This window comes from Neoarius graeffei, chromosome 21 (assembly GCF_027579695.1).
Source record: "Neoarius graeffei isolate fNeoGra1 chromosome 21, fNeoGra1.pri, whole genome shotgun sequence".
NCBI lineage: Eukaryota > Metazoa > Chordata > Actinopteri > Siluriformes > Ariidae > Neoarius > Neoarius graeffei.
The window spans coordinates 23,559,013-23,703,191 of NC_083589.1; the positions used below are offsets into that span (position 1 = coordinate 23,559,013).

General features: G+C 44.5%; 1 protein-coding gene and 1 pseudogene across 9 annotated transcripts; one reads left to right on the forward strand and one right to left on the reverse strand.

Moving 5' to 3' along the window:
* The first annotated feature begins 22,155 nt into the window (after positions 1 to 22,155).
* On the forward strand, positions 22,156 to 38,912 carry LOC132869587 (RAD51-associated protein 1-like; annotated as a pseudogene).
* A 6,080-nt stretch (positions 38,913 to 44,992) lies between these two features.
* Positions 44,993 to 82,872, reverse strand: LOC132869586 (adenosine deaminase 2-A-like). Of its 9 annotated transcripts, XM_060902841.1 has the most exons (14): positions 80,593 to 80,699; positions 80,451 to 80,511; positions 80,314 to 80,378; positions 79,096 to 79,171; positions 64,494 to 64,570; positions 60,319 to 60,634; positions 52,784 to 53,003; positions 51,782 to 51,992; positions 51,521 to 51,648; positions 51,205 to 51,295; positions 50,978 to 51,086; positions 47,412 to 47,569; positions 45,768 to 45,970; positions 44,993 to 45,678 (listed from the first exon to the last, which is right to left on the reverse strand). In XM_060902841.1, coding segments are annotated over exons 4-14 (1,605 nt in total). In that variant the 5' UTR covers positions 79,097 to 79,171; positions 80,314 to 80,378; positions 80,451 to 80,511; positions 80,593 to 80,699; the 3' UTR covers positions 44,993 to 45,587. The 9 variants fall into 9 exon arrangements, with proteins under 9 accessions (XP_060758824.1, XP_060758825.1, XP_060758827.1 ...); XM_060902842.1 differs by lacking the exon at positions 79,096 to 79,171; XM_060902844.1 differs by lacking the exons at positions 79,096 to 79,171; positions 80,314 to 80,378.
* Between the last annotated feature and the right edge of the window lie 61,307 nt (positions 82,873 to 144,179).

Here is a 144,179-nt window from a genome sequence, read left to right on the forward strand (position 1 = left end):
CTGAGTTTAAAATGTCCATACCATTTTTGAATGGAGAAGCCGCGATGCGGGAAACGCTGAATAAAAACACCAAAAACGGTGTCGCTTCCAGCTGATTTTCAGTTGTGAACAGACCTCTCAAAGACGGCTGACTATTGGTGGGGACAGGTAAAAAAGCTTTATGAAGCTTTGATTGGCCCACTGTTGCCTTGACGTTGCTATGGTTTTTGATTGGCCCACCTCCCGTTGCCTTGACGTTGCTATGGTTTTTGATTGGCCCACCTCCCGTTGCCTTAACGTTGGCCCCGGTCACACCGCCCGAACTTTGCTGGAGCATTCCTTGAACGTTGGTGGGGGGGGCGAATTTCGACAACGCTCGTCACCGCGCACAAAATGGGAAAAAAATCGAAAACACGGGCGTTGGCTTAGCGGTGCACCGCTGAAGCCGGCGTTGCTTTAGCGTTGGTTTAGCGGTAGCGAGCGGTAGCGAGCGTTGGTTTAGCGGTGACGCGAGCGTTGGTATAGCGGCATTCTGCGCATGCGGGCTTTGGCTCGGCGGGGGTATAAAGTTGGTTTAGCACCAATCATAGCAAGTCTCTCAGCATCCATGGTGATACAGTTTTACTGTAACTTTGAGCAAATTCGATATAGATGAGGTCTGAACTCAACGGCAGCTCGATTCCAAATGAGCTCCTGGTCCATTTCTCCCCGTATTTATAGCCAAATTCTGGTCCTGCTCCGACACCTCTATACCAACGCCAAACCAAAGTTCATCGCCGCCATGGATAGCTGCTTCAACGCCCGACACCGTTCCAGCAACCCCGTGTCCACTCGTAAAATGCTTACAACCGCTCCACCGAAGTTTGTGCAACGTTTAATCGCCGCCCAGGCAACGCTGGCAAAGCAGCGGTGGTCCAGCGTTCAAGATTTCTGCGTTGGCCTAGCGGACCCAAGCGTCCACGAACTTGCGTCTAGCAGTGCCAAACTTTGACTGGGCGTTGGTGGAGCGAGGGTGAACTTTGCCGGGGCGGAAAATTGCCCCCTCCTCACCGCTCGCAATATTTTGTGCAGCTCAAAACTTTCGGAGCGGTAGGAGGGCCCCTCGAGAAACATCAGTGGTGGCCGAGCGTATACGGCATTGCTTTAACGGGGGCCAACTTTTGTTAAACGGTGGTGAACGGTTACGAGCGGTGATGAATTTTTTTCACCGCTCCAGGAACGCTCCAGCAAAGTTCGGGCGGTGTGACCAGGGCCGTTGCTATGGTTTTTGATTGGCCCACCTCCCGTTGCCTTGACGTTGCTATGGTTTTTTGTTGTCATTGGCTGTAAGCAGTAGCAAGCGGTAAAATCAGCATCCAGCTCGCTGCTACAGCAAAACAGCACACAGGCAGTGATGTCGGGGAATAAAAGAAAACGTAAGGAGGACATAAGACATTATTTTACCCAGGTAAGCTATTCAAAACAAAATAGCCTTGTTAGAGAATCTCTTCAGACAGTGACGTTTTCTTCTGCCAAGCGCTCGACTCCAATTGTTTAGCTTCTGCCTCAGAAGGCAAAAACACCTTAAAACACCTTAACATCTAGCAGTTGTATACACCGTCTCTCTCTCTCTCTCACACACACACACACACACACACACACACACACACACACACACACTAATAAATGCTTGTAGGTAATGCTAAATGTTTACTTATATTTACTTTTTTCTTGCTCATTGTTTGCATGTATATGCATGCGTATGTATGTAACCTCTGCAATAAAATGTGAAACAATTGTCACTTAACCCTTTCAACTTAATGAATAAACATTTTTGCAAAATGCACTACAACTACCAAAACTCTTCACACTTCTACCACCCATACCTACAGTACATTACTTCCAGATTCTGAAATTGCAGTAACTCAAAAGGAAGCACATGATGTTTCAAATGTGTGAAAATAGTAAAAGTTGTGTGAAAATGAAGCAGCAGCACATAATTTTGATTGATCGTGTTGTTGTAATTTGGGTAGGTCATCCACTACAGCGAAATTCACAGCAACTTCAATGTCCACTTTCTCTGTGTGATAATGTATTGCCCATATACATGCAGATGTTAGCCTAAGTCTAAGACTAAGTGTACCTGGTGCTAAAAATCAAAATAACACAAAGGAATGGACAACCAATCATTTGTACAGTGTAGGCCACATTTCGTGCGACAACCATGGCGCACTGGGGCGCTTGGCCAAATTATGTCCCCACCAATATCAACACCGTTTTTACGCCCTTGGTCACAGGCATGATGAGTCTGTCACAGAGAGTCACAGGCATGATGGAGGAAGGGAACAGACAGAGACCTGCTCTGAAGATGAACTCGTAAAGAGCATTGTATTACGAGTCCTTAAAACAACTTTACATTATTTTTAACCTCATCATAGGCTGCATGTCATCAGTAGGCTAGTAATAAGAGCATACTATCCTTTAATTAAATGTAAATAAATTAAATAAAATTATCTTTTGGTCAGTCATTATTGTGCATTGATGTTATGTGGAAGTAATGCAGGAAGAGCAGCGAGACAGAGAGAGTGACAGTAACATGCATGATAGAGGGACAGGACAGACAGACACCTGCTCTGAAGATGATCAGGTAAGATGTGAGACTAAACAACATGATTACATTATTGTTTTTAAACCTAGTCATACATGCCAGCAGTAAACTAGTAATAAAAGCTTCATATTCAAATTAAAATGATAATTTTGGTCAGTCATTATTTGTAACAAATTCCATCAATATACTTGAAGAATAATGACTGACCAAAATTATCATTTTAATTTGAATATGAAGCTTTTATTACTAGTTTACTGCTGGCATGTATGACTAGGTTTAAAAACAATATGAACAAATTATGAACAAATTATTTGTTCATAATGCAGGCAGCACAGAGAGCAAGAGAGGAAGATGGTGTCAGGCATGATTTAGGGAGAGGACAGACAGAGACCTGCTCTGAAGATACACGTAAGATATTGGAATAGGAACTACAATTTTGTGGAACATAAATACTGTACTAAGTGTAAGCATCCACGAAGCTTAGTTTAGCACTATAGGTCAACATTTCATATTACTTATATCTTCAGGAAAGACAGAACTAGGCAGGGAGAGCAGTGTTCAGCATGCAGAGGAGCTTGGTAGCTGCCCACACCAGCCAAATTCCTGTTTCATTTCAGCTCAGTCCTTGACAAAAAAGACACTGAAATTTCAGGACAGTTAGTTCAGAAAGTACACATGGCTTCACTACAGCCCGTCATTGAAGGGAGTATTGTGTTTTTACTGTGCTAAATATTTTGGAGATCAGAAATCTACTTTAGCCAGTAAGACTGATGGAGCTTTTATTAACACAGGATTTAGCAACTGGAAAAAAGCACTCCAAAAGTTCTCTCAGCATGAAGCCAGTGATTGTCATTCAGCAGCGATGACAACACATTTGCACAGCAAACAGCCGATCAGTACACAACTCTCCTCTCAGTTACAAAAACAGCAGCATGTGGCCAGAAATAGTCTCTTGAAGATTGTGGGTGGGATTATGTGCTTGGCAAGACAAGGCAATGCTTTAAAGGGGCATGATAACAAGGAGGGCAACTTCCACCAGCTGATTAAGTACAAAGCAGAAGGTGACAACGAACTTACCAGCTGGCTTCAGCGACCCAATAATTTCACCAGCCCCAAAATTCAAAATGAGATCCTGAAAATTGTTAGCAACACAATAGTACATGACATTACAGAAGAGATCCTGCTATTGCCAGTAGTCCAGTATTCTCTTATCATTGATGGGACACAAGATGCAGCAGGAGTTGAGCAAGAGTCCTTCTGTCTGCGCTTCGTGGACAAAGACTTGCAACCCAGAGAGGAATTCATTGGTCTATACCAGGTTACATCCACTACTGGAGAGAACATAGCAAGTGTAGCTAAAGATGTTTTGATTCGACTGAATCTACCACTATCACAACTACGAGGTCAAACGTATGACGGGGCGGCCAATATGTCAGGTCGGATGCAAGGTGTGCAAGCTCATCTCAAGAAAGAGCAACCTCTGGCTGTGTATGTTCATTGTGGGCCGCATTGCATTAATCTGATTAGCCAAGCTGCCTGTGCATCCTCCCCCATCATAAGAGATGCAGTGCATTTAGTGCATGAGTTGGGTGTGCTATTCCATCAGTCTGGGAAGTTCAGGACCATCTTCACAGCTATAGCGAAGTCAGATCACACATCTCCTCACACATCTCTGAAGCCTCTCTGTCCCACCAGGTGGACAGTACGAACGCCAGCCATTCACTCTGTTCTCAATCAATACCAATCTGTGCTTGCTGCAACAGAGGAAATGGCTCAATCCACCATGATGGAGGTTTCTGCAAAAGCAAGTGGCCTTCATGACAAGTTTTTGAGGGGCAATACTGTTCTTGGCATTGTTCTTGCCGAAGACACAATGTCCAGGTTGGAGGAGCTGAACATTTCTCTGCAGCAGAGAAGCCAGACTACATCAGGGATGCTGGCTGCTGTAGAGCATGTGAAGACAGGGATCCAGCAGAAAAGATCCGAAGAGCATTTTGACCAGCTGTACGGGTACATGAGAGCATCTCAGATAGTAACATCTGTAAGCCTGCAGCCAATCAAGATGCCTCAAGTACGAATGCCTCCAAAACGCTTCACTGGTTCAGCCATGCAGCATCACCATCCTACAGCTCAGGAGTACTACCGAGTGCAGTACTTTGGCACTATAGACACTGTTGTTATGCAGTGCTCTGAGCGTTTTAGCCAAGAGGGGCTTCAGAGGCTGCAGAAGTTGAAAAAGGTTCTCATCTCTGGGAAGATGGATGCACTCGTTGATGAATACCCAGAGTTGGATGCCGTGTCTTTGGACATACAGTTGAAAATGTTCAAGGCCAACTACCCATATACAACTCCCTCAGAGGTAGCAGAGATTTTGCGGGGCATGATGCCAGAGGTGCGACATCTTTTCAAGGAAGTGGAGGCCCTCTTGAGACTCGTCATGGTTGTTCCTGCCTCCTCAGCAGAGGCTGAGCGAAGTTTTAGTGCCCTGAGGCGTCTAAAAACATGGCTGAGAACATCAATGACGCAGACCCGGTTAAACAATCTTGCCATTTGCCATGTCCATCAAGAGAAATTGGATGCACTGGATAGGAGACTGATCTGTCAGAGACTTGTTGAGTTACACGATGAATGCCTCCATATTTTTGGGCCATTTATTTAGATAAAGTCAATATATTTAATTTTCTACAAAGTTCTATGTTGTTTTGACCTATTAACCAGGGTAATGCTCCTTTCTATTGCTTTGGTAGCCATTTTTTTTGTAGCAATTTGGCATTTCTGCATTTGTTTGAAGTGTGTGTGTGTGTGTGTGTGTGTGTGTGTGTGTGTGTGTGTGTGTGTGTGTGTGTGTGTGTGTGTGACTAGCTCTGGTGTGACAGATTTTCATGCAATGTTTTACATGTTTTTTGTATGTTGTATTGTGTTACATGTTTTGCAGTTGCACATTCTGTTGTTTTGTGTTTTGCCTGATACACAATAAAAAAAAAACAAGATATAAATGTTAACATGTTCATTGGTAATTGTATTCATCAAAACAATGTTCTAGATAAGCACATCTTTATCAATAGGCCCATATGAAAATTGCGCGAAATGCACATAAAAATATTTTGGGAAGGGCTCAAATTTGGACCCCCCCCCCCCCCCCCCCCCCCCCAATATTTATACCATGGTTACGCCCTTGCCTACCACTTCTTATTAATTTTTTTTTAATAAAACACAGATAACACATGCTATGAGACCAAACCAAGTACCTCCTTGATCTCTTTGGCTAAGAAGGCAACAGTCCAGTATAATACTGAGTTTATGGAGAATAGAGTTCCTGAATAAATAGATTGTGATACTGAAACTCTGTGATTGAAAAAAGGACAGTAACTGCAATAAGTAAACTTAATTATCCTTTTACAGTGATCCATCCACATTGTTTTATTTGTCTCCTAATGTTGTTATAAATTTGATTCTTGATATTATTTTATCATAGTTCTAAAATTTCAAAAAGATTGTTTTGGAATTTTTTTTATTTACAATTTATTTTTTTTCAAGATTTTATTACTTACTCCTTAATATGATTGTACTTCACCCAACTGACAGATAACAAAATTTTAATAAATAGATGTTGTTTTGATACAGAAATCTTGTTTGTTTGGACATTTTAAATCATTTGTACTGGTATGTGTATCATTTAGCATCTTCCTGTAGCTTTGTGTAAGTCATTCAAGGTTTAAAAAATTCTCCCTATTTTCTGGGGTGAGTATAGGGAGATCTCCTTCTTTTTTCATTGAGCTTGGTTGGGGCCTCTAAGAGCAGCAACATCGGTGTGGGAGTGAAGATTTTCAAAGCCAGATATTCACAGGATGTAATATCATGAAAAACAAACAAACAAAAACACTAAGTTTCAAACCACATCGGAAAACTGCAGCTAGACCTCCACCTTTCCCTGTGAGACGTGGCTTTGATATATGTGTGTATCCAGCTGGTGAAGACATATTTAAATGTAGATTGTCCTCAGCCTGTTGCCATGTTTCCACCAGCAGAAGTATGTCCAGGGTCTTTTGGATAATTAGGTCATTAATGAGTGATGCTTTGTTGGTGATGGAGTGGGAGTTTAAAAGCCCAATCTTCGCAGGAAATACAGGTGAAAATCCAGAGACAGCAGAACATTGCAGTTTCCCAAGTGAATGAAGAACACCGTCATTAGCGTTCTTGTTGACCTTGGCAATCCGATTGCGAGTCCATATGATAGGTATGGAAGACTCTGAAGCATAATGAGCAGTCGGAGAGCACAGAGACCGGTGAATATACCGAGGGCGGCGCGTGATTCCAAAAGAGCGGCACAGATTAAAGGGCATATCACAGGTAAATTCAGGAGCAAGATCAATGTAATTCTCCTATTTTATATTAAACTTTGGTCAAATATCTAACATTTTGCATTCTCTGCAATTTTTTTTACCGTGCGCAATACCAGAAAAATTGAGTTGAAATCAAGCCATTTGAGGCGAATTGGTCCGCCTCTGAAAAAACTTGGCATTTGGATTTCTCGGCAAACACTGATTTTCGTGACGTCACGTGCGGGACGCTTCCCTCTGAATCCTACGTCAGCGCTGGTTTGTTTATGAGAAAATGACCTAGTGGTTTTCTGCAAATTCCTTCAACGTTATCACGTAATTATTAAAATGGTTAACAGATGTATCATAGGAGGGTGTAGCAACACCAATCTCGATGGGATTAGTACTCATCGTTTCCCAAAAGACCGGACAATGAGAGAGAAATGGGAGCGCTTGGTCTACACAGGCTGTGCACTGAAACCATGCAAAGCTCACGCAGTCTGCTGGCGCTTCCGCAGGTGACGTCATGAATCTGGCTCCAGACTCCCTTGGGATTTTTCCAGACATGTTTTGTTATTTTATTTTTTTCTGCTGTCGACAGATGGCCTTGTGCGAAATTACCCTTCTGGATGAGTGTGTAAAGGGACATACTTTCATATAAAAAAAAAACGAAATTGGTCCAGGATATGCACTTTAAATACCACGGAATCCAAGTGGTGCCGCGCACTAAGTCTTTTTAATTCCTCTGCCGAGTAGGTGTAAAACATGGGTAAAAGCCCAGGCCACAAAACCAATACCTAGACCCACAGTCACGATCCAAAAACAGATGGATAGACGCAGTCCAATGTAAGGTGCAAAGCCACCTTAGCCTAACACCGCTCATAAACACCAGCGGTACCACACCCAGAGTATGGTGCAGGGAAGCAATTTGACTAACCAGCACATAAAACAAGGCAACAGCGTAGTACATGGTGGAAGCTCACTCACTCACCACTGCTGAAGTCAAGCAGGTGAAAGAAAGAGGGGGCTGGCAGGTGGGTTAACTACAGGTGATTGCAAAAAGCCGGTGTCAAAACCAAGCAAGAAGAGTCTGAAATTAACCAAAAAGAAACAATATGGATTTGCAACATGTTGGCAACAATCAGAAGCACAGTTAAAGAAAACAAAAAAAAAGAAAGAAAATGCCAGGGAGAAGAGACAGCAAACTCAACCGGAAACGGAAATGTGTGTGTATGAACACTAAGTGTAATGCAGTAAGATTTAAAACAATGTTTCCAGTGCTGTGTCTCATTTTTCTTCGTGTGCAAGTGACGTCACATTTGACGTCCCAACCCGGAAGTCCGCCATGTTGGATGATAAACAACAAACAAGAACCAGCGCTTCACGTCTGAGCTGCTGCAACGCATCGTTCTTTGCCGTTGCCTTTGAAGAAAGACAATGCCTACTTTGTGTGCAGTGATAATGCTACTCGTGACAAAGAGAAACGGTTTTTTAAAGTTCCCAAAAATAATTAAAAACTGCGACAAAACAGATGAACTGTCCAGAGAATGCCATGGTTCAAAAATATACATCGTAAGGACTTAAATGAGGAAAAAGCTCATTACACCCACGTGTGTGTTGACCTCTTTATATCTGGTAAGAGTTCGTTGCTAAGTAAAGCAATGTTTTCTGCTGATTAAATTGAATTTTTGAGCTTTAACGCGAACACTCTGCTTCTCACCTTGCAAGAGCACCGGCAAACCTACACGATAAAACAAATCCAGATTGGGCTCCAACACTCAAATTAGGACACGAGAAGATCAAGACGAAAACTTCTCGCAGTATCAAGAAGCAACAGGATAAATGAAATATCTTATTATTAAAGATCATATTATTAAAGATGGCTCTGGACAAATACATTACCCTAAATACTTTAATGACAAAGGTATCGAAAATTATAACATGGATGTAGTTGCTAATAGTTTTAATAATTTATTTGTTGATGTTGGACCAAGATTAGCTCAAAATATCTCTGATCCTGTAACAAATGATGATTGTATTGATAATATTATAAAGAGTGTCAGCCCTGTGATGACCTGACGACTTGTCCAGGGTGTACCCCGCCTTTTGCCCGTAGTCAGCTGGGATCGGCTCCAACTTGCCTGCAACCCTGTAGAACAGGATAAAGCGGTTAGAGATAATGAGATGAGATGAGATGAGATATTCATTCATCTCATCTCCTCTAGCCACTTTATCCTTCTACAGGGTCGCAGGCAAGCTGGAGCCTATCCCAGCTGACTACGGGCGAAAGGCGGGGTACACCCTGGACAAGTCGCCAGGTCATCACAGGGCTGACACATAGACACAGACAACCATTCACACTCACATTCACACCTACGGTCAATTTAGAGCCACCAGTTAACCTAACCTGCATGTCTTTGGACTGTGGGGGAAACCGGAGCACCCGGCGGAAACCCACGCGGACACGGGGAGAACATGCAAACTCCACACAGAAAGGCCCTCGCCGGCCCCGGGGCTCGAACCCAGGACCTTCTTGCTGTGAGGCGACAGCGCTAACCACTACACCACCGTGCCGCCGAGATGAGATATTATAAAGAGGAATTCTTGTTCTATGTTTCTTACACCAGTAAATGAGAGGGAAATTATTGATATAGTTAATAAATGTAGTCATAAAATATCCACAGATTGTAATGATATTGATATGAAACTCGTGAAAAGTATTATTGGGGGGATTTCTAATCATCATCATCATCATCAGGGCGGCCTCAGCCGAGCTGCACATCTAGCTGTCCAATTCTCACGATCCAGCATACAGTTGGCTAGCTCGGCAATGTCGGCCGCCCCTGCGTCCCCCTTCAAAGTGTCCAAGAATGTTGTTACTGGGCATCCAGGCCGGCGAGAGCCATGGGTTGGCTCCCACAAAACTAGATGGCTTGCTGGCAGATCACTGTGGCGGAAACAGTGGCCTGCAATGCCAAGCCTGCGCCAGGCAACCTTGTCTGTGATCTTGGGCAGGTCGCCATATAGGACTTTGTTGGAGATATGGTCCTGCCAGTTGACGTTCAATACAACTCGCAACATGCGGGTGTATGAGCCGTCCAGCGACTTCTGAAGGGATGTATTCAGTGCCCAGCGCTCGCTTCCATATAGAAGTATGGGTTCCACGGTGGCGCGGAAGAGTTTGATCTTGAGATCTTGTGACATGCTTGATTTCCAGACAGCCTTCATATCGTTTAGGGCTCTCCAAGCGAGTGCCTTGCGCACCTTCATATCACGACTCGTGGAGCTGACCCAGGAGCCTAGGTATTTGAAGTCGGCTACTTCCTCCAACGGGCTGCCGTTTGTTGTCACTAGAGGAGTTGTGGGGACATTGAAAGACATCACTTTGGTCTTCTGCTCATTGACAGTGAGTCCGATCTGGCGACACTCCTCCTCCATGAGCGTCAGCAGTCTCTGAGCCTGTAAGACATCGTTAGATAGTAAAACAATGTCATCGGCATAGTTGAGATCTGCAAGCACCTTTGCCGGGTGCTTGCGCGACCTGCGCGGAGTTAATGTGAGACCAAGTTCTGCCTCTCTCCCGGTGATGGCTTTGCGAAGGGCGTAGTCCAGAATGATGACAAATAGGAATGGTGCCAATGTGTCACCCTGGAGTACACCTTGGATGATCTCAAATTCATCGGACTCGCCATCTGCCGTGACGACCCTGGCGCGTGTGTTAGTATACATCGCCTTGATGGCATTAAGCAGCCTTGGTGGAATACCGTAAGCCTTCAAGATCTTAAACATAGTGTCACGATGTTTTCTAAACCATTAATATACATCTGTAACTTGTCATTTCAAACCGGTACATTTCCAAGCAATATGAAAATAGCAAAAGTAATTCCATTGTATAAATCTGGGGACAAACACAACTTCACAAATTACAGACCTGTTTCTTTCCTTCCTCAATTCTCCAAAATTCTTGAAAAACTATTTAATAACAAATTAGATAAATTCATTGAAAAATACAAACTACTCAGTGATAGTCAATATGGATTTAGAGCAAATAGATCAACAGAGATGGCACTAATGGAATCAATTGAAGAAATCAGTAACTCTATAGATGACAAAAAATATGTCGCTGGGATATTTGTTGATCTTCAAAAAGCTTTTGATACTATTAATCATGATATATTAATTAATAAGCTGGACCAATATGGGATAAGGGGAGTTGTATTAAATTGGACAAGAAGTTATTTGAGCAACAGGACACAATTTGTGAAGTTGGGTGACTGTGTCAACTCGTTTGAATATTGATTGTGGTGTCTCCCAGAGGTCAGTATTGGTTCCTAAACTGTTCATTCTTTATATAAATGACATGTGCAATGTCTCATCTCATCTCATCTCATCTCATCTCATCTCATCTCATCTTATCTCATCTCATTATCTCTAGCCGCTTTATCCTGTTCTACAGGGTTGCAGGCAAGCTGGAGCCTATCCCAGCTGACTACGGGTGAAAGGCGGGGTACACCCTGGACAAGTCGCCAGGTCATCACAGGGCTAACAAAAATCATGTTATTTAATAATTATAAAATAAATAAGGCAATAAATGTACAGATAGGTGGTGTTGATACTGAAAGAGTTTCTAATAATAAATTTCCTGGGGTAATAAAAGATGATATAATTACTTGGAAATCACATATAAAATACATAATAATTAAACTATCAAGAAGCATATCTGTTTTGAGTAAAGCTAAGCACATCCTGGACTATAATTCACTCCGCATTCTTTACTGTTCCATGATTTTACCGTACTTAAATTACTGCTCAGTGGTGTGGGGAAATGCATATAAATGTTCACTTCATGCAATAACTATACTTCAAAAAAGAGCTATAAGAATAATTCATAGTGCTGGTTACCGAGATCATACTAATTCACTATTCTTAAATTCAAAATGTTTAAAATTCAGGGATATTATAGAATATAAATCTGCCTTAATAATGTACAAAGTAAGGAATTATGAAGTACCAAGGAATATTCAAATGCTCTCGGATAGAGAGGGGGGCTATAATTTTAGGGGGAAATTGAAATTTAAAATTCGCAGTGCTAGGACAACGTTAAAAATGTTCAGTATCTCTATTCGTGGAGTAAAGCTATGGAACAGTTTGAATGTGGAGCTCAGGAAATGTACAACTATAAACCAGTTCAAAAAAAAGTATAAGGAACAGATCTTTATGAGGTATAGGGAAGAGGAATTACAATAACATTCTATTGATAATACAAGTGTATACATGTGTGTATGGATACATATATATATATATATATATATATATATATATATATATATATATATATATATATATATATATGTGTGTGTGTGTGTGCATACATATATATATATATATATATATATATATATATATATATATATATATATATATATTAGTGCTGTCAAGCGATTAAAATATTTAATCGCGATTAATGTCGCGACAGTCATAGTTAACTCGCGATTAATCGCAATTTAATCGCACATTTTTGTCACATAAAAGACCATTGTAATTCTCTTATCAGCATAAAAAAGTGAATGGGCTTGCTTTGTACCAATGTTTTTTTTTTTTTATTGCAAAGCATAACATGTCTTGACACAGCCACTGCAAAGTAAAACCTAAGCTGAGCACTGGCGCGGGGCTAGCAAGAGAACCATGAGTGAAATGATCTACTGTTTGAGTTAGTCTACAACTTTAATCAGAGAGATAGGTTACACAGTGACGGTAGGCTTGACATGCTTGATTATAATATAAAGTACACTATTATATTAAGTTTAAGTTGTTCGTTGATAAATATTGCATTGAATCTGATCTTTACTGTTTCAGCTCACTTAACACATTTTGTACTTTTACACTTTCTGCCTGTTGATGCGTCACGCTGTCCAATCAGAGGCGGCCAAATTTGCATATTACAGGAAGGATTTCTGGGGTAGCATTGAGTTTACAGTTCAGAGGGATCTGGCTTCTTTAGACGCTGTCTTCTTAAAACTGAATAAATATTTAAAAAGAGCCAAATGAGCCAGTCTTTTGAACAGCTCTTTTCAAAGAACGGATCACAAAGATGCGGATCCCATCAAAGAGCCATAAATCCCATCTCTACTAGCGCGCCCTGCCCGCACTGGTTCTTGGGGGGGGGCAGAGGACTCTGGCTGTGCGGGGCGTAGCATTACAGTCTAGCTGCTATCGGTTTTCTAAGCAAAGTCTCTGTTCCAAGTTCCTGGCAGTTTCAAAAGCTTATGAAAAACCTACATCATGTCACAGAGCGTTAATCTCGCGATAAAAAAATTATCGCCATTAAAATTGAGTCAAGTTAACGCGTTAATAACGCGACATTTTTGACAGCACTAATATATATATATATATATATATATATATATATATATATATATATATATATATGTGTGTGTGTGTGTGTGTGTGTGTATATATATATGTGTGTGTGTGTGTGTGTATATATATATATATATATATGTGTGTGTATATATATATATATATATGTGTGTATGTATAATTGTATATAATATATATGCATAATTATGATATTATGGGTGTCTGTGTACATATGGATATGTGTATAGTTATAGGTATGTGCACTGCAAAAACTGTTGCCGAGATCTAACTCAATAAAAATAAGGCAACATTTTCCAACCACTTTTTGTAAGTTTAGTCAACTAATGGTATTTTTGAGTAAGGAGAACTTAATAATATGCATTTTGATGTATGCAAAAAGATTAAGTTGCGTTTACAGAAAAAGCCAAGAAATTGAGTAAAATCAATGTAAAAAACTTCAGCATATTAAACACACAAGACTTAATTAAAATAAGTAACATTTAAATGAAGCCCTGTGATGAGCTGGCGACTTGTCCAGGGTGTACCCCGCCTTTCGCCCGTAGTCAGCTGGGATAGGCTCCAGCTTGCCTGCGACCCTGTAGAAGGATAAAGCGGCTAGAGATAATGAGATGAGATGAACATTTAAATGAAAAAATAATTTTTGTACTCTATTTTATTAATTTTGACCAATTCACCCTTTCTTTGTTTTGAAAATGGAAACTCATCTCATTATCTCCAGCTGCTTTATCCTGCTCAACAGGGTCGCAGGCAAGCTGGAGCCTATCCCAGCTGACTACAGGCGAAAGGTGGGGTACACCCTGGACAAGTCGCCAGGTCATCACAGGGCTGACACATAGACACAGACAACCATTCACACTCACATTCACACCTACGGTCAATTTAGAGTCACCAGTTAACCTAACCCACATGTCTTTGGACTGTGGGGGAAACCGGAGCACCCGGAGGAAACCCACGCGGACACGGGGAGAAAATGCAAACTCCGCACAGAAAGGCCCTCGCCGGCCACAGGGCTCGAACCCGGACCTTCTTGCTGTGAGGTGACAGCGCTAACCACTACACCACCGTGCCGCCCGAAAATGGAAACTGCTTAAAATAATTAGTTAGCAGAATAATAAAAAAATCAAGACATATCAAATTCCAACCTTTATTAAATTATTACCATATCAAAACAGTGGCAATGAGCTGGACAGTATGAACAGTCAACATCCATATTTAGTGCATGCATGACCTCAACTTTTTAAAGTGCTGCGTAGAACACCTTCACAGTACAGTTTTCTTTTTTTAACCGTATACATATTATTAAAACATTTTCACAAGCCATATCCAAACCGTGTCAATAAGCTGGACAGTATTATCAGTCAAGAACATCAGTATTTAGTGCATAAAAGAATGCATGACCTCAGCATCTCAAGTTTTACTTAGAACATTCACAGTACAGTTTCTTACTAAAACAATTTAACATTAAGATGATCTGTACTTCTGTAACAATTCACAAGCAGAACACCTTCACAGTAGTGTCTTTCAGTGTGTATATGTTGAAACATTTTAACTTAAACAACTCACAAATCCCTCCTTCTGACCAGCTGGAGCTTCACAGTGGGGCAATTTAGTGTGTATAAAACATAAAAAACTTAACAATTTACACACCAGAATTTTGTGGTGTGGAGATGATAACTCCCATCCACTGGCTCCCCAGGTTGCGGATAGGGGAAAGCCCTCCGTAATAGAGGCTGGCTGCGAATAGGTTGAATAAGCAGCACCGGACAAAATCACGGTATGCCCTTTGGCAAGGCATAGTACCCGTTTTGCCACCTGAGCAGGATTATGTTGAAGACATTGGGGAGCAGGATGTTGGATCGGTAGAAAGAGCAGTGAACGACAGACTGTAAATTTGGTTCTATCTACTCGTGGCGAGGCGGTTCATCTCAGCTTTGTTGGATGTCTCGGCAAGGCACAAACACTCTCAGGGAGGGTACTGTACACGCTTGTATGGAGCAGCGACCGCAAGCAGTTATAAATTGCTACTGAAAGCTAATTCATGACACACAACCCAAATCGACGTTCATCCCGCATCGCTTGTCACGTGGTCAAACAAGGAGTGCATCCTGCAGTGGCCGCCCAGGCTGTAGTCGAAAAATCAGCTACTGGGAAGGATGATGATGACGACGACTATGATGATGAAATTAATGATAAGACAGCTACACCAAGGCTAATGAAAGGGAAAAATATATCTTTGTTGGCAACCTCAACGTACAGACACTCCAGAAGGTTGAGAAAAATCCCTGAAATGATTGCATCTGCTGAAGCCACAAATCACGACATTGTCTGCGTACAAGAGCACAGGTTCATGCATGACGACCTAACCACCATGGTACACTCTCATGGAGATCGGAGACTGATCACCTGCTCAGCATGGAAAAATAGAGTCAACACTATGACTGGAGGAGTGGGAATGCTTTTCAGCCCTGCAGCTTACAAAGAACTCACCAGCGTCGAAATGATAATCCCAAGGATAATGATAGCCACCTTCAATAGAAACCCTCAAACAACTGTCATCCCCTGCTACAGCCCAACTAATGTGAGTGATGAGCCCGAAGTCAAGCGTTTCTATGAAGAACTGACAGCAGTGACCAGACAAGTCCCGAAACATAACGTCCTTATCATTGGCGGGGACTTCAATGCCCATCTTGATCAGGACGACGGCTTCAAATTCGCATTCCACCAAAAAACAAATCGAAATGGCCAAATGCTGAAAGACTACTTCAAAGAAAATAACCTCGTTTGCCTGAATACAATCTTTCAGAAAAGATGGGGACAGCAATGGACTCACGCAGCCCCAAATGGATACAAGGCCCAACTAGATGACATAATCATTAATCGAAAGTGGAGAAACAGCGCTAAGAACTGTAGAGCCTTTAACTCCTTCGTCAGCATTGCATCAGACCACCATATTGCTTTGTCTTGAATCCGCCTGAGTCTTCGCGCAAATAAGAAGAAATCAAGCACCGCGGTCCCCTATGACTGGTCAATGCTAAAGACGAATCCTAAGATCCATGAGGCCTTTGTTATCCAGCTGAATAATAGATTCGCTTCCCTCCAAGACTCTACATCAATCCCTTCTGTAAATTCCACCTACGAAAATTTTGAAATAGCTTGCAGGGAAACAGCCAAACACACCATCCCGCTGAAACCCAAGGCAAAGAAACGAAAACTGTGGGAATCAGCAGAGATATGCCAAAAACGACATGATCTGCACACAGCTGCACAGCGTAAAACCTCTCTTCCTTCTCTTGAAAATGTTAAGCAATTTGAAGATGCTCGGGCGGCGCTCAAAGGCTCATATGAAATTGAGCAAATGGAATACCTGCAGAGAAAGATCGACCACATCAGAACCACTTCTAGCAATAAAAAGGCAACTGAAGCATGGAAGACTGTCAATGAAATCAGTGGGAGGAAAAACATCACCCAAGGCAAATTGAAAGCCTCAAGCCAGAAAGAGCGACTTCAGCTTTGGCAACAACATTTCCAAAACCTGCTTGGTAAGCCACCTGTAATCTCCAACGAGCAAGTGACACCAGTAGTTGCAAACGAGCTTAATATAAAGAAAGGCCCCTTTACAATGGAAGAACTCAAGTTGGCAATCCGCTGCATTCAAAATGGTAAAGCCTGCGGACTCGACAAGATACCAGCTGAAGTATGGAAGCTAGAAGAATTCCATCACACCCTATTAGATATGGCCAACAGCGTCTATAATCAGGAACCCATTGCGAGATGGTCTGAAGGCTGCATACTCCCTTTCCCCAAAAAGGGTAACCTGGGGATCACGAAGAACTATAGAGGCATCACACGCACCGCAATTGCGGCGAAAATCTACAACCTGATGCTACTGAACAGAGTACGCCCAGAAGTCGACCCTATACTGAGGAAGAACCAAAATGGTTCCAGAGCAAACACATCTACCTCCGGACAGATACTGACCATCCGTAGGATATTAGAAGGAGAAAACGTGAAAAATCTTCCTGCAACCCTACTGTTTGTTGACTTCTCTAAAGCCTTTGATTCCATCTACTGTGGAAAAATGGAGGAGATCCTGACCGCATATGGAATACCAAGGGAAACAGTAGACGCCATCATGATGCTATACAAAAACACCCAGTATATGGTACGCTCTCCCGATGGAGACACTGACTTCTTCGAAATCACCACTGAAGTCCTGCAAGGAGATACCCTGGCCCCTTTTCTTTTCATCATCTGCCTGGACTATGTCCTAAGAAAAGCCCTCGATGACAACATGGAACTCGGCTTTACTCTCACTGAACGGAGAAGCAGATGGCATCCAGCTCAGAAGATCACAGACGCTGACTATGCTGATGACATTGCAATCCTAGCAGATGAACTAAGAGATGCAACCTCACTCCTTCATAGCATTGAGAAGCTAGCCAAAGAAATCGAGCAATAACAGTGCAAACAGTGTGAAGAGAAGAAGGGAATATATATATATATATATATATATATATATATATATATATATATATATATATATATATATATATACATACACTAGTACATCTCAAAAAATTAGAGTATTGTGAAAAAGTTCAATATTTTCCATCAGTTATTTAAGAAAGTGAAAATGTTATATATTATAGACTCATTACACATAAACTAAAATGTTTCAAGCATTTTTCTATTTTAATTTTAATCAGTATGGCATACAGTACAAAAACATAAAAAAACCCATCTCAAAATATTAGAATATTTCATTTCGAGTTTTAGTAAAACAGTATGAACACAGTGTATCTCTCGGTCTAGTTCAGTACACACAACCACAATCATGGGGAAGACTGCTGACTTGACTGTTGTCCAGAAGATGATCACTGATGCCCTCCACAAGGAGGGTAAGCCACAAAAGGTCATTGCTGAAAAGGGTGGCTGGAAAAGGTGCACAAGCAACAGGGATGGCCTCAGTCTTGAGAGGATTGTCAAGAAAAGTTGATTCAAGAACTTCGGAGAGCTTCACAAGGAGTGGACTGAGGCTGGTGTCGGTGTATCAAGACCCATCATGAACAGACATCTTCAAGAAAGGGGATACAACTTTAGCATTCCTAATATCAAGCTACTCCTGAGCCAGAGACAATGTCAGAAGTGTCTTATCTGGGGTAAGGAGAGAAAGAAATGAACTGTTGCTCAATGGTCCAAAGTCCTCTTTTCAGATGAAAGTACATTTTGCATTTAATTTGGAAATCACGGTTCTAGAGTCTGGAGGAAGAGTGGAGAGGCACAGAATCCAAGGTGTTTGAAGCCCAGTGTGAAGTTTCCACAGTCTGTGATGATTTGGGGTGCCATGTCATCTGCTGGTGTTGGTCCACTGTATTTTATCAAGTCCAAAGTCAACACAGCCATCTACCAGGAGATTTTAGAGCACTTCATGCTTCCATCTGCTGATGAGCTTTTTGGAGATGCTGATTTCCTTTTCCAGCAGGACTTAGCACCTACCCACAGTGCCAAAACTACTACCAAATGGTTTGCTGACCATAATATTACTGTGTTTGATTGGCCAGCCAACTTCCCTGACCTGAACCCCATAGAGAATCTATGGGGTATTGTCAAGAGGAAGATGAGAAACAACCGACCCAAAAATAGAGATACGCTGAAGGCCACTATCAAAGCAACCTGGGCTTCAATAACATCTCAGCAGTGCCACAGGCTGATCACCTCCATGCCACACCGCATTGATACAGTAATTCATGGTAAAGGAGCCCCAACCAAGTATTGAGTGTATAAATGAATATACTTTTCAGAAGTTGGACATTTCTGTATTGTAAATCCTTTTTTTGACTGATCTTAGGGAATATTCTAATAATTTGAGATACTGGATTTCTGATTTTCATGAGCTATAAGCCGTAATCATCAAAATTAAAACAAAAAAGGCTTCAAATATTTCACTTTACATGTAATGAATATAGAATATATGAAAGTTTACCTTTTTGAATTAAATTATAAAAAAAAGGAACTTTTTCATGGTATTCAATTTTTTGAGATGCACTAGTGTGTGTGTATGTATATATATATATATATATATATATATATACAGGGTGGGCGGCATGGTGGTGTAGTGGTTAGCGCTGTAGCCTCACAGCAAGAAGGTCCTGGGTTCGAGCCCCGGGGCCGGCGAGGGCCTTTCTGTGTGGAGTTTGCATGTTCTCCCCGTGTCCGCGTGGGTTTCCTCCGGGTGCTCCGGTTTCCCCCACAGTCCAAAGACATGCAGGTTAGGTTGACTGGTGACTCTAAATTGACCGTAGGTGTGAATGTGAGGGTGAATGGTTGTCTGTGTCTATGTGTCAGCCCTGTGATGACCTGGCGACTTGTCCAGGGTGTACCCCGCCTTTCGCCCGTAGTCAGCTGGGATAGGCTCCAGCTTGCCTGCGACCCTGTAGAAGGATAAAGCGGCTAGAGATAATGAGATGAGATGAGATATATACAGGGTGCGATTTGTCAAAAAACCAGAAGGGGGGATGGTTTTTTTTAATCATGAAACGTCACAAAAATTAAGGTAACAATAGGCTAACAGCTCAATAACATCTGATGATATCAAATGAATAACACTAAATGAAAACGAACACATCTTCCTATCTCTCTGACTAAATACACGAACACTAACACACAACAAAGTTCGCATTGCTTGTCACGTTGCTGTGATGTTTCTCTCCCTCTGGATTAAATGGACAGTGACTCGAAAATCACTAAAATACATGAATACTAAATGAGCAGTTTGCTCTGATGGCATAGTTCATGTGGCCTTTTCTGCTTTCCCGTCGGTGCGCTATCCTCTGCGTTTCACCCTTCTTTAATCCACATTTCTGCGAATTTCTCAGCAGGGAAGGAACGCACGTCTGGCCCATTGACAGTGAGGAAAAGAAGGCTGTCAGTGTGGATACATTCATTCTGTTGCGTTCATCAATAAGGATGTGATTCATGGCGCTAAATCCATGGTCACACTCTGGATATTGTTATTATCTACAATGTATCTATTTGCTGGGGACGTTCGTGAACATCAAAGCTGCCACTTCAGGTCATTTTGAAAGTGAGTGCAATGTAGACCATAGAAAACTGTGTCACAACATGCCTGTCATGTCAACTTTTTTTTTTGGTTTGTTTGTTTTATTGACGGGGTTGTCCCCGAGGATTTTTTTCAGCAGAGATAAAAACCAGAGGGGGGGATGATCCCCACCATCCCCCCCAGCAAATCGCACCCAGTATATATATATATATATATATATATATATATATATATATATATATATATATATATATATATTCCATTCAGCTAGCATTCAGCTACCATTCGTTCAATTTGAACGAGTCGAAGACAAGTGCTGAATGGAATATATCTGATATACCACGAAAAAAGCCATTATTATCCATCCATCCATCCATCATCTATAGCCGCTTATCCTGTCCTACAGGGTCGCAGGCAAGCTGGAGCCTATCCCAGCTGACTATGGGCGAGAGGCAGGGTACAACCTGGACAAGTCGCCAGGTCATCGCAGGGCGCTATTATTATTATTATTATTATTATTACTACTACTATACATACACATTCCTTTCAGGTGTTCAGCACGTCTTTCTCTTTCAAAATTCTCTCAAAATCTTCCATATTTAACGAAGCAAACCTGGTGGCCACGTTTGTTTACAAATTGTCACAGTCACTCACTAGCGCGGAAGTTTTACGTCTCTGACATGTAATGTCATGTCTTGACAACCATGCAATATCGTAAACCATATTCGATGCTCATTCTCCATTGGGTAGAGTGACGTAATACATGTAGGATAAGCGATATGCTAACAATATTGCATGCTATCAAACCAAATGAATGAAACCTGCTAGAAGGGAATAGAACACGTTTTTATTCCATCGAAAAAGTGTCCTGTATGTATAATAATTCCTGATATTTCACTCCGATGACGTCACTCCCAGTGTTTTCCTGCTGACTTGACTCGCTTTGTCAAAATGTTGAACTGGTTCAGAATTAAAATTCTTTTGATTAACTTGTGTATTTTTTGTAGATGTGTCCATATAATATAACGAACATTACATGGTGGCGCAAAGGCATGAAGTTTATCTTCTTGTGTTGAAAAATATTTACAATCGTTCACTCTTGATATATACATTCATCACTCGAAGATAGACTTCATATCTTTATGCAAGCGTGTAATATCCTCTATGTGTTGTATTGGGTGACAGATTTAAAAAAAAAAGACACTTTGCTGGAAGACAGATAGATTTGTGGCCAGTTTGTGGGAAAATGTCACTGCAGATTGTCCTGTGATGAAGCATTTTTCTTTCCTAATGGGACAGGTGTCTTCCAAGTTGGCAGTGTCCTCATCCACAGGACACGAGACTCAATGAATGGTTTGATGAGTGTTAAAATGATGTAAATCACATCCTATGGCCTTGGTGATGGTATTAGATGGGAAGGCTACAACTGAATATCAATAGCTTGATAATTAAACAGACATGTCACAGCAATGGGTGAGAGTATATTCACCCAAATGGTGATCAAAACAAGGGGGCAAGTCATGCTGAAAGTGCCACTTCAGATCATTCTGAGTGTTTTTCTACACTTCAAAAAAAAAAAAACCAAGATCCTATTTAAAACATTTGTTAATTGCAAATGAGACATGCGAAAAAACTAATCCTTATACTGATTTTTTTTCCCCCCCTAATCTTGGTTTAGCCATTTCAGCATGTTGATGTAAGCTGCCCTCCTCTGGGAGATTTTAAAGGAATATCTTTGAAAAGAATGGTGTTCATCCTTCCAGTACAGTTCCAGAGACGTGTAGAATTGGTGCTAAGGCACAGTGAAGCTGTTTTGGTGGCTCCTGGTGGCCGAAAGCACTACTAATACACTTTATGTTGATTTTTCCTGTAAATGGTCACTCATTTGTATGGCTCAAGTGTGCACTGTTTTCATTTGCTATTGCTAACTATAAGCTTGTGTGCACAACAGATGAGGATTTTGCCACAGCGAAAGCCCCTCCGAATAAAAAAGCTCGAGCTTCTGTTAAGGAATGTCAGCAAGACAAAACCCAGAAAAATGAAATCATCGATTTAACAGCTAAAGCACACAAAAAGAGGTACGTGATTTCTTTCATTAAGTTAACAGGATGAAATCGTCCAGTAAATCAAGTTTCCTGTGAATGTAAAATAGCTACATTGTATGTGATATACAATTGTTTTTCAGACTGTCTCTGGATGAAAAACTGTATAAGCGAGATTTAGAAACTGCTCTCATTCTGTCTCAGCTCCAGTCGACAGAAACATTCCAGGAACCAACTAGCAACGGTCTAGGTGTGTACGTTATCGTGTTGATCAATCTTTTGATAGATAAAGATGATTTCGATCGATAAATACTATCTAAGTGTGTTTTTTCTGCCCTGAAGATGAAAAGTCAGAGCCCTGTGAAGATGTACCTCCTACGCTGACACACTTCAGTGTAGATTGCAGCTGCTTCGGTAATACATCAGTTCATCTTTCTGTTTGTATTTGGAAATGGTTTTGCCACAACTGACCGTTTTAAAAATGATTTGTTTCAAGAAGATAAACCCCCTTCGCCCCCTGTGCTGTCAGACTGTAGCATGGATGTCACCTGCTTGGGTAAGACACGGTTCTGAGTTCACATCCTGAGAAATACAGTATGATAATTGATTGTGTAATGTATATCAGAATTCTGTTCACTGAAAGAGAGTTGAACTTGACCATTGAATTGAAATGAACCTTGCTGATCTAGGATTAGATCAGATCACCAGTGAGCCCTCATCTGCCATGTGCATGAAGAGAAAGTCCCAAAAAGCAACAAAGCAACAGAGGTGTGTGTTAGAGGACGTGAAAGAAAATGAAGAGGATGAAGACTATAGACTTCAGAACACACCTGGTACATCAACCCACTCAATTCGTCGTCTCACCATGATGTTTGTGATTTAAAAACACACACACACACACACACACACACACACACACACACACACACACACACACAGCGTTTTGGTTATATTGTACAGTTGTTTGATTTAATGCTGCTCTGTTTTGTATTTATCCAGAGAGTGGCTCTGAGTTCAGTGACATGGACGAGAGTGAGGATGAAGAATACACAGTGAAGAGAAAATGAGAGAAACTGAAAACAGCTAAGAGTGTGAAAAAGACAGCACCAAAAGCTGTTAAGAAAGAGAAGAAGCCAATGAAACCAGATAAAACCAAACCACAGTCCAAAGGTTTGTACTTATTTATTTATTTTTAAAAATAATCAGATCTCAGTGTAATTCAAGGGTAGACACATCAGTAGGCCGGGGGCAGGGATGAGCTGATGCTATGTCCGGGCTGTGTGTGCATATTTACATCAACACATGATGTAACTACAACATGTGCTTCTGAATCCTACCACCTGCTGCATTACACACAAAGGCAGAGGTGTGATCTAGCTCAGGGGTTCTCAACCTTTTCTACTTTAAGGCCCGCCTATTCATACGTGTAATGAGTCGGGGCCCATTAAAAAAGATCCGCAATTATTTTGGCTCATCTATTCTATTACAGTGTAATAATCTACTGTTAATGGAATTCAACATCACTCCCTGTTACAGATGGGAGCCCAGGAATTAAATAAATGCAATGAAAACAAACTGTTTTAAATTGTAGGTATTGTATTTAAAACTGTATGGATGTGCCAGAAGCCAACATAAAACCATACATGCAGGGCATTCTCAGTCAGAAGAGATTAATGATCCAAAAGTGGAGTCTGGTCCATTAACACAAGAACTTATTGCCATGTTTGTGTTCAGAAAAAAGTAAGAAATACACTCAAAAGAAGTGGATATAGAAACCAAGAAATACACTCAAAAGAAGTGGATATAGAAACCACTCAATGGGATTAGATCCTTACACATTAACAAAGAAGGATTTTTCCTACGAGTTGGAAAATTATTCATCCGTTGAGTTCCCTGACATCTCAAACTACCTGCTGCTGCAGACATCGTTCTACACGGACACACAGAGGAAAACCTGGAAGAGCATGGAGGAGTACAACTTTTTATATGTGGCTGGGTTAAAGATCTGGGGCTCAGGACACAAGATAGACAGATCTAAGTGCAGGAAGAGTGTTTAATAGCAGGCGTGATATTTACAAAAGCAAAACAGAAGGCAGAGTATTTAAAATGGCTAGAAACAAACGTGACAGTGATAATGCTTCACAAAGCCTTTGTGAAAACAGCACCCATATCTGTGTGTGCTGATTGCGTTCAAATCAGTATCAGGTGTTTCCCATAACAACTGGGTCCCAAGTGTGTACACAACGTGCTCAGTGAATGCGCATGGCCGGTCGAGCTGTGCTAGACTTGAGCATGCCAAGGTATGACGGTCAAGTGTTTACCTACTGTGTGACCACAACTTTTAGCTCGCATGTATATCTCCACCAACGTGTCTAATTTTCATCAATAACCCATCGCGAGCTGTTGTATGACTGTAGCTTAAAGAGGCGGATGTGACGTCGGATACAACCCAGCAATTGTACCCTACTATGAGTAAAAAAAAATTAACTTCAACTTGGAAAAAAAAAATTGCAGCCCAGTAGATGGACCAGTGGTTGAGAAACTCTGATCTAGCTGACAGTAGATAACTTCATGAAAAACAATATGTTGACAATGGAACAATTAGATAAATTTGATAATCAGAAACATCTACGTCAGTTAGTCTTAATCATGTCAAGTCAAGTTTGTTTGTATAGTGCTTTTAACAATAGACATTGTCCCAAAGCAGCTTTACAGAATCCGAATGACCCAAGACATGAGCCAATTTTATCCCTAATCTATCCCCAATGAACAAGCCTGTGGCGACGGTGGCAAGGAAAAACTCCCTCAGACGACATGAGGAAGAAACCTCGAGAGGAACCAGACTCAAAAGGGAACCCAACCTCATTTGGGCAACAACATGACTATAACATTAACAGTTTTAACATGAAGTCAGTTTCGTTGATGTTATAACTCTTCATTGATGGAAACTTGAGTGCAAAACTGTTCATGACAACTGCAGTCCTAAAGTTAGCAAATCAACTGTAGTCCTCAGCCATAAAAGCATTGCTGTAAGTGTCCAGAGCGTCCTCCAAGTGTGACTTTCAACTGTCCATATGAGGCCGTCCTCCACAGGAGCGATGTGATGAGACTCCAACCAGACACAGGGCACCAGGATGCACTTGAGCTAAATATCAGTCATGGCACTTAAAGAACAAGAGCCCCATAATCACTCTGGACTCGACTGATCGCATTAGTGCTAAAATAATCACTGATTCATTTAGTAAGTTTTGCTGGCTAAATTTTCCGTTTTTAAGTAGCATTCAAACATTACAACTGCCATCTTGACAGTGTACATGACAGCACATGTGAATCAAGTCAAGTCAGTTTATTTGTATCACGCGTTCAACAACAGACATTGTCACAAAGCAGCTTTACAGAAAAATAAAGACTTTAAACATATGAGCTAATTTTATCTCTAATAAATGTATTTATGCCTCTCTGATGAGCAAGCCTGTGGTGATGGCAGTGAGGAAAAACTCCCTCAGGTGACACAAGGAAGAAACCTTGAGAGGAACCAGAGTCAAAAGGGAACCCATTCTCATCTGGTTGATAACAGATAGCGTAATTATAAATAACTTGCTTCTATAACTGTGTCCTATGTAGTCACAAAGTACAACTGTCCAACCAGGAAATTCATGATAGATTTAACATGAAGTCTATTTTCTTAAAATCACCATCCGTCCATCGATGGAGACTTGAGCACAAAACCGTTCATGACAACCACAGACTCAAAGTCACCATGACAATTGCAGTCCCAAACCATTGTAGCGAAACTGTAGGTGTGTTAGGACTGGGACTGTTTTGGCCTCTAGAGGCCGCTGTTATTTCCTTTTCGTGTCATGTTTGTTTTGGCCTCTAGAGGCCACCACTGTTCCTGTGTTTTGTGTCTGTGTTAATTGCCTGTTTACTCCTGATTATTTTCACCTGTGTTCAATTTAGTTTGTGTATTTATACCCCCTGAGTTCAGTCCTCTTGTCACGGAGTCTTTGTGCTGTTATGTTTATCTCCAGTTTCCTCTGTACTGTGTTCTTTGTTTTGCACTTTGCTTTTCTTTTGGATTTAGTAGTGACTGTGTTTTTGGATCTTCTGAGCTTTTGCATTTTTGCCTTTTCCTTTTTGGACTTTGAACTTTGATATTTTATTTTTCCCTTTGTCTTCCCAGTGTTGGATTATACTCTTTGTTTTTTTTTTTTGGTTTTTGTTTTGCCCTGTATATAGTGTATATAGGGGCGGCACGGTGGTGTAGTGGTTAGCGCTGTCGCCTCACAGCAAGAAGGTCCTGGGTTCGAGCCCCAGGGCCGGCGAGGGCCTTTCTGTGTGGAGTTTGCATGTTCTCCCCATGTCCGCGTGGGTTTCCTCCGGGTGCTCCGGTTTCCCCCCACAGTCCAAAGACATGCAGGTTAGGTTGACTGGTGACTCTAAATTGACTGTAGGTGTGAATGTGAGGGTGAATGGTTGTCTGTGTCTATGTGTCAGCCCTGTGATGACCTGGCGACTTGTCCAGGGTGTACCCCGCCTTTCGCCCGTAGTCAGCTGGGATAGGCTCCAGCTTGCCTGCGACCCTGTAGAAGGATAAGGCGGCTAGAGATAATGAGATGAGATAGTGTATATAGTATAAATAAACCTTTTGATACTTTTTCTACTTCCACCTCACGCCTCTGCATTTGAGTCATCCCCCTGGTGGCCTAGTGGGGGTTTGCTGGATTATCACACCAACGAACCAGGTTCGAATCCCAGCAAAACCCTAACAGAAAGACTCTGTCATGACCGACTCAGCAGAGGCTGCTTCAACTGTCTACCCGGCCAACCTTCAGGGAATTACGGCAGCTTTGACACACTTCGGAGCGACCATGGACGCTCATGGACGTACGCTCACCAGCCAACGTGAGGCCCTTGCTCGCCACGAGGAACTGCTTCAGCAAATTGGGAAAACCCTGGCACAGCTGACATCTCTGCCTGCATCTCCTGATCCAGCTCCTGCTCCTGTGCCTCCTGCCATGCTGCCTTCTTCACCTCGCGAACCCAGCCTTCCTGCACCACAGAGGTACGACGGCAAGCACAGTGAGTGCCGAGAGTTCCTTACCCAGTGTCAACTCACCTTTGAGCTTCAGCCTACCACCTACACTACGGATCGCAGCAAGATTGCCTTTGTGATCACCTTATTAGCTGGTAAGGTGCGAGCCTGGGCTACTGCTATCTGGCAAAGACAGGGACCTGAGTGCCTTGATTTCAAGCTGTTTTCTGAAGAGATGCTTCGGGTCTTCGATCAGGCGGACATCAGTACCGACGCAGCCCGAAAGCTCATGTCCATCTGGCAAGGAGGAAGCGTCGCAGATTACGCCATCTCGTTTCGAACACTCACAGCAGTAAGTGGATGGAACGAGACTGCCCTGGTGTCAGCCTTCCACCATGGTCTGTCTGACCCCATCAAGGACGGTCTGGCCTCTGTTGGATGCCCAAGTGACCTCGAAACCCTCATCTCACATGCTATTCGTCTGGACAACAGGATGAGAGAACGCCACCAAGCCTTGAGCCCCCCCAGCCTCCCTACCTCTACCTGGAAACCGGCTACCTCCTTCAGTGACTGTCCAGAACCCATGCAAGTGGGTCGTACTCGCCTCTCCGCATCTGAGAGGGAGCGCAGAAGGAGGGACAAGTGCTGCATCTACTGTGGCAAGCCTGGTCACTTCCGAGCATCATGTCCCGAACTCTTGGGAAAAGGACTGCCCCGTCCAGCCGAGGGAGGGTTGTGGGTTGTGACGGGGCCTACCCTCTCTCCCGGACTCCCTGGCCAAGGAATCTACATCCCGGTCTCCATCTCCTGGGGTGAGTCTGTCCACTCTTGTCAAGCTTTGTTAGACTCAGGGGCGGCTGGGAACTTTATGGATATTCACTTCGCCCAAAGCATCAATATTCCTACTGCACCTCTTGAAGTCCCACTGTCTGTGTCTGCCCTCGATGGCCAAGCGTTAGGTGATGGAAGAGTCACCCAAGTTACTTCTCCAGTCTTCCTCCAGTCTCAAGGTCACAAGGAAGAAATATCCCTGCACCTGATTCCTTCACCTGAGTTCCCAGTTATTCTAGGCCTTCCTTGGCTTACTCGACACAACCCTCGCATAGACTGGGTAACAAGCCAGGTTGTGGAATGGGGCCCTGCATGCCATGCCTCTTGTCTGCTCTCTAGCTCTCCTGTGTCTCCTGCCGAGCCCCCTGATCTCACCGAGTTATCTCAAGTTCCCACAGAGTACTGGGATCTCAAGGAGGTATTCAGCAAGAGCAGGTCCGCCGTTCTTCCTCCGCACCGGGCCTATGACTGTGCCATCAATTTGCTCCCTGGGACTACCCCTCCTCATGGCAGACTGTTTTCCCTCTCTCAGCCAGAACGCAAGGCCATGGAGGAATACCTCAAAGACGCCCTGGTCTCTGGGTTCATTCGACCTTCCACCTCACCTGCTGGTGCCGGCTTCTTCTTTGTCGGCAAGAAGGATGGGGGGCTCCGACCATGTATTGACTACAAGGGCCTGAACAAGATCACTGTGCGCAACCGATATCCCCTTCCGCTGATGTCCACTGCTTTCGACCTGCTCCAAGGCGCCACCGTCTTCACCAAGTTGGACCTACGGAACGCATACCACCTCATCCGTATCCGACAGGGAGACGAGTGGAAGACTGCCTTTAACACCCCGTCTGGGCACTACGAATACCAGGTGATGCCATTCGGACTCACCAACGCACCAGCTGTTTTTCAGGCCCTAATCAACGACGTCTTAAGGGACATGATTAACCTGTACGTTTTTGTCTACCTCGACAACATCCTTATCTTTTCCAAGACCGTGCAGGAGCACCGCCACCATGTCCGCCAGGTTCTCCAGAGGCTGCTACAGAACAATCTGTTCGCCAAGGCCCAGAAATGCGAATTTCATGTTCCCGAGGTCTCCTTTCTGGGATTTATTGTATGGACAGGCCAACTCCAAATGGACCCTGCCAAGACCCTGGCCGTCCAGGACTGGCCTACTCCCAAGTCCGTTAAGGAGGTTCAGCGGTTCTTAGGATTCGCTAACTTCTACCGCAAGTTCATCAGGAACTTCAGTTCTGTGGCAGCACCCATGTCAGACCTCACCAAAGGGACAGGTGGATCTTATGTCTGGTCTCCTCAGGCGGAAAAGGCGTTCAAAGACCTCAAGGACCGCTTCTGCACGGCACCCATTCTGGTCCTCCCGGACACCTCCCAACCATTCATCGTGGAGGTGGACGCCTCGGACAGTGGTGTCGGTGCGGTGCTCTCTCAACGTTCAGAAGGAAAGCTGCACCCCTGCGCTTACTTCTCCTACCGCCTGAGTCCTGCAGAGTCCCGGTACGATGTGGGGGATCGAGAACTGCGACCGGTCAAACTGGCCCTTGAGGAGTGGAGGCACTGGCTGGAGGGAGCGCAACATCCATTCCTGGTTTGGACTGACCACAAGAACCTGGAATACCTCCAGCAAGCCAAGAGACTGAACCCTCGACAGGCTAGGTGGGCCCTGTTTTTCAGTCGGTTTGACTTCATCCTCTCGTACCGCCCCGGCTCCAAGAACACCAAACCTGACGCACTGTCCAGGCTGTTCTCTGCCACTAACAGGGAGAATGAAGTCGGGCCTATTATCCCGGTGTCCCGGATTGTGGCCCCTGTCCGCTGGGGTATTGAGGAGGCTGTTCGACGAGCCCAACGCCAGGACCCCGGTCCTGGGACGGGGCCACCGGGCCTCTTGTACGTCCCACATCAAGCCTGGGCCAAGGTTCTCCAGTGGGGTCACTCTTCCCCTCTCACCGCCCACCCGGGAGCTCGGAGGACCCTGGAATTCCTGAAAAGACGCTTCTGGTGGCCTAACATGGAGAAGGAATAAGGTCATTTGTCCTGTCCTGTGAGGTTTGCACCAGAACCAAGAACCCACGACAGTGTCCCCAGGGTCTCCTGCATCCTCTGACCATTCTCCGGCGTCCCTGGTCCCACGTGGCAGTCGACTTCATCACGGGTCTCCCTGAGTCACAAGGTAACACGGTCATTTTGGTCATAGTTGACAGATTCTCCAAGGCCTGCCGCTTCATACCACTGTGCAAACTCCCCTCTGCTCTTGAAACAGCTAAACTTATGTTCAATCATGTCTTCCGAGTCTTTGGTCTTCCACAGGACATCGTCTCAGACCGAGGGCCCCAGTTCTCCTCCCGAGTGTGGCACGGGTTCTGCAAAGTCATCGGAGCCACTGCCAGCCTCTCCTCTGCGTTTCACCCACAGTCCAGTGGTCAGACGGAGAGGCTCAACCAGGACCTGGAAACCACCCTGCGAGGCCTGGCTATGGATAACCCGACATCGTGGAGCACCTGGCTGCCATGGGCAGAGTACGCCCACAACACCCTGCAGTCATCGGCCACCAAGCTGTCGCCATTCCAGTGCCAATTCGGGTTCCAGCCACCTCTGTTCCCGGACCAGGAGGAGGATGCGGGGTTGCCCTCGGTCAAGCAATATGTGAGACGGTGTCGCAAGACCTGGAGCAAGGTCAGAAAGACCCTCATACAGACCTCCAGAACCAACCAGACTCTGGCCAACCGCCATAGAAGACCTGCACACGCTTTCCGCCCTGGGCAGCGGGTTTGGCTGTCCACTAAGGACCTTCCGCTGCGGGTGGAGAACCGCAAGCTTGCTCCTCGCTACATTGGCCCCTTCAAGGTGGTGCGCAGGGTGAACCCTGTCTCCTACCGGCTCCAGTTGCCCCAGACTCTGAGGATCAACCCCACTTTCCATGTTTCCCTGTTGCGGCCCGTACTGACGTCTACGTATGCCCCTGCCCCTAGGAACCCCCCACCCCCCCGCATCTTCCAGGGGCAGACTGTGTTCACTGTGCATCGCCTGCTTGACTCCCGCTAGGTCCGCGGCGGGTTGCAATATCTGGTGGACTGGGAGGGCTATGGTCCTGAGGAGCGCTGCTGGGTTCCTGCTTGGGATGTCCTAGATAAAGAACTATGTCGGGACTTCCATTCGGCCCATCCGGATTGCCCTGGGAACGTCAGGAGACACTCCTGGGGGGGGGTCCTGTTAGGACTGGGACTGTTTTGGCCTCTAGAGGCCGCTGTTATTTCCTTTTCGTGTCATGTTTGTTTTGGCCTCTAGAGGCCACCACTGTTCCTGTGCTTTGTGTCTGTGTTAATTGCCTGTTTACTCCTGATTATTTTCACCTGTGTTCAATTTAGTTTGTGTATTTATACCCCCTGAGTTCAGTCCTCTTGTCACGGAGTCTTTGTGCTGTTATGTTTATCTCCAGTTTCCTCTGTACTGTGTTCTTTGTTTTGCACTTTGCTTTTCTTTTGGATTTAGTAGTGACTGTGTTTTTGGATCTTCTGAGCTTTTGCATGTTTGCCTTTTCCTTTTTGGACTTTGAACTTTTTATATTTTATTTTTCCCTTTGTCTTCCCATTGTTGGATTATACTCTTTGGTTTTTTTTTGTTTGTTTTTTGTTTTGCCCTGTATATAGTATAAATAAAACTTTTGATACTTTTTCTACTTCCGCCTCACGCCTCTGCATTTGAGTCATCCCCCTGGTGGCCTAGTGGGGGTTTGCTGGATTATCGCACCAATGAACCGGTTCGAATCCCAGCAAAACCCTAACAAGGTGTCCAGAGCCATCTCCTAAACATATCTTTTGACTGTTCATATGGGGTCGTCTTTCACAGAAGCGATGTGATGAGACTTCAGCCAGAAATAAGGCATCAGCATGGATCAGGCAGGTCTGGGAAACAAGAAAGATCAGAGTCACTGGTATTAATACTTTTTATAAACTGAACCTACCAAAACGGGACAGATTGGGGAAAAAGACCTGGTGATGTTTTTCCAAATCTTTAACTGCCCAGTTTGAATGAATGAACCCTTTATTATCAATGTACCAGTGAAATTGACCATCAACCTGTCCGTACATACATACATACATACATACATACATACATACATACATACATACATACACATAATTAACAGAGGGGGAGTAGACAGGACAGGAAGACAGGGAAAAAAGAAATTGTAGAGAACATGAGGAAAGGATAGGAGAAAAAAGCAACCCCCACTCTATGCTCCTGCGAGGAGTACAGTGTAGGAGCATATAAAAAAAAACTCAGCACATAAGCACAAAAAACACAAGTACACTTTACAACATGAAAACACGGGACTTGAGGGGGGGAGGGGAGGAGGTAGAGATAACCCAGTGCAAGTAAGCAGCCGTCAGCTCCTGCAGCCATGAGGGCACTGGACACACACCCGCTTTTCCCACTGGGGGTGAAAGCAGCGGCCGTGAGAAGTGGGGGAAGGAATCTGAGGAATGCAAGAGCGTCTCACAGCAGTGACCTTCAGGGGGAGATGTTGTCCCAGCAATGGCCTTGGCCGAGGCCGGTACTGTCTCAGGGAGCCGAAAGTAGATAAGATTGGGATTGTTTGGTCTTGCGAGCAGATGCATTCTTTGCACATCCACTCTGTTTGACCATATCTGTCCATTTTGTTCAATTTGGTCTCCAAAATACTTATTCTTTGCAAAGCCGAAAGCTTCTCAAAGATGACAACCATGTTGTGGTTCAAGTTCTGAATAGCCACAGTCTGAGTGCCGACAGCTCTGCCCACCACTTCAATCATATCGGGGAGCTTTGTGGGGCTTTGAACAGCTGTCACCGTTGTCTAATTTCCTCGATATACCAGGGCAATACCTAATCCAATCAACAAAAGTCCTGTAATCATGGTTCCGAATAGGTAGATATCTTCAATGTCCTCCACAGAAAGAATTGCCAGGCACACAACCCCGCCACCACTCCCACACATCCATCGTGTAACCATCCGTGTGACCGGAGTGGAACTCCATGGGTCCTTCTGCTCTTGTAGCTCATCCGCATACAAAAGATATGATGTGTTGCATGTTCTGAGATGCTTTTCTGTTCACCATGGTTATAAAGAGAGGTTATTTGAGTAACTGTAGACTTCCTGTTGGCTCAAATCAGTCTGGTTGTTCACCTCTGACCTCTTATCAGCAAGGCATTTCTGCCTGCAGAACTGATGCTTACTGGATGTGTTTTGTTTTTTTTCTGCAGTTTCTGAAATACTCAAACCACCAGCAACCATGCCATGGTCAAAGTCACTCACCACATGTGTCACTCATTCTGGTGTTTGATGTGAACATTAACTGAAAACTGCCTTTTTGCTTGGAAATAATTCGAGCTTGCCTTGTATGCTTTGGTAATAAAGTGACCTTGGGATGATCTTGTGGTTGAACCTGGGATTTCTGCCAAAATCCATTGTTATTACTGCACTGGATGGTACTTTGTGACTTTGCAAGAAGATCTCTGCTTGTATGTGTACATGCACAAAGCTGTTTTTTGGTGATTCTCACCTGCCCTTTAGCCAGGGTTCATAGATCAGTACTTTCCCCAGAAAAAAATATCAGAGTGGTGCTACTGATGCAGAACCCTGGCCCAGAGGGCCAGCTGCTAGTGGGTTCCGGGGGGCATGCTCCTGTGGGAAAATATTGAAATTAGAGACTTCAAATGGTGCATTCTGGTGACATCTAGGATTGACTTAGGCACTATTCAACATTATTAAATTTGTTGTTTTTTACCCTGTCAAATATGTAAGGGGCAAAATTTAAAGGGAAAAATTAGATTTGAAATGAAAACACTGGAAACAGTCAATTCAGAGAAATATTTAACTTTATTGCACACCAAACAAATGCATAATATTGAACAATCTGGCAGCTGAAATTAGAATATTAGCAATACGACTGTCAACTACAGACCTGCAACCCAACAGGCAAAAGTCACACACAAAAGCCTGCATTATAGTGCCAGGAACAGAATCGAGGTCAAATCGCACAACAGCACCATCTAGTGGCCAGTACCAAGAACCTGGTTTTATGTATGGTTGCGAATGGCAGTCAGTGCATGCAGCGAAACCCTTTATTTTCACTTCTGGGTTCAGTACCAGGATAGTTTAGACCTATATATTACAATATATTCCTATTTCTATAGTTATTACTCATTTTCAGAGAGGAATAAGAGATATTTAGGTGCGGAAAGTACTCTGCATTTTTCAATTTATGGTATTGTTTTTTGTTTTGTTTTTTGGTGTGCAAGTGACAGCGCGGCGCTGACATCGCACAGCGAGGCGTGTATCTGCGCTTTGGAGAAAACCATGATGGTTATGTACATAACTACAGCTTGTCTGTTGTAGTGCTGTGTTTAGTTGTTATAAATGGCAAGTTAATGTTTCACTAAACAGTTAGTGCTGAATACACACTATATGATCAAATGTTAGTTTTTTTTTTCTTTTTTATCAGACATCTAATTTTTTAGGTTTGTTTACCTGACATGTTTCGACGTACGACTGTCGTCTTCCTCAGAGTGTCACCGGATGTTATTGGTGACGCATCTTTTATCAGCTGATGTTTCCGAAGGCGTGGCCTTCCTGTCTGGATTGACAGGTCGGTCACGCCTTCTACTGTCAGTTCGTCCCCTGCAAGATGGCACTCCAGGTATGGGAGAGCATGTATGCTCCCTCATCTCAGTTGATGGTCCTCGGGCTTCGCTTACGGATCTCTATGGCCTCCCTGATCCAGCGCTGATGTTTATTATCTTCTGTACGGATGACTCTGGCATTCCCCCAGTCCATAGCATGATTTTCCCTTTTGCAATGATCTGTTATGGCTGACTTATAATTTTCCTGTTGTGCCTTTTCTTTTATTTCTTTTATTGGAACTGACAGTAGAAGGCGTGACCGACCTGTCAATCCAGACAGGAAGGCCACGCCTTCGGAAACATCAGCTGATAAAAGATGCGTCACCAATAACATCCGGTGACACTCTGAGGAAGACGACAGTCGTACGTCGAAACATATCAGGTAAACAAACCTAAAAAATTAGATGTCTGATAAAAAAGAAAAAAAAACCTAACAATATTCAATATAAGACATAATGAACGTAATCGAAAGATTAAGAATAAGTTATGGAGATGAAAGCATCAAGGAGTTTTGCCGCCTTGAAAGTTTGACACGGAAACGGGCATGCTACAGGAATCACCTGAGGTTCAATCTGCGCTGCCGGGATGAGGAAGTCGTACCGGCCAGCCTGAACATCAAGAACCCGATTCCAACCAGAAACGCGGAAAAGGTGATCAGGAAAGTGCGGATGACTCTGGTAAAAGAACGGATACGGTGCACAACTGTCAAACTCAAGAATATCAACAGCAAACTACACAGGGAGATGGAAACTTTCAAACGCCGGTTTCCCCAAAACAAGGAAATGGAAATAGCAATACACGGACACTTGGTAGACATACACGAGCAGGAATTCACAGAGACAAAAACCCGACAAATCCGAAAACTGGACAGACTCATTGCACAGAAAAAGAAGGCAGAACCGGAGCACGCACACATCAACGACAAATGGATTCACAACATATCAAGGTACAAACTCGCACAAGCAGAACGCAGTATATTAGCAAAAGGACTCAACTACGCTGTCACACCGAACAACATACCACACGACGAATTCATTCTGGCAACTGAATTAGCATGTGAGAAAATACAGGATCAGGGACAAAAAGCAGCACTAAGAAACGCAATAGCTGGTATATTGAAAACGGCCAAACCACCACCCAGTAACATCACCAAACAGGAAGCCAAAGCCATGAAAATGTTAGCAAAAAATAAAGACATCACAATCCTCCCAGCAGATAAAGGCAGAACAGTAGTTATCATGGACACCGAAGAATATGAATACAAAATGAGGGAATTACTCAGTGACAATGCCTTCGAGATATTAAGAAAAGACCCAACAGAAGACAAGAAAAAGAAACTAAAAGCATTACTCAAACCACTACTCGATGAAAATAAAATAGATAAACAGGCATATAATCATTTAGTACCCACAGCCAATGTCATCCCCAGGATTTATGGCACACCAAAAATACACAAACCAGGAACACCATTACGCCCCATAGTAGATAGCATTGGTTCAGTTACATACAACTTATCAAAAGCACTCACCGAAATAATTAAACCATTACTAGGACTCACAGACCAACACTGCAAAAACTCAAAACAACTGGCAGAAGAACTAAAAAACATAAAAATGCAACAAGACGAAGTTTTCATTTCACATGATGTCATATCTCTTTTCACCAGAACACCCACGGAAGCCACCATACAGATAGTACAAGACAAATTAAAAACAGATAGGACGCTCAAGAAACGCACAAACCTCACCGTACAAGACATCACTCAGATCCTTCAATTCATCGCCACATCCACATACTTTCAGTTCAGGAACACAATTTACAGACAAAAGGAAGGGTATGCCATGGGAGACCCACTATCAGCCATCATATGCGGCTTTTTTATGGAAGACCTGGAGCAGAAAGCACTCACTACAATACCAGTGGAATACAGGCCAACACTCTGGAAACGGTATGTGGATGACATATTGGAAAAAGTGAAGAGGGGACACACTCAAAAACTCACCGACCATCTCAATACTATAGACAATACCGGCAATATAAAATTTACACATGAAGAGGAAACAGAGCAGTCAATAGCATTTTTGGACTTAAAAATACATCACACAGAAGAGGGGGATATCAAAATAAAAGTACACAGGAAACCCCCACACACCGACCAATATTTAAACTGGACTTCCGAACACCCCATAATGCACAAAATATCAGTAGTTAGAACATTGCATGAACGCGCAGCAATAATTACAGATGCACAGGACAAAGAACAGGAAGAACAACATATACAACACACACTGAAGGCATGTCAATATCCACAATGGGCAATATCCAAAGGGGAGGAACAGGTCAAAAACAATAAAACACAGAAGAAAGAGAAAAAACAAACCAACAAACAAGAACACAGGGGAGTAGTGACATTACCATACATCAGAGGAATAACGGAACGCATTCAAAGAGCAATGAGGAAATACAACATTAACACACCTGTCAAACCACATACAACTTTCCGTCAGATCCTGGTTCATCCCAAAGACAGAATACATCCGGACAACAGATGCAACACCATATATGAGATTCCATGCCAATTATGCAATAAAACTTACATCGGGGAGACAGGAAGGAGTTTTAACACAAGAAAAAATGAACATAAGAAAGAGTGCGAAAAGGAGACAGCTACAAGACAAACCCGAACAATAAAAGAAAAGGCACAACAGGAAAATTATAAGTCAGCCATAACAGATCATTGCAAAAGGGAAAATCATGTTATGGACTGGGGGAATGCCAGAGTCATCCGCACAGAAGATAATAAACATCAGCGCTGGATCAGGGAGGCCATAGAGATCCGTAAGCGAAGCCTGAGGACCATCAACCGAGATGAGGGAGCATACATGCTCTCCCATACCTGGAGTGCCATCTTGCAGGGGACGAACTGACAGTAGAAGGCGTGACCGACCTGTCAATCCAGACAGGAAGGCCACGCCTTCGGAAACATCAGCTGATAAAAGATGCATCACCAATAACATCCGGTGACACTCTGAGGAAGACGACAGTCGTACGTCGAAACATGTCAGGTAAACAAACCTAAAAAATTAGATGTCTGATAAAAAAGAAAAAAAAAACTAACAATATTCAATATAAGACATAAAGAACGATAATCGAAAGATGATCAAATGTTTGTGGACACCTGGCTATCACATCTATTTGGGCTTGCTGAAAAACCCATCCCAGATTTAGTGGCTCATTCAGCCACAAGAGCATTAGGGATGTAGGGCGAAGGGGTCTGGGGTGCAGTTGGTGTTCCAGTTCATCCCAAAGGTGTTCAGTGGGGTCGAGGACAGGGCTCTATGCAGAACACTCAAGTTCTTCCGCTCCAACCTTGACAAACTATGTCTTCATTGAGTGTGTTTTGTGCACAGGGGTATTGTCATGCTGGAACAAATAACTGACTTTTTGCTCTTCTTCTCAGTCAAAAACACAGTATTCAATAGTCCAGAGGTCCGGAGTCCAGGTGCTGCTCAGCCTCTATGTGCACTGAACAGAACTCCCACATCTCCTCCTGTGACTAAATCTACTCTCCATACCAGTCCTGCTGGGGGCAGAATGCCAAAGTGGACTCCTCCTGGTAAGGCGTGTGTAGAATGCATGCATATGTAGACAATGATGATTTCTTTAAAGTGAATCTTGTGCAGTTGATAATCATGTACAAACAGCAGTCTCTCTCTGCAAGGGATGTATCCTATTGTCTGAATTTTTATCTACAAAGCAAACTGATGCTTTACTCTAGAAATATTTATCATATTGAAGTATACTAATTATTAATTCCTCTATCTAAGACCTAAGCAAATGATCTGTTCATTTTTTTTTTCATTGGATGTTATCAGGTCTGGTAGGAAGAAGCCCTAGCTCATGTCAGAGTGCTCCTGTGAAGTCCCCTGGATTTGGTCTACGATTAGAACTGTCCCACCTGGCTCGAGTAAAACCCCTGCACCCCAACACTGTAGCACATTAGAAGCTTTTTGTTTGAAAAAAAATCATTATACTGAGCATAATTGTATCTGTCTAGCCAATATCTTTTTTTCTTAACTGTCTTCACTTTTTTTAATTGAAAAACGTCCAACCTACATATTTTGTGTTTTATTTGTCTTTGGCGTGTCATGAGAATTAAAGGTGTAAATTAAATCCTTGTCATGTTTCAATTGAAATCACTCCTGACTGCCAATATGTACGCTGCAAAATTGTTAAAGAGGGTGATGGGAAGTCCAGTACGTTTGAACCATTCAAGTAAAATGAGTCAATTGCTCCAAACTAAATCAAAGATTCGAAACATGGGTTTTGCACGGAATTAGGATGGTTCAAACATGCGGCACATTTTGTTACATGTTGTGCCTCTTTCTTTTATAAGTTAGATTTCTGGTTGGTTATAAATATATTAATGACTTACATTAATCTGCCTGTAGGGCAGCACGGTGGTGTAGTGGTTAGCGGTGTCGCCTCACAGCAAGAAGGTCTGGGTTCGAGCCCTGTGGCCGGCGAGGGCCTTTCTGTGTGGAGTTTGCATGTTCTCCCCGTGTCTGCGTGGGTTTCCTCCGGGTGCTCCGGTTTCCCCCCACAGTCCAAAGACATGCAGGTTAGGTTAACTGGTGACTCTAAATTGACTGTAGGTGTGAATGTGAATGGTTGTCTGTGTCTATGTGTCAGCCCTGTGATGACCTGGCGACTTGTCCAGGGTGTACCCCGCCTTTCGCCCGTAGTCAGCTGGGATAGGCTCCAGCTTGCATGCGACCCTGTAGAACAGGATAAAGCGGCTAGAGATAATGAGATGAGATAATCTGCCTGTTCATACACAATAGAAACAGTTTGAGGAAGAATCAGATATGGGTTTAGCCAGGTATCCACATACTTTTGACCATATAGTGTTGAGATTAAAAGTTCCTGCACATTATTTTTCCTTCTTGCTTTAAAAAAAATTAACCTGTTTGTGGCAGCGGGGGCGTGGTCAAGCGCCGGTCTGTGACAGGAGGGCGGAGTTGGGGAAGGTAAGTGGCAGAATCGCTTCACCTGAGTGTGATTAATCTATGTTTTGTGTGTGTTCTCCCCAGTAAACCGGGCTATTTAAGGAGGGAGAGCGAGAGCAGAGGAGCTCTACAACCCGAGCACCAGAATGTGTGTGTGTGTGTGTGTCTGAGAGAGAAAACCGCTTCCGCTGAAAAGTGAGAATAAAACTGTTTTGCGAACTCAGCCTTTGTCCTGCCGTCCTCTGTGCTCCACCCACATCCAGCGAACGTTTACAGTGGTGCCGAAACCCGGGATCGTGGAGCACCTGTCCTGCAGCCCCATGGAGTCCTCCCCGTTCGCGGACTTGATCCACGCCCTCGCCACGGCTCAGCAGAGCCAGCACCAGGCACTCGTCACGCTCCGGAAGGAGCAGGAGCAGCGCTTCGAAGCCCTGGTGCTGGCTCAACAGGAAGACCGAGAGGCGTTCCGGCGCCTCCTCGCGTCGGCGGGGTCCACCAGCGCACCGGCCGCGGGCCCGTCTCCCATCACCTTGACTAAGATGGGCCCGCAGGACGACCCCGAGGCATTCATCGCGCTGTTCGAACAGGTCGCCGAAGCCTCGGGGTGGCCGGTGGAGCAGCGCGCGGCGCGCCTCCTCCCCCTCCTGACGGGAGAGGCGCAGTTAGCCGCACTACAGCTCCCCGCCGACCACCGGCTGGCCTACGCCGACCTTCGCCGGGCTGTCCTCCAGCGCGTGGGGCGCACGCCGGAGCAGCAGCGCCAGCGCTTCCGCGCGCTGCGAATGGAGGAAGTCGGCAGCCCATTCGCGTTCGGCCAGCAGCTCCGGGACGCCTGCTGGCGGTGGCTGAGGGCCGAAGATCGCGACGCCGAGGGGATCATCGACCAGGTGGCGCTGGAACAATTCATCGCCCGCCTACCCGCCGGAACCGCGGAGTGGGTCCAGTGCCACCGCCCGGCGTCGCTGGATCAGGCCGTAGGACTGGCGGAGGATCATCTGGCGGCTGTCCCGGCGGCAGGACAACGGCTGTCATCTTCTCTCTCCTCTTCTCTCTCTCTCTCTCTTCCCCCTCCTCCCGTGTCCCGTCCTCGCCCCATTCCCCCACCACGGAGGCGGGGGCCGGCTCCACCCCAGCCGGCCCACCGCACCCGTGGTGCCCTCCCGTTTCTCCCTTCTGTGTCTGTCTCTCCCCCCCCTCAGGTGAGTGACCCTCAAACCACAGCTGCAGAGGGGAGGCCCGGGCCGGTTTGCTGGCGCTGCGGGGAACCGGGCCACCTGCAGCAACAGTGTGTCGCGATGGAGGTGGGGGCGGTGGTGCGGATCCCCGACGCGCCAGAGGCTGCCCTCGATCAGGCCGGAGCGTATCGCATACCGGTAAGTGTACAAGGGGCGACATATCAGGCGTTGGTGGATTCGGGTTGCAACCAGACCTCGATCCGCCAAAGCCTGGTGCAAGACGAGGCATTGGGGGGAGCACAAGGGGTGAAGGTGTTGTGTGTGCACGGGGATGTTCACTGCTACCCGTTGGTGTCGGTCCACATATATTTCAGAGGGGACAAATCCATAGTAAAGGCGGCGGTTAATCCTCGCCTTACCCACTCTTTGATCTTGGGGACTGATTGGCCGGGATTCCGGGGGTTGATGGCACACCTAGTAAAGAGTGGGTCCTGCCGGTTAGCGGGTGGGGGTCCCGGTGTCGTTTTGGCTGGAGCTGCGGTCGCAGAGCCGTCTACGTCATCTCCGCGACAGAGTGAGGAGCCCCCGGCCCCTCCTCTTTCTATTGGGGAATCCCTCGCGGATTTCCCACTGGAACAATCGCGAGACGAAACTCTGCGACACGCGTTTGACCAAGTGAGAGTAATCGATGGTCAAACGCTCCAGCCGAACGCCACCCCGACCTTCCCCTATTTTTCCATTTTAAAGGATAGGTTGTACCGAGTGACGCAGGACACTCAGACGAAGGAGCGTGTCACCCAGTTGTTAATTCCAAGGAGCCGCCGGGAATTGGTATTCCAGGCGGCTCACTTTAATCCCATGGCGGGACACCTCGGGCAGGATAAAACACTCGCCCGGATAATGGCCCGGTTCTATTGGCCGGGGATTCGCGGCGACGTCCGTAAGTGGTGTACGGCGTGCCGCGAATGCCAGTTAGTTAATCCCGCGGCCATTCCAAAAGCGCCTTTGCGCCCCCTACCATTAATCGAGACCCCGTTTGAAAGAATTGGGATGGATCTCGTCGGGCCATTAGATCGGTCAACACGAGGGTACCGCTTTATATTGGTTCTGGTGGACTATGCAACGCGATACCCGGAAGCGGTGCCTCTTCGCAATATCTCCGCACGTAGTATTGCAGAGGCCCTCTTCCACGTCATCTCCCGGGTCGGAATCCCGAAAGAGATTCTGACTGATCAAGGCACCTCGTTTATGTCACGAACACTGGCCGAACTGTATGGGCTACTGGGTATTAAGCCGATCCGCACCAGCGTGTATCACCCACAGACGGACGGTTTAGTCGAACGGTTCAACCGCACCCTCAAGAATATTATCAAAAAATTCGTAAGTGAGGACGCACGTAACTGGGATAAGTGGCTCGAACCCTTGTTGTTTGCAGTGCGAGAGGTCCCCCAAGCCTCCACGGGGTTCTCCCCGTTTGAATTATTATATGGGCGTAAGCCGCGCGGCATCTTAGATGTACTGCGGGAAAATTGGGAGGAGGGACCTTCGCAGAGCAAAAATGAAATTCAATACGTTATGGATCTGCGCGCAAAACTCCACACACTCACCCACTTAACTCAGGAGAATTTGCGGCGGGCCCAGGAACGGCAAACCCGCCTGTACAACAAGGGCACGCGCCTTAGAGAGTTCACTCCGGGAGAGAAGGTACTCGTCCTGCTGCCCACGTCGAGCTCCAAATTAATCGCCAAGTGGCAAGGGCCCTTCGAGGTCACACGGCGAGTCGGGGACGTCGACTATGAGGTTAGGCGAACGGACAGGGAGGGGGCGCTACAGATCTACCACCTCAATCTGCTGAAGCTCTGGAACGAGGAGGTCCCCGTGGCGTTGGTGTCGGTAGTTCCGGAGAAGGCGGAGCTGGGGCCGGAGGTCCAAAAAAGGTCATTGGCATCTCGCACCTCTCCGGTCCCCTGTGGAGACCATCTCTCCCCGACCCAACTCACGGAGGTCGCCCAGTTGCAGGCCGAGTTTTCGGATGTGTTCTCGCCCCTGCCCGGTCGCACCAATCTCATAGAACACCACATAGAGACGCCCCCGGGGGTGGTAGTGCGTAGCCGTCCTTATAGATTACCCGAACACAAAAAAAAGGTGGTTCGGGAAGAACTTCAGGCCATGCTCGAAATGGGCATTGTCGAGGAGTCCCACAGTGACTGGAGCAGCCCGGTGGTCTTGGTTCCCAAGGCCGACGGCTCGGTCCGGTTCTGTGTGGACTATAGAAAAGTCAACGCGGTGTCTAAATTTGACGCGTACCCAATGCCTCGTATTGATGAGCTGCTCGATCGACTAGGCACGGCTCGCTTTTACTCGACACTGGATTTGACGAAGGGATATTGGCAGATCCCCTTGACTCCATTATCCCGGGAAAAAACGGCCTTTTCCACACCGTTCGGCTTACACCAGTTCGTCACACTTCCATTTGGGCTGTTTGGGGCGCCCGCTACGTTTCAGCGGCTGATGGACCGGGTCCTCCGGCCCCACGCCACCTATGCGGCCGCTTACTTGGATGACATCATCATTTATAGTAATGACTGGCAGCGGCACCTGCAACACCTGAGGGCCGTCCTTAGGTCGCTGAGGCGGGCGGGGCTCACTGCCAACCCGAAGAAGTGTGCGATTGGGCGGGTGGAAGTACGGTATCTGGGCTTCCACTTGGGTAACGGGCAGGTGCGTCCCCAAATTAATAAGACCGCAGCAATTGCGGCCTGCCCGAGGCCCAAGACCAAAAAGGGGGTGAGACAGTTCCTGGGGCTGGCTGGCTATTATCGTAGGTTTATACCTAATTATTCGGACGTCACCAGCCCGCTGACTGACCTCACTAAAAAGGGGGCGCCAGATCCGGTCCAGTGGACGGAGCAGTGCCAGCGGGCTTTCTCTGAGGTAAAGGCTGCACTGTGTGGGGGGCCACTGTTACACTCCCCTGACTTCTCTCTCCCTTTTTTGTTACAGACGGATGCGTCGGACAGAGGGCTGGGGGCCGTTTTGTCCCAGCAGGTGGGGGGAGAGGATCGCCCAGTATTATACATCAGCCGGAAGCTGTCGGTGCGTGAGGGGCGCTACAGCACTATCGAAAAAGAGTGTCTGGCGATCAAGTGGGCGGTCCTCGCCCTCCGTTACTACCTGCTGGGGCGCTCTTTCACCCTCTGTTCGGACCACGCGCCCCTCCAGTGGCTCCACCGCATGAAGGATGCCAACGCGCGGATCACCCGTTGGTATCTAGCGCTCCAACCTTTCAACTTCAAGGTGGTCCACAGGCCGGGGGCGCAGATGGTCGTTGCGGACTTCCTCTCCCGTCAAGGGGGGGGGGAGTCGGCTGCGGGCCGGACGGGCGCCCGGCCTGAGTCGGGCGGTGGGGGTATGTGGCAGCGGGGGCGTGGTCAAGCGCCGGTCTGTGACAGGAGGGCGGAGTTGGGGAAGGTAAGTGGCAGAATCGCTTCACCTGAGTGTGATTAATCTATGTTTTGTGTGTGTTCTCCCCAGTAAACCGGGCTATTTAAGGAGGGAGAGCGAGAGCAGAGGAGCTCTACAACCCGAGCACCAGAATGTGTGTGTGTGTGTGTGTGTGTCTGAGAGAGAAAACCGCTTCCGCTGAAAAGTGAGAATAAAACTGTTTTGCGAACTCAGCCTTTGTCCTGCCGTCCTCTGTGCTCCACCCACATCCAGCGAACGTTTACACTGTTATTATTTAAAAAAAAAAAAACTTTTGTTCATGAAATAAGTTTGATGATGAATAGAAACAAATTCCTGGCCAAATTTTTCCACACAACTTAAACAATATAGACAATGATCTGGCTTTATTTTGCCACGTAACATTCGATCAACTGTCTGAAAATAAGACACACGTATTGATCAGGCAGAATGCATGTTTATTTTATACACGTTTTCACAGATCAGAAATTAAAAAAGCATTGCTCTGCATTATTATAAGTAATGTATTATTGTGTGGATAGAGGCAGTGGAGTGATATTTATTGGAAGGCTCGGTTTTGAGGTGTTCAGAAAAGACTACACTGAAAACTGTTCATAGTCGTAGCAACTTTACTGGGAGTTAACAAAAGTTAATGAACTGGAGGCCAGATTTGTAGTCATTCAATGTTAATGTCGCTTAAAACTGATTCATATTCATAAGCAGCTTTTTCAGTATAGTTTTGTCTCACTAAAATTCTGTTCTTGAATTGTGTTTTTATTATAAAATAAAACCACAAGTTCCACTTTATTTCAGAAAAGCATATTGTAACATAAATTATCACAATATCCCCCAGCCTTATGTGATGGAGACTTTTAGAAAACATGAATGTCAGGATTTAGTCAAATAGCCAAAGGATCTCTGCAAAAGTACTCCAATAAACTATGGCTTCACCAGAGAGTTGTTGGTTGTTGGTTTTTTTTTTCCTTTTCAGTGTGAAAATGTCATTCAAATGTTTTCTTCAACTTTCAGTAACTATGGTGAATACTTCGATATAAATTTGCTCCACTTTTGCTGCCATAAGGCCATGGCCTTATCCTTAAGCACTGCTGGCAAGGAACTGTACCTGTACACAAACAAAACAAGTCAGTCGGAAATTTCTTTCAAACATAAAAAAAAAAAGCTTTAATCTAATTACAAAGCAAAGTCATTCACCTAATTGAATTCATTGCCAACTCCTTCAGCGTGCCTACATTGGCACTCAGACCTCCAATTCCTACAAAGACTTCATAGAAATCATAGGTGAGTCCAGATGTGCCAAACAAGGCCGGATCATCGGAGCTCACTACCATGGGATGGCCCTCTGACATTAACACTGCAGCGGGGTGATTTCGCAGATCTGAGACCAGCTTCAGCACCTACAATACATATAAATCCACCACGACATTCGTGAAGAGGAGGACAGGTATCCATATGCACTATATATACACACAAAAGCATGTGGACACCTGACCACCATACTCATATGTGCTTGTTGAACATTTCATTACAGATTTCGTCACCCTGTGTATTTGCTGTTATAATAAGCTCCACTCTTTCAGCTCAGATCATTCAGATACAAGAGCATTGCTGAGATCAGGTACTGATGTTGGATGAGGAGGTCTGGGATTCAGTTGGTGTTCCAATTCATGTCAAAGGTGTTCAGTCAGTGCAGGACACTTGACTTCTTCCACTCCAACTTTAACACACCATGTCTTCATGGTGCTCGCTTTGTGTACAGGATCATTGTGATGCTGGAACAGGTTTCGGTCTCAGTTCCAGTGAAGGGGAAATTGTAATGCTACAGGATACATTCTATGCAACTGTGTACTTCCAACTTTGTTGGGAGAAAAAACATATATGGGTGTGATAGCAGGTGTCCACATACTTTTGGCCATATAGTGGACCACCACCAATGCCACTTTTTGACCAACAGAGAAAAGGTTCTGGAACCAGTTCTGTTCAGGATTCTTTGAACCTTGGTGCCAGCTAGAGAACTAGCTTTGCTCAGAACCATAGTAAATCAATGATGCATCATCAACGGAGGGCATTGCACAATTCACAACAGGAGTAAACAGTAGCAGCAATATATCAGAGCATATTGATTACCTGCAAATTTTTGTTCTGTTATTAGAGATATTTGTTTTCAGTCCATTTTTTCTGAAGATATATCCTTTTCCGTTGCGTTCTCCATTGCTGCACTCTGCTTCCTCTCCAAACTAATGACACGACCATTGATGTCACGGTTCGTGCTGGAAAAAACAGCTATATTTTGCTTCCAGCTGGGAACTAACTTTTCAGGTTTTGAACCAATTTATTTTTGGTCGAAATGCTCTGAACAGTACAAAATTTGGTGCACGAACAAGAACGGAACCCGTTCCCTGTTGGTTGAAAAGGGGTACAAGAAAACTATTCCTATAAAATGTGCCTTTAAAGGCTTTTGTTTGGCACAGTCAATTGAACTTGCAGATTTTCATGCTAATTTCAAAAACCCATGCTAATTAAACTGATAATTATATCATCACTATTTCATGAATAGTATTCATACAGAATGTAGCTGGGCATTTTTTCTTCAACTGTTTTCTGATGTGTGTGATTTAACTAATCATGGCACATTTGTATGTCAGTATTTTGTGAATAACGTGATTGATATGTTAGTGGTATTTAAATGGAAGGGACTAAGGGAGCCTATAATTGAATCAAAGCACCCCAAAGACAATAAAACATTCATATTTAGCAAAATAGCTATAGGGATATGGTATTTGTGTGCAGTCTATTTGCTTCTATTTGCTTTATCAACACTTGATACTGATGCCGTACCTGGTTGGATATAGGACATACTTCCACTGGCACTCCCAGTTTTCTGGAGAGCTCTTTAGCCAGGGGATGGCGTGCCAAGGCAAAACCATGCCCAATACGCGTAGTGTTGAAATACAGAGCATCCAGAATGTTCCCGTCAACATCTGTGCCGTATAAGCCTATAAACACACATACACTACAGTATAAACAAGATGATAATCTATATTGTAATATGGATGTATTTAATATGTTTATATCAAAGTAACATTAGGGATTAGTTTATAGTTAAGTAAGTCTCAAAAGGATATAACACATTCAGATGCATTTGTATGCATACAGAAGCTATAGATCATCTCAGACTGAACAGAAAAGGAAACCAAATATCTTCAAACTTTAAGATGTTCATTATACTAAAGCTCAAGTGCAGGTCATTTATCACTAATCCATCCATCCATTTTCTATGCCATTTATCCTACGGAGTGTCATGGATGAGCTGAAGCTAATCACAGTTGACATTGGATGAAAGGCAGGGTTCACCCTCGACAGGTCGCCAATCTATATTGTAGGGCTAATATGGAGAGACACACTCACCATCACACCTACAGGCAATTTAGAGTAGCCAGGCATGGCAAGAACATGCAAACTCCATGCAGACAGGCCCCTGCTGACCAGCAGATTCAAATCCAAAAGCTTCTTGCCATGAAGCAACACCACTATCCACTGCATGACCATGGCACCAATTTATCACCAATAAAACAATTTTCTAAGCAATAAGGGTGTATTTGAGAAGGTGTTTGGGTGGTACAATCCTTAATCATACTCAATAATTAAGTTATTCCATGAAATCGGAGTCGTACATGAGCTGATAGCTGACGAGGCACGTAGCACCGAGTTGGCTATAAACTATGTACGATGAGATGGAGTGGAATAATTGTTTTATTCTATCCACATTCACTGGATTTTGAGAAACAGAGCATTTTTATTTTTGGCAAATTCCATAAATAAAAACTTTGTACAAAACGCCTGACAAAATCATTTCTACTTAGAATGTAAACAAACTGGTGAAATAACAGTAGCAATTTGTGAAAAATGCTATAATAATAATAAATATTTCTTGAAAAAAGATATGTTCTTACCATCAAATACTTTTATTCCATATTTTGTTGCTTTTTTTTGTATTTTTGGGGTTTTTTTTTCAAGTAGAGTTTTTATTTTGTCCTCAGTTGGTTCAGCAACATGCTCCGCCATTTTGTTTTTCTCTACTCACGGTATATGAGCTGATAGCCTAGTAGTAGAGTAGCCAATCAGAGTGTGCGATTGCTCATATCCAGTGAATGTGGATAGAATTTTAAAAAAAGATACTTTTTACACCCTTTTTCAGAAGGAGATTTTAATAGGACAAAACCAAAAATCCATATCCCTGCATTTTTATTGATTGATATTTGGGCAGACCACTGATTTCAGAGACTGTAATGGGGGAGCAGTTTGTGTACAAATGTGATTTACATTTTTTTTGACTGAATATTTCTGATGAGCTTTACCTGGTGTTATCATATCATACTGCTATTATTCGCAATGACATTCATCTAATGAACTCTTCAAACTGCAGTCTCTTCAAACCAGTCACAAGTACCTTCATAGTTATTTAAGCACTGCTTTTATTGGATGTTCTATTATCTGTCATTTTGTTAATACAGCTCTTGCCATCTAGAGCTCTGATATGGCATGTATCAGCCAGTACCAGGTCTCAGACAGGGCATGAGTCCTTTATGTGGACATTAAAGAAGGTGCAGGAAACTTTGGCACACATCCAGAGCTGTAGGATCTTGGCTGTGAGTGTGTGGACAGGAAAACACACAATGAGGCATTACATAACACTGGAGGAACTGGGGTGTACATTGCTGATGCCCCATAGGGAAAGTGTGAAAGTGCCCTTGAGGGTGACCCTGTGGTCCAAGCCCAAATCAGAAAATGTTGGGACAGTATGTTCAAATTGAAGTTAAAACTGAAAACAATGATTTGTAAATAATATTTGACCTGTATTGCACTCAAAGCAATACAATAGCACATGATGTGATGTTTTATCTCATGAATTTTATAGCTTTTCAGAATAAACACTTATTTTAATTCTGATTCTTGCAGCACATTTCAAAAAATTTGGGACGGTAAAGCATTTACCACTTTATAGTGTTTCCACTCCTTCTTACAACACTTAAAAGATGTTTAGGGATTGGAAACACCAAGTGTTGAAGTGTTTCAGGTGTGATTTTGTCCCATTCTTCCTGCAAACAGGTCTGAAGGTGTGCAACAATACAGGATCATCATGGTCATATTTTTCATTTCGGAATTCTCCACACATTCTCTATTGGGGACAGAGGAGACAGACACCCTCTTCTTCCAGAGCCATGCCTTTGTAATGTGATCAGAATGTGGTTTTGCCTTGTGTTTTGAAATCTCCCTGGAAAAGATGTCTTCTTGAAGGCAGCATATGTTGCTCCAAAATCTCAATGTACTTTTCTGCATCAATGTTGCCATCACAGAAGTGCAAGGTACCTTTGCCAAGGGCACTGATATAACTCCATACCATGACAGACCCTGGCTTTTGGACTTGTTGCTGGTAACAGTTTGGATGGTCATTTTCGTCTTTGGTGCAAAACACACCATGTCCATTTCATCCAAAACAGATCTGGAATACTGATTTATCTCACCACAGTACACGTTTCCAATGTGTGATGGTCCATCCCAGATGCCTCCAAGCCCAGAGAAGACAATGGTGCTTCTGAACACAGTTAAGATAATGCTTCCTTTTTACACAGTAAAGTTTTAACTGGCATTTGTGGATGTAAATCCATATTATAGTGCTTGATAAAGGTTTGCTCGAGTAATCCCGAGCCCATGTGATTATATCAGCTATAGATGAATGACGGTTCTTGATGCAGTGCTGTCTGAGGGATCGGAGATGACAAGTGTTCAGCTTAGGCTTGTGCCCTTGCTCTTTATGCACTGAAATTCCTCCAGATACCTTGAATCATCTCATGATGATATGTACCGTAGAGGGTTAAATATCCAAATCCCTTCCTATATTTCTCTGAGGAATATTCTTTTTAAACCCCTCACTAATTTTGGGTGGCCCTATACGGTATAAGAAGAAACATGATGGAGTGCCCAAATGGTTGCCTAATATGAGGTGTCCTTTTTATTTATTTATTTTTTGCTAAACCTATAAGTTACCCCTTAATGCCAATTCTCTTCAAAGAATAAAGGTAGTTTGAGAGTCTGATCCATTGTATAAGCAGGACTGTCCAAATATGCCTGCATTGAGGGATGTAAAGTGGATTGAGATGCATTTAAACACACTATTATTCATGCAAAAGACACCAGAAATCACAGTGTAAATCACAAGATGTTCCTTTAAGCAACTCATTTATTTTCCTTTTAATTATGAACTTTTTCATAGATTTAATTTTTTTTTTTGCCAGGGTGTTGTGAAGTATTTATGAAGAAATCAGAACAAAATATCTTCTTTTGTAAACATTTGAATGTGAGTTATATTGTCTGTATATGTAATATATTAATATGACACTTACCAGTCTCGCCTGCATGGAAAAAGTAGGAAAGTTTGGCTTTCACTTCAGCAGGAATTGATAGAGCATCTCGAAAATACCAGATGGAATTTCCTTTATCCTCTTGCCCAACCTACAGCAAGAGATAATCCCAAATTTAGATCATTAAATTACTGTAGATCGTAACAGAATTTCATTACCAGATGTATTTCTACTATGGATTTGGCATAAAGTCATGTAAAGGATTTCACCAGGTCAAAGCCAGCGATAATCTCTGGATATCGTTTTTGCATCTCAATAGTATCTCTTACTGCTATTTTTACCATGGACAGGTTCTGTGATCTGTACAAGGAAGCAGAAGAGACGCATCTCAAAATAGCAAAGCATTCACAAGATATACAGATGAGTGACAGTCAACATCAACAAAAATCAACATAAAAAGAGTCTTCAAGTATTCAGCCAGGAAAATCAGACAAAACAGCTTCAGTGCAACTTGGGTCAAGTCTACAAGTTTCTGGAATTGTTGTACCAGAACAACTTGTCAAATGTAATTCCATGTCAGCTTACCTATCAACAGAATAAATTAATCGAATCCCAATGAAATCTGGATACTCCAGCGTGAACTGCTCCGTTACATTTTTGTAGGTTTGAATAGTCCATTCTCTGTCATGAATGGTGCCATCAAGTTCATATGTCTGAAGCAGAAAATCATGCTTAATATTGCTAAAAAAGCAGTATCATTTAGTCAGTTACAAACCTTGCCTGGAAATGAATACATCGTTGCATTCACTATGACTTCCTGAATAACCATACTCAATATTCACCAACCTGGTAAAGGTCAGTCCTCATCTCCAAATACAAGATATTGTCATTGTAGAGTTGCAGGAGGCCTTGGTAAATGTACTCTTTAAAAACAGGTGCATATGAGACCAGCCCTGAGATTGACTGAAATACTTGCTCAAACTGATTCCACACTTCATCCTGAGTCGGGTATTTTACATCAGGGTCCTTAGTGAACAGCGTGAGGTTCCGTATCAAACTGAGAGGAAAATGTGGAAAAGATTAGATTGACCTTACTTAACAATCCCTTGTATTGTTCATGTGTCTGTACTTGGGGTAGGGCGGCTAGACTGAAGCAGTTCCTCAAGAACAAAAAGCATTCAAGCCTGCTTAAACCAAGTTCTTCTCCAAGTTCTTCCATGGTAGAACTTTTTGAGCATAATTCTAAAATATATGTTTGGTGCACAAAAACAAACAAAGAAACAAGACAGCTTATCATCCAAAGAATGAACCCATGCTGAAGCATGGTGGTGGCAGCATCATGCAATGTGGCTGCTTCTCTTCAACTGGGACTGGGGCTCTAGTCAAGATAGAGGGAATTATGGATAGCTCCGAATACCAAACTAGTGTATTTGGGCACAAAACCTGTAGGTCTCTGTTAAACAGGTGAATCTGAAGAAATATAAAACACAGCTTCCTCCAAACCAAGTATGAAATATATCACATTCATAAGTTTCTTCAGATTCTTAAAGCAGTACTTAAGATCAGGAATAGAGAGTGAGGATTTTATATTATCTGGCTTTATTTAATACATTTTAGAGGAACATAAGATTGGGTTTGTATTTCATACTACTCTTATAATGGACAAGATTGCTCTGATTCAACACTTATATGCATTAACAACCAAATCAGTTCAAACAGTTACAAGTATCAGCACTGCTATCTTAATAAAACATGAAACACTCCAGTGGGTGGTTTATAAAGACTATTCTCTGCTTCTCATTTTTTTAAATAAACAAACAAACAAATTTATGTGCTCGAGTAGATCACCTCTTGTCAAAAGTTGTTACATCACTGACAGTGGCCCTCAGGTTCTCCAATAGGTTCCATCCAGAGCAATTCAAAAGTGGTAATGGCTGTTGTGCCGAGAATATGAACTGCACGCGTCCCGTCCATGTGAAACAAACGTAGCAGTGAGGCCGATACGTTACATTCATCACGAGCCATTTCACATGTACCAGAGTAGCGCCGTGTATATGTAGGATAGCACCTTAAAGGAACAGATAGTAGAATTTTGTGGTCATGACCTACTCAGTTCTCGGTTCTCTATTCAGTTCTCTGGAACACTCAGGGTAAATTCTTAATGTCTCAAGTTTCTAAAAGCTCAGTAACCTGGATCAGGAATCATTATACTGTAGATAGTACAACCCCGATTCCAAAAAAGTTGGGACAAAGTACAAATTGTAAATAAAAACGGAATGCAATGATGTGGAAGTTTCAAATTTCCATATTTTATTCAGAATAGAACGTAGATGACGTATCAAATGTTTAAACTGAGAAAATGTGTTAGGGTTTTGCTGGGATTCGAACCTGGTGCATTGGTGTGATAATCCAGCAAACCCCCACCAGGCCACCAGGGGGATGACTCAAAGGCAGAGGCGTAAGGCAGAAGTAGAAAAAGTATCAAAAAGGTTTATTTACAATATGTACAAAAAATATCCAAAAAGTAAAGATACAAAAACGCTCAGAAGATATAAGGGAAAAAATAAAAAATCCAAAAGTACAAAACAAAAGCCAAAAAAACAGAAAAGAAAAGGCAAAAATACCAAAGCTCAGAAGATCCAAAAAACACAGTAACTACAAGGTCCAAAAGAAAAGCAAAATGCAAAATAAAGAACACGGTACAGAGGAAACTGGAGATAAACATAACAGCACAAAGACTCCGTGACAAGAGGACTGAACTCAGGGGGTATAAATACACAAACTAAATTGAACACAGGTGAAGATAATCAGGACTAAACAGGCAATTAACACAAACACAAAACACAGGAACAGTGGCGGCCTCTAGAGGCCAAAAGAAACATGACACGAAAAGGAAATAACAGCGGCCTCTAGAGGCCAAAACAGTCCTAGTCCTAACAGGACCCCCTCCCAGGAGCGTCTCCTGATGTTCCCAGGGCGATCCGGATGGGCCGAATGGAAGTCCCGACACAGTTCTTTACCTAGGACATCCCGAGCAGGAACCCAGCAGCGCTCCTCAGGACCATAGCCCTCCCAGTCCACCAGATATTGCAACCGCCCGCGGACCCGGTGGGAGTCAAGCAGGCGATGCACAGTGAACACAGTCTGCCCCTGGAAGATGCGGGGGGTGGGGGGTTCCTAGGGGCAGGGGCATACGTAGACGTCAGTACGGGCCGCAACAGGGAAACATGGAAAGTGGGGTTGATCCTCAGAGTCTGGGGCAACTGGAGCCGGTAGGAGACAGGGTTCACCCTGCGCACCACCTTGAAGGGGCCAATGTAGCGAGGAGCAAGCTTGCGGTTCTCCACCCGCAGCGGAAGGTCCTTAGTGGACAGCCAAACCCGCTGCCCAGGGCGGAAAGCGTGTGCAGGTCTTCTATGGCGGTTGGCCAGAGTCTGGTTGGTTCTGGAGGTCTGTATGAGGGTCTTTCTGACCTTGCTCCAGGTCTTGCGACACCGTCTCACATATTGCTTGACCGAGGGCAACCCCGCATCCTCCTCCTGGTCCGGGAACAGAGGTGGCTGGAACCCGAATTGGCACTGGAATGGCGACAGCTTGGTGGCCGATGACTGCAGGGTGTTGTGGGCGTACTCTGCCCATGGCAGCCAGGTGCTCCACGATGTCGGGTTATCCATAGCCAGGCCTCGCAGGGTGGTTTCCAGGTCCTGGTTGAGCCTCTCCGTCTGACCACTGGACTGTGGGTGAAACGCAGAGGAGAGGCTGGCAGTGGCTCCGATGACTTTGCAGAACCCGTGCCACACTCGGGAGGAGAACTGGGGCCCTCGGTCTGAGACGATGTCCTGTGGAAGACCAAAGACTCGGAAGACATGATTGAACATAAGTTTAGCTGTTTCAAGAGCAGAGGGGAGTTTGCACAGTGGTATGAAGCGGCAGGCCTTGGAGAATCTGTCAACTATGACCAAAATGACCGTGTTACCTTGTGACTCAGGGAGACCCGTGATGAAGTTGACTGCCACGTGGGACCAGGGACGCCGGGGAATGGTCAGAGGATGCAGGAGACCCTGGGGACGCTGTCGTGGGTTCTTGGTTCTGGTGCAAACCTCACAGGACAGGACAAATGACCCTACTTCCTTCTCCATGTTAGGCCACCAGAAGCATCTTTTCGGGAAGTCCAGGGTCCTCCGAGCTCCCGGGTGGGCAGTGAGAGGGGAAGAGTGACCCCACTGGAGAACCTTGGCCCGGGCTTGATGTGGGACGTACAAGAGGCCCGGTGGCCCTGTCCCAGGACCGGGGTCCTGGCGTTGAGCTCGTCGGACAGCCTCCTCAATACCCCAGCGGACAGGGGCCATAATCCGGGACACAGGGATAATAGGCCCGACTTCATTCTCCCTATTAGTGGCAGAGAACAGCCTGGACAGTGCGTCAGGTTTGGTGTTCTTGGAGCCGGGGCGGTACGAGAGGGTGAAGTCAAACCGACTGAAAAACAGGGCCCACCTAGCCTGTCGAGGGTTCAGTCTCTTGGCTTGCTGGAGGTACTCCAGGTTCTTGTGGTCAGTCCAAACCAGGAATGGATGTTGCGCTCCCTCCAGCCAGTGCCTCCACTCCTCAAGGGCCAGTTTGACCGCTAGCAGTTCTCGATCCCCCACATCGTACCGGGACTCCGCAGGACTCAGGCGGTGGGAGAAGTAAGCGCAGGGGTGCAGCTTTCCTTCCGAACGTTGAGAGAGCACCGTGCCGACACCACTGTCCGAGGCGTCTACCTCCACGATGAATGGTTGGGAGGTGTCCGGGAGGACCAGAATGGGTGCCGTGCAGAAGCGGTCCTTGAGGTCTTTGAACGCCTTTTCCGCCTGAGGAGACCAGACATAAGATCCACCTGTCCCTTTGGTGAGGTCTGACATGGGTGCTGCCACAGAACTGAAGTTCTTGATGAACTTGCGGTAGAAGTTAGCGAATCCTAAGAACCGCTGAACCTCCTTAACGGACTTGGGAGTAGGCCAGTCCCGGACGGCCAGGGTCTTGGCAGGGTCCATTTGGAGTTGGCCTGTCCGTACAATAAATCCCAGAAAGGAGACCTCGGGAACATGAAATTCGCATTTCTGGGCCTTGGCAAACAGATTGTTCTGTAGCAGCCTCTGGAGAACCTGGTGGACATGGTGGTGGTGCTCCTGCACGGTCTTGGAAAAGATAAGGATGTCGTCGAGGTAGACAAAAACGTACAGGTTAATCATGTCCCTTAAGACGTCGTTGATTAGGGCCTGAAAAACAGCTGGTGCGTTGGTGAGTCCGAAGGGCATCACCTGGTATTCGTAGTGCCCAGACGGGGTGTTAAAGGCAGTCTTCCACTCGTCTCCCTGTCGGATACGGATGAGGTGGTATGCGTTCCGTAGGTCCAACTTGGTGAAGACGGTGGCGCCTTGGAGCAGGTCGAAAGCAGTGGACATCAGTGGAAGGGGATATCGGTTGCGCACAGTGATCTTGTTCAGGCCCCTGTAGTCAATACATGGTCGGAGCCCCCCATCCTTCTTGCCGACAAAGAAGAAGCCGGCACCAGCAGGTGAGGTGGAGGGTCGAATGAACACAGAGACCAGGGCGTCTTTGAGGTATTCCTCCATGGCCTTGCGTTCTGGCTGAGAGAGGGAAAACAGTCTGCCACGAGGAGGGGTAGTCCCAGGGAGCAAGTCGATGGCACAGTCGTAGGCCCGGTGCGGAGGAAGAACGGTGGCCCTGCTCTTGCTGAATACCTCCTTGAGATCCCAGTACTCTGTGGGAACTTGAGATAACTCGGTGAGATCAGGGGGCTCAGCAGGAGACACAGGAGAGCTAGAGAGCAGAGAAGAGGCATGGCATGCAGGGCCCCATTCCACAACCTGGCTTGTTACCCAGTCTATGCGAGGGTTGTGTCGAGTAAGCCAAGGAAGGCCTAGAATAACTGGGAACTCAGGTGAAGGAATCAGGTGCAGGGATATTTCTTCCTTGTGACCTTGAGACTGGAGGAAGACTGGAGAAGTAACTTGGGTGACTCTTCCATCACCTAACGCTTGGCCATCGAGGGCAGACACAGACAGTGGGACTTCAAGAGGTGCAGTAGGAATATTGATGCTTTGGGCGAAGTGAATATCCATAAAGTTCCCAGCCGCCCCTGAGTCTAACAAAGCTTGACAAGAGTGGACAGACTCACCCCAGGAGATGGAGACTGGGATGTAGATTCCTTGGCCAGGGAGTCCGGGAGAGAGGGTAGGCCCCGTCACAACCCTCCCTCGGCTGGACGGGGCAGTCCTTTTCCCAAGAGTTCGGGACATGATGCTCGGAAGTGACCAAGCTTGCCACAGTAGATGCAGCACTTGTCCCTCCTTCTGCGCTCCCTCTCAGATGCGGAGAGGCAAGTACGACCCACTTGCATGGGTTCTGGACAGTCAGTGAAGGAGGTAGACGGTCTCCAGGTAGAGGTAGGGAGGCTGGGGGGGCTCAAGGCTTGGTGGCGTTCTCTCATCCTGTTGTCCAGACGAATAGCATGTGAGATGAGGGTTTCGAGGTCACTTGGGCATCCAATAGAGGCCAGACCGTCCTTGATGGGGTCAGACAGACCATGGTGGAAGGCTGACACCAGGGCAGTCTCGTTCTATCCACTTACTGCTGCGAGCGTCCGGAACGGGATGGTGTAATCTGCGACGCTTCCTCCTTGCCGGATGGACATGAGCTTTCGGGCTGCGTCAGTACTGATGTCCGCCTGATCGAAGACCCAAAGCATCTCTTCAGAGAACAGCTGGAAATCAAGGCACTCAGGTCCCTGTCTTTGCCAGATAGCAGTAGCCCAGGCTCACGCCTTACCAGCTAATAAGGTGATCACAAAGGCAATCTTGTGGCGATCCGTAGTGTAGGTGGTAGGCTGAAGCTCAAAGGTGAGTTGACACTGGGTAAGGAACTCTCGGCACTCACTGTGCTTGCCGTCGTACCTCTGTGGTGCAGGAAGGCTGGGTTCGCGAGGTGAAGAAGGCAGCATGGCAGGAGGCACAGGAGCAGGAGCTGGATCAGGAGATTCAGGCAGAGATGTCAGCTGTGCCAGGGTTTTCCCAATTTGCTGAAGCAGTTCCTCGTGGCGAGCATTGGCTGGTGACCGTACGTCCATGAGCATCCATGGTCGCTCCGAAGCGTGTCAAAGCTGCCGTAATTCCCTGAAGGTTGGCCGGGTAGACAGTTGAAGCAGCCTCTGCTGAGTTGGTCATGACGGAGTCTTTCTGTTAGGGTTTTGCTGGGATTCGAACCTGGTTCGTTGGTGTGATAATCCAGCAAACCCCCACCAGGCCACCAGGGGGATGACTCAAATGCAGAGGTGTGAGGAGGAAGTAGAAAAAGTATCAAAAAGGTTTATTTACAATATGTACAAAAAATATCCAAAAAGTAAAGATACAAAAACGCTCAGAAGATATAAGGGAAAAAATAAAAAATCCAAAAGTACAAAACAAAAGCCAAAAAAACTGAAAAGAAAAGGCAAAAATACCAAAGCACAGAAGATCCAAAAAACACAGGAACTACTAGGTCCAAAAGAAAAGCAAAATGCAAAATAAAGAACACGGTACAGAGGAAACTGGAGATAAACATAACAGCACAAAGACTCCGTGACAAGAGGACTGAACTCAGGGGGTATAAATACACAAACTAAATTGAACACAGGTGAAGATAATCAGGACTAAACAGGCAATTAACACAAACACAAAACACAGGAACAGTGGTGGCCTCTAGAGGCCAAAACAAACATGACACAAAAAGGAAATAACAGCGGCCTCTAGAGGCCAAAACAGTCCTAGTCCTAACAAAATGTATCATTTAAAGAGAAAAATTAGGTGATTTTAAATTTCATGACAACAACACATCTCAAAAAAGTTGGGACAAGGCCATGTTTACCACTGTGAGACATCCCCTTTTCTCTTTACAGCAGTCTGTAAACGTCTGGGGACTGAGGAGACAAGTTGCTCAAGTTTAGGGATAGGAATGTTAACCCATTCTTGTCTAATGTAGGATTCTAGTTGCTCAACTGTCTTAGGTCTTTTTTGTCGTATCTTCCGTTTTATGATGCGCCAAATGTTTTCTATGGGTGAAAGATCTGGACTGCAGGCTGGCCAGTTCAGTACCCAGACCCTTCTTCTACACAGCCATGATGCTGTAATTGATGCAGTACGTGGTTTGGCATTGTCATGTTGGAAAATGCAAGGTCTTCCCTGAAAGAGACGTCGTCTGGATGGGAGCATATGTTGCTCTAGAACCTGGATATACCTTTCAGCATTGATGGTGTCTGTCCAGATGTGTAAGCTGCCCATGCCACACGCACTAATACAACCCCATACCATCAGAAATGCAGGCTTCTGAACTGAGCGCTGATAACAACTTGGTTTGTCCTTCTCCTCTTTAGTCCGAATGACACGGCGTCCCTGATTTCCATAAAGAACTTCAAATTTTGATTCATTTGACCACAGAACAGTTTTCCACTTTGCCACAGTCCATTTTAAATGAGCCTTGGCCCAGAGAAGATGTCTGCGCTTCTGGATCATGTTTAGATACGGCTTCTTCTTTGAACTATAGAGTTTTAGCTGGCAACAGCGGATGGCATGGTGAATTGTGTTCACAGATAATGTTCTCTGGAAATATTCCTGAGCCCATTTTGTGATTTCCAATACAGAAGCATGCCTGTATGTGATGCAGTGCCGTCTAAGGGCCCAAAGATCATGGGCACCCAGTATGGTTTTCCGGCCTTGACCCTTACGCACAGAGATTCTTCCAGATTCTCTGAATCTTTTGATGATATTATGCACTGTAGATGATGATATGTTCAAACTCTTTGCAATTTTACACTGTCGAACTCCTTTCTGATATTGCTCCACTATTTGTCGGCGCAGAATTAGGGGGATTGGTGATCCTCTTCCCATACTTACTTATGAGAGCCACTGCCACTCCAAGATGCTCTTTTTATACCCAGTCATGTTAATGACCTATTGCCAATTGACCTAATGAGTTGCAATTTGGTCCACCAGCTGTTCCTTTTTTGTACCTTTAACTTTTCCAGCCTCTTATTGCCCCTGTCCCAACTTTTTTGAGATGTGTTGCTGTCATGAAATTTCAAATGAGCCAATATTTGGCATGAAATTTCAAAATGTCTTACTTTCGACATTTGATATGTTGTCTATGTTCTATTGTGAATACAATATCAGTTTTTGAGATTTGTAAATTATGGCATTCCGTTTTTATTTACAATTTGTACTTTGTCCCAACTTTTTTGGAATCGGGGTTGTACAAATAGAACCAAATAAAACCAATGTAGGCTTGTTGGGAGTCCTTGAGGAAATTTGGTACATTTTAGATAAGGAGTTAGAGATTCACAAAAATACCTTTTGGCATTTTTTTTAGTATTTTAAACACAGGACTCCTTTGGATGTAGGGCTTTGCTTTAAAGAAGTGCATAGCTGGAGGGAAATATGGAGCCATTATCTCCCGCTCTTTCAGTTTACGCAAGAGTGAGTCAAGTCGATGTTCTGCTGCACTGAGCTCCACTCTGCCACCGATCTGCCTGGAGGCTTCCTCTTGGAGTAAAAGCTTTCTCTGATGAGGGTCTGTTATACATTTGCTATCTTTCACAGAGGCTAAGATCAGCATCGTCAGCAGAGCTGTAGTACTGCATGATATGTAGTAAAATCTCCTCATGGCCTGAAAAGAAGAATGGGCAAAAGAGTCATACAGTAAATGAAGTGTAATTCATTACTGCTGATTCTCAGATTTAATGCAATAAGGCCTTATTTTGCACAGCAATTTCCAGCTCACACTTAATATGTCATTTGTTTGAATTATTTGAATTAAGCGAACATGAAATAATAATAAGTTCAATTTATATAGTGCCGTTCACAAACCCAAGGATGCTTTGCACAGGAGTTACCCCCCCCCCCCCCCAAAAAAAAAAGCCACACTGGGAAGAGTAGTGTGAGCAAAAGAGAAAAGTTAGCTTTGAAGGAAGAGAGAGTGGAACAGCCATGAAGCTATTGTTGTAATGAGTTCCAAAGCCTAGGAGCAGCAACACCAAAAGATCTGCCACCCATAGATGCCTGTTTAAAACGTGGGACAGTCAGAAGTCCACAGACAGAAGATCTGAGGGAGCGGGAGGGACAGTACAAATGAATTAGCTCACAGAGATAGGAAGAGGCGAAACCATGAAGAGCTTTATAGGTTAAAAGCAAGATTTTGTATTTAATCCAAGAAATAACTGGCAACCAATGCAGTTGCTGTAAAACAGGAGTAATGTGAGCAGTGCGCTTGGCGAGTGTGAGGACTCTAGCTGCTGAGTTTTGGATGTACTGCAGGCGATTGAGCAATGTGGCAGGGAGACCATAAAAGAGAGAATTGCAATCGTCAAGATGAGAAAAAATAAACACATTGACCAACATTTTGGCATCAGTTTCCAAGAGAAGAGGGCGGAGATGTGCAATATTGCAGAGGTGAAAGAAAGCATTCTTAGTAATTAGTTTTAAATGGGGTTCAAACGTAAGGGTAGAGTCAAGGAGAACTCCAAGGTTTTTTATAACTTGGGAAGGACTAATAGACACACCATCAACATCAATAGTGAAACTGGAGAAGTTCAGAATCTGTCTTTTGGTACCTACTAATAGAACCTCCGTTTTGCTAGCATTAAGTTTAAGGCAGTTCTTATGCAACCATTGCTTAAGGGTCAATGATGCAAGTCCTTAGCAGCTGAACAGAGTCTATGGAAGGGGTAATAGTGATGCAGATTTGAATGTCATCAGCATAACAATGAAAGTTAAGGCCATGGTTACGAATAGTCTGGCCTATAGGAGAAATATATAATATAAAAAGAAGGGGACCAAGGACAGAACCCTGAGGCACACCTTGAGCAACAGTAACAGTGGATGATTTATGAACACCAATAGAGATTAACTGTTGCCTGTTTGCTAGATATGACTGAAACCAGGCTAAAGCTAAGCCAGTAATACCAAAAGAAGATAGTCTGGAAATGAGTATCTCATGATGTACAGTGTCAAAGGCAGCTGTGAGGTCCAAGAGAACAAGGGCATTGAGATGGCCAGCATCAGCTGAGAGCAGGAGGTCATTAACAACTCTTAAGAGAGCAAATTCAGTGCTATGCAGATTGTGAAAGCTTGACTGAAAGGGTTCATCGAGATCATTATGAGCAAGGAAAGTATGAAGCTGAGAGGCTACAACTCGCTCCATTACTTTAGCTAGGAAAGGGAGATTTGAAATGGGTCTGTAATTGGACAGTGAAAAAGAATCTAGACCAGGTTTCTTTAGTATTGGTGTAACAGAAGCAATTTTGAGGGAGATGGGAACAGTGCCTAAAGCAAAACACTGATTAATCATATGAGCAATATAAGGGGAGATAGCAGATACACAGGATTTAAGAAGTGCAGTGGGTGCAGGGTCCAGCAGACATGAGGAGGAGGAGGACTTAGTCATAATTTCCGATACTTTAAAAGAATCAACAGGAGAGAAAGCAGAGAGACAGCAGTCAGCTTTATGAGAAAGAGCTACTTGCAAGACAGAAGAATGAATTTCAGAATAAAAGTGTTGGTAAATACTGTCAATTTTATACTTGAAAAAATCCAAAAAAGCCTGACACTGAGCAGGGGAACTGGGAGTGGTTGAGGAAGGAGGCTGAAGAAGTTTATTTATTGTATTAAACAGAGTTTTGGGTCTATGGTTGCCACTCTTAATAATGTTAGCGTAGTGGGAGGATCGGACAGCATTAAGAGCATCCTTATACTTTGCGATGTGTTCAGAGAAGAGTGAAAGATGAATAGTAAGGCCAGTTTTCTTATAAAGGCACTCTAGCCGCCTTCCCTTGGCCTTCATTGCCCTAAGCTCAGAGGTGAACCAAGGAGAGGCGCGATTTGCGGAGCCCTGTCTAGTTTTAAGTGGAGTGAAAGTGTTAAGTGTGTTAGATATAGTATTATTGTCAATAGAAACTGTATCATCAGGGGAGGAAACCTCAGCAAATTTACAAAAAGAAGAGAGGCAGAGAAAGAATGCATATCAATAGAAGAAAGATTATGGAAAAAGACAGAAGAACGCAGAGGAAATTTAGAAGAAGGCACACTGAGACAACACTCAATCAACTTGTGGTCAGTAAAACCTACATCAGAACCCGATACAGATACAATTTTTATACCAGTAGAGCAAAGCAAGTCAAGTATATGACCATGATTATGTGTGGGAAAATCAACATGCTGAGTTAAACCAAAACATTCAAAGACAGACAGTCAAGAGCTCATCAGTAAGGGTAGTATCTCACTGGGCTGCAACAGCCTGCAACTAGTTGGAGACACAACAATTGCGATTTAAATATGTGAATTAGCCACAATTTTCACTTGGAATCACACTGAATTGATATTCGCATATTTTATCGCAATTGTTGTGTCTTCAACTAGTCACAGGCTGTCGCAGCCCAGCGAGATACACTCGCACTTCCTGTCTCACAGAAATTAACTTGAGAAGGGTTCGTGATGGCTTTGCGACACCTGCAACGCATTTGCAGCTATTTTGAGAGAAATTTTGTCACACAAATTTTTTGAACATGTTCAAAATTTCAGCGATGAAGGAGCGACACTTTGTGACTCATGCGAGGAAATTGAGAAGCCCCGCGAATGTTTCAAGACACTTTTGAAACTATCTCGCGAATGACGTTCGCCATTTGTTGCAAGCTGTCACAGCCCAGTGAGATACTTGCTTAAGGGAGCAACTAATGTCAACATGAATATTCAAGTCACCCAGAAGAATGACAGCAGTACAGACAGATGAGGCGACAGTTAGCAGTTCATTCAGTTCAGACAGAAAAAGAGATGGCGATGATTTGGGAGATCGATAGATTAACTGAGGCTTCAAGTCTCCCGATAAATCGGCACTTTTCTAAAAAAATCTCCCGATCTCCCGACACGTGAAAAAAATCCTCCCGAGATTTCGTTGACTGAAGTCGAAAATTATTTTTATACAGATTTTTTCCGTGGAAGGCGATCGCAGCGCCACTCAATCGTCGGTTACTATTTTCGCCGTAAAATGTCACCTCACCTAGTCTAGTTCCCACCTTCTGCCAGAAGTACATCTGTGTACTTTCAGTTTTCTGCAGTCGGCAGCATTTTTTTGCTCTGACCAACGAAAAAGAGTAAATTAAGGATGCCAAAACGACAAAATACAGAACTTGATGGCTCTCAACTGCCTAATAAGTCAACGAAGTGCTTGTCGAAGTATCAGTTGAGTTGGAAAACAGAGTATCCATGGGTCAGAGAGAGCAAGAAAGGACTGATGTTCGCCGAGTGTGTTTACTGTTTTGAGACTTTCTCGGTAGCCTATGGAGGTAAAAACGATCTTCGAAAACATTCTGATCGACAAAAACACAAAGACAATGAACGTTCTGCCAAACAGAGCGGTACTCAAGCAAGATTGACTGATCTACGTCAGTCAATATTAGTAACTGAAACTGTGGACGATAAAGTGACAAAAGCTGAGGTACTGTTTTGCCAGTTTATAGCTGAGCATAACTTACCATTTTCTGTTGCCGAGCATATAACTCAGCTTGTGAAGGCAGCTTTTCCAGACAGCAGGATAGCAGAAAAAATTTCACTGTGGACACACAAAAACCACAGCTATAATCAATAAGGCTCTTGCTCCTCACTATATGAAAAACATTGTAGAAACTGCTCAAGAGGGCCCGATCACCATCATGATGGAGGAGTCCAACAAAAGGTCAGATGGCAAAGCTTGTGCCATCAGGGTCAGACTGCTTGACAAAAGGACCTTCAGAGTTGAAAACAGATTTCTAGGCATTCCAGTGTGCAATATACCGAATGCTCAAAACTTGTTCACAACTCTACAAGACACACTACAGTAAGTGTTTTTCCCATAATATAATAATTATTAACAGATAAGAGAATATCTTTTTATTCCAGTCCTTAAAATCTGTGTCAATCTAATGATAGGCCTACCACTTCTTATTAATTTTTTTTTTAAGAAAACACAGATAACAAATGCTATGAGACCAAACCAAGTACCTCCTTGATCTCTTTGGCTAAGAAGGCAACAGTCCAGTATAATACTGAGTTTATGGAGAAGAGAGTTCCCGAATAAATAGATTGTGATACTAAAACTCTGTGATTGAAAAAAGGACAGTAACTGCAATGAGTAAACTTAATTATCCTATTACAGTGATCCATCCACATTGTTTTATTTGTCTCCTAATGTTGTTATAAATTTGATTCTTGATATTTTATCATAGTTCTAAAATTTCAAAAAGATTGTTTTGGAATTTTTTTTATTTACAATTAAATTTTTTAAAGATTTTATTACTTACTCCTTAATATGATTGTACTTCACCCAACTGACAGATAACAAAATTTTAATAAATAGATGTTGTTTTGATACAGAAATCTTGTTTGTTTGGACATTTTAAATCATTTGTACTGGTATGTGTATCATTTAGCATCTTCCTGTAGCTTTGTGTAAGTCATTCAAGGTTTAAAAAAATTCTCCCTATTTTCTGGGGTGAGTGTAGGGAGATCTCCGTCTTTTTCATTAAGCTTGGGTGGGGCCTCTAAGAGCAGCAACATTTGTATGGGAGTGGAGATTTTCAAAGCCAGATATTCACAGGATGTAACATCATGAAAAACAAACAAACAAAAACACTAAGTTTCAAACCACATTGGAAAACTGCAGCTAGACCTCCACCTTTCTCTGTGAGACGTGGCTTTGTGTATCCAGCTGGTGAAGACATATTTAAATGTCGATAGTCCTCAGCCTGTTGCCATGTTTCCACCAGCAGAAGTATGTCCAGGGTCTTTTGGATAATTAGGTCATTAATGAGTGATGCTTTGTTGGTGATGGAGTGGGAGTTTAAAAGCCCAATCTTTGCACGAAACACAGGTGACATTCCAGAGAGAGCAGAACATTGCAGTTTCCCAAGTGAGTGAAGAACACCGTCATTAGTGTTCTTGTTGACCTTGGCAATCCGATTGCGAGTCCATATGATGGGTACGGAAGACTCCAAAGCATAATGAGCAGTCAGAGAGCACAGAGACCGGTGAATATACCGAGGGTGGCGCGCGATTCGAAAAGAGCGGCACAGATTAAAGGGCATATCATGGGTAAATTCAGGAGCAAGATCAATGTAATTCTCCTATTTTATATTGAACTTTGGTCAAATGTCTAACATTTTGCATTCCCTGCAATTTTTTTTACCTTGCGCAATACCAGAAAAATTCAGTTGAAATCAAGCCATTTGAGGCGAATTGGTCCGCCTCTGAAAAAACTTGGCATTTGGATTTCCCAGGAAACATTGATTTTCATGACGTCACATGCAGGACACCGCCCTCTGAATCCTACATCAGTGCTGGTTTGTTTATGAGAAAACGACCTAGTGGTTTTCTGCAAATTTCATCAATGTTATCACATAATTATTAAAATGGTTAACAGATGTATCATAGGAGGGTGTAGCAACACCGATCTTGATGGGATTAGTACTCACTGTTTCCCAAAAGACCGGACAATGAGAGCTTGGTCTACACAGGCTGTGCACTGAAACCGTGCAAAGCTCGCGCAGCCTGCTGGCGCTTCCACAGGTGACGTCATGAATCTGGCTCCAGACTCCCTTGGGATTTTTCCAGATGTGTTTTGTTATTTTATTTTTTTCTGCTGTAGACAGATGGCCTTGTGCAAAATTACCCTTCTGGATGAGTGTGTAAAGGGACATACTTTCATATAAAAAAAACGAATTGGTCCAGGATATGCACTTTAAATACCGTGGAATCCAAGCGGTGCCACGCACTGTCTTATTAATTCCTCTGGCGAGTAGGTGTAAAACATGGGTAAAAGCCCGTGCCACAAAACCAATACCCAGAACCACAGTCACGATCCAAAAACAGATGGATAGACGCAGTCCAATATAAGGTGCAAAGCCACCTTAGCCTAACACCGCTCATAAACACCAGCGGTACCACACCCAGAGTATGGTGCAGGGAAGCAATTTGACTAACCAGCACATAAAACAAGGCAACAGCGTAGTAAATGGTGGAAACTCACTCACCACTGCTGAAGTCAAGCAGATGGAAAGAAAGAGGGGGCTGGCAGGCAGGTTAGCTACAGGTGATTGCAAAAAGCCAGTGTCAAAACCAAGCAAGAAGAGTCCGAAATTAACCAAAAAGAAACAATATGGATTAGCAACATGTTGGCAAAAATCAGAAGCACAGTTAAAGAAAACAAACAAAAAAAGAAAACGCCAGGGAGAAGAGACAGCAAACTCAACCGGAAATGGAAATGTGTATGAACACTAAGTGTAATGCAATAAGATTTAAAACAATGTTTCCAGTGCTGTGTCTCGTTTTTCTTCGTGTGCAAGTGATGTCACGTTTGACGTCCCAACCCGGAAGTCCGCCATGTTGGATGATAAACAACAAACAGGAACCAGCGCTTCACGTCTGAGCTGCTGCAACGCGTCGTTCATCGCCGTTGCCTTTGAAGAAAGACAATGCCTACTTTGTGTGCAGTGATAATGCTACTCGTGATAAAGAGAAACGTTTTTTTTAAAGTTCTCAAAAATAATTAAAAACGGTGACAAAACAGATGAACTGTCCAGAGAATGCCGTGGTTCAAAAATATACATCGTAAGGACTTAAATGAGGAAAAAGCTCATTACACCTGCGTATGTAGTGACCTCTTTATATCTGGTAAGAGTTCATTGCTAAGTAAAGCAATGTTTTCTGTTGATTAAATTGAATTTTTGAGCTTTAACGTGAACACTCGGCTTCTCACCTTGCAAGAGCACCGGCAAACCTACACGATAAAACAAATCCAGATTGGGCTCCAACACTCAAATTAGGACACGAGAAGATCAAGACGAAAACTTCTCGCAGTATCAAGAAGCAACAGGATAAATGAAAGATCTTATTATTAAAGATCGTATTATTAAAGATGGCTCTGGACAAATACATTACCCTAAATACTTTAATGACAAAGTGTAAGGATTTATTCTTGATCTCAGTTTAACCAAGAAGGTATTAACTTATTTGTAACCTTTTGTTCTTATACAGTGGCACTTGAAAGTTTGTGAACCCTTTAGAATTTTCTATATTTCTGCATAAATATGACCTAAAAGTTCATCAGATTTTCACACAAGTCCTAAAAGTAGATAAAGAGAACCCAGTTAAACAAATGAGACAAAAATATTATACTTGGTCATTTATTTATTGAGGAAAATGATCCAATATTACATATCTGTGAGTGGCAAAAGTATGTGAACCTCTAGGATTAGCAGTTAATTTGAAGGTGAAATTAGAGTCCGGTGTTTTCAATCAATGGGATGACAATCAGGTGTGAGTGAGTACCCTGTTTTATTTAAAGAACAGGGATCTATCAAAGTCTGATCTTCACAACACGTGTTTGTGGAAGTGTATCATGGCACGAACAAAGGAGATTTCTGAGGAGCTCAGAAAAAGCGTTGTTGATGCTCATCAGGCTGGAAAAGGTTACAAAACCATCTCTAAAGAGTTTGGACTCCACCAATCCACAGTCAGACAGATTGTGTACAAATGGAGGAAATTCAAGACCATTGTTGCCCTCCCCAGGAGTGGTCGACCAACAAAGATCACTCCAAGAGCAAGACGTGTCATAGTCGGCGAGGTCACAAAGGACCCCAGGGTAACTTCTAAGCAACTGAAGGCCTCTCCCACATTGGTTAATGTTAATGTTCATGAGTCCACCATCAGGAGAACACTGAACAACAATGGTGTGCATGGCAGGGTTGCAAGGAGAAAACCACTGCTCTCCAAAAAGAACATTGCTGCTCATCTGCAGCTTGCTAAAGATCACATGGACAAGCCAGAAGGCTATTGGAAAAATGTTTTGTGGATGGATGAGACCAAAGTAGAACTTTTTGGTTTAAATGAGAAGCGTTATGTTTGGAGAAAGGAAAACACTGCATTCCAGCATAAGACCCTCATCCCATCTGTGAAACATGGTGGTGGTAGTATCATGGTTTGGGCCTGTTTTGCTGCATCTGGGCCAGGACGGCTTTCCATCATTGATGGAACAATGAATTCTGAATTATACCAGCGAATTCTAAAGAAAAATGTCAGGACATCTGTCCATGAACTGAATCTCAAGAGAAGGTGGGTCATGCAGCAAAACAACGACCCTAAGCACACAAGCCGTTCTACCAAAGAATGGTTAAAGAAGAATAAAGTTAATGTTTTGGAATGGCCAAGTCAAAGTCCTGACCTTAATCCAATGGAAATGATGTGGAAGGACCTGAAGTGAGCAGTTCATGTGAGGAAACCCACCAACATCCCAGAGTTGAAGCTGTTCTGTATGGAGGAATGGGCTAAAATTCCTCCAAGCCGGTGTGCAGGACTGATCAACAGTTACCGTAAATGTTTAGTTGCAGTTATTGCTGCACAAGGGGGTCAGACCAGATACTGAAAGCAAAGCTTCACATACTTTTGCCACTCACAGATATGTAATATTGGATCATTTTCCTCAATAAATAAATGACCAAGTATAATATTTTTGTCTCATTTGTGTAACTGGGTTCTCTTTATCTACTTTTAGGACTTGTGTGAAAATCTGATGATGTTTTAGGTCATATTTATGCAGAAATATAGAAAATTCTAAAGGGTTCACAAACTTTCAAGCACCACTGTATGCTCTGACAGCTGGAAACAGTATTTTGCTTAAAATTCCATTGCTATCTTAAGAACAGGCTGTACATCAGAAATGTGTCTGAACATTTTGCTTATTATTGCATACCCTTGCGATAATGTATCCTGTTCTGCTGCAGATAACTTGACCCACTTAGAGCAAGGTCCTCTTACTCGCACGTAGTCTTCACCCCCCCCCCACACACACACATATAAAGTCTCCTGTTGTCTCTTGTCTTTGGTGAATTGTGAATAAAGACTGTGAAACTATTTTTGGGTTCCTGTCTTGTTTCACGATTCGCCCCAGAGCTCTGGGTGACACGAAGGGACCGATCTGCGAGAGGGTGATCGCTCTGGTTGGAGCAAGAGGAAGAGACGGTGAATCTCTGACCTAACAGTTTTGGGGGCTCGTCCGGGATACTCCTAATCAGGTAAGAGGTCTCTTTTATTTTAAGGGACTTCCACCTGGTTGGTAGTATCCAAAAATCCATTTATCCCCTTGAGAGTTGCCATGGGTCCGTGTGAGTTACCACGGAATAATTAGTGTGCGCGCATCCGTGTGAGTTACCACGGAATAATTAGTGCTCGAGACGGTCCTTACGCGTCACCATGGGGGGAAGTTGTGTTAAGGCACCCAAACCGGACCCCGAGGAAACCCCACAGGATTGGATGAATCGCTGTGGTTTAGCATTCTACACCAGTCCATGGTTAGACGATTTGGCCGGCTGGACTGAATCCCAGCCTCAGTTTTTGACTTATCCTCGTGCAGGAACTTTTAAACCAGAGTATTTCGCCTCGGCACATAGACAAATATACGAGGGATTGGGCAACCCAGAATGGGATTATGATTATATTACTAAAGGCTATTTAGAATGGGTCAAAATGAAACCAGTATGGCATGATTTTCACGAAATTAAAGTAACTAAGGAATAAAGAAAATCAGTACCACGCCCTAAGCCTGAAGACAAGGCAAAACCCGTTTCGTCTACACCTCCTGTTACTACACCACCTACAGCCTCCGCTCTACCGCCGCCGTATGAGGGATCGAATAATGTTCCCGCTCCTGCATCCACACCGGTCCCTCAGGGTCCATTACCGGTCTCAAAACTATATCCAGATTTAAGTAATCATTCATGCCCTGCTGATAGCGCTCCCAGCGCGCCTGCATCTCTTGAGACAGGTGCTAAACCTGAGAAACCCAAGGCAGGTAAAAAACCCTCTGTAAGCTCAAATATGCTGGTACTAAAAAACGAGACTGACGACTCTGATGAGGATGACGATGATGTGGGACCAGACAGAGGTTCTCTTCCACCGCCACCTTCCCCTGTGAATACTGCTTGCGTATGGGTTCAGAAGGATAGGGGGCTGAAAATCACTCCGCCTTCTGCATCAGACCTGAAAGATATTATTAAAATGTTGCCTCCGTTAGACAAACCACTCAACTTCGTAGACATGCTCGTAAAAATGTCACGACACTGCCAGCTGGTAGGAGCAGATTACCGTTTTATCCTTCATGCCGTCCTAGGCGACAGCTATGATGAAGCTGCATTGATAGTTGCAGTGCCATGCAGTAAATAGTTTATGCTACTTACTCTTACTTATACTTACAGTAGAAGAGTAAGTATAGTTTAGGCAATGTTTTAATTCAGCAAGAAACAGAGTTAACAAATGTTTACTTGAAGAATGTTGAAAAAAAAATTTCTTTCCAGTGGTGTTTATAAATCGGAGACTTGGGTTTATCTTTATGTAACCATTAAGGAAAACGTCATAAATTATCATGAAATCACAATTTATTATGATACATTGGCTTGTCTAAGTATTCATTGTCCTTGAACCTTTCCGCATTTTGTTTCACTGCAACCTGGAACTGAAATGGAATTGACATGAAACTACAAAAAATATGATTCAATTTTCATGTACATCCTGTTTATGTTAAACAGTACCCTCTCTCTGAAACTAAGGCTCAGGGAATTGATGGCATCCTACAGTCTATCCTTGAGTAAGGCGTGGTGAGACCGTGTACCAGCTCGTACAATACACCTGTCAATCCAGTATCTAAACCTGATGGTACCTGGCGTTTTATGCAGGATTTAAGTAAGATTAATGAACTGATTTTCCCTGTTGCACCCATTGTACCTGACGTTTCCTCTGTAATGTCACAGGTTCCTGCTCATCATTGCTGTTTTTCCATTATTGATCTCTGTTCTGCCTTTTTCAGTGTTCCTGTTGAACAGCAGACACAGCCTTTGTTTGCCTTCACGCACAGGGGGAGTCAGAATACTTGGACACGTTTGCCTCAAGGTTTCATTGACTCTCCTGCTGTTTTCTCAGCCGTAGTTCAGGACGCACTCCGTGACCTCTCCCTTCCCCAGGGCGCTGTGGTCCTTCAGTACGCAGACGATCTTCTGGTATCTGCTGAATCACCAGAAATCTGCCAAGACGCCTCCTTACGCCTGCTCCAACATCTGGCGCGCAAGGTATTTAAGGTTTCCAGGACCGAGCTGCAATATTGCATGGACACTGTTAAGTACTTGGGGTTTGAACTTTCACAAGGATGTCGTAAGCTGTCATCTGACTAGGTGCGGGTGATTCTAGACACAAAGCGCCCTGCAACTAAACATGCACTGATGGCTTTCCTGGGTCTTATCAATTACTGTAGACAATGGATCCCTGACTGCTATTTATATGACAAGATTCTCCGTTCTGCAATCTCTCATCATGATCCACTGCAGCACCCTTTGACCTGGACTGCCGCTATGATAGACGCTTAGCACTCCCTCAAAAGTGCCCTTTGTTCAGCCCCAGCCCTGGGTCTACCTGACTACTCCAAGCCCTTCCACCTCTATGCCTGTGAACACCAAGGCACAGCCTCTGCGGTGTTGGCCCAGGAGCATGGGGGGGGGGATGTGTCCTTGTGCGTTTTTATCCAAAACATTAGACCAGGGGTGTCCAAATTGATCCATAAAGGGCCATGTGGCTGCAGGTTTTCATTCCAGCCATGCAGCAGCACACCTGATTTGGCTTATTCAATCAACTGACACACCCACCCTTTAATCAAGGGTGGGTGTGGCTGCAAGTATTTGACTGTGTGAAGACAGTTCAGTTGATTGAATGAGCCAAATCAGGTGTGCTGCTGCATGGCTGGAATGAAAACCTGCAGCCACATGGCCCTTTATGGATCAATTTGGGCACCCCTGCATTAGACACTGTTGCCCAAGGCTTACCTGCGTGTCTAAGGTCTGTCGCCGCATGTGCTCTGATGGTTTTAGATGCAGAGAAATTGGTTTTGTCTCACCCGCTGATCTTGCACTCATCACAACAATTTAAACAGGTGTTGCAAAATTTACAGACCCAACATATGACTGTGCAGCGCCGCTCCGGATACGAAACCATTCTCTGTTCTACTAACAATCTCGAAATTCATGCCACATCCTCTTTCGATACTGTAGGTCATACTCTCGCACGCCTCCTTAATTCTCAGGATGACACTCTGGATGACATTGATCATGATTGCCTGTCTGAAATCGTACATATTACTAGTATCCGGTCTGACCTCTCCTCCAGCCCTCTAGGAAGGGGGGGGGGGGGGGGGGGTGAAGGGAGACATGAACAAACTTTTTTGTATAGCCAATTTAAACAGCTACGTGGACTCAATTCTCAAGAGATGCCTCATCTGTGCACAAAATAATACCTCTAAAGCAGGCGCAGAACACGAGTGTTTACCCATACCTAACCCTCCCCCAATGGTCCTGGATTTTATGTCTACCTCACACATTTAAGTCACGCAGATATACCAGCTGACCCTCCCCCAATGGTGCATCATGGACCCGACAATCATGAGTCTCCTTTCTCTGATTTGCTGCAGCCTGCAAATGGTCACGGGCTCCCTGAAAGGCCACCTGCAATCTGGTCTGATGTTCCATGACCCAGTCATGGAGGCTGCCTGCTCTTGGCTCTTAAACCCTCCCTAACAAAAAAATTCAATAGGTAACCGCGGTTCTTGACCAAACATTAGGAAGTATGGGGACTCCCCAGTGACTGGATGGGGGGTGGAGTTATAGCTAAAGAGTAGTTGCAGAAGGCAAACTACCCAGTCCCTCTTACGGGATTCAGGTAGCGTACAGAGAAGGTTGTATAATGTGCGATTAAAGCGTTCGCACTGGCCATTTCCAGCCAGATGGTAGGGGGTAGTCTGAGACTTCTGAATCCCATAGAGATGGCAAAGCTGTTGAATTAAAGATGCCTCAAAGCACCTGCCTTGATCAGAGTGAATGCAAGCTGGGACACCAAACTTATAAAACCACTCACAAACAAGCACCTGGGCTACGGTGGCAGCGCATTGATCTCTAGTGGGAATGGCCAGAGTGTATTTGGTAAAAACATCAGTCATAACCAAGACATTCTCCAGGCCAGACCAAGATGGCTCTAACAGGGTAAAATCAATGGCAAGCACTTCATGTGGCCGTGAAGCCAGCAGATGTCCCATAAAACTATGGGCCACTGGTTGAGAGTCCTTGGCCAGTTGGCACCGGTCACACTCAAGACACCAACGGGTCACATCAGTAGACATGCCCGGCCAATAGCATCGTTTCCTAACCAACTCCATATTACAGTGATTCTCAAACTGTGGTACGCGTACCACTAGTGGTACGCGGGCTCCATTCTAGTGGTACGCCAAAGAATCACTTAATTAAATATAAATAAAATTTAAAAAATAAAATTAAATAAAACATGAAATATTATCCATAATATCCGAATGGATGAAAATATCTTATCAACCGATGACAAGAAAATGGAAGGAGATGCAAATTAAGTTAATAATTTTAAAAAGTTTGCAAGTGCTTCTGGGTAGCCATACATAGCCTATGTACGCACTCCCGACGGTTCTGCTGACAGACGGTTATCCACCATTGGTAGACTAGGCTGTGATGGGAAAAGGTGGAGGTGGCTTTGCTAATTATTACGAGTACGACAAAATTACTGTCGTGGCTTAAATCCGCGAATGGGAGCGTGGATCAGGAGAGAGGGAGAACTGAAGAGGACGTGTGTGAGCCGAGCGCGGATGCTAACGACAGTGGCAAAACCAGCCCCAGAACTGCTAGCAAACGGCAGAAACCAGTGAGGAGGAAGTATGACGAAAAATACATAAAACTGGGATTCATTTGGAGCGGGACAGAGGAGCTGCCCAGGCCGCAGTGTGTTGTATGCAGGGACAGTACTTTTTTTTTACATAACTTTTAAGTACATTTTCATTTAATCTTTAAGAACTCTTTTAATATTTATTTTAGTACAATGTTTATTTCACTTTTATGTGCAATTAATTTTATTTGATTCATTATTTAAGTACAGTGTTTTATTTTCCTATATTTAAACACAGTGTTACTGTTCAAAGTACTGTGTGTAATGTTACAGTGGCCAACAATATTAAATATACTTGTTAAATAAAACCTCTGCCTTGTTTTTAATGAATACTTAGGCCTACTACGCTACTGTATTTTAATGTTGGTCATTATGGTGGTACTTGGAGAGCCAAGTATTTTCTGAGGTGGTACTTGGTGAAAAAAGTTTGAGAACCACTGCCATAGTACATTCGATGCCTTGGTGGCCGTGATCCTGATGGAGCTGAGTCAATACCTCTGTTTGAAGTCTAGCTGGTAACAACAACTGAAAACACTCCCCTGCACCATCTGGCCGCAGAACCCTTCGGTACATGATTCCCTCCCTCTCCACCAGCCGATCCCACTGGCGTAACAGGATTATCGCAGATTTCGACATACGCTTACGCACCTCAGAGCTAGGCTTCACTTTCTGTCGCCAGTGGAGCAGAACCTCCTGTAAGGTAGGATCTGCTTCCTGCATGGAGTGCAACTCCGAGCTACTATGTCCTGGTAGAGCAGTAATAACGGTCTGGGTGACTGTTACTGTTGGCTGTGCTTCTATTGCCTGCTGTAATGAGGTAGGGAGTATGGTGCCTAAGGCCAACTCCACCGAACCAGACAAATCTGTGGGGTGTTGTCTAGACAGGGCATCCGCATTATGGTTATGCCGACCGGAATGATACTTTATTTCAAAATCAAAAGAGGCCAACTGGGCACCCCACCGTTGTTCCAGGGCCCCCAACTTAGCCAAGGACAAATGACTGAGGGGATTATTGTCTATATAGACCAAACAATGATGTCCCAGCAGGTATTCCCTAAACTTCTTGGTCATGGCCCACTTGAGCGCAAGGAACTCCAATTTCATGGAGCTGTAATTGGACATATTGCACTCAGTGGGCCTCAGACCTCGGTTAGCATATGCTATCAGGTGCACTTTTCCCTCCTGCTCTTGGGAGAGTACCGCTCCCAAGCCACTATGGCTGGCATCAACCTCCAAAATAAACGGCAGCCTAAAGTCAGCATAAGTGAGAGCAGGAGTGGTAGTAAACCTTCTTTTCAATTCCTCAAAACTATGCTGACACTGCTCCATCCAGGAAGAGCCAAGACTATGGCTGGAGCCTCTCCTAGATTTTGTACCACCTAGCTCAGCCACCAGTCCATGCAGTGGTGCCACCAACTTGGCAAACCCCTCCACGAACTGGCAATAATAGCTGGCAAAGCACAAGAAAGAGCGCAATTCTGACACTGTGCTGGGTACGCGCCATCTAGCAACAGCCTCAATCTTTCTAGGATCTGTGGCTACCCCATGTTGCGAAATGACATGGCCCAGATAGCCTACCTCCTGCTTGAAAAAAGCACACTTCCCCAGCTTGGCCTTTAGGCCCTCCCACTATAAGCGCCCCAAGACCACCTCTAACCGCTCCAAATGTTGAGAAACCGAGGAGGAAAAAAAATCACAATATTGTCAAGATACAGGAGTAAAGTCTGACATTGTTGATCCCCAAAAAGCCGCTCCATTAGCCTCTGAAAGGTCGCAGGGGCATTACAAAGCCCAAATGGCATGCGATTCCATTCAAAGAGGCCAACTGGAGTGCAAAATGCGGTCTTAGAACAATCACCCTCATTGACAGGAACCTGGTTATATCCACTGGCTAGGTCCATTGTGGAAAACCACTGGGCCCCTGCCAGCGCATCCAGAGACTCCTCTTTTCGGGGTAAAGGGAAGGCATCCTTACAAGTCTTGGCGTTAAGTTGGCGGAATTCCACGCACATGCAGGCTACCATCTTTTTTCCGCACCAAGACGATAGGAGAAGCATAAGGACTACTGCTCTCCCTGATGACCTGCGCCTCCAACAGCTGATTGATATGAGCTTGACCAACTCATACTCCGAGGGAGGGATATGCCTGTGTCGCCGTCGAACAGGGGCGTCGTTGATTAGGGGTATATGATGGGAAATAAGGTTAGTACAACCCAAATCTCCATCATGGGTAGAAAAAACTCCACTAAACTTACGCAGCAATGACTTTACTTGTTCCTGGTCTGCATCAGACAGAGCAGACAAGTCTATAGCCTCGATCTGATCCAGCATGGAAGGAACCACTGTATGGGACGCCATGGTTACTGTCATGGCATCAACCTCCAGCACATCTGCAGGCAAGCTAACCACTTGTACACTGTACAACTTACCCAAGCATGTACAAGGGTATAATAAAACATCGTCACTGCCTACATTAACCACAGGTATAAAGCCGGTACCTCGAGTCACTTGAATCAGGGCAGGAGAAGCCAATAGGCCAGCTGGTAAGCCCGTTTCAGGGGGCTCAAATAACAGGGTTATGGGAGTACTGGGCTGAGCATGTTGCAGCAACCATCATCATGGTGCCACCCGGAATTCGATATGCCTACTTACCCCGGACCTTTACCCTCCCAGGCCTAGCGACATTGCTGTCTGCACGATGGCAAAATTGCAAAGCCTGAACAACTAAGCTATGAGCCCGTGAGACCAAGGGCAGATCAAAAAGGGCAGGGCCATGCTGACCAAAGAGCTCATGGTAGCATTTGCTCAGTATATTCATCCCTACCCCACCAGCCAGGTCCTTAACAACTAACACCCCACAATGAGGTAATAACTCCCCACAGAGTTCTATATCCAGTTCCAAATGGCCAATGTAAGGAATAGCCAGGCCATTAGCTGCATGGAGCTGCAACCACTGACAAGATTGCAGACGGTCGGAGCCCCATGGCTGAAAGTGAGTAATAAAGAAGGATTCAGTAATCGTTGACACCATAGAACCGGTGTCTATTAGGCAGGGCACACATACCCCCCCATAAGCACATCCAAATGCGGGCATGATGACATTAAGCTTGTCCTGCCACCACTAACACTTGAGCCAATCAGGCCCCCACCTAAACTGTGGCTCTGTAATTCAGTGGGAGCTAGTTTCCCGCCGGGATGTGAAAAGACTGTCTATTCCCACTAGAGGGAGCTGTCGAGGGAGGCGAGGTACGAGGAACAACCCATTCCCCGTCACATTCCTGAGCAAAATGGCCGGACTTTTGGCACCTTTTACATATAATGGTATTACTACGGGGTGGGAAACGGGACCGTTGTAACAAGGAAACACTCTGTGACAGCTGGTTCAAGTGACCTTGCTGATGTTTCAACAGTTCTTTTAACTCTGCCATTTCAGACCCAAAGGGGGCACTAGGACTCATTTGGGGCCCCCCTTGTACACCATATTGAATACCACATGCTGATGGAACTGAATAGCTCCGCCCTCTGGCTCTGCCTGGTAAATCCTCCCATTCCCACCTGATCGCCTCAGCTCTTAATTTTAACATGGTGATGGTGGGCTGGCGCCGTGTTAGTTGCTTAAGCTCCCTACGTAATGCACCATCAATCACATGTTTGGCAAACTGGTCATGCAAAAGAACCTCAAAATTTACTAAACCATTAGGTGCACACTGCTTAATTCTATCCATCAGCTTCATCAAAGCCAATGAAAACTCCAATAAAGTCTCACCCTCTTGCTGCTTTCTAGAGAAGAAAGCCTCCGGGAGGGCTACATAGGACTGGGAGCACCCATACAGTTCCCATAAGATGGCAATGATTCGTTCGGGGTCACTCTTGTCAGCACTGGAATGGTACTTAATTTCCTCCCTTGCTTCCCCTTCTAGATGATCATACAAGAAAAAAGCTTGGTCGGATGTTGAGAGACGACGAGCCCGCATACAGGCTTGCACCTCTTCGACCCACTCAATTACATTTATTCCCAACTTGCCATTAAACATTGGACACTTTCGGTCACGTGGCACAAAAAACAATCTTTCAATTATCTAAGGGGCCGTAATAACACTAGTTATGGAAGCAGCTGAAGTACCAGGACCTCCAGAGGCTGCTGCCTCAATAGCTGGTGGTGCAGAATCCACAGGGGCCAGAAAGACCCCAGCACCATCGCCCTGTGACACAGCAACTACCCTTTCCTGTCTTAATTTTTCATTATCCACTTTTAATTGTACAACCAGTTCCCTTAGCTTTTGTAATTCATCCTCCATGGCAAATATTTCAACTAAAGACTTACTATGATTGAAGTGACACCCAGTAGATTCTACCAACCAGATCTCACAACACTTCGGCAGGCACCCACTGCTGTTTTGCTTGACCAACACACCAGAAAAAGAAATAAACAATATTAAAAAAAATAATCTCAATTAACACAAGACAAAATAAACCAATCAACAATGAATACCATAGGACTGGAACACACGTTTCTGCTAATATTGGGCAAATCCTGCCGGCTACGCCAGACTGTAGCCAATAAGGAGTGTGGGGGGGATTGTAATATTCTGACTACGCCACTAGGGAATTTACCTAGACCAGTATCACCTTAACAGGTGTCTCAGTTATTACCCATAAACTGTTCTATAGCACACAGGTTCATTGTACCTGCAAGACAAGAAACGTGTTTCCGTCCATGAAATTCAGTTTATTGAAAAGGTATAAAAATATATATTTATGAAACACAAACTCAGCACTCACAACCACACAATTGTATGTACCACCTCAAATGAAGAGGGAAGAAAAAAAGAAAAAAGAAATGTCTAGGCTGGGGGCTTACCCACGAAAAGGGCAAGTCTTTGGCCTAGGAAAAGTCCCAGGAATAAAACACCCACTCACACGTGAACACACCCACAGCAAAAAAAATATATATATCCAACCTAATCACACATAACCACAGCACACTACTCTAAAAAGGAAATTAATATAACTGGAGGTGGACACAATTAACAAACACATCCAAAAACACATACACATCTACTCAACAAAATTGGTATAAATCAAACAAAATTAAACTAAATTGACACAAAATTAATTCAAACAAAACAACCCAAAACAAAAAAAAAACTACTAATGAAAAATGTATACTGGTGATCCATGATAATTGTCAGAAATCCTCCCACCAGTACACAAAGGAAAAGAAAACACAAAACAATTAGCCCACACAAAGTAGGCCGACAGAAAACAAAATATAACAAAAATAAATTACAAATACAGACATTCTCTCACAAACAATCACACACAATGCAAACAATGCCACACAAGTGCAGCTGACATACAGCAAAAACTCTGTTCACCATCAGACCAATCACACAAAATCAGGGCCAAGCAAAACAGCAGAAGGCACCCCAATGAATGTCACATATGCCCATGATTCCTAAAATGCATCATAAAATATCATGTTAATAAAAAAAATAAGCGAAACAACAAATTCATTCCAATGCTCTATCAAGCTACATACCGGGGGAGCAGTATCAAGTTGCTTGCGACGCCGAATTCCACAGGTTCAGTCACAATTCTTTAATACTGCAGAAAGTTTCTCGGTTACAATAAACACAGAACAAGCTGCCAGCATAAATAAACTGAACAGGAACCTACCGGTACAGGATATACAGACTCAAATGTGCAGCAAGGTATTAGCGTAGCTCACCAACGGAAGCTGCAGAAAGTAAAACATTACCCACAACGCGAGGAATAAGCCACGACAAACAATGCACATTAAACAAACAGGAAATCTTACCAGCGATCAGGCAGAAATGGGTATACGGGGAGCCAAGGTAGGACCAGGAAACGAAGGCGTTTTTTTCCTGGGCCAGATCTCCATATCCTTATATACAAGCTCCCAGCATACCCATTGGCCCATGAGCGCCATTACCAGGAGCTCCGCCCATTCATCCCACTACACAAACACACTTACCCTTGAAATGAGAATCTGTTCCACTGAATCTTGATTCACTACTGAGCCATACAGTTCTCGTAAGAGACTAAACTTACACAACTGCCCCATTTCAAAACCCTTCACTTCCCCATGTCAAAACTCCTCACTTCCCCATTGTGTAGTAGCACATTTGATCAGCTGAATAAGTCACTCCATTATTTCTCCCATGGACATTGACAATAGGGGAACACAGTGAGTCATAAGATCCTAAATATGTTCACAAGAACTTCCACAGTTGCACATTCTTCAGTTTACCATCCTCCATTTTGAGTTGCTAAACAGAAGCGGACCCTGAATGATGTATTTAGATTCAAAGACAGAGAGGAGGACAGAATATTCTTTATTTCTTTACATTAAATTCCACCTAATTAAGTGGTTCAACAAGAAAAATTTATTCAGTTATGCAGCACATAATCTGGACAAAATGGGACAGGGAACCACAGTAAACATCTTACAAACAAAAAATGCTGTAATGTGGACCAGAAAGTAAACCAAGCTATGGAGGAATGTCCACTTACCATTAAGACTTGGATTCGAGTCATCATGAGTGAAACCATTCAGACTTGACTGTAAACGTAAGTAATCCAACAGTAACAACGAGTCACAAAATACCCCAAACATATACATATAATTAATATGATAAATACTACAATACTGGACACATTAATTCAATATTTTACATCCAAATTAAAAAGATAAACACTGGTGGGTTTTTTTTTTCCTGTTATGGTCCTGAATGCTCCTGGGATCCCATGATGATTAATCCATGAATTTGTGGTTCTGATTCGCACCAAACAGGGCAACTCTGATTTCAGGCATCATCTAAGCCAAAGAAAGTCAGTCAAAGACAGATCCGGGTTATGACCTGTTACAGTGAGAATTCACATAAAAACACGACTACAATCAGAAAAATGCAGTTAAAGTATACAGAAAGGTTTTATTAAGTTTTTAAAGCTCTACATGGTTCAGCACCAAGCTACATCTCTGATCCTCTTTGTCCCCTTTCCACCTCCAGAAATTTCTGATCTAATCAGCAGCTTCTCACCATTCCACGCTCTCAGATGAACGCTCTCCTCTGAAGAATCTTTTCTGTTGCTGCTCCAAGGTTGTGGAATAGTTTACTTTGTTTATCCCCTAAAACAGACATTTTTTAAAAATCCAATCTGAAACCGTATTTATTCTCCAAGGAATCTGATTCATGGGAAGATCTCCATTATCCAGCGACCTCTTTATTTTTGTCCTGCTACTGATGTCTTTGGGTGCCTCTCTGTTGCTTTATTTAATCTAATTTCTTAATTGTGGTGTTTTATGTTTAGTTCACGTTGCATTAATTTTCTACTGACTGGTCGACACTGTCTTTTAAACTGTGCTATATAAAGCCGACTTGACTTAAACCAGATACAAATATCGTGTATTGCTCTTGGAATTAAAATAGTAGTTCATTTCCAGTAACAGATTTCTCATTTAAAAGTTCATATTCGGTTGGGAACATTAGCACCTGATTTGTATATCTCTCTGATTAAACTAAATGTACTAGACCATCACACAGGGCTGAGTCATGTCACTGATGTTCGAGTTTTACCTTTACATCGTGAACTGATATGCTTGAGAAACTGAAAGAGAAGGACAGAACTTCTCTACATGTACTGACATTCAGCACTGATATTTCAATGCATCCAGGTCTCCTGACTACTGATTTGACATTCTTGACCCAGATCATAGCAAATCTGAGATGGATTTTGTGTCAAGGATTTAGTTTCTACGGAGTTTTGGAAGATTGTCAACATCAAGAGTTTCCTTTAAAATAAATAAATAAATAATATATTATTATTATTATTATTATTATTTAATGATGACCTCAGGGTTAAAAGAGCTTGTGGTTTAAACAGCACAGACTCCCAGCTGTACCAAAATCTCTTCCTGAAATCCTTAACCACACCAACCATTCATTCCGTGCAGTATATAAGCTTTCATCATTAAGCTGCTGGGATTTAAAAATCCTCTCATGGTCACTGACTGATGCCATCATAGCATTTCCCTGATACAGTTTAACCCATCATACGCTACCTGCTGTGCCAAAAGGTCCAGCCTGCTCTCCAGAGTGTTAGATACCTTAATCTTCCCATCTGCATTGTAGAGCTCAATCCCACCTGAGCTACAAGGAGACAAAAGACAACACACTCAGTTTACACAGGCTGCTTCGGATTCCGAGTACAGAAAGGATTTCCTCTGAACGGTGGATACGCACATATCTGGAGGGAGGAAATTGTCTTGGTCAATCCTCACTTCAAAGTTGTTCTTCACAGCTGCTTTGTAGATGGGGATGTTCTTCTGCACGGCAGCCTAACGTTAAAGAGACAGACGTGATGTTTTACTGCAGCACCTTAGAAGTTAAACTTAATTACCCTGTGGAGAAGGCTCATGAAGTTATGGTGCATTTCATTCATACTGGGAAGTTGGGATTTCTGAGTCAGAAAGTTAGAGGAATGTTACCAACCCTGACTTAAAAATCCAAGATGGCCAGCCGACAAAGGGTGTCTTCCACTGGTTGTAAATCGTGACATAAAAATCGTAAACACATACAGGACCTGCTGATTGGCTGTTCACGTACTGAAGTCAAGCAAAGATGTCTGGCGTCTGTTACTGTTGTCCAAAGAAAACTACAGCTAAAAAAGCTCTACTACCGGATTACTTGGACAATCTTATTCAGAAAGAAGCAAAGGATAGATATACACGGAAATTAGAGTTTATTAGCAGTTCTGATCCATGCAAAATTCCTCTAAATGACTGGAGTGATGGTGCAGATTTGTGGCCTAGCATTAGCTACATGTTGGAATATACATTCTTTTTCCCGAAAAGTCCCGACACAGAAGAACAGTTTTAAAAAAACACAGAAGCACGAAAACCTTCTTTGTGTAAATACTTTTTCCCCCAACATCAGCTTTTGGGAACAGAATGTTGTGAAAGCCAAAGGATTTACTCTTAAAGAGCTTTGACTTGAACTGTGGGCTAGATGGTATTCCCACCCGTCCATGTCTCAGCAACCCCAAGGCCATGTAGTTACACAGCTATCTGCACACTATCATTTATACAGTGATGCTTATTATTGTAAAAACAATATCTGAATTGTTATTATTTGTAAAATAACAAAATATCTTGCTCTAGGCTTTCAAACAATATTGTAAGATTTTATTTTAATTTTATCTAATAGTGGATGGTACAGGCGGCACGGTGGTGTAGTGGTTAGCGCTGTCGCCTCACAGCAAGAAGGTCCTGGGTTCGAGCCCCGGGGCCGGCGAGGGCCTTTCTGTGTGGAGTTTGCATGTTCTCCCCGTGTCCGCGTGGGTTTCCTCCGGGTGCTCCGGTTTCCCCCACAGTCCAAAGACATGCAGGTTAGGTTAACTGGTGACTCTAAATTGACCGTAGGTGTGAGTGTGAATGGTTGTCTGTGTCTATGTGTCAGCCCTGTGATGACCTGGCGACTTGTCCAGGGTGTACCCCGCCTTTCGCCTGTAGTCAGCTGGGATAGGCTCCAGCTTGCCTGCGACCCTGTAGAAGGATAAAGCGGCTAGAGATAATGAGATGAGATGAATGGTACAATAATTACAAACACTAACAGAATCAGCACATTCCAGTTTTAGCTGTAGTTATATAGTAACTATAATCATTCTTGTAATAATAATTTCAGTAAACGGTTAATGTTCAGTTCCCTTTTCATTTATTCCCGATTCAAAGACACAGCTGAGTCACACAGGTTGATCAGTGTGTAACAGACAATAGCAATTTTATCCAAGATAGTTTTTCCTGCCTTAGTTAATTTATTTCCATTTTACATGCGTGCAGCTGTTGTAAAGTTCAGTGTGTGTGTGTAGAACTCTCTCAAACTGCATGTTCATTTCTACACTCTGGTTCCACGGTGACATTTTGCACAGGACTGTGTTCCTTTGATAACAGATACAAAGCTCCAACATTATTATTATACTCTTTCAAAACTCTCCACAGCTTAATATACCCTAAATTATTAATTCCTCTGCTACTAGAACTTTTCTTTCTGAATGTATCTGGATATACTGGTGTTATGGTTTTGAGGATTTATGATAATTATGCTGCTTCACCTATATAAAAAAAAAAATCAACTGCATTCTGTCCTCTCCAAAATAAAATAAAGCTCTGGGCAAGTGGAATTTTTTTTTTTCCGGGCAAGTATGTTTTGGGTGCTACTTGTCTATTGCGCGAGTAAGGCTGGAAGATTTTTTTCGAGGACGGCATACAGAATTGCCCAGTGCAAGAAACCACACACGATAGCTGAGCAGCCCTTTCTCCCCGCTGCTCTAGACATAGTTTCAGTTATGCTTGATGTGACAAGTGCTGCAAAATTGAAAGTTATCCCCCTGTCAAATGACACCGTTGCAAGACGTATATGCGATATTGCATGTTTAGGATTCCTGACAGTTACTTCACAGAGCGCAGGCTGAAATGGGAAAACTGTGTGGGTTTTTGCTTAGATCGCACACAGACCATGGCAGGGAAAAGAAAAGGACTGCAGGCACTGATCAAGGGGGTCATGCCAAATGCACAATGGACACACTGTGTCCTTCACAGAGAAGTGCTAGCATCAAGACAACTCAGCCCCGAACTAAATGAGATTTTGACAGAGGCTGTGAGCATGGTCAATTTCATCAAAACCCTGAAAGCGCAATTGTTCTCAGCACTTTGTGAGGAGATGGGAGCTGATCATTCGGCAGTTCTGTTTCACAGCGAGGCAAGGTGGCTGTCCCGAGGCAAAGTGTTGTTGTGAGTATTAGAGTTCAGACAGGAGATTTAGATCTTTTTGGAGGAGCACATGTATGAGACTGCAAGCAAGTTCAGTGATGAACAATTTCTGATGAAACCAGCCTGTCTCAGCAACGTATTTGGAAAGCTGAATGAATTAAAGCTTCAGCTACAAGCACCTACCTCACCTGGCAGCTAACATCACTGCATTCACCCCAAAGCTTGAGATATGTGGTAGGCACCTCAATCAAGGAAATACTGAAGTCTTTGAGAATCTGAGTGAACTTGCTGAAATCAGTGATTCTGGAGCCACCACAGTGATCCCATGTATTAAGCAGCACATCTCTTCCCGGAGAGGATTATTTCAAAAATACTTCCCAAACAACAGCACTCAGTATGACTGGGTTATGGATCCATTCAATGCGGCAAGTTGGTGTTTTGGTATATATTTTATTTTATTGACTGACTATTGATTATACTCATATAGAGTGCATTTTATTTATGTTGTATGCTGCTTACTAACTGGAATGGATTGTCAAACTGAGTTCTTTGTGTTTGATATGCAATGGCATAAAATATTTATTTTATCTGCAATACATACCAATTTCAGCTTTGCTGAAGAGGACCAAGTCATCAAGATGACATCCGACTGCACCCTGAGGCTGAGTGTGGCAGCGGGGGCATGGTCAAGCATCGGTCTGTGACTGGAGGGCGGAGTCAGGGAAGGTAAGTGGCAGAATCTCTGCACCTGAGGTTAATTAATGTGTTTGTGTGTCTTCCCCAGTGACCGCGCCCTATTTAAGGAGAGAGAGTGAGAGCAGAGGGAGCTCTCTCCCCAACCAGACGACTGGAGTGTGTGCGTGTGTGGCTGAGAAAGTGAAAGTTATACTGAAAAGTAAAAATAAAAGAGTTTGTGAACTGAGTTCTGGCCTGCCGTCCTTCTGTGCTCCCCCCACCCATACGAACTGCTACAGTGGTGCTGAAACCCTGGACTTGGAGCGCAGAAGCAGAACAGCCCCATGGAGTCCTCCCCTTTCGCCGACCTGGTCCACGCCCTCGCCACGGCCCAGCAAAGCCAGCACCAGGCACTAGTCGCCTTCCGGAAGGAACAGGAACAGCAGTTCGAGGCCCTGGTGCTGGCTCAGCAGGAAGAGCGACAGGCGTTCCGGCACCTCCTCGCGTCGGCAGAGTCCACCGCCGCAGGCCCGTCCCCCTTCACCCTGACAAAGATGGGCCCGCAGGATGACCCCAAGGCCTTCCTCACGCTCTTTGAGCAGGTAGCAGAGACCTCAGGGTGGCCGGTGGAACAGCACGTGGCACGCCTCCTCCACCTGCTAACGGGAGAGGCGCAGCTGGCCGCGCTACAGCTCCCCGCCGACCGCCGGCTGGCCTACGCTGACCTTCGCCGGGCCGTCCTCCAGCATGTGGGGTGCACCCCCGAGCAACAATGGCAGCGCTTCTGCGCTTTGCGCTTGGAGGAAGTCGGCCGGCCGTTCGCGTTTGGCCAGCAACTCCGGGACGCCTGCGGGTGGTGGTTGAGGGCTGACAACCGCGACGCCGAGGGGATCATCGACCAGGTGGTACTGGAGCAGTTCATCGCGCACCTACCAGCCAGAACTGCAGAGTGGGTCCGGTGCCACTGCCCGGCATCGCTGGATCAGGCAATTGAGCTGGTGGAGGACCATTTGGCGGCTGTCCCAACGGCAGGACAGCAGACAACCTCTTCTCTCCTCTCCTCTCTCCCTCTCTCCTCCGGTGTCTCATCCTCGCCCCGTTCCCCCACCGCGGAGGCGGGGGCCGGCCCCACCCCAGCCGGCCCGCCACACCCGTGGTGCCCTCCCGTTTCTCCCTTCTGTGTCTGTCTCTCCCCCCCTCCAGGTGAGTGAGCCCCAGAGCGCCAGTGCGGAGAGGAAGCCCGGGCCGGTTTGCTGGCGCTGCGGGGAGCCGGGCCACCTCCAACAGCAGTGCTTGGTAATGGAGGTGGGCGCGGTGGTTCGGATCCCCGATGCGCCAGGAGCCACCCTCGATCGGGCTGGAGCATATCGCATACCGGTGAGTGTCCAAGGGGATGCATACCAGGCGTTGGTGGATTCTGGTTGTAATCAGACCTCAATCCACCAAAACCTGGTGCAAGATGAGGCATTGGGGGGAGCACAATTGGTGAAGGTGTTGTGTGTGCACAGGGATGTTCACAACTACCCTTTAGTGTCGATCCACATTTTTTTTCGAGGGGAAAAATTTATAGTGAAGGTGGCAGTTAATCCTCGCGTTACCCACTCGATAATTTTGGGGACGGATTGACCGGGATTTGGGGAATTAATGAGTCACCTACTGAAGAGTGGGTCCTGCCATAGTTTAATAAGGGGAGGTCCCGGTGTTTGCATTGGTGGGAGCAGCTGTCACAGAGCCGTCTACGTCATCTCCACGTCAGAGTGAGGAGCTGCCAGCTCCTCCTCTCTCTATTGGGGAATCCCTCGTGGATTTTCCATGAGAGCAGTCGTGAGACGAGACTCTGCGGCATGCATTTGACCAAGTGAGAGTAATTGATGGTCAAATGCTCCAGCCAAACGCCACCCCGTCCTTCCCCTACTTCGCAATTAGGAAGGATAGATTATACCGAGTGACGCAGGACACTCAGACAAAAGAGCAAGTCACGCAGCTTTTGATTCCGAAGAGCCGCCGGGAATTGGTATTCCAAGCGGCTCACTTTAATCCCATGGCTGGACACTTAGGGCAGGATAAAACACTAGCCCGAATAATGGCCTGGTTCTATTGGCCAGGGATTCACGGCGATGTCCATAGGTGGTGTACGGCGTGCCGCGAATGCCAGTTAGTAAATCCAGCAGCCATTCCAAAAGTGCCTTTGCGCCCTCTACCATTAATCGAGACCCCGTTCGAGAGAATTGGGATGGATCACGTCGGGCCATTAGATCGGTCAACATGTGGGTACTGCTTTATATTAGTTCTGGTGGACTATGCAACACAATACCCGGAAGCGGTGCCTCTTCGCAATATCTCAGCACGCAGTATTGTGGAAGCGCTCTTCCGCGTTATCTCCCGAGTTGGAATCCCGAAAGAGATTCTGACTTACCAAGGCACCTCGTTTATGTCACATACACTAAATGAACTGTATGGGTTGTTGGGTATTAAGCCGATCCACACCAGCGTGTATCACCCACAAACGGACGGTTTAGTTGAACGGTTCAATCGCACCCTCAAGAACATAATTAAAAAATTCATAAGTGAGGACGCACGTAATTGGGATAAGTGGCTCGAACCCTTGTTGTTTGCAGTGCGAGAGGTCCCCCAAGCCTCCATGGGGTTCTCCCCATTTGAATTGTTATATGGGCGTAAGCCGCGCGGCATTCTAGATGTGCTGCGGGAAAATTGGGAGGAGGGACCTTTACCACGTAAAAATGAAATCCAATAAGTTATTGACCTGCATGCAAAACTCCACACACTCACCCACCTAACTCAGGAGAATTTGCGGCAGGCCCAAGAACAACAAACCCGCCTGTACGACAAGGGTACGCGCCTCAGGGAGTTCACACCGGGAGATAAAGTACTCGTACTGTTGCCCACATCAAGCTCCAAATTAGTCACCAAGTTGCAAGGACCCTTTGAGCTCACACGGCGAGTCGGGGACATTGACAATCAGGTGAGGCGAACGGACAGGGGTGGGGCGCTACAGATTTACCACCTCAATCTGCTCAAACTCTGGAACGAGGAGGTCCCCGTGGCAATGGTGTCGGTGTTTCTGGAGAAGGCGGAGCTGGGGCCGGAGGTTCAAAAGGGAACATTGGCATCACGTACCTCTCCGGTCCCCTGTGGGACCTGACCCAACTCGCAGAGGTTGCCCAGTTGCAGACCGAGTTTTCGGACATGTTCTCGCCCCTGCCCGGCCGCACCAACCTCATAGAGCACCACATTGAGATGCCCCCGGGGGTGGTAGTGCGTAGCCGCCCTTACAGGCTACCCGAACACAAGAAAAAAGTGGTTTGGGAAGAACTCGAGGCCATGCTCGAAATGGGCATCATTGAGGAGTCCCACAGTGACTGGAGCAGCCCGGTGGTCTTGGTACCCAAGGCTGACGGGTCGGTCCGGTTCTGTGTAGACTATAGAAAAGTCAACGCGGTGTCTAAATTCGACGCGTACCCAATGCCTCGTATTGATGAGTTGCTCGATCGACTAGGCATGGCTCGCTTCTACTCGACACTGGATTTAACAAAGGGTTATTGGCAGATCCCCTTGACTCCATTATCCCGAGAAAAAACTGCCTTTTCCACACCGTTCGGCTTACACCAGTTTGTCGCACTTCCTTTTGGGCTGTTTGGGGCGCCCGCTACATTTCAGCGGCTGATGGATAGGGTCCTCCGCCCCCATGCCACCTATGCGGCCGCCTACCTCGACGACATCATTATCTATAGTAATGACTGGCCGAGGCACTTCCAACATCTGAGGGCCGTCCTTAGGTCGCTGAGGCGAGCAGGTCTCACAGCCAACCCGAAGAAGTGTGCGATTGGGCAGGTGGAAGTACGGTATCTGGGCTTCCACTTGGGCAACGGGCAGGTGCGTCCCCATATTAATAAGACAGTGGCAATTGCGGCCTGCCCAAGGCCCAAGACCAAAAAGGGGGTGAGACAGTTCCTGGGGCTGGCTGGTTATTATTGTAGGTTTATACCTAATTATTCGGACGTCACCAGCCCGCTGACTGATCTGACTAAAAAGGGGGCACCAGATCCGGTCCAGTGGACGGAGCAATGCCAGCGGGCTTTTTCTGAGGGAAAGGCTGCACTGTGTGGGGGGGCCACTTTTACACTCCCCTGACTTTTCTCTCCTCTTTATGTTACAGACGGATGCGTCGGACAGAGGGCTGGGGGTTGTTTTGTCCCAGGAGGTGGAGGGGGAGGACCACCCAGTGTTGTATATCAGTAGGAAGCTGTCGGTGCGTGAGGGGCGCTACAGCACCATTGAAAAGGAGTGCCTAGCGATCAAGTGGGCGGTCCTCGCCCTCCGTTACTACCTGCTGGGACGCCCTTTCACCCTCTGTTCAGACCATGCGCCCCTCCAGTGGCTCCACCACATGAAGGATGCCAACGCGTGGATCACCCGTTGGTATCTGGCACTCCAACCCTTCAACTTCAAGGTGATCCACAGGCTGGGGGCGCAGATGGTCATGGCGGATTTCCTCTCCCGTCGGGGGGGGGGGGGGGGGGGAGTCAGCTGCAGGCCGGACGTCCGCCCGGCCTGAGTCGGGCGGTGGGGGTATGTGGCAGCGGGGGCGTGGTCAAGTGTCGGTCTGTGACCGGAGGGTGGAGTCAGGGAAGGCAAGTGGCAGAATCCCTGCACGTGAGGTTAATTAATGTGTTTGTGTGTCTTCCCCAGTGACCGCGCCCTATTTAAGGAGAGAGAGCGAGAGCAGAGGGAGCTCTCTCCCCAACCAGACGACTGGAGTGTGTGCGTGTGTGGCTGAGAGAGTGAAAGTTATACTGAAAAGTAAAAATAAAAGAGTTTGTGAACTCGGTTCTGGCCTGCCGTCTTTCTGTGCTCCCCCCACCCATATGAACTGCTACACTGAGGTATAGAGTTCAGACACTGAGTGAATTCTGGCTTGGAGTGGAGAGGGAGTATTGGGCAAAGGGCTGTGAGCATTCTTCTTCCCTTAGCCACATCTTATTTCTGTGAGATGGGCTTTTCAGCTGTTGCTTAACTGAAAACAAAGTGCAGATCTCAGTTCAACATTAGCCTGACTTGAGAGTGGCAGTATCAAGCCTGCAACCCCGTTTTGAAAATATGTGCAGTGCAAAACAGGCTCATTGCAGCTACTAATGCAGTGATAAGACTCCCATATTGATTTGTCTTTCTTGCCAAATACATTTACTCTTTTTTTTTGCATATAGTGATAACACAATTGCACTTTTATTTTCTCCATTTTTTAACTTGGTGTTATTTGATGTTATTTAATTTAGAACTTGATGTTATTTCAATAAATGTGAAATGTTAAACTTGGAAACTGAAGCACCCAGAGGAAACCCACACAGACACAGGGAGAACATGCAAAATCCACACAGAAAGGCTCCTGTCAGCCATGGGGTTTGAACCCACACTCTTCTTGCTGTGAAGCGACAGTGCTAACCACTACACCACCATGCTGCCAAGTAAAGTTTACTGCTGTAATATCAAGTAAAACTTTCATCCATCCATTATCTGTAGCTGCTTATCCTGTACAGGGTCACAGGCAAGCTGAAGCCTATCCCAGCTGACTGTAGGCAAGAGGTGTGGTACACCCTGGACAAGTCACCAGGTCATCACAGGGCTGACACATAGAGACAAACATTCACACCTATGGTCAATTTAGAGCCAGCAATTAGCCTAATCTGCATATCTTTGGACTGCGGGGGAAACCGGAGCACCTGGAGGAAACCCACGCGGACACGGGGAGAACATGCAAACTCCACACAGAAAGGCCCTTGTCAGTCACTGGGCTCAAACCCAGGACCTTCTTGCTGTGAAGCAACAGTGCTAAATCACTATACCACCATGCTGCCCTCAAGTAAAACTTATTTGCCAGAATCAACTAAAATGTACTTACCACTAAAACTAATGTTTGTGAAAATATTAAGTAAATGTTGCTTAATTATATTTAAATTAGAAGTACAACTCATTCAGTCGTATCAAGTAAAACGTACTTCCCACTAAACTTATTGCTTGTGAAAATATTAAGTAAATGTTACTAAATTATTTTTGCTATAGAAGTGAGAAGCACAGCCACTCGGGAGGAGCTCGGAGTAGAGCCGCTGCTCCTCCACATCGAAAGGAATCAGCTGAGGTGGCTCGGGCATCTCTTTCGGATGCCTCCTGGACGCCTCCCTGGGGAGGTGTTCCAGGCATGTCCCCCTGGGAGGAGGCCCCAGGGAAGACCCAGGACACGCTGGAGGGACTATGTCTCTCAGCTGGCCTGGGAACGCCTCAGTGTTCTTCCCGAGGAGCTGGCCGAGGTGTCTGGGGAAAGGGAAGTTTGGGCTTCCATGCTCAGACTGCTGCCTCCGCGACCCGGCCCCGGATAAGTGGAAGAATACAAGATGAGATAGAGGTCATCTGTATTTCAACTGATTAAGTAAAGTCTATTTAATTTCTTTCATAGACAAGATCATTGCTTTCATCAAAATATTAAGTAAATCTTACATATCCTTCATACATCTCATCATTCATTAACACGCTGAACTCAGGGACCGCACATCTCACTTTACCTCGCTCATTTGCACTATTCTGCACTACCTCACCTTAAAAGCTAATAGTTTGTTTATACTGCTTATATCATGTTTACCTGCTATACCTCAAGTGCCCTTGACTGTTTGTTTATTTGCACCAATTTATTTGTGTGTGTGTGTGTGTGTGTGTGTATAGAGAGAGTGTTTAGTCTACGTCTAGTTCTTATCTAGAGTGTTAATACAGTTTATATTGTCTGAGTGTTTAGTATTTGTCTAGTTCTTATCTAGTGTTTATAGTTTATTTATACTGTTAATATTGTTTGTCTGAGTGTTTAGTCTATGTCAAGTTCTTATCTAGAGTGTTTATACTGTTTATATTGTTTGTTTGTTTTTTCAATCATTCTATTTTTATTTATTGCATTGCCTGTTTGCACCGTGGGTCAGAGATGACTGAAATTTCACCTGTGCTCTATGACGAGCATGTACGTAACTGTGAGGAAAACTTAGAGGATGAACATTCCTATTCTCTGTGTTTGTGTGTTGAGCTCAAGTGGCCTAATATACTGAGAAAGATGTTTTTTCCAATGTTGTAATCGCTTTTCTGTGGCCTTGGCTGGTGATAAGCAGGGTGCCTGAGTTCTCCATAACTACGCATCCGCCTGCACATACCAGAGCATGCCAGGTGCACGCTTTAACAAAGTTTCATAGAAAATCTTGAGCCAATCACGTGAAGATGCAAACAGTAAGTGAATGCCTTTAGAGTATAATAGATAACAGCCACAAAAACACAACTCAGAGTGTGCGTACTCTCGGCATCATCAGAAGTGGTGTCTTCTTCTATTCTTCTCTTTCCTTTCCTATTTTATATATCTGTTATATGATCTACTATAATAAATAACTGAAAAGACGACTGCTAAGTGTTTTGAAGTGTTTATTAGAAGTTTCCATTACAGTTTGGCATCCCTGGGTGGGCCCTATGCGTCTGATCCTCGGATGACGGAACACTCCCAAGGCTACGGTGCGGAGCTGAGAACCTGGACGAGAGACCAGGCCATCAGGGCTCGCCGAACCAGTAAGTGATAACTTTGCATTCTTGTGTAAAGAAATTAGTGGAAACAGTATTTAAAGAATGATACAAGAAATGGACAGAGATTTGTCCTAGTATTTAAAGAATGATATAAGAGACGGACAGAGATTTGTCCTAGTCAATGAAGACTGATATAAGAGATGGACAGAGATTGTCCCAGTCAAGGAAGACTGATATAAGAGACGGACAGAAGTTTGTCCGAGCCCAGGAGGACTGCTAAGCTGTGGTACCATCAATAAGTTTGCCGAAATGGATAAAACACAATTTTAAGACAATAAACCATGAGTAGTTTATTGGGTTGTGTAAGAGAAAAATCCGCCCAAGTGACGACTGGGTAACAGCTCACCTACTTGAGCGAGGGAAGTACGGGTGCGTGTCTCGACGGACTCACGTTCAGCTATTCGTAACTGGGAGAGAACTGAGTTTTGTTCCCTTTGTTCTGTGTGAACAACTGGGCCGTCGGAGGAACGGGATGGAGAGGTTCGATTACGAAGTCGCAAAGACACACCGGTGTGCACGCAAAATATTGATGAATTAACATAACAGAGTACTGTCCTCCTCCAAATTCTGAAACAGAGAAACAGCTTTTGTACACATGCTTGAGTTGTCTTTGAGGTTGTTGTGCTAAATGATACCTACTTTAGTTTAAGGCAAATGTCAGATAAATTGTTTACTAATAAGAACACAGTTAAAGGATTATTGTGTCACATTTTTGGACATAGTCCAACTTGTTCTTCTTGTGATCCTAATAAAAAACTCAGCCATTGTTGTCATAACCTATTGATATAACAGTGTATAATGAGGAACAGAAACACTAAGTTAGGGAAAGAAAAAGAAGAAGCAAGTAAGCCTGAAGCTACGTGTTATAATAAGAACTGGACGTTCCTATGACAGCCCAAACATCCAGTTTATAAAACCTCGTATGGCGAGGATTATTTACAGGGGCGGTCCTGGGGGCGGTCCGACCGGGCAGCCGCCCGGGGTGGCATCGCGGGGGGGGCGGCACGAGCGCGGGCGCGAAAAAAAAATGGTCCCAAAAAAAAAAAAAAGGTCCCCCCAAAAAAAACCCGGAAAAAAAAAAAACAAGACGGGGGGTGAACATTTTGGATGGGGAAGCCCAATACCAAAGTTGCGCAGGTGATGTCATCATAACAAGAGGCGTCAATACCTGAAGTTGGTCAGTTCTTGTAGCTCAATTGTAATTAAGGGTTTGCAACAGTGTTTTACACACACACACACACACACACACACACACACAAGTGCAACATGCAGCAAAAGCCATCATGCGTCACGTTTGCTGTGGGCACAAAACCCCGTATAATTTAAATAACAAACCAAATATGGTGCCGCAATGCATAGGACACAAACTCAAGACGCCTCTCAAATGTGCAGACCACATTACATTACATTGAGCAAACGCTTTTGTGTGTGCGTGTGTGCGCAAGAAAGAGGAGAGAACAGAAAAGCAGAACAATCCAAACAACTTCAAAACGGCTGTACGTTTGATTATGTGTATGAACCGAATGAATTCCCAAGATTATTGTGGTCATGGTGGTCAATTGGTCAAGTTGAAATGGTTCAGTCTCACCTCTCGCGTTAGGTGATCACCACTACACACTGACGGTGAGTTTGTGTTGGGGGAAGGGGGAATCATTCAGGAGGAGGTCGAATGACAAATAAACGGAGTCGTACTCGGAGATAGATCTAATGGATAGGAAAAGGTCAAAGCCATCAGGTGCCCAATTCCGGAAGAAAAGGAAAGAAGAGGAGGAGAAATGAGCAAAAGAAAAAGGCATGCTTTATGAATCAATTTCAGTGAGTGACATGAATTAGTGCCCTAATTAGCCTTATATTATTGATGCTTGCTAAGTCGGACAACCTGGCCTGGCCTGCCCCCCAACACGAAATTAATTTCAGCATAACGATTAGGCTTTGCAACAAAACGTTTAAAGTTATTGCTGTCATTGCCTTGGGTTAACGTTGGGCTCTGTATTAGCCAACAGAATGTTAACAGCTTTACATGGTCGTTTAAACATTTCTCGTCGTGTGTTGTACGTTGCGGACATGGCCCATTATAAATTTGCTGTTACCAGAATGGCAATGATCAAGTCGTAATGTATTACTTAAGACTCTGTGTAATGTCATAGTAGTGTAGCCTGCCACTCTGCCTGTCACTGTGGCTCAGGCAGAGAGGAGCTTCTCGAAGCTAAAACTGATCAAGACTTACCTAAGGTCAACAATGTGACAGGAACGGTTCAGTGGCCTTGCTGTGATCAGCATAAACCACGCCTTAGGGGAACAAATCTCATATGAAGACATTGTGGAAGAACTTGCATCCAGGAAGGCCAGAAAAGCCAACTTTTAGGTTGTGCTTTCACATTTGCATCCTGAATATAATTGCCAATTAAATGTATATACACTGTTTTCCTCTTACTTCTTTTGCACATCTTGTTATTTATGACAAATTATAGTGGTTTGCCATTTTTGCCACTTTAAAGAGTGTTAACTTCTTCATTTGTTACTTCTTGTTATTTATGATACACAATAGTGTTTGTTATTTCTTCTTATGTGTACAGTAATATGTATAGGATTTACCTCTTCTCTGTCGTTAGTTCATTTATTTATGATACATGATTATGTTTTACAATTTTTGCCACTTTAATGTATAGTATTTTTAGATCTTTTGTCACTTCATGTTATTCTGTAATTGTGATTGTTTAACTGTAGGTACATTCAGTCCGTCTCTTTAAGAAACTACATTTCCCATCAGCCAACTTCCGCGTTGACCTACGTCACGCATGGGCGGGATCATCTACGTCACATCCTCCAGGAAGGCATAAACCACCCTGAAACTCCTAGCTCCTCCTCTTTTGGCGCTGTGATTCAACACGGACACAAGGAGGAATCGCTCGCTCCGCGAGCAAACCCAAAAAGACGTCTTTTCTTTTCTTTCTTGCAAGAATCAGAGTTTCGCGCTTTTCTTTGTTTACCTTTGGCCACGGTAGACTCTAAGATCGTGCGATTTCAAACGCAGCTTGAGTTTACAACCGATTTTTCATTTGTTCCTTATAAGTACGTACTACTGCAGCCCAGGCAGTTATTTTAAAGTTAAGAAGTGACTGAATCCTTTTTAACTCAAAAGCTGTGCACATTGTTTAATCAGAGACTTTCTTTTCATCACGAGCTGGACCAGGAAGTTCTTTGCGCTCCACAGAATCGATTCACGGAGACCTCCACAACGGTGAAACTCCAAAGTCTCGGAACATCTCTTCATAATCTTGCTAGAGGCAAGATACTAAGTAAGACTGGCAAATTTTGGGCATAAAGACTAGTCTTAGGAATTAGCTTTTATTGAAGTAGTGTGAATTTAAACTCACATTTAATTGTTACACTATAGACACGCAGCGTGTTGAATTGATTTATTTGTTTTAATCTCTCAATTGTTTTAATAGATAGGCTGTGCATGCTTCTTTTTATTCCTTACTAACATACTTAATTTCCTTATCACATCTTGACTGCATCAAGATTTCAGTGGATTCAGTATTGTTATGAGCTAGTGGGTTAGCTATCGGCTAGTCCCTTGTTACACACAAACACGTGGTCACCAGGCCTCTCACAAACACCTTAGCTAAACACACAGCTAATTCTTTTGTTCCATTAGCCTCCAGGGCTAATTGTATTGTCTCAAGGGATCACAAGGCCTCCACCACGTGGAGTTAGCTACACAGAGCTAATCTTTTGTCTCCAACACATGGTGGTCCTCCCCCCACTCACATACACACCTTTTGTTTTAACTCCACGAGGTAGGGTCCTTGGGCCTTAGCTAGCCACACGGTTAATTCTTTTGTCCACTTAGCAACACAAAGATAATCTAGGCCTCACCACGTGCTCAAACACACCTCAGTTAGCATCCCACGCTAGCTTCTTACTTTTGCTAGGCCATAGGCCTAGCCACGTGGTCAACTCCTCCCCCACAAACACACATGGAGTCAGCTACCAGAGCTAATCCTTTTGTTCTACTTAGATAACATTCCTTTGTCTTAGCAAGCAACCAAGCAAGGCCTCACCAGGCCTGACACACAAACACATCTTAATTAGCACACAAAGCTAATCTTTTGTTTTCACCACAACACACCCACACACACACTCATCAAGTATATCTCACTGTTTGTATATATTTCAACTGCCATTATTCATTTTTATCTTTGGTATAATAAATTCATTTATTATTGAAACTGTGTGTTTATTTGTGTTTCAATATCTCTGAAGTCCCCAATCTCCAAAGAATTCTAAAAGGTGCATATGATTTATGTAATATGGTAAGTGATCATAATTTGTTATATACCATAATTTATCTGTCTGGTAATTTATTATTAAGTACCAAAATTAATGGTATTAATTAATGAGACTGATTAATGAGTGATTTAATGATATGAGACTGATTCAATGAAAATGATTCACTGAAAACGATTCAAATGAGACTGATTCAATTTTAATTATTAACCTTCAGATTTAATGAGATTGATCACTCAATTACCCAAATGCACCTACACTTCTTTTGTTATTTATATGGTGCAACTTTAATGGAGGTTTAAGTCTTGTTAATAATAATGGTGAATGGTACTCTATGATAATTCATTGTGCACTCTGTTGGTAAAACTGACTGACTTGTGCAATATTTTGACCTTCGGGTGGTGCTGTAGTGCAGTTGTGCTTTCTTAAATAGCTGTGGATAGCTGTAATGTGAAGTCATTGAGTCTTTTTGTTTATTGTTTATCTTTTATTGTTTATCTTTGTATTTTTTATTGCACTAGTCATTAAAACTGGAAATTTGTTCTTGAAAATAGCTGTTGTGAATTTGTGTATGGGGTCATGTGTGTTCTGGACGAAGTTAGTGTTTTCTTAGGTGGTGGGTGGGAGGTGGTTGTCAGGTTGGGCGGGGGGGGGCGCCAGCAGGGGGTTTCGTCCGGGGAGTAAATCACTCTAGGATTGCCACTGATTATTTAGCACAGTTTGATATATGGGTACGGACTCACGTTCAGCGATTCATAACTGGGAGAGAATTGAGTTTTGCTCAATTTTGTTCTGTGTGAACAACTGGCCCGTCGGAGGAACGGGATAGAGAGGTTCGATTACGAAGTCTCAAAGACACACCAGTGTGCACGCAAAATATTGATGAATTAACAGAGTACTGTCCTCCTCCAAATTCTGAAACAGAGAAACAGCTTTTGTACACATGCATGGGTTGTCTTTGAGGTTGTTGTGCTAAATGATACCTACTTTAGTTGAAGGCAAATGTCAGATAAATTGTTTACTAATAAGAACACAGTTAAAGGATTATTGTGTCACATTTTTGGACATAGTCCAACTTGTTCTTCTTGTGATCCTAATAAAAAACTCAGCCATTGTTGTCATAATCTATTGATATAACAGTGTATAATGAGGAACAGAAACGCTAAGTTAGGGAAAGAAAAGGAAGAAGCAAGTAAGCCTGAAGCTACATGTGCTATAATAAGAATTGGGTGTTCCTATGACAGCCCAAACATCCAGTTTATGAAAACCTCATATGGCGAGGATTATTTGGCACTGTTTGATATATGGGTAAAGGACTTAGGATTTCCTGAGAAGGGCAGTTTTAGTCCCAGGCAGATAGGACAGTTAGAAGAAAAGTTGAAAAAGAAGAATAGAAGAAGACACCACTTCTGATGATGCCGAGAGTACGCACACACTGAGTTGTGTTTTTGTGGCTGTTATCTATTATACTCTAAAGGCATTCGCTTACTGCTTGCATCTTCACGTGATTGGCTCAAGATTTTCTATGAAACTTTGTTAAAGCGTGCACCTGGTGTGCTCTGGTATGTGCAGGCGGATGCGTAGTTATGGAGAACTCAGGCACCCTGCTTATCACCAGCCAAGGCCACAGAAAAGCGATTACAACATTGGAAAAAACATCTTTCTCAGTATATTAGGCCACTTGAGCTCAACACACAAACACAGAGAATAGGAATGTTCATTGTAGCGAGTTCAATGTGTGGGTGGAGCACAGAAGACGGCAGGACAGAGATCAGGATGAAAAACAGCTTTTTTATTGCCAAACTTTTCAGTCTAACATTCAACTTAAACATCCGGAGACTGACTCGTGCACACGCTGACTGTAGTCTCCTCTCAATGCTCCCCTCCGCTCTCACTCTCCCTCCTTAAGTAGGGCGCGGTTTACTGGGGAGAACACACACAAAACATAGGTTAATCACACTCAGGTGTAGCGATTCTGCCACTTACCTTCCCCAACTCCGCCCTCCTGTCACAGACCGGCGCTTGACCACGCCCCCGCTGCCACATACCCCCACCGCCCGACTCAGGCCGGGCGCCCGTCCGGCCCGCAGCTGACTCCCCCCCCACTTGACGGGAGAGGAATTCCGCCACGACCATCTGCGCCCCCAGCCTGTGGACCACCTTGAAGTTGAAAGGTTGGAGCGCTAGATACCAACAGGTGATCTGCACGTTGGAATCCTTCATGTGGTGGAGCCACTGGAGGGGCGCGTGGTCCGAACAGAGGGTGAAAGAGCGCCCCAGCAGGTAGTAACGGAGGGCGAGGACCGCCCACTTGATCGCCAGGCACTCTTTCTCGATGGTGCTGTAGCGCCCCTCAAGCACTGACAGCTTTCGGCTGATGTATAATACTGGGCGATCCTCTCCCCCCACCTGCTGGGACAAAACGGCCCCCAGCCCTCTGTCCGACGCATCCGTCTGTAACAAAAAAGGGAGAGAGAAGTCAGGGGAGTGCAAAAGTGGCCCCCCACACAGTGCAGCTTTTACCTCAGAGAAAGCCCGCTGGCACTGCTCCGTCCACTGGACCAGATCTGGCGCCCCCTTTTTAGTGAGGTCAGTCAGCGGGCTGGTGACGTCCGAATAATTAGGTATAAACCTACGATAATAGCCAGCCAGCCCCAGGAACTGTCTCACCCCCTTTTTGGTCTTGGGCCTCGGGCAGGCCGCAATCGCTGCTGTCTTATTAATTTGGGGACGCACCTGCCCGTTACCCAAGTGGAAGCCCAAATACCGTACTTCCACCCGCCCAATCGCACACTTCTTCGGGTTGGCAGTGAGCCCCGCCCGCCTCAGTGACCTAAGGACGGCCCTCAGGTGTTGCAGGTGCCGCTGCCAGTCATTACTATAAATGATGATGTCGTCTAAGTAAGCGGCCGCATAGGTGGCGTGGGGCCAGAGGACCCGGTCCATCAGCCGCTGAAACATAGCGGGCGCCCCAAACAGCCCAAACGGAAGTGTGACGAACTGGTGTAAGCCGAACGGTGTGGAAAAGGCCGTTTTTTCCCGGGATAATGGAGTCAAGGGGATCTGCCAATATCCCTTCGTCAAATCCAGTGTCGAGTAAAAGCGAGCCGTGCCTAGTCGATCAAGCAGCTCATCAATACGAGGCATTGGGTACGCGTCAAATTTAGACACCGCGTTGACTTTTCTATAGTCCACACAGAACCGGACCGAGCCGTCGGCCTTGGGAACCAAGACCACCGGGCTGCTCCAGTCACTGTGGGACTCCTCGACGATCCCCATTTCGAGCATGGCCTGAAGTTCTTCCCGAACCACCTTTTTTTTGTGTTCGGGTAATCTATAAGGACGGCTACGCACTACCACCCCCGGGGGCGTCTCTATGTGGTGTTCTATGAGGTTGGTGCAACCGGGCAGAGGCGAGAACACATCCGAAAACTCGGCCTGCAACTGGGCGACCTCCGTGAGTTGGGTCGGGGAGAGGTGGTCTCCACAGGGGACCGGAGAGGTGCGAGATGCCAATGACCCTTTTTAGACCTCCGGCCCCAGCTCCGCCTTCTCCGGAACTACCGACACCAACACCACGGGGACCTCCTCATTCCAGAGCTTCAGCAGATTGAGGTGGTAGATCTGTAGTGCCCCCTCCCTGTCCGTTCGCCTAACCTCATAGTCGACGTCCCCGACTCGCCGTGTGACCTCAAAGGGCCCTTGCCACTTGGCGATTAATTTGGAGCTCGACGTGGGCAACAGGACGAGTACCTTATCTCCCGGAGTGAACTCTCTAAGGCACGTGCCCTTGTTGTACAGGCGGGTTTGCCGTTCCTGGGCCTGCCGCAAATTCTCCTGAGTTAGGTGGGTGAGCGTGTGGAGTTTTGCGCGCAGATCCATAACGTATTGAATTTCATTTTTGCTCTGTGAAGGTCCCTCCTCCCAATTTTCCCGCAGTACATCCAAGATGCCGCGCGGCTTACGCCCATACAATAATTCAAACGGGGAGAACCCCGTGGAGGCTTGGGGGACCTCTCGCACTGCAAACAACAAGGGTTCGAGCCACTTATCCCAGTTACGTGCGTCCTCCCTTACGAATTTTTTGATAATATTCTTGAGGCTGCGATTGAACCGTTCGACTAAACCGTCCGTCTGTGGGTGATACACGCTGGTGCGGATCGGCTTAATACCCAGTAGCCCATACAGTTCGGCCAGTGTTCATGACATAAACGAGGTGCCTTGGTCAGTCAGAATCTCTTTCGGGATTCCGACCCGGGAGATGACGTGGAAGAGGGCCTCTGCAATACTACATGTGGAGATATTGCGAAGAGGCACTGCTTCCGGGTATCGCGTTGCATAGTCCACCAGAACCAATATAAAGCAGTACCCTCGTGTTGACCGATCTAATGGCCCGACGAGATCCATCCCAATTCTTTCAAACGGGGTCTCGATTAATGGTAGGGGGCGCAAGGGCACTTTTGGAATGGCCACTGGATTTACCAACTGGCATTTGCGGCACGCCGTACACCACTTACGGACATTGCCGCGAATCCCCGGCCAATAGAATCAGGCCATTATCCGGGCGAGTGTTTTATCCTGCCCGAGGTGTCCTGCCATGGGATTAAAGTGAGCCGCCTGGTATACCAATTCCCGGTGGCTCTTTGGAATTAGCAACTGGGTGACACGCTCCTTCATCTGAGTGTCCTGCGTCACTCGGTATAACCTATCCTTTAAAATGGAAAAATAGGGGAAGGGCGGGGTGGCGTTCGGCTGGAGCGTTTGACCATCGATTACTCTCACTTGGTCAAACGCGTGTCGCAGAGTTTCGTCTCGTGATTGTTCAAGTGGGAAATCTGCGAGGGATTCCCCAATAGAAAGAGGAGGGGCCGGGGGCTCCTCACTCTGTCGCGGAGATGACGTAGATGGCTCTGTGACCGCAGCTCCAGCCAAAGCGACACCGGGACCCTCCCCTGATAACCGGCAGGACCCACTCTTTACTAGGCGTGCCATCAACCCTCGAAATCCCGGCCAATCAGTCCCCAAGATCAAAGAGTGGGTAAGGCGAGGATTAACCGCCGCCTTCACTATGGATTTGTCCCCTCTGAAATGTATGTGGACCGACACCAACGGGTAGTAGTGAATATCCCCGTGCACACACAACACCTTCACCCCTTGTGCTCCCCCCAATGCCTCGTCTTGCACCAGGCTTTGGCGGATTGAGGTCTGATTGCAACCCGAATCCACCAACGCCTGATATGTCGCCCCTTGTACACTTACAGGTATGCGATACGCTCCGGCCTGATCGAGGGCAGCCTCTGGCACGTCGGGGATCCGCACCACCGCCCCCACCTCCATCGCGGCACACTGTTGCTGCAGGTGGCCCGGTTCCCCGCAGCGCCAGCAAACCGGCCCAGGCCTCCCCTCTGCAGCTGTGGTTTGAGGGTCACTCACCTGAGGTGGGGGAGAGACAGACACAGAAGGGAGAAACGGGAGGGCACCACGGGTGCGGCGGGCCGGCTGGGGTGGAGCCGGCCCCCGCCTCCGTGGTGGGGGAATGGGGCGAGGACGGGACACAGGAGGAGGGGGAAGAGAGAGAGAGAGAAGAGGAGAGAGATGATGATGCCATCCATTGTCCTGCCGCCGGGACAGCCGCCAGATGATCCTCCGCCAGTCCGACGGCCTGATCCAGCGACGCCGGGCGGTGGCACTGGACCCACTCCGCGGTTCCGGCGGGCAGGCGGGCGATGAACTGTTCCAGTGCCACCTGGTCGATGATTCCCTCGGCGTCGCGATCTTCGGCCCTCAGCCACCGCCAGCAGGCGTCCCGGAGCTGCTGGCCGAACGCGAACGGGCTGCCGACTTCCTCCATCCGCAGTGTGCGGAAGCGCTGGCACTGCTGCTCCGGCGTGCGCCCCACGCGCTGGAGGACAGCCCGGCGAAGGTCGGCGTAGGCCAGCCGGTGGTCGGCGGGGAGCTGTAGTGCGGCTAACTGCGCCTCTCCCGTCAGGAGGGGGAGGAGGCGCTCTGCGCGCTGCTCCATCGGCCACCCCAAGGCTTCGGCGACCTGCTCGAATAACGCGATGAATTCCTCGGGGTCGTCCTGCGGGCCCATCTTAGTCAAGGTGATGGGAGATGGGCCCGCGGCCGGGGCGCTGGTGGACCCCGCCGACGCGAGGAGGCGCCGGAACGCCTCTTGTTCTTCCTGCTGAGCCAGCACCAGGGCTTTGAAGTGGCGCTCCTGCTCCTTCCGGAGCGTGACGAGTGCCTGGTGCTGGTTCTGCTGAGTCGTGGCGAGGGCGTGGACCAAGTCCGCGAACTGGGAGGATTCCATGGGGCTGCAGGACCGGTGCTCCACCTTCCCGGGTTTCGGCACCACTGTAGCGAGTTCAATGTGTGGGTGGAGCACAGAAGATGGCAGGACAGAGATCAGGATGCAAAACGGCTTTTTTATTGCCAAACTTTTCAGTCTAACATTCAACTTAAACATCCGGAGACTGACTCGCGCACACGCTGACTGTAGTCTCCTCTCAATGCTCCCCTCTGCTCTCACTCTCCCTCCTTAAGTAGGGCGCGGTTTACTGGGGAGAACACACACAAAACATAGGTTAATCACACTCAGGTGTAGCGATTCTGCCACTTACCTTCCCCAACTCCGCCCTCCTGTCACAGACCGGCGCTTGACCACGCCCCCGCTGCCACATTCATCTACTAAATTTCCCTCACAATAACCATACCCTTGAATGTAGAATGTGATTTTATTTTGAATTCAAACAATACTCCAATTGATTTGAATTTTCATGTAAATATATAAAAGAGACAACGTATATTTTTTATCTACTACAGCTCAGATTGCAGGAAAAGTGGTTTGTAACACCCCGCATACCTTTATCTTGTTTTCTGCTTTTTTGATGACCACCCACTCTCATCGAGGTTCGATTACGAAGTCGCAAAGACACACCGGTGTGCACGCAAAATATTGATGAATTAACAGAGTACTGTCCTCCTCCAAATTCTGAAACAGAGAAACAGCTTTTGTACACATGCATGGGTTGTCTTTGAGGTTGTTGTGCTAAATGATACCTACTTTAGTTGAAGGCAAATGTCAGATAAATTGTTTACTAATAAGAACACAGTTAAAGGATTATTGTGTCGCATTTTTGGACATAGTCCAACTTGTTCTTCTTGTGATCCTAATAAAAAACTCAGCCATTGTTGTCATAATCTATTGATATAACAGTGTATAATGAGGAACAGAAACGCTAAGTTAGGGAAAGAAAAGGAAGAAGCAAGTAAGCCTGAAGCTACATGTGCTATAATAAGAATTGGATGTTCCTCTGACAGCCCAAACATCCAGTTTATGAAAACCTCGTATGGCGAGGATTATTTGGCACTGTTTGATATATGGGTAAAGGACTTAGGATTCCCTGAGAAGGGCAGTTTTAGTCCCAGGCAGATAGGACTGTTAGAAGAAAAGTTGAAACAGAAGAATAGAAGAAGACACCACTTCTGATGATGCCGAGAGTACGCACACTCTGAGTTGTGTTTTTGTGGCTGTTATCTATTATACTCTAAAGGCATTCGCTTACTGCTTGCATCTTCACGTGATTGGCTCAAGATTTTCTATGAAACTTTGTTAAAGCGTGCACCTGGCATGCTCTGGTATGTGCAGGCGGATGCGTAGTTATGGAGAACTCAGGCACCCTGCTTATCACCAGCCAAGGCCACAGAAAAGCGATTACAACATTGGAAAAAACATCTTTCTCAGTATATTAGGCCACTTGAGCTCAACACACAAACACAGAGAATAGGAATGTTCATCTACTAAATTTCCTTCACAATAACCATACCCTTGAATGTGATTTTATTTTGAATTCAAACAATACTCCAATTAATTTGAATTTTCATGTAAATATATAAAAGAGACAACAGATATTTTTTTATCTATGACAGCTCAGATTGCAGGAAAAGTGGTTTGTAAGGCCTTACTTTTCAAAATTTTATTTTGAATTCAAACGATACTATTGATTTGATACACATTTTCATGTAAATATATAAAAAAGACAACATATATTTTTTATCTACTACAGCTCAGATTGCAGGAAAAGTGGTTTGTAACCCCCCGCATACCTTTATTTTGTTTTCTGCTTTTTTGATGACCACCCACTCTCATCCCTGATACACACACACACCGCTACAGTATTCTAAGATTTTCGAAATGTTTTTCCCCAGAAGTTACAAAATATAGTTGGGCATATCACATGACCAAAACAAGATAAGGTTTTAACCTGACAGAGCTACTGACATAAATTCTAACTAGTAACATTTTTTAGAATTATCAACATTAACAACCAGTGCCTTAACAGTTTGGTCAAATCCGTCTTAAATCATTGCTCAGTATTATATTTTATTACAGTCATGGACGTCACTAGGATTGAGAGATGGGGGGGCTTAGCCCCAGGAGTGTGTTCAGTAATGCACGCTGAAATTTTTTTATTGCTCCTACATACAGTAGGCTTTGTCAATTATTCATTATTTGAAGAACATTTATCAGAATCTGTTATCTGGATCACTTTCTTTTTCTACCCTGCTATTTCTCTCCTAAGTCTTCAGGATATCTTCTTTATATTAACAAAATAAGTCTAAATCAGTTCATTAGAGGCCTGGGCTATGTTTATGAAGAAAGATAATAATAATAATAATAATGTTAAATTTATATAGCGCCTTTCAAGAAACCCAAGGACGCTTTACAATTATAGACAAAGAAAAAAATAAATAAATAAATAAAAATTTACAAAATAATAATAAATAATTAAAAAAAAGTAAAAAGTCCACCGAGTAGGGATCAGGATGTAATTCCTGTGGTGTAGCAGCCACAGTCCCACCAAAATGCACACGAAAACGAGTCCCACATCTCCAGCACCGCCGCCGTGACGCCGTCAGCAACATCGCTCAACACCACGCCATGGATCCACAAAGCACAGTGCAAGCACAGAAGCTCCGTCACACAGAGCGCTGGTGTATCCTAAACCGCCTGCACAGCCACTGCGACGCCACCGAGCAACATCGCTCGGAACATCACGCCAAGCATTAAAGCACAGAGCGCTGGACAACCACGATGTAAAATGAGCAACAGTCTCACTGCAGTCCACAGCTGGGAGCACAGGCATCACCCACAGCGAACCAAGGCCTGGAGGGAACCGACGCCCAAAACTGGGTCTGGAGCTACACCACAACCGGCGGACAAAACACTCAAACAAACATCAAACTACACAAACACACAGAAAAAAATAAATAAATAAATAAAAATAGAAAAATAAAATAAAAAAAGCTCTGGTGAGAAGTGGCAGCCAGAACGCACACGACGTACTCTCAACTGGAAACGGAAACGAAAAAAAAAAGTTCGCAAATATCTCCATCAATGCATTTGGTAAAAATTAATTAGGTTATATTCCAAATAAAGCTATTTACTTCAGTCTGATGCACTGAACAGGAGACAACATAATGGTGGGGTGCTTTATTTAATTAGTTTAGTTACAACTAGCTTAGTTCAAAATCCTAGTGAAATCTGACAATACAGACAAATATGAATGTTTTTCAAACATTTATTCTGCCAAATGAGAATACAGTATACCTTAACCCTTTGGGGGACACTTAGTTTTCAGAGCAGATATCAAACAAATAAATAAGCTTAAACTGATAGTGAAGTTTAGAAAGAGAATTTGCTCACCATTTCTGTCCTATCTCAAAAACAGCTTTCATTATTTAAGTGCTAGCTAGAGCTACTTTATGACATGTGCTAAAACACAAAGAAAAAAAACTAAGGTCTTACTTGGAAGGGTAGTCCCTGAGCCCCTAACATTGAGGTTCTGCATGTCAGATATTTGCACATATAAAGTTTTAGACATGCAAAACCTCCCATGTGCAATCTGAGTGACTAAGGCAGCTGGGCCATAGAAGGTTCACGCTGCACGCTGCATGCTGCACGCTACACGCGTGTAAAGAAAAGTGGACAAATGTAGCATGACTTGCTCTGGGCCATAGAACGGCGTTCACGTTGCACGCTGCACACTTCACGCGTGAAGCGTGAAATGAACATGCACACTTTTTTCTAGGCGTGAAGATGGAAATTCCAGTCAATGCATGCGGTCACCGCCGCGCCAGCCAATCAGAACGGGTCTAGGGAGATAACTCTATGCTTTCAGGGGAAAACTTCAGAAAAAATATAATTGAATGGTATAATTGAAAAATAGTTCTTCATCGGGATTGTCAAGCAGATTATAGAATGTTCGGTGAAATTCACCACGGGTTTCTCTCAGAAGGAAGTGTTCTCGGCTCCAAATTCTGTTCCTTTTTCTCTTCCTCTGTCTCAGTAAAAGCAGAATGAGGCAATCGTCGTCATCCGAAGAGTCCATATTGTTGGTTACTCGGTCAAAGTAGAACAGACGCAACACGTGAACATCCAAGCATGAAGTTTAATGGCCCAGGGTCCGGTTCTTCACGTGAACGTGCAGCGTGAACCTTCTATGGCCCAGCTGCCTAAGAGTATTGTGTGCAGAATCTGCTATGTGTGCCACTAGGTGCACATAGTTTATTTGGACCCATCACATGAAAGGGATTGAATCTAGTCTATTCTGGATTATCCATTGGTCCTTCCATTTTCTAATTCACATAAATGGAAGCACGAGGTCAAAATTGACCAATCAGCATAGAGAACCCAATTTGACCTAAATTGTCACATAGCAAGTTTTGAACTGACAGCGACGAGATATATACATCAGGGATGAAAATTTTCCGCTTTTTGCGGATTTCTGCTTTTTCTGAGTAAAAAAAAAAAAAAAAAATCGACCTTTTTATATTATGCCAAATCCGTTGAGATTTTTTTTTTCATTTATTGAGGGGGGTTGGGGTATGTTCCTTTGTGATACTCAAGTGTAATTCATTCCTACGACGATGTTACATGTTTACATTTTTGCCATCTTTAGTCTCGCCAAGTCTCGTGGTAGAATACGTGTTATCTACAATGTAATTGGCCAAAACATCGATGGCGAGAGCATGATAGCCAATCATAACAGTTCTTACAAAAGTACCCACATCCATTAGATTAGACCATGTAAAAACACAGGAGCAGCTTGCCAAAGAAAGAAAAAGGAAAAAAGAGAGGACTGACAAGCTTTTGTCTTTGGCCAAAAAGCTGAAGAAGTCGTTGAAATAATCAAATGAAAATGAGAAGTGACTGTGAACTATAAATAATTGTATAAAGTGTACATAGACATTATACCATAAACTTAGCATGCATTTGATTTAAAACATTGAACATGTATATGATAGTAAATCTGAATTAATGCTGACTGTTTTGAAAACTTAAATATTTCAAAAGACTTCTTGAAGAAATCATATGCAACTAATGAGGACATGGGGAGAAAAGGTCAGTCACCCGAAGAAATTTTATTTAATATATGAACATTTTGATAATTAATAGAACTTAAGGTTAATGTGAATTTAGTTTGTCATTTTTGTTGATCATGAATTATAACTGTGAGGGAAATTTAGTAGATGAACATTCCTATTCTCTGTGTTTGTGTGTTGAGCTCAAGTGGCCTAATATACTGAGAAAGATGTTTTTTCCAATGTTGTAATCGCTTTTCTGTGGCCTTGGCTGGTGATAAGCAGGGTGCCTGAGTTCTCCATAACTACGCATCTGCCTGCACATACCAGAGCACGCCAGGTGCACGCTTTAACAAAATTTCATAGAAAACTTGAGCCAATCACGTGAAGATGCAAGCAGTAAGCGAATGCCTTTAGAGTATAATAGATAACAGCCACAAAAACACAACTCAGAGTGCGCATACTCTCGGCATCATCAGAAGTGGTGTCTTCTACTATTCTTCTCTTTCCTTTCCTATTTTATATATCTGTTATATGATCTACTATAATAAATAACTGAAAAGACGACTGCTAAGCGTTTTGAAGTGTTTATTAGAAGTTTCCATTACAGTTTGGCGTCCCTGGGTGGGCCCTATGCGTCTGATCCTCAGACGACGGAACACTCCCAAGGCTACGGTGCGGAGCTGAGAACTCGGAGAAGAGACCAGTCCATCAGGGCTCACCGAACCAGTAAGTGATAACTTTGCATTCTTGTGTAAAGAAATTAGTGGAAACAGTATTTAAAGAATGATACAAGAAATGGACAGAGATTTGTCCTAGTATTTAAAGAATGATATAAGAGACAGACAGAGATTTGTCCTAGTCAATGAAGACTGATATAAGAGATGGACAGAGATTGTCCCAGTCAAGGAAGACTGATATAAGAGACGGGCAGAAGTTTGTCCGAGCCCAGGAGGACTGCTAAGCTGTGGTACCATCAATATGTTTGCCGAAACGGATAAAACACAATTTTGAGACAATAAACCCATAGGCGGTTTTAAACGGGGGCCAGGGGGGGCCAGTGCCCCTGTAAAATTGCTCCTGGCCCCTGTTGTGGCCCCTGTGCTGAACAGATAATAAGTTTTATTAATTTCGACGTGCGCTGGCTCAAAGATCGGAACTGACATGACGGAGTGTTCTACACGGACTCCTTAAAGCGCTGCATGCATACTGTTACCTGCAGCAGAAAGACCAGCAGCAGCGCGAATTGTAAACTTCGGACGTGAGAGATAACAGCTGCAGCCCTGCAAGGACTAGGCTACTGCAAAGAGGCGAAGGTAAGGAAAATTATTCAATTTCGTAACGTCAGTGTTTGCACATATCCGTGTTTTACTGTTGTTGTTCACTACAATAATAAATCCGTTTTATTGCGCTTTCTTAAAAGTGCGTTGCACAGCAATAAGTAGCCTAAGGCAGCTGGGCCATAGAAGGTTCACGCTGCACGCTGCATGCTGCACGCTACACGTTCACGTGAAGAACCGGACCCTGGGCCATTAAACTTCATGCTTGGATGTTCACGTGTTGCGCCTGTTCTACTTTGACCGAGTAACCAACAATATGGACTCTTCGGATGACGACGATTGCCTCATTCTGCTTTTACTGAGACAGAGGAAGAGAAAAAGGAACAGAATTTGGAGCCGAGAACACTTCCTTCTGAGAGAAACCCGTGGTGAATTTCACCGAACATTCTATAATCTGCTTGACAATCCCGATGAAGAACTATTTTTCAATTATACCATTCAATTATATTTTTTCTGAAGTTTTCCCCTGAAAGCATAGAGTTATCTCCCTAGACCCGTTCTGATTGGCTGGCACGGCGGTGACCGCATGCATTGACGAATTTCCATCTTCACGCCTAGAAAAAAGTGTGCATGTTCATTTCTCGCTTCACGCGTGAAGTGTGCAGCGTGCAGCGTGCAACGTGAACGCCGTTCTATGGCCCAGAGCAAGTCATGCTACGTTTGTCCACTTTTCTTTACACGCGTGTAGCGTGCAGCATGCAGCGTGCAGCGTGAACCTTCTATGGCCCAGCTGCCTAACTTAATATTTTTGGGAAATGGGTAAAATAACCGACAGTGTTTAACCTTCTTGTAAAACTTGAATGGCCTTGTGATATGTAGAGGCTACATTCCTCTCCGTTTACTTTTTAGTATAGGCCTACTGTAGGCGATCATCATGAAAAGGAGCAAGAAGGAGGTTATGTCCTTTTTTGCCCCTGTTGGCAAAAAGCAACATAGAGAGAGTAAGGAAGATGAAGATTATGAAAGAGGAGAGAGAGCCAGAGGTGGAGAGAGAGCCAGAGGTGGTGGTTGGAGAGGTGGAAAGTGAGGCATCTGAAAGGCAATCTGAGAGTGAGCATGAAGACATTCAGGATCAGATTGAGGGACAGAATGAGGGACAACCCAACGAGTCATTGGGACAACCAGATTCACCATGCATATCAAGTACAGCACCATCAGGTTTGTGATGTTGAATAAATGTGTGTGTGTGAGCAGTGTCGGCCTATAGCCTACCCTGAAAGTGTGAAGTCTGAATAATAATTAATAAATATAAAATAAAAATAATAGATATAATAATAAATTAATAAATGAATAATGATAAATAAATGAATAATGATAAATAAATGTTGTTCTCAGTCGCACTCTCATATTTACTGTATTCATCTTTCTCCAGATATCAGCAAGTGCTTGGACGGCACTCCAGTGCAGCCACATCTGAAGAAAAGGTTCATTGTGTGCAAAAATAGAAATCTTATTTGACAAAAAAGAGAAACATGGTTTTAAGATTTATTGAGCACAATTTATTTTATGTTTAGGCTATTGAGGTATTTCACCTGACGTCACAGGGTCACGTGATGCCCCGGTGTCTGCCATTTTGAAGGTCAAGCTAGCTAATGTCAACAACGTAGTAGCTAGTGTGTTACTGTAGCAATGTTTACGTTCAGTCATTTGGATGACTGTTAAAACCTTTCAGTCTCAAGTTTTTCCTTTACTGTATTTACTAGTTTACTGTAATTATGATCCGGCAGCTATTTACACCGGATCCAGTGTAAATAGCTGCCGGAGTGCGCTCCGGCTTGCTCCCCCTCAAATTAAGCAGCGCGCTCCTGCTTGCTCCCGGAGTGCTCCGGCCGAGGTTCCGGAGCGCGCTCCGGCTTGCTCCCCCTCAAATTAAGCAGCACGCTCCGGCTTGCTCCCGGAGTGCGCTCCTTAATTTGAGGGGGAGCAAGCCGGAGCGCGCTCCGGCAGCTATTTACACTGGATCTGGTGTAAATAGCTGCCGGATCATAATTACAGTAAACTAGTAAATACAGTAAAGGAAAAACTTGAGACTGAAAGGTTTTAACAGTCATCCCAATGACTGAACGTAAACATTGCTACAGTAACATACTAGCTACGATGTTGTTAACATTAGCTAGTGCTAACAGCTAGCTGCTAGTACACTGCTACAACACAGACACCGACCCTAATAATACAGTTCTTGGTCATTGCCTGGTAACAGCAAATTTATAACGGGCCATGTCTCAACAGACTAAGAAGTTATTTCAATGACATTTAATAACATTTTGTTTATCCTGAGGACCGAAAGTAAATGAAAATGTGAACAAACCTTAGCTGTAATAAGATGGCGACCACCGGCTCCAGGGACGACCCACTGATGTAGGCATGTTACCCAGCCTGACACAAAATATTTGTAGGCATCCAAACTCTTATACGCTTTCAGATCAATACCTGTGTATGGCGATGGGTTTTTAACGACATAGGTATACAGATCATGTGGGCCGAAGTCAGGTAAAGACGAGGGCTTCGTGTACTTCCGTACATCAGTGAACAATCCTGGTGGAAGCAGGTAAACGTCGTTCTCTAAGCCTGCTAACCTCAATTTTTGCAAATACCTCTCCCTCTGCTCGCCCTGTAAATGCCCTACGTCGCTGGATAGTGAAGGTGTTTTCTGCATCTCGCTCCTTTTTCTTTTATGTTTTTCGTTTGTCGCCTTCCTCTCATTCAAACTGATTCGAGCTGTGACATCCAAAATGGCAGCCTCACATGACTTGGTCACGTGGGTGAAAAACCTCAATTGAGACAGAATGTTTATCTCATTGTATTTATGCTCAATGTATTTTGTTTTGGTTTTAAATAAACTAAACAAAAATTTTTAACGCTTAAATATTGCCATGTTTTGTCCATATGTGCCCCCCTGAAAAAACACTGGCCCCACCTTGGCCCCCCTAGTAATTTTGGTCTAGAACCGCCACTGAATAAACCACGAGTAGTTTATTGGGTTGTGTAAGAGAAAAATCCGCCCAAGTGACAACTGGGTAACGGCTCACCTACTTGAGCGAGGGAAGTACAGGTGCGTGTCTCGACGGACTCACGTTCAGCGATTCGTAACTGGGAGAGAATTGAGTTTTGCTCAATTTTGTTCTGTGTGAACAACTGGCCCGTCGGAGGAACGGGATAGAGAGGTTCGATTACGAAGTCTCAAAGACACACCAGTGTGCACGCAAAATATTGATGAATTAACAGAGTACTGTCCTCCTCCAAATTCTGAAACAGAGAAACAGCTTTTGTACACATGCATGGGTTGTCTTTGAGGTTGTTGTGCTAAATGATACCTACTTTAGTTGAAGGCAAATGTCAGATAAATTGTTTACTAATAAGAACACAGTTAAAGGATTATTGTGTCGCATTTTTGGACATAGTCCAACTTGTTCTTCTTGTGATCCTAATAAAAAACTCAGCCATTGTTGTCATAATCTATTGATATAACAGTGTATAATGAGGAACAGAAACGCTAAGTTAGGGAAAGAAAAGGAAGAAGCAAGTAAGCCTGAAGCTACATGTGCTATAATAAGAATTGGATGTTCCTCTGACAGCCCAAACATCCAGTTTATGAAAACCTCGTATGGCGAGGATTATTTGGCACTGTTTGATATATGGGTAAAGGACTTAGGATTCCCTGAGAAGGGCAGTTTTAGTCCCAGGCAGATAGGACTGTTAGAAGAAAAGTTGAAACAGAAGAATAGAAGAAGACACCACTTCTGATGATGCCGAGAGTACGCACACTCTGAGTTGTGTTTTTGTGGCTGTTATCTATTATACTCTAAAGGCATTCGCTTACTGCTTGCATCTTCACGTGATTGGCTCAAGATTTTCTATGAAACTTTGTTAAAGCGTGCACCTGGCATGCTCTGGTATGTGCAGGCGGATGCGTAGTTATGGAGAACTCAGGCACCCTGCTTATCACCAGCCAAGGCCACAGAAAAGCGATTACAACATTGGAAAAAACATCTTTCTCAGTATATTAGGCCACTTGAGCTCAACACACAAACACAGAGAATAGGAATGTTCATCTACTAAATTTCCTTCACAATAACCATACCCTTGAATGTGATTTTATTTTGAATTCAAACAATACTCCAATTAATTTGAATTTTCATGTAAATATATAAAAGAGACAACAGATATTTTTTTATCTATGACAGCTCAGATTGCAGGAAAAGTGGTTTGTAAGGCCTTACTTTTCAAAATTTTATTTTGAATTCAAACGATACTATTGATTTGATACACATTTTCATGTAAATATATAAAAAAGACAACATATATTTTTTATCTACTACAGCTCAGATTGCAGGAAAAGTGGTTTGTAACCCCCCGCATACCTTTATTTTGTTTTCTGCTTTTTTGATGACCACCCACTCTCATCCCTGATACACACACACACCGCTACAGTATTCTAAGATTTTCAAAATGTTTTTCCCCAGAAGTTACAAAATATAGTTGGCATATCACATGACCAAAACAAGATAAGGTTTTAACCTGACAGAGCTACTGACATAAATTCTAACTAGTAACATTTTTTAGAATTATCAACATTAACAACCAGTGCCTTAACAGTTTGGTCAAATCCGTCTTAAATCATTGCTCAGTATTATATTTTATTACAGTCATGGACGTCACTAGGCTTGAGAGATGGGGGGGCTTAGCCCCAGGAGTGTGTTCAGTAATGCGCGCTGAAATTTTTTTATTGCTCCTACATACAGTAGGCTTCATCAATTATTCATTATTTGAAGAACATTTATCAGAATCTGTTATCTGGATCACTTTCTTTTTCTACCCTGCTATTTCTCTCCTAAGTCTTCAGGATATCTTCTTTATATTAACAAAATAAGTCTAAATCAGTTCATTAGAGGCTGGGGCTATGTTTATGAAGAAAGATGTTTGCAAATATCTCCAATGCATTTGGTAAAAATTAATTAGGTTATATTCCAAATAAAGCTATTTATTTCAGTCTGGTGCACTGAACAGGAGACAACATAATGGTGGGGTGCTTTATTTAATTAGTTTAGTTACAACTAGCTTAGTTCAAAATCCTAGTGAAATCTGACAATACAGACAAATATGAATGTTTCTCAAACATTTATTCTGCCAAATGAGAATACAGTATACCTTAACCCTTTGGGGGACACTTAGTTTTCAGAGCAGATATCAAACAAATAAGCTTAAACTGATAGTGAAGTTTAGAAAGAGAATTTGCTCACCATTTCTGTCCTATCTCAAAAACAGCTTTCATTATTTAAAGGATATGGGACATGAAACATAAAAGCACGCTATATCAGTTTCTTTCCATTAAAAATATGAATTAATTGCATCAACAAACACAAAATCATCTATTAAATTCAGCAAAATCGTTATATTCGTGATGATTATATGGCATTTCTGCTCGACTTCCGATATGCATTTTTTGCAACCGGAAGAGCCACTGTCACGTGATCATACGTCACAAAAACTTTCGGGCACAGCACAAGCGGGTAGATGAATGGAGAAGTGGATGACAAGAAAATTGTTTTTATAGTTTTTAAAGTACATTGGACATCATGGTGTATTGTGCTGCTTATGGTTGCAATAATTCCAATGGGAAATGCCCTGGAGTAAGTTTTTTTGCATTCCCCAAGGACCCGAAGCTGAGGAAAGTGTGGGCTCACCTGCGCATGCGCAGTAGGCTTGGTAGGACAAATCCAAGAGGTAGGATAACTTTACAGAACACCTGTTGAAAAAACTTTGCACCTACTGTTTCCCACAAACTGTGTTCGGACCATTTCACTGAGGATTCTTTCAACATTAATACTCAGGTACTGAGCGATATTAATTCATGAAACATGAAACAGGAAGTATAAGGATGAGAAAAAAAAAAAAGTTTAAATCGGGAAGCTGCGCACATTTGCACCAGGCTGCACAAATGTGCGCAGCTTCCCGATTTAAACTATTTTTTTCTCATCCTTATACTTCCTGTTTCATGTTTCATGAATTAATATCGCTTTTTTTTTTTTTAAATCGGATCTGCGCGATTCAGCCATGAAAAAGGCGGCATCCGCCGAAAGGCGCGCTGCTTGCATCCCTGCACGGAGGCCAGGGGACAGGGCAGGAATATTTTTGTTGATATGAGTGATCCGGTGCGATTTCGCGACCCCCCTGTTGAAGACCTCTGCGCTAAGCGACTGAAAGCCGAGGTAAGGATTAGTATTATAATTTTGGGTGTATCAATTATTGATTATCATAATTCTGACTCGTTTCGCCATTTTGAATGTTTTCATCTCCGACTCTGAAAGCATTGTATCTCAATCAATCTTGAAAAATATCAGCAAAAAAAAAAACTAGCTTGCAACGGACTTTAGCTAGATCTATGATGAACTTTCAATGTATGATACAAAAATAATACTTCTTTCAACAGATCATTAGCCTTTGAGCAGAATTGTTTTTAACTTACCAGGAAGTGTTATCGAGCCGACCGCTTTCAGTTTCATGGGGATTGAATGAACTCTCACTCTCAGAATCATCTGACCCGTCAGAGTAAAGACAAGATCTATGTTCATGTGAATTTCCAGCTATCGGTTCGAATTGATAGGGTCTAACTTCACATCTCTGTGAAACATCGGGAATATCACTGTCGATGGTGTCCATTTCGGTAACCTGTTTACATTAGATTCCCAAGCGCTGGCTCCTTGGAAAGTTTTTGTGACATCACGGGTCACGTGACCACCATACCTGTCAACTTTGAGGTTTGAAAAAAAGGGATATTTCCCAGATTTTAACTCAAAATAAGGGAAAATTTCGGAAAGTCGAACTTTCCGAAAATTTCAGAAAGTTGGTAATCGAACTGACTTTTCTTCACAAAATTAAATTCGTCCTGCCATTTGGGCAAGTAGCGGCAATACACCTTTTTTGGTTTTGCCTCGCTCCTTTCTTTATTCATGTCTCTAGTCTCGCCGTCTACTGAAACTCGCTCCCTGAGGAAAGAATTACGACCATCTTTTAGTTTTGTGAGAAGTTCTGAGCAGTGACCTTGGTCAGACCATAGATTTACATAGAAGACTAGATGCCTCGTCCCCGTTGCCCGTCAACGAAGTCGAACGTCCGCACATGGCGGCCATCTTACCTCAGACAGCTGGCTTACCCATTACATTGTGTTGGTAGCAATATGTACTTTTCAGATGAACGTAACTTCCTCAAATTTCAATCAATATTCAAACGGTTTGGTTTGTTATATAAAAACAAACAAACGGAAGTATGTATTTATGATATTAATGATGAATAATCATTTTATGTTTAAAAAAAATACGCATAGCTTGGCGAAAATATTTCAGTATACTGTAAGACAGGATGCATGCTGAAATTCCTATGCTGTGAGAAGCCTAACACTGCATACTTATGGATAACTGCGGCCTTAGGACAAATAACCATACAATTTATTTCCAATTTTTAGTGAAAATATTTTTACATGTGATAGGGCCGGAGGGGAAGCTAAAGTTAAATAAACAGCTTACTCACTTCTGAAACTTCAGAAATACTTCATCCACCTCAAAAACCTAATGCACTCACATCATAGCATAATAACAAATGTAAACTCGCATCATAGCATAATAACAAATGTAAACTCACATCATCACATAATAACAAATGTAAACTCACATCATAGCATAATAACAAATGCACTGCCCGAGTAAGTAATAGTATAAAACAGTAACAGTGACTCACGGTAGTTTGTGACAAAAAAAGCACTTAATTAATCACGTGGTTATACTTTCAAGGATAAAAAGATATCTTTACATTTACAAAAAGAACATTCAAAGCTGATTATCATGTCAAAGTCAATATATGTTAGCACAGAAGATTGAAATTTCATTTGACTAGGCTCCAATGTGCAGTTAAAATAAAACTAAACATACTGATATAAACATCTACAATTAAAACAGACACACCCATCAGCTTGTCATCAAAGTCAGTACTTTGATTTCCTGTAAATCATAATGTGAGTGCTGGGCTGTGCTTGCGTAAGTCTTCATACCCATAGGATGTCTATGTTCATACCCCTTGCCTGTGGTAAGATGGCCGCCCTGTGCGGACGTTCTGGAATACGCGGTGAGGAATCTAGTCTTCTATGTAAATCTATGGGTCAGACTAGCGCTATGGTTCTGACAGTCTTCATCACAGACATGCAATTAAAATCAATGTGTAATTACTAGACTGCCACCTGCTGTACTGGAGAGGGCGGGGACGTGAATTCATGGCCCGACTTCCTGCTGTAAACTCCTATCAGAGGCGCGTCATGAATTCTGGACCTACCGACTTTTATATAATGTGAAAATACGGGATATTTTCGGGAAAATAAAAAAACGGGAAGACAGCGGGAAATAAGTCAAAATAAGGGATTTCCTGGGAAAAACGGGAGGGTTGACAGGTATGGTGACCACCTAGCTAATTAACGAATCCTTGTTTTACGCTGATGTATAAAAAAAACTTGAATAATGTGGTGATTTTCACATTTTTGACACCCTGCAGTGATTTAGATGGCATTTCTTATGTCCTTTATACATAATTATGCCCAGGTAAAAATCCATGTCCCATATCCTTTAAGTGCTAGCTAGAGCTACTTTACGAGATGGGCTAAAACACAAAGAAAAAAACTAAGGTCTTACTTGGAAGGGTAGTCCCTGAGCCCCTAACATTGAGGTAACTGCAACAATTCGCTTCAGATAGTCCCTTCTCTCTGCTATCTCATGTGCATTTGCAGACACCATCATCTGTACATCTCCCTGTTGGCTGAAATCCTTTCCATGCAACAACGCTGTCCTTATGGGACTGTGTCATGTCATGCTTATTAAAGACAGACAAAGCTTTTTTCCAATTTCTGCAACCACAACTGACCAAAGCATCATGCTTGATGTTTTTGCCAAACACTCTGCATGGGAAGCAGAAAGCAGCATTCAGGTTGACTGAATATTCTAACCATGTGTACTTAGCAAACCAGCTGTGGTGAAATGCCCTCTTCTGTGTACCAAAGATGTCTTGTGGATAGCTATTCAGCTTTACCTGTCTGGGCCCTGTGTCTTTATCACCTAAATCACTAAGAGAAGATGCTGCAGCTTCTTGATCCTTTTCTTCCTCTTGGCCTCCTTGCTCACCTTCTGTCTCTGTTTCAGTTTCTTCTCTCTCTAGATCTATTTGCTCGACCTCCTCTGAATCTGGATTCACTTCCTCTCTCTGACTTGAACTTGCCTGATGCTCATTTTCCTCCTCAGCCTCTCCTGCCTCACCCTTCAAGGAGTTCAAAAACAAAATTAACATGATGAAACCCTGAAGTTAAATTAACATCATATCTTCCAAGATTGCTAGATGACCTTGGGAATGGGGTTAGCCTACCACCAAAATAAATGCGTTGGCCGATTATCTGACATGGCAATGTACAGGAGGCCTACAGTAGCCTATGACTGTTCTCATTAAATTAAATTATTATAAAATAATCATTAATTCATTAAATATTTTGTTGTGTAGGCCTACTGTATGTAAGCTGGCCTATCTTTAACATCCAATGAGACTAGTTTAGACTATAGGCTAAGCCTAGACAGGGAATACAAGTCAAGTTGGCCAGAACTGAATATGAAATAAGGGGCTAGTTTATGCCATGCAAGACGGTTAGTTCAACAGAAACAGAGGTGCACTAAAGGCGTTGATCAGATAGGAGCAGCTGAGTGGGCCATCGCTTGCCATTTGCTTTTATCCAAGCTTGATTAAGGCATATAAATATGGGGATTACTTTATTTTCACTCTTATATCATTCAACTGGAGGTGGATAGCCTACTGTGCATGTTGTCTTTTTTTTCTTTTTAATTCAGTGGGTTTTTGATAGCCTGCACATCAGTGCTGATATGGTGACTTCTGACACACCCACCAAACGAAAGAAAACAAACTCAGAAGCCTATTGCAAAGGCCAGTGCGGTCACAATGTTTTGAAATGTTTTCCTACAGTTTCCATTCTTATGCAACGCGTTGTCATCTTTAACTCGAGGAAAGCGTTGTGGGCTACTACGTTGCGGCCAAATAGGCTACCTCGTTCAGTTAGTGGCCTAGATCAAACCGTAGCTAAACCGTCTCAAAACAGTGCGTTGGTTGAACTCGGCCCTGTTTTCTCTGTTGACATTTACTGACCTCGATCACGCAGGCCTCTTCAGCATCAGCTCCCTTGTCGCTCTCCTGTTCCTCACTCACTCTCTTAAAAAATCATCGTATATCCATCTAGCCAATGAACTGTAAGGACACATTAAATCTTCTCTTGCCATAACTATTGCTACTAATGGCATTTAGTTTTCACTCGCAATAGTTGAAGAACATACCAATACACAGATAGGACAAAATATAGAAAGCTGTCAAGTTTAACTGTTCATGCTAATATTGGCTAACATTTTCCATAAAGTTCAATTTAGCTGCCGTAATGTTAAAAGGGACAAGTAGCCTACAACATCACATTTTCTTCCCCTTAGATAAACGTAGGTAACGTTAAGCAATTAACAATGACTGACATCAACTTACAATCTCTTGTTCACTGTATCATTCACTGCGAATTAAGTCCTCTTAAGGCGTTGATCAGACAGGAGCAGCTGAGTGGGCCATCGCTTGCCATTTGCTTTTATCCAAGTGTAGCCCGGCAGTCTGAATAGCCATTCTAGTATCAGATTATCTATGTTCACAGGTTTGGTGGCTCGCCACTGCCGCCTAGTGTTATAACTGAGCAATAGGAAGTAGTGCATTGACGAGTGGTTACAGAGGAAAAAAACAACAGACACGAGCATGGAGAGTCGAGCTTAACAGCATCAGCAGAAAGCTGTTATTAGCCAGACACAACAGTTCACTACTTGTCTTTAAAGTAGAGAGTAGCAAGGCTACGTGAGAAGAGTTTTTTGACTGTGGAAGAGAAGTCGTCCGAGTCGCGGAGTTGCTGACCCGTCTTAATGACGTGACTATTGAATATTCCGGCTGGATTTTTTGTTGAGCTGTCTACAGACTGGATCGAGTTACTCAAGCTGCCTCCATCCCGCTGCCTTCTGGTGTTCGCCTCATCCTTTCCCTTCATCACTGCTCCGGGTTATTTTTCAGTCATCATCTTCATCTCTCCTCTCCTCACCTCACCGCCTTCATCGTCTGCAACCAGGATGGACAGTCTCTCTTATAAAGGGTGTCAGGACAATTGAGTGCACTCGAAAGTTAAACTGAACATTCATAAACTTTGGGTTGAGTAAACAAAGACTTGATTCACACTCACCCTGTTGAGACAAGTGTACATTTTTTTCTTGGTTTACTGAGATCTCAATTTTTATTTTGTTTTTTATTTTTTTTGGTTGGGTCCCAATCATTTATTGGTGCATTAATATAACATGAACACAAGTTTATAGTTAAGTTCATGCCAAGATGTGTGTTTAAATGGTGTTAATGCCAGCTGTGATTCTTGTTACAAAAAGTCAAAAGTGTATTGAACTGGAAGAACACATTTGAAGCTATGGTTTAACTAGGTTAAGTGAATACAAAAAAAAGTGAAAGAACCAAGTTAACTGTTGGTGTGAGAAATATTGGGAAGAAATGAAAAAAGGTGTTTAATCTACTTATTGCTCTATTTTACTTTAAGTCTCTTCTTAGAACCTAGACATAGGTATACCTGCATGCTTGATGAACACACGCCAGGTAGGTTACAATAGTGGCGAGCCAGCCAGGAGACTCAGGTGTTTTAGAAGCAGGTTTTTCCCTTTTTGAAGATATTGTAGTCTCACACCAACACAGATTAAGATGTTTTCAAACATAGCTTAAAGAAAAAATGGAACTTTGTAACAAATTTGATCTTCGTGGACAAAATTGTCTTTATGTAACTGGCATTGAGGATTCATGCTCAGAGCAAGAAATCACAGATTTCTTCAAACCTAATGGAGACGTTGCAAAAGTTGTGAAGGTTCCAGACGAGTCAGGGCAACTTACAGGAAGGGTTCTAATAGAGTATTCTTCAGACAGAGCAATCTCAAGATTAAATCCTGATACTGTAGGTAAAATACCAAGCCCTAAAGACCCTAATGTAACATGGCATGTGAGGACCATACAAGAAATATGTCAGGATGAGCTTGGCAGGGAACTTGCACACAGATACTTCAGTGAGCTACAAGCTTTACATGGGGCCAGTAGAGAAGGGTTTTTCACTACGCTTCAGAGCCAGCTCCAAAACCTCCAGGTTAACATTGATCCTCCTCAGGAAGGTGTGGTTCAGTTACCTTCTAGTCAGCCTAGCCTTACTCCTCATGTTGAACCCCAGACCCATGAGAGTCAGCATGGGAGTGTGGGAACTGCACATAGCCCCACACACATGACTGATGAACCCACCCCAGACAACAGTCATGAGGTTGCAGGCATCATACCACCTCGTACCCCTTTTGATCCTCCTCCCTCAAGCATATCCAGCAACCCAGTACATGTTAATGAGAGCATGTTTAACCCCCCACACATCCAAAAAGTGGTGGTTGAGCACATAATGCGCAGTGAGTCATCACCCCCTAGCTACAGCCAGAGCAGGATTCGAACATTTTCTGGCAGGCTTCCTAAGCCAAATGGAGAAGTGAATTATGACGCCTGGCATACGCAAGTTGAGCTCCTCCTTTGTGACCCCTCACTGTCTGAAAACCTCAAGGTAAGGAGAGTACTGGAGAGTTTACTCAGTCCTGCTGCTGATATTGTTAAATCTCTTGGCACAAGTGCACCTCTCCAGTTGTATCTTGAACAACTTGAAGCTGCATTTGGAGTTGTAGAAGATGGTGAGGAGCTGTTTGCAACCTTTTTGAGCTCCAATCAGAATTCTGGAGAGAAACCCTCCACTTACCTAAATAGGCTTCAGGGTTTATTGACCAAGGCAATTTCTAGAGGGGGAGTCGATGCAAAGGACTCGAACAAACATTTGCTCCGCCAGTTTTGTAGAGGTTGCTGGGACCAAAGCTTGATTGTAGGTCTTCAACTTGAGCATCAAAAGGGTACTCCACCATCCTTCTCCGAGCTGTTCCTTTTGCTGAGGACAGAAGAAGACAGATGCGCTGCAAAACTTGAAAGGATGAGAAAACATTTGGAAAATGCAAAAGCTGCTTCACACATACACTCAGTCTTTAGCATGCCTACCTATGATCACAACCCTGATGTTGTTGTTCCAAAGAAACAGGATAACACACAAAAGTTAAAGAAAGTAGTTGCTGAGTTAAGGAAACAAGTAGCAGCACTGTCACAGAAAGAGAAATGTGACTCAAAGGAAACTGCTAGCAGCAGCAGCCCCATGATTAACAAAAGCAGTGCCCAGGGTGATTGTCTCATAGCAAGTGCAGCAAATCCCCGACCAGCCTTTAAAGCTCCCACGTATCCCAAGCCTTGGTTCTGTTTTAAATGCGGCCAAGATGGTCACATAGCAGCTAAGTGTGATAATGAGGCAAACCCTGCTCTTGTCCATAAGAAAAACGCAGAACTCAAAGTCAGGCGTGAGAATTATCAGAGGACACAAGGACCCTCTCAGCAACCTTTAAACTACTAGCAGCTCCTGCTGTGGGACAACTGGGAGCTGATAACAAGGATTTGTTAAGTCCCATGATGATGACACATGGCTCAAATGAGAAACCTATATCCAGTGCTTTAAGATCTGACAGTGAAGTCTAGTCTAACTTACCTGATGGTCTTATTGGTCCACATTGTGCTGCCACTGTATCAATCGAAGGTGTGCAATGTGAGTCCATTTTTGACACAGGGTCACAGGTTACAACCATCTCTGAGACATTTCATGTTTCACATCTGTCCTCCTTACCTGTGCAACCCATCCATTGCTTGCTTGAAATTGAAGGTGCAGGAGGGCAGACTGTACCCTATCTTGGATATGTTGAAGCTAATCTGACTTTTCCCCACACTGTCACTGGTACAGAATTTGAGCTGACAGCATTGGCCCTTATCGTCCCTGAGTGCCACTTTAACAGTAAAACCCCATTGTTAGTTGGCACTAATGTTCTTTTGCGGCTATACCAGCATGCTATAGAGCATGAGGGCCCCAAGTTTTTAGGGAGGTCAGACAACTATGCTCTACTTCTACAACAAGTAGCTTCTAGCAGCAGAACTGAAAGTAAAAAATGTCCTGTTAAACTGCATAGTAAGAGCCCCATCTCCATTCCTCCTAATCAGAGAGTTCATGTCCTTGGAGATGTCAGGATAGGAAAGTCAAATCCCAACACTTCCTTTGTTCTTGAACCGTCTGAAATGGCCTCATTGCCTGGTGGGCTAATGTTGGAATGTGCACTCTTGAACGTTTTTTGTAAGGCTGCCAGCAAGGTTCCTGTTGTCATCCAGAATGTGACCAACCATAATGTCACCTTGCTACCAAACCACATCATTGGTGAGCTTTCCGCAGCAGTGTGTCTTGGTCCTTTGAGATCCGAACGGTCCTCCTCACCTCGTTCTGGGTCATCAGATGAGAAACTCGGTGAGGAACTTACCTTTGACTTGAACAACCCACTTCTTGGAGAGGAATGGAAAAATGCATCACAGATAAGCTTAATTCCATCCAAGATGTCTTTGCAACTGATGAGATGACAAATGGCCACACAAATGCAGCCAAGCATCACATTAGGCTAAGAGATGACACTCCTTTTAAGGAGAGACCCAGACCTATACATCCAAGTGACAGAGAAGCTGTCAAACAACATTTAAGAGAGCTACTGGATGCTAGGATAATTAGGGAATCTGAGAATCCTTTCGCGTCTCCTCTTGTCCTAGTCAGAAAAAAACGGAAAGATAAGACTGTGTGTTGATTACAGAAAACTAAATGCACACGCCATTAAAGATGCGTACTCTCTCCCTAACATCGAAGAGACATTCTCAGCACTTAGTGGTGCTAAATGGTTTTCTGTGATGGATTTAAAATCTGGTTACTACCAGGTAGAAATGGTAGAGGAAGACAAGCACAAGACTGCGTTCATTTGTCCTTTAGGCTTCTATGAATTTAATAGGATGACACAAGGCATAACAAACGCTCCCTCTACCTTTCAGCATTTGATGGAGAAGTGCGTGGGGGATCTCCATCTAAATGAAGTGCTTGTGTTCTTGGACAACCTCATTGTTTTCTCAGAGTCAATTGAGGAGCACGAGGCCAGGCTTATGAGAGTGTTGCAGCGCCTTAGAGATTATGGCCTGAAATTATCTCCTGAGAAGTGCCACTTTTTTCAGTCATCAGTAAAGTATCTTGGCCATGTTGTTGACGCTCAGGGCATTCACACTGATCCTGATAAGACCTCTGCTTTAAAAAACTGGCCTCGTCCCACAAACAGAGAAGAGCTTGAAAGGTTTTTAGGGTTCACCGGTTATTATCGACGCTTAGTCAAAGACTACTCTAAGATAGCCAGGCCCTTAAATGCCCTGAAAGCAGGTTGTAATCATCCCCGCAAGAGAGGAAAGATCTATAAGAGACCTTGTCCAAAGGGTCCTGCAAACTCTCGTGTCCCTTTCAGCAATGAGTGGAATTCTGAGTGTGACCTTGCCTTTAAGACTCTTGTTGAGCGGTTAACATCCTCTCCAGTCCTTGCATTCGCAGACCCCAAGCTCCCTTATGTGTTGCACACTGATGCTAGTGGAGAGGGCCTTGGGGCTGCACTTTATCAGCAGCAAGACGGAAAGTTGAGAGTGATAGCCTACGCTAGTCGTGGGCTATCCAAGAGTGAAAAAAACTATCCGACCCACAAGTTGGAGTATTTGGCATTAAAGTGGGCAGTATGCGAGAAGTTTAACGATTATCTCTATTGGTCAGAGTTTGTCGTTCTTACTGATAACAACCCGCTCACTTATGTGCTCACTTCTGCCAAATTGGATGCAGCAGGGCACCGCTGGCTAGCAGCCCTGTCGACTTATAACTTCTGCATAAAATATTGAGCAGGTCTGGCGAACAAGGATGCTGATGGGTTGTCCAGACGACCAAATGGTCCATCAATGGAGGATGATGTTTTCCTAAGAGAAAGGGAAAGAATTGAGGGCTTCAAAGCATGGGTCTTGGATACTGAGCCTGAGGTGATGTCCAGCGAGGTCATCTCTGCAGTGTGTCAGCATCACTGTTGTTACATAGGTCCTGACGAATCAAATCATTCAGTTCTGGTTGAATCTTTGGCTCTGGATGTTTCAGCTGTACCTGACTGTTTCACTCATTCTGGACAGGACACCTTACCCGGCATGAATAAAGAGGACTGGTACAGGTGCCAAAGGGAAGATCCCTCCCTCAACCGGGTCATTTCCTTCCTTGAAGCAGCACGGAAGCCACACTTCAGAGAGCTGAGGGGTGAGTCATCTGAAGTAAAGCGACTCACAAAAGAGTGGAAAAAACTTGAATTTCAGGATGGAGTATTGTATAGGAAATGTCTTGATCATGGCAATGAAGTCCATCAACTTGTCCTTCCTCAGAAATTCAGAGATCATGCTTTAAAGGGCATACACGATGAAGTTGGCCATCTAGGCACTGAGCGTGCCCTCAGCCTTGCTCGCGCCAGTTTTTATTGGCCTAACATGGCAAAGGCCATTGAAGAAAGATGTCAAATGTGATGAGACCAGACAACATCTAGCTGCTCTCAACCCTCAGGCCATTGAATTCACCCCTCAGATTCCTAAAACCCTGTCTGAGGAGGTGCAATCTGACTTCCCAATCCATGCCCCTGAGCCAGGAATTGAGGCAGATGTGACATCATCTGATCATGTCATCATAGACATTCCTGAAACTGACACGTTAAACTTCGCTCCACAATCTGAAAATCAGGCACAAGAATCATTAGGGCAGGCACAGGACAAAATAACTTACCTGAGTCAGAGCAGAGTTATAATGTTCAGCCAAGACATGTAGCTTTACCTGAAAGTGAAACTGATGAGCCCAGACGTTCTGCAAGAGAAAGACGTCTGCCACAAAAGTTTACTTATGATGAGCTAGGAAAGCTGCTGATTCTTGCTCTTAGTTCATTCTTTGAAAGTTTACAAGCCTTACTGCCCCAGTTCCGGATCAGCCCTTTAAATATTGACTGAGGTGCATGCATGCAGGGACTCATGCGGTTTTAGAGGGGGAGAGAGTGTAGCCCGGCAGTCTGAACAGCCATTCTAGTATCAGATTATCCATGTTCACAGGTTTGGTGGCTCGCCACTGCTGCCTAGTGTTATAACTGAGCGATAGAAAGTAGTGCATTGACGAGGGGTTACAGAGGAAAAAAACAACAGACACGAGCATGGAGAGTCGAGCTTAACAGCATCAGCAGAAAGCTGTTATTAGCCAGACACAACAGTTCACTACTTGTCTTTAAAGTAGAGAGTAGCAAGGCTACGTGAGAAGAGTTTTTTGACTGTGGAAGAGAAGTCGTCCGAGTCGCGGAGTTGCCGACCCGTCTTAACGACGTGACTATTGAATATTCCAGCTGGTTTTTTTGTTGAGCTGTCTACAGCCTGGATCGAGTTACTCAAGCTGCCTCCATCCTGCTGTCTTCTGGTGTTCGCCTCATCCTTTCATCCATCACTGCTCCGGTTTATTTTTCAGTCATCATCTTCATCTCTCCTCTCCTCACCTCACCGCCTTCATCGTCTGCAACCAGGATGGACAGTCTCTCTTATAAAGGGTGTCAGGACAATTGAGTGCACTCGAAAGTTAAACTGAACATTCATAAACTTTGGGTTGAGTAAACAAAGACTTGATTCACACTCACCCTGTTGAGACAAGTGTACATTTTTTTCTTGGTTTACTGAGATCTCAATTTTTATTTTGTTTTTTATTTTTTTTGGTTGGGTCCCAATCATTTATTGGTGCATTAATATAACATGAACACAAGTTTATAGTTAAGTTCATGCCAAGATGTGTGTTTAAATGGTGTTAATGCCAGCTGTGATTCTTGTTACAAAAAGTCAAAAGTGTATTGAACTGGAAGAACACATTTGAAGCTATGGTTTAACTAGGTTAAGTGAATACAAAAAAAGTGAAAGAACCAAGTTAACTGTTGGTATGAGAAATATTGGGAAGAAATGAAAAAAGGTGTTTAATCTACTTATTGCTCTATTTTACTTTAAGTCTCTTCTTAGAACCTAGACATAGGTATACCTGCATGGTTGATGAACACACGCCAGGTAGGTTACACAAGCTTGATTAAGGCATATAAATATGGGGATTATTTTATTTTCACTCTTATATCATTCAACTGGAGGTGGCTAGCCTACTGTGCATGTTGTCTTTTTTTCTTTTTAATTCAGTGGGTTTTTGATAGCCTGCACATCAGTGCTGATATGGTGACTTCTGACACACCCACCAAACGAAAGAAAACAAACTCAGAAGCCTATTGCAAAGGCCAATGCGGTCACAATGTTTTGAAATGTTTTCCTACAGTTTCCATTCTTATGCAACGTGTTGTCATCTTTAACTCGAGGAAAGCGTTGTGGGCTACTACATTGTGGCCAAATAGGCTACCTCGTTCAATTAGTGGCCTAGATCAAACTGTAGTTAAACCGTCTCAAAACGGTGCGTTGGTTGAACTCAGCCCTGTTTTCTCTGTTGACATTTACTGACCTCGATCACGCAGACCTCTTCAGCATCAGCTCCCTTGTCACTCTCCTGTTCCTCACTCACTCTCTTAAAAAATCGTCATATATCCATCTAGCCAATGAATTGTAAGGACACATTAAATCTTCTCTTGCCATAACTATTGCTACTAATGGCATTTAGTTTTCACTCGCAGTAATTGAAGAACATACCAATACACAGATGGGACAAAATATAGAAAGCTGTCAAGTTTAACTGTTCACGCTAATATTGGCTAACATTTTCATAAAGTTCAATTTAGCTGCCATAATGTTAAAAGGGACAAGTAGTCTACAACATCACATATTCTTCCCCTTAGATAAACGTAGGTAACGTTAAGCAATTAACAATGACTGACATCAACTTACAATCTCTTGTTCACTGTATCATTCACTGCGAATTAAGTCCTCTTCTTCTCATAACAACTCTGCCGGCCTCAGGAACGTAATGTTACAGCAAGTAGGCCTAATAACATACAGCTCCCACCTGAACCGCGCATGCCCGCCTACCTGGCTATGCTGGGAAACATAGCGATAATTTTATTCGTGTCGTAGCTAGAACTTGTAGACATATTGTTTGACTTGTTTTTTTGCTGGTTTGTGTTATGTGCAAGTCTGCACTATTTTATATATATATATATATAGTGAGGGAAATTTAATGGATGAACATTATTATTCTCTGTGTTTCTGTATGTTGAGCTCAAGTGACTTAGTGAACTGAGAAAGATGTTTTTCCACATGCTGTAATCGCCTTTCTGTGGCCTTGGTGATGAGCAGGGTGCCTGAGTTCTCCATAACTACGCATCCGCCTGCACATACCAGAGCACACCAGGTGCACGCTTTAACAAAGCTTCATAGAAAATCTTGAGCCAATCACGTGAAGATGCAAGCAGTAAGCGAATGCCTTTAGAGTATAATAGATAACAGCCACTAAAACACAACTCAGAGTGTGCGTACTCTCGGCATCATCAGAAGTGGTGTCTTCTTTTCTTCCCTTTCCTATTTTATATATCTGCTATATGATCTACTATCATAAATAACTGAAAAGACGACTGCTAAGCGTTTTGAAGTGTTTATTAGAAATTTCCATTACAATTTGGCGTCCCTGGGTGGGCCCTATGAGTCTGATCCTCGATCGATGGAACACTCCCAAGGCTATGGTGCGGAGCTGAGAACTCAGACGAAAGACCGAACCGTCAGGGCTCACCAAACCAGTAAGTGATAACTTTGCATTCTTCTGTAAAGAAATTAGTGGAAACAGTATTTAAAGAATGATACAAGAAATGGACAGAGATTGTCCCAGTCAATGAACACTGATATAAGAGATGGACAGAGATTGTCCCAGTCAAGGAAAACTGATATAAGAGATGGACAGAAGTTTGTCCGAGCCCAGGAGGACTGCTAAGCTGTGGTACCATCAATATGTTTGCCGAAACGGATAAAACACAATTTTGAGACAATAAACCGCGAGAAGTTTATTGGGTTGTGTAAGAGAATTATCTGCCTAAGTGACAACTGGGTAACAGCTCACCTACTTGAGGCGGGGAAGTACGGGTGCGTGTTTCAACGGATTCACGTTCAGCGATTCGTAGGAATTGAATCTTGCTCCCTTTGTTCTGTGTGAACAACTGGCCCGTTGGGGGAACGGGATAGAGAGGTTCGATCATGAAAATGCAAAGACACACCGGTGTGCACGCAAAATATTGATGAATTAACAGAGTACTGTCCTCCTCCAAATTCTGAAACAGAGAAACAGCTTTTGTACACATGCGTGAGTTGTCTTTGAGGTTGTTGTGCTAAATGATACCTACTTTAATTTAAGGCAAATGTCAGATAAATTGTTTACTAATAAGAACACACCTAAAGGATTATTGTGTCGCATTTTTGGACATAGTCCAACTTGCTCTTCTTGTGATCCTGAAAAAACTCAGCCATTGTTGTCATAACCTATTGATATAACAGTGTATAATGAGGAACAGAAACAGTAAGTTAGGGAAAGAAAAGAAAAAGCAAGTAAGTGTGAGGCTACATGTGTTTTAATAAGAACTGGTTGTTCCTATGACAACCCAAACATCCAGTTTATGAAAACCTCGTACGGCGAGGATTATTTGGCACAGTTTGACATATGGATAAAGGACTTAGAATTCCCTGAAAAGGGCAGTTTTATCCCAGGCAGATAGGACAGTTAGAAGAAAAGTTGAAACAGAAAGGAAAAGAAGAAGAGTCTGCAGATAATGTTAAGTTTTTAGGGGACTGGAGGGTGTTTTCTGGATGGAAAGAAGAAACACTTAAGAGAGAGTACAAAAGAGAGAAATGACAGGCAGGGCTCTCACCCTCTTCTCAGTGATTGAAATTTCAGATGGACCCTGACATGGAGTCTGCCCCACCACCCCGACACACACTGCCTCCTCAGCAAGGCGGAGCATCACTCCCACAAGCGCTTCACCCACAGAAAGGGGGAGAAGTCGAGACAAAGGAAAAAAAAACTGAGCCTCTGGAATCTCTTCCAGCCTACCAGCCGCCTCCAGCATCAGCGCTTCTCCATCACACACGAGATCTGGTCTTGCATATGGCGATGGAAAAGACAACCTCCTGGACCTGACCATGTGCTCACCAGTGGATCCACAAGGCCATAACCTAAAGTCTGAAGTCCTTCATCTTCCAGTGATGGAAGTGGCTGGAGCTGATGGCATGCTTCTAGTCCACAGACCCTGGATGACAGCTGACATGAAGGAAAGCATGGCTTCTCTTCCCAACGTGAGAGAGGTAGGAGGAAAGAGATTTGGTAACGAACTGTTGATGTTTTGCAGAGAATTCCGACCGACCACCCATGAACTTCACCGCCTAATCATGACCAAGATGGGTATAGATTGGAACAAGGTTTCCAAAGAGTGGCCGGAAGCTGACCAGCGAATGACTATACCAGACTGGAGCGCGGCTGGCAATGGTGAGTACAGAGATACTATCACTGCTCTCTGTGCTTGTCTGGACAGTGCTTTTCCCTTGAACATAGACATGACTAAGATCAGTATGTGTAAGCAAGAAGATGGAGAAGGTGTGTCAGCATTTCTCGCCTGTCTCACCGCCACGCATGAGAAACACAGTGGCCTGACCAGGCCCGTGACCCTAGCTGCAGTGGACGCCACTCCTGAGTCTCACCAAGATCGAGCAGTACGCTGTGCATGCAGAAAAGCTGCTGAAAGAAAAGAAGACAAAGTCAACACAAAGAGACCAAGACCTACACGCCGCCATTCTCACTCTTCTCCAGACTGTTCAGCCTGGACAAAGAGGAAGAGGCCCCATGAGGAGTACAGCAAAGCAGACTGATGGGTGGACTCCGGGAACGGGCCCCGCACAGAGAACAGGGGAGGCAACACACACACACACACCTGATGATACACATACACATAGACAGGAGCATTCACATAACGTTAAACACATTAGTAGCAGCACCTGTGTGCAACAGCAAGACTACACAGAAACGCCCGATACACCAGTCCAGATAGATACACCTGAAGTTGCATTAAGTTTGTTAAAATACACAACTACTCCCTCCTCTAAACTCCCTTGTATGCCCCTCACTGTATGTGGGCATGTGTTGATTTTTTTTTTTAATAGATTCTGGAGCAGGACACTCAGTGATACAACATGGGATACTTCCAGTAGACCCACCGCCCAGCTCAAATTCTATTCAGACAATGGGCATCTCAGGATGACCTGTAACCGAAACTTTCTCAGTCAACCTCCCGTGTGAAAGCAAGGGAGGAATAGTTACGTCCCACTCATTCCTCATCTCACATACATGTCCAGTAAATTTGTTAGCACATGATTTAATGTGCAAATTAGGAGTAAATCTCATGTCCACTCCAGATGGACTAACTATTGAAGTAAGTGAAATGTGCAGTGTACAGTATGGGTTTGGAAGCCCTCTGTATGTGTATGTCTGGCGGCTCTGCTCAGATCAACTTGCACAAACTCCAAAACACCTTGTACAGCTCGCACACTTGAACACCTCATCAGTTGACACAGACTATATGAAAGAGGAAGATTTGCATTGTACAGCACATGTTCACCAAGGGCAAGATGTAGAGTTTGAAAAGACTTGGTTTGCAGACCCCCACACACGTGAAAGATTGACCCTCAAAACTACATATTGGTCTAAACATTATTGTGCTGTGCAGGTCCATTTTACTCATTGTCTGAACAACTGCATCAATGTTCATCGCAGTGTTCTCAAACATGTTATACGCGGCCTCGTGTCAGAGGACTCTGAGGTCAACTGCTGCCAGCATGATTTTTTGACATAATTAATTCTATACCCCATGTCTCATTAGCAAAGCCACAAGCTGATCATTAGAAAGACATGGGGGAGTGGGTCAAGAAGTGTGCAGCCAATGGCAACGAATGGTCCCAAACAGAGGACCCTAGTGTGTTGTTTTGCCAAAAGCTTGGGGTCTACAAACAAAGTCATGCTATGTGTGTGCATGTTAAGTGCAGCGTAATATTAGCTACTGATGACCGGGATCCTGGGGACCCCGGCCATAGTGGCCTGTTTGTCTCTGTTTCCACAGGCATAACTCCAGCAGAGGTGCACCCCAAATTGGCGGGAGTTCCAAATTCCATTTGGGCGAAGGGTAAACATGATGTAGGCCTAATAAAGAATGCTGAACCAGTGGTGATCACCCCCAAATCAGATTTCAGACCTAGACAGACCCAGTACCCACTCAAACCAGAAGCAATCGCAGGTATAAAACTGGTCTTTGATTCATTGCTGAAGGCAGATGTAATTGTCCCTTGCCAGGACTCTCCAGTACGCACTCCTATTTTCCCAGTTAAGAAGGCAAGAAAACTGTCCCAGCCCGATGAGTGGAGGTTTGTCCAAGATCTGCAAGCAGTCAATGCTGCAGCTGTCCCGTGCGCGCCTGATGTCCCTAAAGAGTGCTCTGCAGACCACACCCACGCTGGGACTGCCTGACCCCAATAAACCATTTGTTCAAACTGTAGATGAAAAGAAGGGTTTCATGAGCTCTGTTCTTTTGCAGAAACACGGGGATAGATTGAGACCTGTAGCTTACTTCTCCAGCAGGCTGGATCCAGTGGCAGCTGGACTTCCTGTTTGCCTGCGTGCAGTTGCTGCAGCTGAAAAGGCGGTAACTGCCTCCAGAAATATTGTGGGGTATTCTAACCTCACCCTTTTGGTCCCACATGCTGTCTCCCTGCTTCTGTTGGAGAAAAAGACGTCACATTTGTCAGCACAGAGATGGTTGAAGTATAACACTGTCATATTTGATATGCCTAACATCATTGTGAAACGTTGTACTGTTCTGAATCCTGCCTCTCTTCTCCCTACAGAGGATGATTGAGAGCCACATGACTGTGTTGCTTTCACTAATGATTTTTGTTTCCCCAGGGCAGACTTAAAGAGAGACCCTTTGGAAAATCCAGACATGGTCCTCTATGTGGATGGTTCAGCCTCCAGAGACTCAGAGACGGGAAAGAATAAAGTAGGTTTTGCCGTAGTCTCAGATCACAAGGTCCTCAAGGCGTCGTGTCTGCCCTCAAACCTGTCGGCGCAGGCCGCAGAGCTCTGTGCCCTTATTGAGGCATGTAAATTGGCAGCAGGGCAATCTGTCAATATTTTTACAGACAGCAGGTACACATTTGGCATTGTGCACAATTTTGGCACCATTTGGAAACACAGAAATTTTCTCACTAGCACAGGATCTCCCATTGCACATCATAAACTGGTCTCTGAGTTGTTGGATGCTATTCTACTCCCTAGAGCCATTGCTGTGTGTAAGTGTGCTGCCCATACTAACAATACTGATCTTGTGTCTCAAGGGAATGCCAGGGCAGACGTGGCAGCTAAGTGTGCAGCCTTAGCTTCCAGTTCACCCTCTAACCTTGCTTTTCCTCAAGTTTCTACCCCTTGTTTACAGCTAGCGGACCTTCAGAGCACTGCCACTCAGGATGAGAGATGAGTCTGGAAACAGGCAGGCTGTATCTTTGCAAACTTGGTCTGGGTTTGTCCCTCGGGCCGTCCCTGTCTACCAAAATACATGTTCCCTTTCTATGCAAAATTGGCACATGGGCTCACCCATGTGTCAAAAGGGGGGGATGGTAGCAGAAGTAACAAAGAGATGGTTCACAAATGGGTTTTCAAATTATGCTGCGAAATTTTGCAAGCAATGCTTGATATGCGCACAAAATAATGCAGGTCAAGGTATCAAAATAACTCAAGCAGCACACCCAATACCAGACAAACCATTTGATCATCTCCAAATGGACTTTATTGAACTGACACCTAGTGAAGGGAAAAGGTATTGCCTGGTAATAGTTGACATGTTTTCAAAATGGGTTGAAGTATTTCCCACAGCTAAACAAGACTCAGAGGCAGTAGTCAAAGCACTCCTGAGAGATATAATTCCTAGGTGGGGTATACCTAGCAAAATCTCAAGTGACAATGGAACACCCTTTGTTCATGCAGCCCTAAAGAAAATAGGAGCATTCCTAGGGATAGACCTGAAACAACATTGTGCCTACCATCCTGCCAGTGCGGGAGCAGTAGAGAGGGAAAATGGGTCACTTAAAAATAAACTAAGCAAAGCTTGTGCAGAAACAGGGCTAGGATGGACAAAAGGTCCTCCCTGTAGTACTCACACAAATGCAAACTAGACCTACACATGGGTTAAGCCCATTTGAAATTCCGTTTGGACGAGTACCCAACATAGGGATAGGGCAAGCCCAAGGAACACTGCCGAACAGCAGACTGTGTGATGATGCAATGTTGAATTACTGTGCAACACTGTCCTCTGCTTTGAAATTTATCCACAAACAGGTAAAAGAAGCACTTCCCAAACCCGCTGAGGGACCTCTGCACGATCTACAACCAGGGGATTTGATCGTGGTGAAGGACTTCTGACGAACCAAGTGGAACAAGCCACGGTGAAATGGCCCATTCTAGGTCCTGCTCACGACCCCAATGGCAGTGAAGGTCACAGGCAGAGTGATGTGGATCCACGCTAGCCACTGCAGGAGGGTTCCTGAACCGGCTGAGCAGGAGGAAGAGGAAGGCCTAAGTGACCAGATGCTGACTAAAGCTCGTGAGGAAGAAAGGCATCACTGCATGGAACAGTGCGAGTATCACATCAGTCACGCACGCACCCTCAATAGGGAAGAGTATTTCAGTGTCTAGCCAATAGATAAGTCTTAGGGTTTCGAGTTTCCTCCAAGTCCCGGTGAGGTGGGACGAGGGCTGATAGGGCGTGCCTGCCCTCTGAGCACCAATACACGTCAAGAAGGGCAAGGGTTAACTCAGTAACCTCATTGAGGCACTGAACAAGATGCGCAAGGTTGCTGAACAATTACGAGCAGATGAACATGGAGGAGTTGAAGACAGCTGATGGTGTTAGTTCAGTGGATGGAAGACTCTGATTCTATCCACCATACTGGTCCTGGGCTTAGTGATTGTGATGCTATGTTTGCTCCCTGTTTTCTGTCAATGTTGTATGTCTGTGTTTCAGAGGCAGCTGACAAATATCGGTTACCAGATGATGAAAATAAACCCAGACGACTTGCCTGACTGGCCTCCAAAACCCACACGAAGACCACAACCCACCGTTCAATGACATCAGCACAGCTGACATGAAATTAGCCTTAACTTAAAACATTTTCATTTGTGGTTGTTTCCTGTTCTATTGTTTCCTGATCTATATATATGGCTTGCTAGCATTTACTTAAAGACGTCTATGTCTTATAAAAACAGCCTTAGCATTATCCCTGTACACTCAATGACGTGTTAAGTCGAATCTCTCTGAGAACTCTTATCACTGAAACTGTGTACAGTTCTTTTCTTTTAGCAATTATTATCCTGTAGGATAAAAAGGGGGGAAATGTGAGGGAAATTTAATGGATGAACATTATTATTGTTGGTAACTCGCCAGCGCCCCCTATAACGATCCCACAATTTCCTTGCGCGCTCCACCTGGATGTGACGTGAAGTGGAACTGCTTTAACTGTATCGAGAGCGCCTCGATTCGTGCTCTCGTGTTCTGACTACTGGAGTGGTCGGACGGACTGTAGGCACGCTCGCCTACAGTGTTGAGACTAACCGCTATTGTCTGAGAACAGCCTGTTCAAATTAGTTTCGGCCGAACTTTTGAACGACCCGCTAAGTTTCAGCGATATAGTGGTTTTGATTCTAAACCTTTGCAAAGTTTTAACTACAGTTAAGTAGTTTTCCACGCTAAGAGGCATTCGCGGACAGCTTCGCTCCTCTCAGCTTTTTCTCGTCGACGCATCACCGGAGGTTTCTCCTGAAGCACCGTGGGCCAGCTAGGCCTCCATCTCCCTGCTTCGTTAGCCGCGGTTGGACGCAACGCGCCGCTAACCTCCTCTCCTCGGACCGCGACCCTCAGCGCGGACATCGGAGAAAGAACTTCCATCGCATTGAGTAGGCACTTGGGCAAATTTTTAATTTGTAGCTTATTCAGATGGTTGTTAGGGTCATGTTTAAGCTTTGAGCTATTTAGCATACCCGCTCAGACACGGAAGGTGTTTGTTTGTTTTTATTGTTTGTTTTGGTTCTGTTTTTTTTCTTTCTTTGAACTTGTTAGACAGGGTATCTTGCATGATATCTTTCCTTAACTCCATTGCTAGCTTCCCTATCTGATTAGCAGCGCAGCGACAAGTTTGTTATTTTAAGCTCCGAGGCTAGACCGCTACAAGGCCTAGTCCTCTCCCTCCAACACATATACACACTCTCTCACTCTCTCTCTCTCTCTCTCTCTCTCGCGTTGAGTTCTTTGCCTAGATAGTCTGTTGGAAATTGTTGTTAAGTGCAGTGTTTGGATCCAGCTGTAGCGTGGTCAGATTCTCCTTAGCAACTTATTGCTAGCTACCTCAGGGTGATACGCTAGCTCGTAGGCTTGTGTTCTCGACTAGGCCTGCCGGCGCCATATTTCCCGACGCCATTTTGTTACCTCCCTCATTGAGTTACCTGTGATACGACACCTAGGCACTGACCGCCATTTTGTTTAAGCATTGCCAGAGTGGCTAGTCGTTAGCATCTGCCCACCGATACCTACACAAAGCACACATTAGCCACAGAGCTAATCCTTTGTTCTATTTAGCTAACATTCCTTTGTTTTAGCTAACGACAAGCTAGGTCACACACACACACACACACACACACACCTCCACACACACGCACACACAAGGGATTCTTTTTCCTTCTATCTCTTTCTCTCTCTCTTTCCCTCAAATTTATAGTCCAGGTGTAATTGTTCCATTGTTTTGTCTTGTTATTACCTTTGCCGACATTGAATGTATTTTGAGATTATTATTATTAGTGAGTAGTAGACAAATAAAAGCTAATAAAATTGAATTGCATTTTACTTGTTCCTGTTGTTTATTCACAAGGTCAACTATTTAGAACTCCTTTTTCCTTCAGAATTTAGCTTTTGTATACAACTGGGTTTCCCATCTAATACAGAGCTACCATTAATCTTGAATGTAACCATTCACGGTGAGTATTAAGATTAATAATTTAAGATTTTATGAGACTGATCTTTATTTATAAATTGATTAATTTAATTATCAATTATTACATAATTTATAATTTAATTAATCCCAATTCAACCTACATTATTCTCTGTGTTTCTGTATGTTGAGCTCAAGTGACTTAGTGAACTGAGAAAGATGTTTTTCCACATGTTGTAATCGCCTTTCTGTGGCCTTGGTGATGAGCAGGGTGCCTGAGTTCTCCATAACTACGCATCTGCCTGCACATACCAGAGCACGCCAGGTGCATGCTTTAACAAAGCTTCATAGAAAATCTTGAGCCAATCACGTGAAGATGCAAGCAGTAAGCGAATGCCTTTAGAGTATAATAGATAACAGCCACAAAAACACAACTAAGAGTGCGCGTACTCTCGGCATCAGAAGTAGCGTCTTCTTTTCTTCTTCTTTTTCCTTTCCTATTTTATATCTCTGTTATATGATCTACTATAATAAATAACTGAAAAGACGACTGCTAAGCGTTTTGAAGTGTTTATTAGAAATTTCCATAAAACACTGAAAATTATAGGGGGGCTTGGGAACATTTTAGGGGGGCTTAAGCCCCTCTAAAATGGACCTAACGACGTCCATGGTTTTAACCTGACAGAGCTACTGACATAAATTCTAACTAGTAACATTTTCTAGAATTAGCAACATTAACAACCAGTGCCTTAACAGTTTGGTCAAATCGGTCTTAAATCAATTCAACCTACATTAAAGTGGTGCCCCGTGTGAGGAATAGTTTAATGACCTTGTGAATTTCTCAACAATAACTTGTAAACTGCTGTATACCCAAAATCAACTGCCAAGGTATAACACAGATGACTTTAATGGTGAATCATTAACAGTGTGTTAATCACAGAACTGAAATTCAGCTGCCAACCAACTGAAATTCAGCTGCCAACCACAGTTAGCTGATAAACTGGTTTAATTGATTAGTACCTTAGAGTAATATCTAATCCAAGTACTTAATTAATATTATTAATAATAATCATTATTATTAACTAATTATTAATTGAGCTAATTAATACAAGTGAAACATTAGTGAAAACAAAGTAGCTAAGAAACCACATCAATTATTTAGCAACTTGGATTGAATTAAATTCTAACCTAATCAATCCCTAGTATTAATTTCCTTTAAGTTAATTAATACATTTCGAACAAAATGTCGCGTTCCCCATCAAGGGAGTCAGAAGGGCCCCTCCTCTCTCTCTTCGACGTTGTAGGCGATTTAGGCCAAGTCCCGGAGGATAGGAGAAATTACTTCTGTGATCTGGACCAAAAGGCTCGCTTTGATGAAATACACATAGCCGTTAGGGAACTTAAGGAGCGTACTATGACTCTCCCAGAAGGGCTACCCAAATTGTTCATGATCTACTATAAGGAAATGGAACATGTGTGTATGACCCTCGAACAAGAGAAAAGAACACTAAAACGACAACTGGCCGAAGCTCAAAGGAGAGCAGAAAGCGCGGAGAGTAGCCTCGTGGGCCTGAGAGCCACACAAGATGAACTAAAGCGCGAAATAGAATACCTCAGAGAAGAAGTGACGCAAGCACGTCGCTCAGATGAGGGATCGGCCAAACCCTCCCAAGAACAGAGTTCCGCTCTGGAGGAGGAAGAACCTGAGCTTAGAACGGTAGATCAGACACCGCACTCAAGCTCAACTCGCGTGAAAGCCGCGCGGTCGCCACCTCGTGGCGCTGGGAGTTTTTACTTTACTCCCCACTACACCCCCTCGCGCTTCAATATCGCTGCAGCCTCTAGCCCGCAGAAAACGCCGCGCTACGTACCCTCAGACTCCTCTGACGGAGAGGCCGCCTACAAGCCGAAACGCAGACATAGGCGATATGAGAGCAGCTCAAATAGCGAAGACAGCGAGGACCCCTACGGGTCAAAATCAAAACGCCTCGTCGCAGAACGCAAAACTAGGATCCGCCAAATCGACGTCCTTGCGAAAGACATAGAGCGTTTTGAGCCGGAAAATCATAGACACCGAAGCGTTAATGATTATTTCCGGGAAATCGAGCGTAGCCTCCTGGACCTGCCAGAGGCTACGTCGCATGAAAAGGCCAGACTAGTCTGGAAAACTTTAGGTAGTGGCGTACAAGCATTCGTTGAGACCCTACCGCAGTCAGTCCTCGACGACTACAAGAAAATACGTAAGTACTTGAAAGAGGAATACTCGTTGTACGAGGACGAGACTGCTGCGACGATGGGTGCTATTCTGATCAGACAGAAACGAAGCAAACACCCTCGCGAGTACTACCGTCGGCTCCGTGCAGCGTACTTTCAGGGCAGAAGCGAGCCCGGGCTAGAGGAAGATCGCAACTTCAAGTCCCTCTTCCTCCATAACCTTCACCCGTGCATCCGTAACCAAGTAACACTCGCGTGTCGCCAGCGCCCCCATACTATGAGAGAAATGCGTCGCACCGCACAACTAACGTGGGAGACGTTCGTCCGACCCACAGACCGCCACGAGGACGATCCCAGAGTCCTCAGCCTATATGAGCAGGAAGGTCAGTCCTTAGGCCTAGAAGGGGGTGAAGCCCCAAACCGTGGGCCCCCTTGGGCGAACCCAAACCCCGGCCACCAGACGTCGAGTCAACCCAAAGGTAACTGGAAAGTTCGACAAGCTGGAGCCAAGGGGGAACAGGGCCCCAACGCCAAAGGGCAAGGTAACCGCAAACCTGGCAGTCACGGCCCTAAATCTCAGAATAGCGGACAGTCAAGGCCCCATCGCAACTCCTCTCGAAGGGAGCGGAGCCCTAAGCTAGCTACCGCTAAACAAGCCAACCAAGAGCCGCTTGGGATGGCAGAACTGAGGGCTGAATTAGCACGAGTTAAACAACTGCTGAGCAATAAGAACAGGAAGGGTAAGCCAAGCAAGGACAGGGACGAACCATCAGCATGACTAGGCCGGGACCCATCCCCACCACCACCGCGTGTCTACCTCGTGGGGTGGGGAAAGGACCCCTGCCCAATAGGCAGCGATGAGTTGAAACCACCCCCTCCATTAGTGAAGCCTGACCCGCAGGATGCACTCCTGACGCAGTTTCTTGGAGATTTGGTTAGGAAAGGCAACGCCAAGCGTATCTATACCCCAGTTGTGGTAGAAGGCAACGTTTCCCTCCAAGCTCTCTTGGATACCGGGTCGGAAATCACCCTGATGTGTTCTAAAGTCTTCACAGAGGTTTCTGATGCGCGGCGCGCGCAAGGTAGACCCATCAGAACCGAACGTTGTGACGTCAACTTGGTTAGCTTCACCCAGAATCAAGCCCCAGTAATAACCATTGCATGGTTAGAACTCACCTTCCAGGGCATGTCCATCACTCACCCCACTTACATCTGCTCTGTTGGGGTAGAACCGTTCCTCATTGGCCAAGACCTACTAGATAGGCTAGCGCCCCTCATTGACTGTCGTCGTGGGCAACTGTGGGCCCAGGTCGCGTCCCCACAGACCCCAGATCCTCGTCGTCACGATCGAGCCTGTTGTGATGAAGTTAGCGTGGAGGCTACTCCACCGATAGCTGAGTCAGGGCAGGTCCCCGAGAACCTCGAGACCATTCCGCTCCACCCTGAGCCGAGTCAAGACGCACCAAACTCAACCGACACTCTTCTCAACCGCAACGCGCTTGATGGCCACCCGTCTTTCCTTTGCTTTCTTGGCGAATCTGCCCCAACCAGGTACTACCCCTGGATATCTGGCAACATTACTGTCAACGGCGTCATGGCACCTGGCGTCAGGTTAGCGCTTTGGTCAGAGAAGTCAGCCATCAGCCAAACGTGGTTTGACATAGTGCGTCAGAGCACTCCTTCCCCTGTCTTTGTGCAGAAGAGCCACCGGCTACTGTCAGCCGAACAACCCCAGAGCCCCATCAAAGCCACGGGCGTCTGCGCCGTGTCGCTCGCCATCGGTCAGAGAGAATTCCTTCATTTCTTGAGTGTCGTCCCCGGACTTCCTGACCCACTGGTCATTGGGGCAGACATCTTGGTCAGACTGGGAGCCCAACTGGACCTAGTCAACCGGGTCATCTGGACCCAAGCCGACGCTGCTAAGCACCCGTTCCAAGCTGACCCGGAACAAATGCGGTCAGGACAAACGATTCCCCAAGCCTGCCATGTCGCTAGCGAATTTGACATAGTCATTCCCGCTAGGACTGCTGGTTCCCCTCTTAAGCTGGTCATCATGAAAGACCAACAGTTTCGTAGCTCCCAGGCGTTCTTCCAGCCTCTCAGATTCTTCATGGAGCTTGACTTAGCCGTGTGTGGGACTCCGCTGCTTGAAGTGAGTCATCGTTCCGCTTACCTCCTGGTTCAAAACTCCACGCGGGACGCCATCACGATCCCCGCCCGTCGGCCTTTAGGCCTTCTGATAGATCAGGCATTCCATGACTTTGAACTCACCATTCCAGTCATCGGTGAGCTGCCAACGCCGGACACTCATTCCGATCCAGTGGAACCTCCCTGGATCACTCTTCCTTTCCACATGATCCGCGTCGAACCTCACGACATGCTTCGCGACGAGCGCATAGTCATGACCAAAACTGACACCCCGAAACACATGCTGGTGTACGCTCTTGCCACGCAATCGAGCAACGACACCCCTGCAACTGAGGTCGTCGATTCAGCTCTAGGTGAACCGTACCCAGGCTTCGAACGAGAAGTTCAACAACAGCTGGTGAAAGCTGACAGCCTGACCACGGACGCCCAGAGACGACAGCTCCGTGAACTGTTCTACGACTTCAAGGCGATCTGGGCGCGAGATTCTAATGACTGCGGAGTCACGGACATCCACACCGTCCGAATCCCAACAGATCCGAACGCTCCACTGACGTTCGTGCGGCAATACAAAATCCCGTTAGCCGCATACGACTCAATACAAGAAACACTGGACACTCTGCTGGAAAAGCAGATCATTCGTGAGTGTAACTCGACTTACAACTCCCCCTTATGGCCAGTGCTGAAACCGAACGGCAAGTGGCGTCTCACCATTGACTATAGGCAGCTGAACAAGCAAGTGCCCTTGTCAAGATGGCCCATGATCCATCTGGATCAAGAACATGCCAAGGTGAAGGGTGCAAAGTTCTTCTCTACCGCCGACGTGGCGAGTGGATTCTGGACCATGCGCGTGGATCCAGC

Coding starts and splice junctions, on each gene's coding strand:
- LOC132869586 (XM_060902840.1), bottom strand. CDS start 81,417: ATGTATATGTTTGGGGTATTTTGTGACTCGTTGTTACTGTTGGATTAC. Junction 51,993..52,783: donor GTAACAACTTTTGACAAGAG/GTGATCTACTCG, acceptor TTTTCCTCTCAG/TTTGATACGGAACCTCACGC. Junction 51,087..51,204: donor TTATCGCTGGCTTTGACCTG/GTGAAATCCTTT, acceptor CTCTTGCTGTAG/GTTGGGCAAGAGGATAAAGG.